At 46.0% G+C, this 121,896-nt stretch overlaps 3 protein-coding genes across 6 annotated transcripts; 1 reads left to right on the top strand and 2 right to left on the bottom strand.

The window, feature by feature from the left end:
* Nucleotides 1–10,931: 10,931 nt before the first annotated feature.
* On the bottom strand, nt 10,932–14,240 carry AGTR2 (angiotensin II receptor type 2). Its single transcript, XM_030967717.1, has 2 exons — nt 14,059–14,240; nt 10,932–12,449 (listed from the first exon to the last, which is right to left on the bottom strand). Exon 2 carries the CDS (start codon nt 12,374–12,376, stop codon nt 11,258–11,260), a length of 1,119 nt encoding a protein of 372 aa, XP_030823577.1. The 5' UTR covers nt 12,377–12,449; nt 14,059–14,240; the 3' UTR covers nt 10,932–11,257.
* A 7,946-nt stretch (nt 14,241–22,186) lies between these two features.
* Nucleotides 22,187–23,452, top strand: LOC115914983 (nyctalopin-like). The gene has a single exon (XM_030967892.1). It carries the CDS (start codon nt 22,187–22,189, stop codon nt 23,450–23,452), a length of 1,266 nt encoding a protein of 421 aa, XP_030823752.1.
* A 2,807-nt stretch (nt 23,453–26,259) lies between these two features.
* Nucleotides 26,260–75,914, bottom strand: PLS3 (plastin 3). 4 transcript variants are annotated; one of them, XM_030967523.1, is made up of 17 exons: nt 75,870–75,888; nt 54,200–54,278; nt 46,543–46,629; nt 39,788–39,951; nt 37,382–37,511; nt 36,819–36,951; nt 35,437–35,518; nt 34,634–34,799; nt 33,410–33,552; nt 31,990–32,085; nt 31,266–31,461; nt 30,544–30,622; nt 30,280–30,394; nt 30,027–30,160; nt 29,062–29,185; nt 28,386–28,510; nt 26,260–27,573 (listed from the first exon to the last, which is right to left on the bottom strand). In XM_030967523.1, exons 3-17 carry the CDS (start codon nt 46,607–46,609, stop codon nt 27,441–27,443), a joined length of 1,887 nt encoding a protein of 628 aa, XP_030823383.1. In that variant the 5' UTR covers nt 46,610–46,629; nt 54,200–54,278; nt 75,870–75,888; the 3' UTR covers nt 26,260–27,440. The 4 variants fall into 4 exon arrangements, with proteins under 4 accessions (XP_030823383.1, XP_030823384.1, XP_030823385.1 ...); XM_030967524.1 differs by lacking the exon at nt 75,870–75,888 and adding an exon at nt 57,213–57,263; XM_030967525.1 differs by lacking the exon at nt 54,200–54,278 and having other exon boundaries at nt 75,870–75,914.
* Nucleotides 75,915–121,896: the final 45,982 nt, after the last annotated feature.

Here is a 121,896-nt window from a genome sequence, read left to right as displayed (position 1 = left end):
GATTTCTCAATATTAGCTTTACTTTGTGTTGCAAATGGCAAAGAAAAAATCTGATAGTATGGTGTTAAACAGAATCTTACAGAAGAATGTTCCCACTTGGCTGAAACATGCCATTTTTGTCTGTGTGTGTTCCTTCTACGTGCAATTTTTATCTGTATTATTTCTTCAGTTTTGGAAAGTTAAGACATTAGTACCAGGGAATTTTGAAGCTTATCAGAAAAGCTCTAGAGCATTCCTTCAGTTCTTGTATCTTAGGGTTTTATGAACATTTCCTCAGTTGCACAAGACAGAAAACACTGGAGGATTCTGCAGGCAGAAATTAGAGCTGCTGATAAATCTGCCACATGGTATTTATTTACTCAAGTAATTACTTTGCTTCAGATAGGAAAGAGAACGGGTTTTGTAAAAGTACCAGAGAGACATGGCAAGTTTGCTTTTTGGGTCCGCAGGAAAGAGATCACCAGTGTTCAGTTGCAGCCCAGAGGGTCCCCAGAGGAGGCACTGCTCACTGCAGTGTCAAACACTCCATTTGTAGACTCTGATTGCAGTGCATTATTCCTGGACTGTGTTTTGGAAGGGGACACGAAGATAAAGTCTGCTGCTCCCTTCCAAGTTGCCAAACCTCCAGCAAGATTTCCTGACAGATAAAGATAAGCAGCACAAACGATTTGTTTACCTGAAGTATATTGACCTCCATGTAGCGAATATTTTTCTTCTCCATGATCAACCCAACTGGTTTGTAAATGATACTGGTATCAGTGGCTCATGGGTGGAGGCAGTGCTGTGTAGACATGGAGGGATCAGCAGAGGTGCCTATGGCACCTTCTGACCTCAGAGAGTGTGAGTTTGCCTGTGCAGATCTTGCCACCTGCCCTGTTGTTTGCAGCGTGTTCAAATCACGTTCCACCACGTACGTCATGGTTTCCCAGTCTGATGGAAAACACAGCTCTGTGGTTTGGCACCTCTTGCCCATGATCCCTGCAGACCAGTGGACTCCTTCTACAAAGAAGAATTATAAAAAAACAGCCTCATAGTACTCACTCAGTCTTGCACTCCCATAGAATTTCTGGTTTGTTTTTTTTTTTTTAGGATTCCTATATCCAAATAGTTAGAAAAACACAACCTGGCTGAAGTTGAACTGTGCAGGAGATAAGAGTAGTCAATTATAAACATTATAAATATCCCTCTTATCTTAATATCTTGGAATTTCAGATATTGGACAGACATAGTGAAACCCTTAAGCTCCCACTAGCCTATGTGAACTGTCCTCTTCAAGAATAGAACACATATCCAAGAACACACCTGGAATAGACTTGATATTATGGGCCAGAAAACTGGGAGGCATTAAAACCCAGCTCCAAGGACTTCTGTCCCTATTAACTGTTGACTAACTTTGTTTTTTATTTGCTGCAATCTAACTGTTTTGCTCTGGAATTTATTACCCACATAGATGCCAGACTCAGTTAGAGCTTCTACTGAAATACGTAAAAGAGCTGGAATTGCCTCCCGAAACTGCCACACTTTCCAAACATAATAAATAATTCACTTAGGAATAAAATCATATCCATGTTTGTAGATTTTGTCACAATGAGTCCTCTAAATATAGCTTTTTCACTGAAGTTATGCAATTTTTAAAAAGTATTACTATTTTTGCTATTATACTGCTATCCCCATCTAATCTGGTACACAACAATTTATGCCTGCAGCAAAATGCCTCAAACACAGAACAAAGCTGATTTCATCAATATGCAATCTTACATGTAATCTTACCTTATCTTCTGACTTACCCTGTACTTCTATGTAAATTTTTTTGAGAAGCCTTGTCCAACAGAGCCCCATTCTTATTATGCTACACAACAACTGATCTGCTGGAATTCCATGTCACTAGGGCATGCACTGATGCCATGTGCAGACCCATCATGGGACTGTCCCCTCTGCTTGCAGGAATTACTAAAGCATTGATGTGCATAATGAATATGTGTAGGGAAGAGATATTTTCATGATACTGCTTGCATAAACTGATACAGGCATGAGTGCACAGAAACATTGATTTTGGGCACCTCCATTTCTGGATGTTTCAAAGAAAATACTTAGGACCTAATCTGGAAAGTACTAAACTTACAGAAGGTTCCAGCCCTCAGCGACTGAGTGAAACTAAGCACCAAAATACGACAAATCTAAAATTTACGAACTTTGTTTTGGCCATCTTTTTGGACAACACTGTGGCTCACAAGAGGAAATGGAAAAGTGATTTTTCTCCTCTCAAGGAAATAGTTTCATGTTGTGTAATGCCTCATGTCAGATACAAATGGGGATTTACCTTCTCACCCTGAACTCTGTACAGTAGATTCACCTTTGGAAGCAAAAAGTGTCACTGGAGTTCTGATTGAACACCAGAGCATGCAATACCAATATTTAACAGAGATGCCTGATACATGCCTTGGGGGATTATTCATGCCATCTACCTTAGTTATTCAAGTATGATAAACACAGTGTCCTAGGAGAGCATTTCCTCCTGCAGACAATGCATGAAAAGCCAGGTATCTCCAGAAGACAACAAGGAGGCCTCAGGTCAAGACCCCATCAATTTAGACTCTCCTCCAAACATATCCCCATGCTCTCATAAAAGTCAATGCAGAAAGAGGAGCACTGCCAGCAAATAATTCAGATTTATAACAAACTGCGGGGGTACCTTTTTCCACACTGAATAAATATAAAGCAAGCAGAGGTCCTGCAGTGCCAGTGGGATCTCTGGAGCCCACAGGGGTTTTCTGTGGTGCCCCAGCAGCTGGTCTGGCACCAGCAGTTAAGGTTCATGGATGTCTCTTTCACTGCCCTGAACCCCTTGCTCAGCAGGGACAGAGTTCTGTGGGGCACTGGGGTGCTCACAAATGGGTCAGGTCAATTACCAGTGGGACTGGTTTCTGAGGGCTACATGAACTTCCAGGAACTGAAAGACTCAGTTTTTATGGCAAGCAGTGGATCCACCTGTAAAACAGACACTCTGAATTTTTAAAGTATGGCTAATTGAGATCTGACTCTTAATGTCTAACAATCTTGGTTTTTTTTAAAAAAAAACCTTCCACAAAAACTACCATTATTGCATTGAAGTTGTTTTCATACCTTCCAAGCAGATAGTCTTCTACAGCAGTCTGTAATTCAGCACTAGGTGGCCTCTTTCTTCTTTCAGAGAAGGTCTGATACATCATTATATCACCTAATGACTTAACCAAAAGTAAAAAACATTAGGCAAATCTAAAGAACTTTGTTCAGAAGGATTTTAAGAGAAATATTCCAAAACTGATCATTGTTTCCTAACTGGAATGCATTCAGTATAGCTCAGAATACAGAACAGATTCACTGTAACTTGGCTTGCAGCCTAAGCCTTGAGCAATGTTTTATCCACACAGCTTCCTAGCAGGTACATATAATATTTTATTCCTGAAAATAAAAGCCCCAAAACAAAATGTGCCTTCATCCAACTCATAGATGCAAGAGCATACAGAGGGGAAGAGGATGTGAAGATAAAATAATTACACTTTTCTACTCAGCTTCGGTTTTGCCAGGTGAGATCCAAAATAGCAGTCACAGCTTCCCCTCCCCTGCTCTGAACAAAGCTCTTGCACTCCAGCAGTGTGTGCTCTTTCTGCCAAGTGGTCTGCAAAAGCAGAAAACTCTGATAAATCACAGAGCATTTAAGAGACTCATGGGATGGGATTGAGGTTTCTAATGCAGAGACCAGCATAATTGTTTAATTGGAGCATTTAGCTTTCTTGAAGAGGCTAACAAGGAAATGAGCATTGCCTACAGCAAGAGAGCACTCTGGCAAAATGGCCTCAGGAAAGGGGTTCTTAATTTGCCTTTCAGAATTTCCCAACCACCAAAAGCACAATCACATCATTGCAAAATCACTGTGCTTCTGCAGGATAAGCTTTGTGCTAAACCAATGCTTGTAGCAGTATGGGCGCTTAGGTGAGATCATATGAGGAAATAAAATCTGTTTTGCCATGGTGTGGCTGAGCAGTGACTTCCCCCATCAGTTGAAATGGGATAATTTGTTTACAGAGCAGGTAAACGCTTCTTGCTAGGCAAAGAATGAAGACTGGAGCCTGTAGAGCGAGTAAATGTGAGCCAGCAAAAGGGTGATTTACACCAGGATGCTTCTCTGGGGAGTTCTGTGGGCATCCCCAGGAAAAGGAAAGCAGTGACTTCTTTTGTCACCACATGAAGGGGAGCACGAGGCTGTCTGTCCCTGTTGTGCTGCTCTGCCTCTGACTCAACTCCTCTGCTCCTTTGGAGTATTTTTTCTTCTCAAACAAGTAACAGGCAGGGTTTAAGACCCCAGTGAAGTTGAAGAGATTTCCTCTATGTGCTGTCATTAAATATTTGGTCTGACACAGAAAGGAAGCAAGGCCAAAGGAAATGCTCTGTGTGACAGCTTTAGGTGCCAGCTGCCAGCATTGCCCCTACATTATTATGGGTTCAGCTGGCCTGAACACAACACAACAAAGACTATAGGACAGGCACAGGTGGCATCATGAACGTATCAAAGACATGACAGGATCCACAGTAGGAGGGAGCTCTGGGATCAACCTCTCAATTCTTCGTGTGTCTCCAACCGCGTCTAACTCGGCTCACCGTGTCACCAGTGTTGCAACAAGGCCTCAGCACTGTCACCTGCCCTGCCACCCAAGGAGAACCTGTGAACATTCCTCAGTAATTATTCAGAGGCTTTCAACAGACCCTCCTGCTGAATCCACCCTGTTCATTCCACCTGAATCTCCGACATTTTTTAAAAGGTGGATTTTTTTTGATGGCATGCCTTACAAGAGTCTTGCTTAACCCAAGTGCTGTCTTTGCAATCAACAAGTACATCATTTCCCACCCAGCTTGGGTATGGATAAAATCTGCTCCTGCCTTCAGCATGAAGACTGCTCTGGGTACTACTGCAGCTGAATTAGCTACAGGGTAGCCCAACATTAACAATTTTTGTTTTCATTACCTGTTTGTGTTCCTCATTCAGCCTAAAGTTATCTGCAAAGTATCAAACATCAGAATAAAAATAGCTAGAAAAGCAGCTTGTTGTGTCATAGTTCAGATTCATGTGTGACTCAGAACTGAAGGAATAAACATTCCTAACTCCTATTGGTAATTTCTTTTTCGTGTGTTCCAGTGGGTGAAAGAAAAGTCTCTCTGCATTCCTGCAGGGGAGGAAGATCAACATAAAATCAGATGAAAGACTGTCAGATCCTAGGCTGAGTGCCAGTGAAGTCCACAAGGCTTTACCCAGTTAATACAGCATATTTAGTGTCATACTATAAAATCGTTTTACTTAGACTTGTCCTTGAAAACAACTCCCTTGGGTTGTATAATTTCCATACTAAATGACCATATATACTGAGCTATAGCAGTCTACTACCACAGATTTAAAAGAAAAATTAATCTTCTCACTATTAAACATGTCAATTACATTATGAAGTCTGTCTTGGTCTTAGAAGCACATTCTTAAAGAGACTTTTGTCAAACATTTTTACTGCACACTGAATGCACTTGGAGGAATACTCTTGCAAAGAAGCACAATCACTTTGAAGAACAAATTCTGCACACTGTACTTATCTAACAGCCTTTCAGAATTTCCCAACCACCCAAATGCTGAGCAGCATTACTAACAGCAGACAGCTAATACAGTAAACAAGGACACTCAGCACTTTATGATAAAAAGGGATTCATAAGTAGAACAGTAGAGATATGTACAGAGAGACAAATTGCAGAGTCCTTCCCTTGGAAGAAACCTGGCTGTGATTAGTGGAGGTGCTTGCAGGGTGAGATGGAGCGCATGAGTACCATAAGATCTATTTCACTACGTGTAAAACTCCTCAAAGCACTCACCAGAGCAAGTCAAAAACCACAAAGTAATGCTGCTCAGCATCTACTGAGAAAACTTACCATGCTCCCCTGCAATTGAAGGCCTTAAATAGTTGTATGTCACATAAACACCACCTCTTGGAGTGCTCCATTTTCTCCAGAGACTGGGCGCTTGCTACATATTTTCCACCCTGCCATGACACATCTGCACGCCTAGCACAAGCTGTATTCATCATGTTCACTTTCCTGCCGTTGCGAAAGAGCTGATGTTTGGATGCTGTCCTGGCTGCTCCTGCAGATGTTTTTTTGCTGTGCTGGTTGAAGGAGGCTGTGCTCTGGGTATGGCTCTGCGCCCTGGCCAGTGGGGCACCCCAGAGTGCCTGGGGCTGGGTTGCTGAGGGCACAAAGGGACAAGTTTAAGGCACAGACGAGTTCTTCAGAGTTCAGTGCCTGCCTCCAGCACAGCAAACAGCTCTACATGCACGCGCTTCCTCCACGATGAATGAACTGCAATATGTGTGGGCAGAGAGATTCAGAGCAGAGGCATCACCAGGGAATGCAGAACACACAGTAAAACCCAAGTTTAAACAGAAATAATTAAATGCTGTTTCTGTCTCCTCATGGATATATTATATGAACGTGACATCATTTTATTCTGTTGCACACAAGCTCTCCCACACATTGTTCAAGAGTAATTGTATCTCATACATCCACTACATCTCTGTCTAAATGCATTTAATGATTTTACCATTTCCCTTCCTGCTAGAAATGCTTCTTACAGTTGTTTCAAGGAAAATGTGATTTCTAGAGACAGCCTTGTCTCTGTTCCATTTTAGCTGTCTGTCATGTAGAATTGACAGCTGTGTTGGATAAGTCCCATTTGCACTATAGCAGTTGCTGATTTTCTTATTTAAATTTACAATAGTAGAAGCCAAAAATCACACTGGATCCTGGCTTCCCATAACTGCTTGTCGTACAGGGATGAAGCAGAGCTTTGTGATTTTATGTTTGCTTACTCCAAAGAGCTACTGGTTGTCAGAAGGGGATAGGGGGCAAGTTCAGATGTCCCTCATGAAATTAATGTCATGACGCTCATCCACTTCCACTTCCCTCTGCTTTGCCCCTGTGAAGTGCTTTGAGGATTAGCTGAGTTCTCTCCAGAGCTTACAGTGTCAAATCCAGGCTCTGCCTCAGCTGAAGAGGAAGTGGAAAGTAAACATTTGAAAGAGGCAATGAGAGAGGTTGGCTTGCTCCCTATCCTGGGACACTCTACTCCAGGACCCCACTGTTTTCAATAAACAAATCTCAATTTTTACCCATTTTTATCATTATATTTTCTTTCCCGTTTTGGTTCTAATGAAAGCTGCCAAACAGGAGGGAGCATCCTCTCTCACAGGTGCCTCACTGGATGCTCTGCCACAGCAATGGGATGATCACAGCACCCAAACCAGAGGAAATGGAATGTTGAAGACAGCAGCCTGGGCTCCTTCTGTAGACAGGTATCTCACAAGACAAAGCCATGGGAGACTCAAACCCTCCCTGGCAGAGCCCATGGGCCACAGGAACAAGCTCCTCTCTGTTGCACCCGCTGGATTCTGCAGCAGGCAGATGTGAGCAAAGCACACGCCAGGACCTGGTGGAATGGAACAGCCCTTCCCAACAGCAGTCATTTTCCTCCATGGAAGGGGATTTTTGATGGGATCAGCAAGGCTGCCAGCTTGGAGCAAAGGCTTCCAGACCACCTCAATCCCCACACTTCAGGTTTCCTGCATTCCTGCCAGGACCACTCAGAATATCCAAAAGGCCCCATTTTCATAAGGAAACACGAGCAGTTCCCTTGCTCCCTGGCACCTCCTCACCCTTCAGCCAGGACAAGGGGAGGTGTGAAGGGAAGCCAAGTTGTGGCAGTCAGCTACAGAGTGGCAAGATGATATTCCTGCTCAGAATCTGGCAGGAACTGCCAGAACTCTTGTGCTGAGTGGGTGCCAGCATAAGGTTCAGGCCATGTTGAGTCCTCAGGGAGAACATGCTGTACCAAACATTTCTTATTGTATATCTTACATAAACAAAACATTTAGCTCACCACCCAGCACTAGCTCCTAATAAAAAAGCCAGTGGATTTCTCTGCTGAGTACATTGAAGTTGTGTAGTCAAGTCAGCTCAGGGACACACATAGGATGCTCAAAGTGGTCTGAGCAACCAACCAGAGCTAAAAAGGAAAGCCACAAAGAGGTTTTGCTGAGCAAATACATCAGAGACAGACTGACCCATGTAGGAAACCATCCCTTCCGTCTCTCTTTGGGGAAAGACCATCTAACAGGTCCAGAAGTGCCCCAGGATATTTCCCTCTCCAAATCCATCAGAATTTCCATCTGGTCCATCACAAAACACCCCTTCCACAGCAGGCTCTCCTCTCCACTGACACTGTGCACCACAGCAGAGCCAAAACCCAGTGATTGCTCACACATTCATCTTTCTGCACTTGCAGAGTGGGCAACCCAGAGTGACCACACACTCTCCCAAATCCCCTGCCAAAAGTGTGAGTGGCTCTGGTGTCCCAAAGTCCAGGTGGGTGCTGTGGGATGGCCAGGCTCACCTGAGCAGGCCCCAGGCTTGCACACCCCAGGAAAGGGCTGCAGGACTCCTGCCTTGGACAGGGGTTTGCATTTTTTAGGAGACCCTAAGGCACCACAGGACCTTGCAAATATTGGGGACTGGCTGACAGAGGTTGCAGCCCTGCACAATTATCAGAAAAATTTTCAAACGGGAGCAAAATTTTTGCTTGAAAGGAAAAAGGAAGCTTCTAAATTGCAAGGAAAAACCTGCTTAAATTTCCATCCTCATTCTTTTGCTGAAAATCACGAAAAAATAAACACAATATGCGGAAACCCTGAAACCCCTCCCACACACACATTTTATTTTAAAAGTCCCTCAAAAATCTCATAAGAACTTGAGTAGGATGGAAGAAATTCTTAGAGCTCAACATTAATCAGTTTGCTCTAAAAATAAAGCAAAACCCTTGATACAGAACCTCCCCTGTTTCCTCCCTCTTGAGACAGAATTTTTGGGATGTTTGTTTAACCGCACTGCTCAAATTCATGACCTATTAGAGGTACAAGGCAGATCTAGCAAACAAAAATGTCACACTGAGGGTCACTAAGTTTGTCACTCTGGCAGAATATGACCTTCAGGGTAGACTTCTTTTGAAACTGCATTTTGAAAGAATGAATTTTCCTCCCCTCTCAGTTCACCTCACATTTAATACTCTATTTTTGTTCCCCTGTTTGTAGGAAAGTGACACTGGGTACAGCTGTCTCAGCCTCTGCAAGTTGTTATCAATCCCTGCCCTCCAGCAGCCAACCATGATCTTGTCCCACAACAGTGGGAGATGCTACATTGCTGTTCTCTCCTTGGGAAACCTTTATTCTCATTTTCTCCAGCCTCTCACAGCTGTAAATGCAACTGGATTTCAGATTCCTGTAGTATTTCCCTATCAGCATAAGTCTGCACTCCAGGGAAAAGGCACAATCCTTGTTAAACACTGTTGGTTTTTAGCACGTCCCACCTGACGTGCAGAGAGTGCAGCCTGTCCTCCTCTCAGGACAGGCACAGCTGTAGCACAGGAGCTCAGGTGGTGCAGGTCAGCTTTTGATTTGAGACTCCAAAGACATCAATTAATGTCCCACTTGTGTTCATTACTGACCTGTATTGCAGCAAAGGTAAAAAGTTCCACAACCTCTCATTATCCCTCTGAGCTTGCTGCCTTGAGCACCAGGTGATTTTCTGAGTGTGCTGGTTTGTTTTGCTGTAGCACGACTGCTTTGCTGTCCTCATTGCTAAGCAATTAACAGTTTGTCCTTCCAGAAATACCCAACGCCCCAGACACTATTAGCTCCTCGGAACATTTTCAACAAAAACATTCCAGGGGAGCTGCATGGGTAGCTCTGCCACTTTCAGGGATAAGCATCTCTCCAGCCACATATCCCACTAGAGAACACCAGAGGAGGACAGGGAGAGGGGGTTACTTATGGTCAGGCCCTGTTCTGCCAAGTTCTGCACAAACTTTTCATCTCACACCTCTCTGAGACTGACACATTTCTTGTAAAATCCGGTGAAGAAAATTACCCCTACCTACCAGAGGAGTGAACCTCCACCAGGTTCCCGTGATTTCCAGCCAGTTGGGACTTCCAGGGAGGTTGGCTTGACCCCAAATCAAAACTGTGAATTCAAGCCTCAAGAGTAACGCTGATATCAGAGACAATTCCCTGAAACTAATGATCTTTGGTCACTCACCCTGGGGGAAACCTGCAGGTAATGGTAAAAGGTGCTATAACAGACTCCTCCTTTGGACTGAGCCTATCAAAGGGTCCAAGAGGACCAGTACCTCTCCAGCAAAATAAAATTTCAAATAAACATCAAAAGCAACCTCAAAATAGAATTAGTATTTCCCAAATACTTTTTTTTCTCATTCATTCTTTTAGTTAAAATGAGTAAACTCACACCATGGTTTTGTTTCTGGGTGACAAGAAAGAGTCACTCAGGATTTCTGTATGCAGTACTCCAAATTCACACTAGTAATTGACATTTAAAATGCAAAAAGTCCACGCATTCAGCAAGTACTTGCCACGAAGGCTGCTGGACTGTGTGTGAGGCTCAGCATGCTCACATAGCAGTGGGACACTGCATGTTCACTTCCTGCAGCATTTTTGTCACAAGTGACCACACTGAATCAAAGAAAGGACCATCTGCCCTATGGACATGTTACCTGCTATGAGAAAGGTATAAAAATATGCACTTTGGAGTTTTACTTTCCCACAAGAACACCCTCCTACCTTCAGCAGTCTGCAGAGCCACATCTCCACAGATTCTCAGGATTCCAGGCTGAAGCAAGCTGGAAGTATATTTGATGCATTTTACATCTCTAGCCATTTATTTTTAAAAAATTAAAATATACAAAATAAATGTCAAAATATTTTCTTACAGGTAGGTACAGAAATATCTGCACAGCTTTATTTACACATTCTCTAGCGAGAATCTCTTTTAGAAAATCAGTTTAGGGTATAATACTCAGCACCTATGCAATTGTAGCTATGGTGTAATGGTCCTTCAGTATATTTGGACTTCCGGAGTTACACATAACATTTGCCTGATCCCAGCCATACAAAAAGCTGATATTTATAGTGCCATCAACATAGTTATTTGTCAGAACCTTCCCTCCGTGTGAAACTTGAGTTCTCGTTGTGAAAAGGGAGAAGGAATAAATCCCTATGTATGACAAGACCAGATTCTCCTTCAAACATCTGGTGAATGATTGGGCACAAAACAAAGGGAAGAGGAGAAAGGAATGTCACAACTGCAGGGACATCCAGCTGCACTGACATCCCCCCAGAGCCTAGAGGAAGGACTCAGGTTCCCCTTCTTTGCCCACGGGGGTTTCAGGCTCTCTGAAGCAGCTGCCCCTCCTGGCAGAGGAGCTCTCGCGGTGGCTGCTGAGCTGGTGAACCCTCCTCTTGAACAGGCGGTGCAGCTTCTCCTGGAACTGGTTGCCAATGAAGCAGTAGAGCAGGGGGTTGATGCAGCTGTTGGCAAAGGCCATGCAGATGCCGAAGGGCAGCGCCGTGTCGATGAGCCCCACCACCTCACAGCTGGCAATGACCTCCATGTGAGCCAGAGCGTTCAGAAACGTCAGAACGTGGAATGGCAGCCAGGAGATCAGGAAGGCCACGACAACAGCAGCCACCAGCTTCAGGACCTTGTCCCTCTTCTGCCTGCTCTTCCCAAACTGCTGTGCTTTAAGCAAGTGCCTCCTGATCCAGATGTAGCAGGTGGTGATCACTGCCAAGGGGATGAAGAAGCCCAGGGTGTTTTTCAGGAAGGCTGTTGCCACAGACCATTGAGCATAGTTCTCATAAGGAAAGGCCATAATGCAAGCATTGACCTCCAAGCTTTCCACGTAGAAAGTGTCTCGGAAATAAAAAGTTGGGAGGGAGGACAAGCAGGCGAGGCCCCACACCACCAATGCCACAAAATAAGCCTGTTGTGGAGTTCTCCTCTGGGAGTGAATAGGGTGGACAATGGCGTGGTACCGGTCCACGCTCATGCACGTAATGAAAAAAATACTTGCAAACATATTCAGACACAGGACAGAGCTGGAGATCTTGCACATGAGAGACCCGAAGAGCCAGTTGTATCCCTGAGCATAGTAGGTGGCCCAGAAGGGGAGGGTGGCCAGGCACAGCAGGTCTGCCATGGCCAGGTTGAAAATGTAGATATTAGCGACTGTCTTGGGGCCAGTGTGACGACAGAGCACCACAACCACCACGCTGTTGCCAACCAAGCCAAGAACAAAAACCGCAGAGAAGAGGGCTGGAATCAGTGAAAACTGATAATCTGAAGAGGTAAGGGGGCAGGGAGGGGATGAGTGTGACACAGCTGATGAGTTTGCCAGGGCTGTAGACAGGACTTGGAGACTTTCCCTGGTGGTGACAACCAGGGAGTAATTGCTCGGCATGTTGGTGCTGGTGGAAAGGGAGTTCCTTCAGGAAATTCATGGGCTGGCAGCACTTTCCTATCCCATTGCTCACCTGCAGATCAGAAACCATGTGTTAGACGTGCACTCTGCAGCTCTCTTAGCTCTGAAATCACACAGACACAATAAAATAAAAACCATTCGAAGTTATATCAGTAAGCTGAGTGCTGAAATACCAGGCAGCCCTGCTGAACTCCTTACCTCCATCCCACTGACAGAACACAATTAGCCCTAGGGACGTCACAGCACTTTTTAATTAGCCTGGCAGAGAAGAGAGCAGCTGGGGTTTATCTGTGATTACAGATGGTGCTTTCTGTGGCCAGCAGAGCAGAAGGATTATGGACTCAGGAGCTGGAGACACTTTGGGAGCTTCTGTGACCCAAAGGCCACACTGAAGCTCCTCATGATCCTTTTCTCAGTTTTCTCATGCTATTTCTAGCACTCTGAGCAGTTAAAATGTGAAAGCAGATGTGAAAGCAGCCATTAAAAAGGACTATTAGGAAAGCAATCTGTGATTTATTTTTTTTTGGCCCCCAATTCACAGAGCTGGACACAAAGACACTGAAGGGTCTTTGCAAAATGTCTTTCACTGTCAGTGTCCTTCTGACACATATCTGCATCTCCTTCCTCATGACAGCTTCAATCAGAACAGTAAAAGAGAGAATTTCCATGTAGACACAAGCAATAAACTCAGTCCTTGCAGGCACTGGATTTAACAGTGCTATTCATTTAGAAATACCAGAACTGGGTTTCAGCAGGGGAAAATGTAGCTATAAACCAGCTAAAATCAGAGAGTTCATTGACAGGTCTGTGTTGCATTTCAACAGCTTGTGTCTGCACTCTGAGCAGGACATTTTGCAAACTTTAAGACTTCCTAAGTCAATGAAGAAGATATCATAACCAAGTATTTTATTTTACATACTAGAAAGAGGAAATTCATTTTAATTAAGTTTTTGTGGAACCAGTCAGGCATTTAAGAATTCTCAAGGAACCCTAAAAATAACAGAACTTTTCACAGACAACAGATTTGGGTAATGATCTCTCGTGATCATTAATGATCATAATGATTTAACAGAAGGCATTTGATCATTTCAAACATATTTTTCTGTATTTAATGTAAAGTAGCTTATCGTTTACTCAGTGCAAAATATGCAATGTACTACTTTATAGATACTGACAAAAACTTAAATATATTGTCTCAACAATGAAAATTCAGCAGGGGAATTTCTGCAGAGTGCTGGTATTTAAAGTCACAAATAGTTGATCATAAGCCCATGTTCTGTATTCAAACAGGTCCTAAACCCAAGAAAAGCTTTTTTGTTTGGGAACACAAATATTCAGAGAAGGTTTGGAGTCCCATTTCACCCTTATGTCCCAAGCCCTTCACTTTAACATATAGAATCTGAAATGTCAGAATTAATCACAAAGCATTACATTCCTCCCTGACTCCTAGCAGAGGGACCACACCATAATTATTTGTACTGCGTTACAGAGAACAAGGTTTCATTGACAAGCACACTCCCGCCCTCTGGCCATGAACAAGTGGTGCCTGAGGATCTGCTCTGAGCTGCTCCTTCCTCCTCTCACTGCAGGCACAAGACATTCCACCACAAATGGAATCAAATCAGTGGAAATTATGTTCCAACAGCAGATAGAAAACCTACCTCTCAAGCCTCCAGAATTCCGTGCTCCTTTTCTCCCTTTTCCTTCTGGTGAGTATTGCCACCAGCAATCTGCTCTCTCATATCTTCCCTTTTCCACTGGGAGACTTTAACCTACATAACTCCAGAACTGAAATATGAATGCCTGCCAGCTTCTTTTCCTTTTGGAAGCAAAACAGTTTGAGAACCCCCCTTTCCAAGGCCACGTGAGCACATGCAGTAAATCAGGAGAGAGCAACAAGACAGCCAGAAAAAAAGGGGGAAAAAAAAAAGGAAATGAAGCAAGCAAGAAAAAGGAAATTCACACAAATATCCCTGTGGTTTTCTACTGCAGCTCTTGGGCCAGGAGGACACACCCACACTTTCAGCCCCTTTCTGCCCTCCACATGCACACACAACATGGGGGAGCCTCCATGGAAGGATTTGTGCATCTCTGAGGGCAGCAGGATTCCCGTGCAGTCCGTGGAGTCCTAGCACTGGCTAACACATTTGAGAATGAAATAGGCTGTAAGTCCCGGCAGAATTGACTATAATGTGAACACAGAGAGACAGAAAGTGCAGGAACATCACTGCATTCACACCAGCACTGCCTGGGTAAGGGGCTGATCCCATCTCCCAGTTAGAATGGGAAAGCCACTGCCCTATTCCTTGCAAAGACATCCACACTGCTGGGGCTGAGGAGGGCAGCAGGACAAACCAGGACAAATCAGGACAAATCAGGATAAATCAGGCAGCAGGACGTGGCTGAGAGCAGGTTTGGTTCTGAGGCTGCACTGGGGTAGGACATGACCAAAACGAGCTCATGCCAACTCCACACAACACAGAGTTTGTACATCTGCTCCTTCCTTGCCTCACATGCTGTGCCTGGCCCCAGCCTCCTCTCCATGGAAGGAGCTCCAAGGGGGCTCCAGCAGGATGAGAAGAGGGGCAAAGGAAGCACCCAGATGTTTAAACATTTTGCCCTGATGCCTGAGTGTGATCTCTGCTACAACTGCCCATCTGTGGGGCACGTGTGCTGTGCTCCCCAGCAAGGCTCATGTGCCAGACAGAAAGAACCACTGGAGCCTCTGGCAGCGCCACTTCCCTTTGCCCCTGGCTCTCAATCACTAGCCAGCACTGCACACAAGCTCCTCCCATCCTCTGAACACCAGCACAGCCTTGGGGTGAGGTGTATTCACCTGTGGGGGCTTGGGGGAACGCCAGTGCTGCCCCTGCTCCAGGACTGTGCAGCACACCAGGGACAGCAGCCACCACCAGCTCTGCTGATACCAGTGACCCAGAGGAGAGATGGAAAACAGCCTTTTAACAGCATCTTCAGGGGAACCAAGAGCTGAGCAGGCTGTGGAGGACAGTCTCACCAGTTTCACCACTGCCCAGTTGTGTCTTTGACCAGAAAAAGCCTCAGAGAGTGTTGAAAAAGCTTATCAGCAAACTCATATACATCCATCCCCTGGAGGTGAGTGCTACATTCAAGGCAGAGAGAAGAGTCCTTGGCAGCTTTTGTCTTTATCTGCCTCATAATTCAAAGTCCAGTTCTTAGCATTTTCTGTGCTAAAAGGAGACTGAGTTATTTAAAGAAAGGGAATCCCACACAGCATTTCTATTTACCGCAGTGCAACGATTTACTGCTTCAAGGACATGATGACAAGGCAGTCCATGGTCAGGACTGTCAGGCTGCAAGAACACAGAAGAGAGAGACTCATGACTCCTGCTGCAGAGGAGCAGAGATGCAGCTTCTGCTACCAATTTCCCCTGCACAGACCCTGCCTGGGGTCTGCAGGACTGCTGGCCCCCTGGTGAGTGACCTGAGATATCAGCACTCACTCTGAACCATATTTATTAATTTTTTTTGGTAACAAGATATGCCAGGACACCCTCAGCCAGAAGTCTTTGCTGCCAGTTGCACACAAACCATTGGTAAAAGGTTTTGCTCCATTCCTCAGCAAACACCCAGTGAAGGAAAAATGCACAAGAATGTTTATTTTTCAAAAATAACAAACACTAGTTGTTTAGACTTAAATATAAAGTTTTCCTTTCCCCACAGCTTTTGATCCTTACAGATCCTGACTGTGTTTATTCTGTTTTGCCTACAGAATTGAGAGTTTAACAGACAAGAAATGGCCCTGATGCACGCAGTGCAATGGGGTCATAGCTCAGGCTGCCCTTTGACAAATCCTGCTCCTGTTCTTTCCCCTGCCAATGCTCAATGCATCTGATTCCTTCTCTGATCCCAAGTCCTCACTGCAAAGCTTCCTCTCAGTAATGTACAAATCCCTCTCTTCTATTTCCCCCACCATTTCTTTCTTCCTCTAACTATTTCTGAGCATCTTGTACTGCTGTAAAACAGATGCCCAAGTTGCCCATGCACAAAACAACCTTGTGTCATGTAGTGCTGCAGCTGAGCTAATGCCCCTGAGCTTGTGGGATGTGTTTTGCACAGCCAGGCTGGTAAATCCAGCACATGGATCTGCTGCAGCAGAGCCCAGCACTCAGCTCAGCACAGGGCAGAGCTTTCTCACTGCTCATCTGGCTGCAAAGTTACAAAAGCTGAGAGTTTTCAACACAAGACCTGTTTGGTTTTAAATTAGTAGAAGCTTGAGGTGTCTGAGGGTTGAATTTGGGGAAGGATTTTGAGTACATCTTTTACACCAACTAAAATAATTCACAGTTCCAGAGGAGCAAGAAATTTGCTGCAGGCCCACATAGAGCCCTTAGGTTTGTCTTTCCATCCTCAAGCCTTTGCACCTAAAGAGGTCAAAAGTCACAGAAGTGTTTAAAAAAACCCAAACCATCACCACATCACCACACACAACTCAAATAGCACCTTCTGACCAACTGTACAAATAAAAAGAAAAGGATCCATGCACTCCAAGCCCTAGGTCTTGGATTTTGCAGGGAAGTGCTGCCACTGTCAGGGATGGAATATCCCAATAAGCAGCCTGACAGTGCCAGCAGGCTGTCAGAGCCACCTCTGGAGGCTAAACCTTGCCAGCCTGCCAAAGGCTCCAAGTAATGTGAGATCCAGATGCAAACTGTACTCATGAGCTTGATTTGTTCCTTTTGGAGAAAGCAATAGGGGAAAAAAACTTTTATAAATGTGCTCCCCAGGATGCATAACCCAACACAGATCACTGTGGCTGTGTTTGGTGTTGATTTACAGCAGGATCCCCTGACTCCCTGGTGCCAGGGCTGGCAGCAGGAGTTGGGGATCCAGCACCAGCTGCCAGAACAATGATTTTCATCATGCCAGACCCTGGGATTAGCTCAGTTGGATGGAGCATGGTGCTAATAATGCCAAGACTGCAGGTTTGATCCCTGCATGGGCTGGAAGAGCTGGACTTGATGATCCTTGTGCATCCCTTCCAGCCCAGAATATTCTGTGATTCTGGGGTGTGCTGTGCCAAACATTCCAGCATTCCATAAGCTTTTCTAAGCATTCCTCCTTCCTGCATTTGTTTATTTAAGGGTTTCTTTAGGGATTCATTGCTGAAAGTAAGATTGGAGAATCTACCTCACCTTTTCCCAGCCCCAGAGCACTCCTTCAGAGAAGCTGATGGCTTGCATCCTTTCTGGGGACTCAGGGAAGGGAGCAGTTGTGAGCACTGACCTTGAAGGTTGAGACAGTGAGTGAGTCCCATTCCCATCCAGCACCCATGGCTCTTGCTGGGTCAGTTCTGGGTCCTTGCACAGCATGATCAGGTCTGGCAGTGGCTGTCTGCAAACCCGGTGTTTTGGCCAAGAGGGAGAGCTGCCAGCACCCTCAAAGGCAAGACCTCGGTCAGTGTTCCACTCTCCCCGCTGGATCCATGATTTCATGGGGAAGAACTAAGCTTTTTAAAGTGCTGCTTTTCCACTTCCCAGCAGCACAGCAGTGGCCACAAGGGCCACCCAGACAGGGCCCATCAGATACTCTGAGAGAACAGACCTTCTGTGCTAGAAGAGGTCAGTTTTGGAGCAGTTCAGTGAGAGTGACAGAGGCATTTGGGAGGGAAGAGGGATACCCTTCCCACCTTCAGCATGCAGAAAACTTATCCAAAGCATTTATTGTATGAGAGATGTTTGTGTCCAGCCAACAGCACTGCCAAGATTGAGGTTATCCTCCATGACATTGTTTGTTCAAATTATTGGCTGTAAGCATTTTACAAGCTACTAAAAGAAGCAAAGAAAACAGGCAGATAAGTGATTTTGAAAACAAGCTGCTATTAAAGGCAGGAAGTGCACACACCCTGGCACCACTGCCTGTTCTTGGGGCATGCCCTGCTCTTGCTGAAGGACTTGGTCAAAACTCCATCCCTGGGAGCTGCACAGCTCCCAGCCGTGCCCCCAACACACACAGACCACCAGACTTGCCAAAAACAGGCACAGAGCCTTCATGGCCACAGCAGCATCAGTGGCAGAGCAGCATTTCAGAACTGAGACCACAACAGGAACCCACAGTCAGATTTCATCAGCACAGGGCATTTTCTCCTCACTTCTCTCAAACCAGTTGCTGTGATGAGCAGCAGAAGTCAAGACACTGGTGCCCAGATCTTGTGGGAGAGAGTTCACTCCTGTCTAACTTCTGCTTTACTTGAACTAATACAGTTGTACATAGCCTGGCATTCAAAGGATGTGAGAGAATGCTTCACATTTCTCTTTAGGGTCTCAAGGTGATATTTAGGAAGAGCTAGGACTCTCTGGAAATTTTTATAGAGTTACAGAGCACCCAAAGGGTGTCTTTCCAGAGATCTTTTAAAAATAAAAATCTTCCTCTCTTTGCTATTTTGAACTATAACCACTGCAAACAGCTTTCCCACTTTTAAAGTGTTTTTACTAGAAATTCCTCTTACGTTCCAAGAAAACTGCGATACACACGAAAGAGAGTTCACCAGCTAGATAAAGTTTTGGGGGTGTCAGATTTTTCCTGACATTTGCATATTCCACATTATTTAATCAATCTTTTAACCAACAAATCTATTACATGATTCTACTAATTCCACCTTTTCCCAACAAAAAGTTTAAAGAATGTAAACCTTGCTCCTTTAACTTATTAGACCAGCAAGACCATCCCAAAGCAGAAGTTTTGACTGCTGCCTCGATCTTCTAAAGAGAATTCATCTCCTTAAAATCTACAGTATTAGGCAAGGCTCTTGACATCAGCTACAAACAATTTCTGAAGGGGATGAGCTGGGCTATAAATCCCAGATGTCAGATAAATCAGTGACTGAAAAAAGGACAAAAACACAACCATGGCCATGTGGTGGGTGGAATACATTTTAGCAGAAGACCTGCAGTGGTTCAGCTTTTCCACTAAAGCCGGGTGGATGAGGCACCTCAGCCAAAACACATGATGCACTCCAGAAACCCTCCAGGCAGATGGAGAGAGACAATCAGAGTCCCTGCACGTGGAGCACAAAGAGCAGAGCCCGGAAAAGAGAACCCCAGAGCAGGATGCTAATATTTGAACAGACCATAAAGGGGAAGCTTGCTAAAAAGGTAGGTAGAGGAAAAACTCGTGTCAGTTCTTCTCAAGGAGCACATCCTCACCTTGTCTCTGCAGCACTTGGCGTGGCAGTGACTGCAGTAGAGATGCTCAGGAAGCTGGAGCAGTGCTGAGCACAGGAGCACTGGGAGCTGCAGCACACACAGGACATTCCTGTGGCCACTCTCTTGGACCAGCACTCAGCCCCCAGTAAGGGTTTAACTCTCCACAGTGCTGAGTGTTGGCAAACCACTGCACTGCTTCCACCCCAAGGGCAGCTGCAGCCCGGGCTGCCATCACTAAGTTTGGACAAAATCCTCTCAAGCAGCTGCCACCCCACTTCCATGCTTTGTGGAATCCTTACAGGGAGAAACTGGAATTGCCAAAGCTGGGACAAAGTGTAAAAATCTGGTCACTTTGATACTTAGGGGTTCCTTGGCCCTATAGGCTCTAGAGCAAGGAAACATTCTGCAGCTGCATGGTCCTGCTCCACCACAGTGTTTGAGTCCAGTTAAGCAACATCTGGCAGCAATGAGCTCCAAGAGCTGTGTGCTTTTGGTCTGAAAATTTCCAGTATGAAATCAAGGAGAGCTACACTACAGAGAGCACTGGGCTTTGCTAAGAGCTAGAACATGGTAACACTGCTGGAATTACAACCAGAAATAAACCCTGTGTAGAATAAAAGGGACACCAGAGCAAGAGGTACATCTTTTTCAGCCTGAGCTACAAACTTCAGCTAAAGGCAAGAGCATTCCCCAGCACACAGTGCAGCTCACCTGTCCTGCACAGAGATCAGCAGAAACCTGTCTCCTTCACAGGGTTGCATTTACAAAGTCATGGAGGGATGGATATTCCCAGCTGTGGCGCATCAGGAGGCAAGAGAAGCCATGGAGACCCCAGCAGCAGAACATCCCTCCAAGGTGATGTCCTTGGAGGAACAGCCCCAGCTGAACCAGGAATACAGAAAACAAAGATTCACCCACCAAAACCTTTGGCCTGACCCCAGACAAAATCAGCTGGATGGGGTGAGCAGTGCACATTTCCACCTTCCTCTGGGGCTCCCAGGACCAGCCCTGGGCATGGTGCCAGCACTGCTGCTCGTGGTGGAAACCAGATTTTGGCCGCCAGTAACGCTGCCCCAAAGCCTGTCTAACTAAATAAATGATGTTGTTTACAGCTGGAAGATGGTCTCCATTACACAACATGATCATCCTGGCCAAGCTTCCAGGGAGAAGCTGTTCTTCAGGGGATTGCTGCTTGAAAAAATGAAGAAGAAAACAGAAGAAGCTGAAGCCAATATAGTGATTTAACAGCACAGGAAATATAATCTGCTTCTGCTGAGGAAACAACAGAGCTGCAAACTTGTCCAGGTCACACTTACTGTTGGGCATACTGTATATTTGGGGGTTTGGCCACTGTCTGGACTGAGCTGGCAGAACAGGGGACAGAAAGAAAACTCAACCTGTAAAACATGAAAAAAAGAAAAAAGCTGAGCTAGACCAACAAATTAAGAGCAAGGAAATGCACTGGAAGGCTGACAAAAGGTGCTTCAAGCACATCAAAACACATGAGAACTCCAGCAGAGAGAAGTGGAAAAGAAAAATTTAGAGTGAGAAAAACAAGAGCAGCAATTGTGTCACTAATGACCCATCAGCTGCAAGCCCTGGGTCCGGTCCTCCTGCAGAATGATCAGTCTGGAAATTGCTGATCTCTGGCTGTTGAGTTCATCAGTCAGGCCCCCAAATGCACTTTCCCTGTGCACTGTGGATATAGGATAAAAACAGGGCAAGGCAAGGACACAGATATTTAAGGACCCAAGTCCAGCTCCAGTTTGGACTTCTCCAGGTCTGAAGAAGTGGCATCTTCAGACCTGCTGGAGACAAGCAGTGCCCTGGGAAGGACAGTGTGCCCTCGGGGTGCTCCCTGTTTCAACCACAGGGTTCATTTTTCACCCCTCATAGATGGCTCAGGGCTTATCCCAAGAAGAGGCACTGCCAGGACACAGCACTCCCCTGTGCTTTCCCAGAGAAAAATGTCAGAGAAAACAATGCCTGTCATGTCAGAGAACATGAGGCTTGCACAGCTCCCGGCAGTCTCCCATTTTACTGCAGGGGAGTCACAGCCATCACCAAGGGAAATCCCTGAGCCTGGGGCATCTGTCAGTGTGTGCAGCCTCTGTCAGGGTGAGAGCCCTCCCCTCACACCTGGATGGCAGAGCCACCTTGCACTGCCTTTGCTGAAGCTCCAGCTGGAGAAAATCACAAAAATTCCTCCCAGAATAGTTTTTTTTGAGCCAACTTCCAAGCAGACTCTGAGAATGGTGATAAGCCATGAGCAGGAACCTGTCCCAGACAGCTGCCAGGGGAAGTCTGTTACCTGTTGCTGTTTGCAGAGGGCAGGAGGTGAGAAAAACCACTATCAGAGCATGACCCTGGGCTGAGAAGTCTCCCTGCCTCTCAGGGCAGCACTTAATCAGCTCTGACGTGCCTTAACACTTAATCCCCAAGGGGCTGCAGCAGGAGGAACCAGCTGATTTATTTTCACTGTGCACAGTCCAACCAACCCTGCCCTGCCTGTGGTTCACCTGCCCAAAAGGTACATGCTCTTTTTCTTGCCTCCTCCTCTACTATCCATCAGGCATTAGATGCTGTGGCTGATGTGTGGCTGGTCATGTTCTTTCTCGTTATATTTATATTTACTTGTGCAGCAAAGGCTGGGCTGAGTCTGAATGTCTCCAATTCATGCCCAAGCATGTGCAAATGTACACCTGAAGAGACCATCCTCTGCAACAGAGCTGGACTGAAAACCCTACCTGGAGAAATAGCACCATCCACCATCTCTCTAAACCTCTCCAACAATTATTTGCGGATTCTCAACACCAACACCTTCAGAAACCTGACTTTCCTTCACAGCCTCTGGCTAGATGGGAACAATCTGACTTTCCTGACCCCAGGAACTTTCCATGCTCTCAGCAGGCTGCAAGAGCTGCACCTCAGCAGGAACTCACGCCTCACCTACCTGCACGCAAACACTTTCAGAGGACTATTAAACCTCATCAGCCTGGATTTGTCCTACTGCAACATCTTTGAAATCCACCCACTTCTATTTTCACACTTGCCTTCTTTAGAAAGGCTTGATTTAGCCTCCAATAACATGAGGTATGTCCCACAAGCCTTTAGGAACCTCTCCAGCCTCACGAGGCTGTCCCTGGAGGGCAACCACATAGAGGCCATCGGCAGAGACTCTCTGAAGGACCTGGAAACCCTGAACGATCTCAACCTGAGGAAGAATCGGATATGGATCATCCAAAATGGAGCTTTCTCAAAGCTTCTCAGACTGAGCATGTTAAATTTAGGCCACAACTTCATCACTGATTTGCCTAATCAGCTTTTTGAAGGATTGATCCAGCTCAAGACCATGCACCTTGAAGCCAACAGAATCACCGCTGTGGACTGCACCTTCAGGCAGCTGCTCAACCTGAGAAACTTGTACTTGAACAACAACCAGATCTCCTCCATCTCAAACTCTGCTTTTCTGTACCTAAACAAGCTGCACTTCCTTCACCTGAGCAGAAACAACCTCAGCTCGCTGCCTGTGGGCCTGTTCTCCTCCCTGCCCAGGCTGAGGTACGTGTTCCTGTCCCACAACCCCTGGAGCTGCGACTGCAGCGCGCTCTGGCTCCGACGCTGGACGGCCGCGCTCCTCCAGGGGCTGGACTGCGCCTTCCCGGGCCCTGCCAACAGCACAGCAGCCCAGCAGCCCCTCCCTGGGCCCCTGGGGGACTGCCCTGTGCCCCTGGAGATGGCCACCGAGGACAGGTGCAGGGTGGCTGGCACCAGCGTGGCCCCCAGGCCCCCTGCCCTGCCCGGCCAGCTCATCCTGCTGGCACTCGCCTGCCACACGTGGGGATGGGGCATCCTGCTGGCCACCTTTTAATGGTGTTTCAGTCATAAAGTGGAGGCTGATTATTTGTTTTCTTGAAATTTGTTTATGAGCAATGGTTTTGATGGCAGATGGATTTTATATGCAAATAAAGAAATTTCATTATATAGGAATGTATTATTTCCTTCATGGGCAATACTCTAATCTGAAATGCTAACATCAGAATTCAATGCAAATGCTCAAATTGGCAAGTTCGGGGCTGGGGCTTGTGCTGGTGATGTGGGGCTGGGAAGAATGTTCCCCTCTGCCCTCCCCATTTCCCAACTGACCACAGCCAGGCGTGACCTCCCTGGGAGGGGCTGCCTTCCTGTGCCCAGCCCATACTGGGCATATTGCGAGTGAGTACTGCTGAAATAGGAATAAATTGCACGTGCTCCAGGACATCTGGAGTCCTGAGGAAAGGCCCAGTCCATCAGCATCACTGTGAGCACGTGGCGCCTTCCCACAGCAGGCCCATGGGGATCTCTGCTGCTGGAATGTAACACAGTGTGGGGGGAGTTAGGCAAAAACACCATCATGTAAAACATTTTATCACTCAGGTGTTTCTCACAGCTCTGAAACTCAGCTAATGTGGCTCTGCATTTACCCCTGCAAGGAGGTAATTTGTCTCAGGGATAGGCTGTACAAGTTGTGTCTATCTCCCTGAATGCAGTCAAGGAGCTCTGTCCCAGCAAAATTCCAGTGCCACAGTCCCCACTCTGCCTCCCTTCAGCTGCTGGGAGACACAGATCAGCCTTCTCTGTCCTCCCAAATGGAATTTTCCATTTGTGCAGGTATATTAAAAGCCCTTATCCAGTGTTTACTGGGTGCTCACAGAAGGAAGCAAAGGAATGTGTGCTAGACACACCACATTTGTCCCTGTCCTTAGAGGAATTCCCCAAGCTGATAAGAAATAAACCCTTGTTTAGGGCTGCAAACACACAAACCTGCACAATTTGACAGGGGAAACCTGCCATGGAGTGCAGAGCAGGACCAACCTTTGCTGTTACACCAGGGAAGGAACAAAGTGGGGCTTCACAAAACCACACACGCTGCACCTCATTATATTTGTGGTTAGGTTTGTGCAAAGCATTTAACTGTCAATACAATAAATTTTTCCTTACATTGTCTATGCTGTTTCATCATCTTCACTTCCCTCCTTCACTTCCGTTCACATACTTTGAGAAGTGGTGGAAAAATACTCCAGCTGGTTTCTTGCTTTTGCATTACTCTCTATCAAGCTGCAATAGGAAAAGGCAGAAGCAAAAAAGCAAGCAAAGTCCACCTCAGCAATTTCTTAATTCCCTAAAAGATTCCATTTTTCCATTGAATAATACAAATTAGTGAAAAATTTATATGGACAAGAACCTTGCCTTCTCCAAACATTTTGAGAAAATATTCCTTCCACTTTTACACCACTACCTCATTAAAGAGTAACAGGAACACAACTAAATTGCTTCCTCTGTGCTATGATAAAAAGTCATAGAAATATTTAACAAGTTATACACAGTATGCTCAGGGAGAACATGTGGCCATACTTTTAATCCACAAAAAATGAAACTTGCAAGGAATACAAGACAGCCAGAAAACACAGACCCTGAGGAATCAGTCTGGGCTGGCAAAGACATTTGAAGGAGGACCTTAAGATGCAGGATAAGAACAACCCACAAGGTGCAGGATAAGAACAACCCACAAGGGCAGCAGCAAGTCCAACTGTTTAGAACAAAAATACAGTATGAACAAAGCTGACACTGTTAAAAAAACCCTTGCAAACAAAAAAGCATGTAATTGAAGAAGCAAAACAAAGTATAAATACTAACAAATAATTTAATATTAAAGAGCAAAAAGAGTTGCAGGAAGAAGGAAATGTTTACATCTCCTTGATGTGATTTGAATATTTTAGGTGTGTTTGACAAAACAAACTATTTGAAAACCTGCTTGTTTAGAGTGCTGACTGGAGAGAAAGCACTGGGTTTGTCCTGATTGCCCTGCACTGGACCTTCAGTGTGAGAGATCAACTTTGCTTGGACCCCAAACTTTTCTTTCTTAAATACATCCAGCACAAGGAGATGCTTTCCCATTCCGTAATTGTCAAAGTACCCATTTCTCCCCCTTTAACCTGGTACCAGAGGCAAAAGAGGCAAGAAAGTACACATGCACATGGCCACTTCCAAAGTCCAAGAATTTTGACCTTAATCACACCACACCCCCAGCCAGTGCCATAAATCACCAGAACAGTTTCAGTGGGATGGCTGTGACTCTACTTACCGTATATCGCTCCATCTTGAGTGAAAACATGCAATTTCCTGTGGGAAGCTTTGTTAACATACTTCTCTTGTGAAAAAATTGTACCAGTGGAAAGTTTCCAGCCAGCTCTGCACAAGGCTTCATGAAGGGAATCACTGGGGTGGTTTTCTGACATCCCACACCCAGAGCAGGGAGCACTCCCAGCCAGTGCCACCCTTGCAGATGGCAGGGCTCCTGCTCATCTCCTCCTTTTCACCTGCCCTTTTTCCATCTCCTACACACAGGAAAATTAATTCCCTTTCTCTAAATTAGTGATACAAATACTCATACAAATGTTAACCTCTGAAGCCCCCAAGGCACAACACCACAGCAGCTGCTGCTTCAAACAAACATTGCTTTTGAGGGACCTTTCCCTGTTGTGCTGCCAGCAGCACCAACCCCTCACCATGCTCTGAAGGACCAGTACCTGGCATCAGATTTACACCAGGCCAATAAAGATGAAGATTGTGCATGGCACCACCTGGAACTGAAGACAGGCTGCCATGCTGGGTCAGTGCAAATAAGGAGAGAAGCGAGTATTTAAATGTTTTTATTTCAACTGATGCTTTGCCACCATATTACATCACTTTGAATAGCTTGGAATAGCAATATGATCTCAAAATATAGCAATCAGCTTGCCAAAGCAAGAGAATATGAAATCCTATGGATACAGCATCTTCCTTCTTTGGCGACAATGCTTCCTTCCATTTATCTCTAAAAATAATTTTATATTCCAGCACATTTGCTGTTCACTTTATTGAACCCTGCTGTTTATACCATTTGCCTCTTCCCTGCACAAAACCTCTCCACAATGTAGTATGGTTTTGTATCTAACAGCATTTTAAATAAAAAAGTTATAGTTTTCATGCAGATTTTCGTAAAAATTATTTTCTAGGTGCACAGAACTGAACCAAGATGCATACAAAAATGCATTCACTTCCATTCTCAGGTGTAACCGTGCCATCAGCAACATGATCATATGTTACTGCAAGAGGTCCAAGGATGGTGGTATTATCATATGCAGTATAACCTTAAAAAACAAACAAACAAACAAAAAAAAAATACCCCTTTTTATAAGCAGCAAGAGAAAAAACTGCCATGCTTTATTTGTAAAGTAATCAAAATAGTTAGATGTACAAAAAAGCACCATGTACAAAGAATACCAGAGGAAGTACATCTTCCTAATTACACATTTCTCATTTAGCATTGCGAGCTGGCCTGCAGGTCCCAACTTGTACTGTAGATTTATTTGCAAAATTAAGGATGTGGTCAAACCTAAAATATGCGTGGACTGTATGACAGAAATTAAAGTGGACTGCAGATAGAAATTAGATTTGTTTCCATTACAACTTATACCAACCACCTTATAGCCCTCAAGGGTATAAAACCACACATCAAGTATTTGAGAAATAATGGAGTGAAAACAGCTCCAGAGCAATATTGCAAGATGCAGGTCTGCTATGAATGCATTTCTGTGAGCTCTTGATAAGTTAAACGTTCCTTTGGGAAAAGAGCACGTCTGTTGGTTATAACTCCTCCCCCTGAGAATTTTAATAAAGTTGTCTTGCAAAGCAAAACAAAGTCCTTTGAACTTCAACAGTTCCAAGGCCAACAGCATTTCAACGTGGTCACAGCCCATCTGCTACTCATGCACCCAGGGTGGCAGGTTGGGTTTTTGTTGCATTTTGGTTTTTTTTCTTTACTTGGATCATCCCTTTTATACTCGCTTCATTCCTCTGCCCATCAAGCAGGCGAACACGGTCATGACCATCTTTGGCTTCACCTCCACAAGATCCTCTGGAAGAGCATAAACTCTGGCACCAATTCTTCTTGCCATGGACACAGCATACCTATTCACCAAGGAAAGACAAGGTGGTCAGCACTGAGACTGCTGTCAGTAAATGGCAAGTCAAATCCTGCCCCATGCAACACAATTTCACCTATTCTTTATTAAGATTCAAGATTCAACAGTTCGTTCACACCACATCCTTTTGTTTTACAAGTTTTTCTCATTTTTTGCTGTTTTCCTTTTCCACAGTAAAGTGTTTTTAATGTGCAAATTGACCTTTGAATGTCAAGTCCACTTTACTGACAGTTAAAGAATTTTAATTAATATTTGTTAGGGCTAATAGCATATATAATGAAGGATTAATCAGGTAACACTTCCTTTTCTGTTTGCTCCTTATGAATAACAAAGTGAGGCTATTATCTGCCAGAAATTTTGCTGTCATTCTACCACTGCAGAACAGTCACAGAACACACATTTCAAAGGCATGCTTTAATATGCATACTTTAAAGTTGACAATCTGTGGTGATTCAACAAGACACAAGACATACAAAAGTTCAATTTCAAAACTCCAAGCCACCAGCTGAACACTTCAAATGCCTGAACAAAGGGGTGGGAAATGGAGTATCACTGGTAAGAACTGCTGGAGCTGCTCTGCATTTCTCTCAGCGAGCCAGAGCTCAGCCAACTGCTCCCTCCAGCGTCACGGGCAAGGACAGCAACTCCATTTCACAAAGTGCTTCCTGTGTAAAAAGTACTGTGCTAAAAACAACTGAAAACCACAGCAATAAACTGGTCAAAACACCTGCAGCTTGAGGCCAGCACATTGAATGTGCACCCTTTCAATGCCAAACAGCTTTTAGAGAGCAAACTCACTTAGCGTTATTTTGCTTGTCATCTTCCGATAGCTGACCAGTCTTTACGAGGTCATAGTTGATACAACCAGGCTGGATGGCATCAATTAAATCCACGACTGCCAAGCTTGTGCTGATGGTCTTGTCCTAGAGAACACAGGGACAGAGAAGTAAAGATGAGTGCCCATAATTCTCACCTCAACTCAGCTGCTCTGCAACATGCAGCCAAAGAAGTTTTAAATGAGCCTTTTCAAAGCAGCAGTGTTAGTGACTATTCCCAGGTGGACCAGAGGGAAAACCAAACTGCTGCCTCAGCTTTGGTGATAATACAACACTATTACTACAATTTGCTGCAAGTGCTCTGGAAATCCCAAGAAGCAATCATTGTGCAGGCAGCAGCTCTGCCCTGCTGAGCACAGCCCAAGGCACAATGCTCACCTCCAAATGCACACCAGCTCCAGCCCCTTTGCTTTCCAGCATCTCTTCTCCCCAGCTCTGCCCCAGATCACCCCTCCTCCTTAGGCACTATTCCCCACTATGGGCAGTCCTAAACATTCTCCTGTCTTGTAGCTTGAAGCCACTCAGTTCCCAGCACAGTCTGAATCCTGTCCTCTTTAAGATGCCCCTGCTGTTCCTCCAGCTGAGGAAAAAATTTTTGGGCACTTGTCTCCTTTTGTAGGCAAGAATGGAACCTGTACCTTGAAGTTCTGGATGGAGGTGGACTTGCCAGCTTCTTTCAGGGTCCGGTTTACCCAGCTGACTATAATGTCATCATTGGCTTTCTGACCATCACCCAGGTCCTCGAGGACATTCAGTGTGTACCTGAGAACCAGCAGAGAGAACAAGATTAGGCACAGAGCCAGGACAAAGCCATGTAGCCAGGATGCAACATGAGCCATGGCAGCTTGGAAAGCCTTTACATAGTCTCAGTTCTGGGTTTGGGGTTTTTTTTTAAATCCTTTAGCAAAAAGAAAGAACCGTGTATCTTATCTGAAGTGTGATTTCTGTTAAAGCATTAGTCTTTCTAGCATTTCATGTCCTTTAATAGGAGCTCACAAAATTGCCTGGGCTCAGGACACTTGTCAAACTGTTTTATCATTGAGCATTTCCTCCATTACCTAAAAGATGTGGATTACCTCAGGAGTTGGCATTCAGAGCTCTAATGTCAAATTAGAAGCTACCACACACCTTTGTTTCCAGACATATATTTGCATAATCTTACAATTCTTCAGAACTAGGTAACAGGAAGATCAATTTTTTCTGCTATTACATTTCTTCTTTCCCCCATTCCAATGCAAAAGAGATCTATGAAGCAGCCCCAGAATGTTTCCCTCTCAATTTCCAATTAAGAATCAGAACATAAAAGTTGTGTAATGTTACTGCTCAGGGTTTCTGCTTGTGGACCAGACTTGAGCAGGTGAGAGAGGCGATCCCTGTCACAGGATGATCACAGGTCCACCAGCAGGCTGTCCAGAGGTGTCTGCTCCAGCCTCTCATGTGCAGCTCCATCACAGTTTTGTCCAGGTGTGTCTCAGACACCCCCCAAAGGACAGATGTTTTACAATCATGGTAACCTATTCCAGTACTGCAACGCTCTCATGGAAGAAACTTTCCAAATTCTGTACTCCATTCTCAAGTTTCACATGTTTGAGAGGGGTCCTACCTTCTCATCAACTGCCAGACCAAGGCCAGTGTCAGCGTTGGGTTTCCATCATTCAGATCTTGCCCTCCGATGCCAACCAGGGAGAATTTAGCTGGATGCTTTCCCAAGTCTACAGCGTAGTTACAGTTTTCCAGCTACACAGGACAAGAGTTTAAACAGCAAAATCACTCACAAACACCTACACTTGACTGGAAGCCTCAAACAGGAAGTTTTAGTGTCCATGGCTTCCTTTAAAGTCTTTTGACATATTTACCTTTTTCATATTTGCTCCAAGTTTAGGGTATGGAGGCTTGTTAACCTTATTCCAGTCAACAGGAACTTTGATCTTCTCATATAATTGCAGTATTACCAGTGCATCTTGGAGATCACTAAAGTGGAAAACACGGATTAAGCCTAATGTGTCGAGATTTGAGTGCACTCTGACTTTGTCACATCATGAATAATTACTATTCTTTACAGGTGTTTAAAATTTCCACAACAACAATAAAAAGAAAAAAAAAAGCTGTGTGAAGCTTACCCATAGAGGTGATTTACATGGGGGTTCACACCCAGGGAGTTCATCCAGTTGCGGAAGGTCCGTTCCTCACGTGTCTCTCCTACATGATGGAAAACAGGTTCAGTGCAAATTCTGCAAGTTCAAAGCTGAGCAGGGATTTCCATCCTGCAAGGCAGGGAGCTTTGAGCAGCAGAGCTCACCAGGAGGTTTCAAGCAGAAAAAGAGTATTTTTTTCTCTATTTCAAAGGAAGAGGGTGACCCTGCTATCTAGTCTTGGATGTAATTTTGATTTCACCAGGCCTCAGAAGAGCCTTTTGCTCTTTCTGCAAGAAAAAGGAGCAGAAAGGTCCTTCACATGGGTGTTATCTAACTGCTGTCACAGCCCAGTCCCAGTTGTGCCAACAATTAGCATTCCCATGGACATCTCACTGCATTTCTGAGGTTTTTTTGCCCATCACAGGAAACGGCAAAACCAAACTCCCCAGCATGGTGAGTGATGGGGTGCTGGCAGTGTGCCTACAGGTTCAGGCTCCACAACAGGGTCAGAGCAGCTGAACAGGCTGCCAGGTGCCCTTCTCATCTGCCCCAAATGAGTAAACACCCACTGCACTGCAGCACTGAAGCCTCAAATCATAAGTGTTAATTCAACAGAGATACCTCTGCAGGGCACAGCCTCCAGTGACACAATTGTTTACTTTAGACAGTCCCCCCCTGCTAATTTTGTAACTGATAAGGGCCATCACCTTCCAAGAGGGTCCAGTCGATGTCCTGGTTTTCAGGCTTGGTAAGTGCTGGGTACTTGTTGAACAGGTTGGCCACGAAGGCCAGGTTCAGTTTGGGGTTGCCACTGACCACGTCAGCCGGCGTGACGAACTGGCGGCAGCCCAGCCGATCCGCCTGCTGCAGCATGAACTCTGCCCTGCGCAGGTCATCCTTCTCCTGCAGGGATGCAATGGACAGCAGCTGTCATGGAGCACACTGGGCTACACTGCACAGCAGATGGGAAGCTCCTGACCACTGTCTGGAGCAAAGTCACAAGTCCATGTTTGGCATCAGTCACTAACTGGGCGAAGGGATGAGGCACACACACCAACCCTTGCTGCTGTGCCATTGCCATGGCTTGTCTTGCTATTTTTCTTAGCATTTTCTTAGCATTCTTCTCATTCCAAGCTCACATGCTGTCAAATTTTAATGCTTTTGGAACTTAGTGGCTCAAAAGAAGTCAATATGCTCCCCAATGGAGCAAGGCCACAGAGGATTTCTCAATTATCTCTGTTAATTGGAGGGTAGTGACCAGGCTGGCAGCAAGCACTCATTGAGCACACACCTGAGGTGTGCACATGGTCACTGACACTGTACACTCTCTAGAAATTAAGATACCAGGTTACCCAGATGTCATAGGACAATGACAGGGTACAGGGAGCTCAGGATCCTACAGGATGAGGACATGACAGCCTGAATACTTACATTGAAACCTGACATGTTAATATCAATCTGAGGCTCTCCTTCTTTCTGCCCTTTGGGGGCAATTTGATTGAGGAGGTGGAAATAGGCTCTGGAATCCTAAAATGAATGAAAAAGAAAATTCAGCTCTCCTGCACAGCAGTGAATACAATACACCACAACAATTCATTTCAAGCTCAGTTTTAGCAAGTCACCATGCATAATTGGCTTATGTACCTTTACTGAATTGCCAAAATCTGTAAGCTTAAAAGAGAGCACAATGGTAGAAATCCAGGCAGCAGGAAAGGAAACAAAGGGAAAAGGTTAGAAATATTTAAGAAGACAATTATGTGGTTTGACTGTTTGAAAGCTGCCTTTGCTACAAGCTCTGGTGTCACAGCCACCTCTGCAGTGGCTGGAGGAGGCAATGACCCCATGCTGCTCTCACTCACGGCCCCCAGATGCCCCAAGGCAGCCCAAACCTCTAGCCATTCCTACTGCCACAGCAATGATGAAAATGGCTCAGCGAAGACAAATTCCAAGCAAAAAGCTGATTATAAGATGTTTGAACATTTTCTTCTGTGCCTGTGCATTAGCTAGAACAGCTCAGAGGAGAGAGGCCAGGGATGGTCACAAAGCAGGAGGAGCCAAGAGCTGTGGTGATTATTTATCAACTACATGTCCTTTTAGTCCTCAGCACTAGGAAGGACCTCAGCATATCATGGCAGTCTAGGGGATGCACCAGAGAAGCTAACAGCTATCAGCAAAACTGTAAGTAATTCTGAAGGTGGAAATAAGACTGACCATGCACACAACAGGTCAGATCTATGATCTTCACACACCTCAATTATCAATTTCTTTTTCTATCTCAATGCTCTTTCTCCTACTTGAAACTGCTGGCCATGTGAATAAGCTCCAGAAAACTGCTGAGACCAGTGTCCAGATGCCCCACACTGATCCACAGTCATCATCCTCCATTTCACGTCCCCACTCCCATTCCTACTAAACCCAGGGTGAAGAATAAGAGCTCTTGTTTCCCTTCCTCTCTCCAGCCCATGACATTTTAGATGAAATGCCATCACCTGCCAAGAGTATGTGGAAGTCTCACTCTCCAGTGAAGCATTTCTCCTGTTATCTCCATCAAAATACGGATTAAGGACATTTGAAAACACATAAGCAATACCAGTTTCAGAGCTGATTAAGACACACAACAGCAGCACTGGAGGATCAGACAGTTCAACACTGGGCTCAGCCTCATGGCAAGAGAGAACAGCACTGCAGGACCTCAAATACAACATCCAAACACCCCTGGTAAGAGCACTCAGTGTGTTAGAGTCAAGAAAGGTCCTGCCTGAGGAGGAAAGGCCTCATTTTCACATGCAAACACATCCCTGTCCAGCTCCAGCCTTTTCCCAGGCACTGCAAACCAGGAGAGTTTTGGTACCTTGATATCTGAGCTGAAGTTACTGATTTTGTGCCAGCCTGCGTTTTCCAGGTGGAAGTTGGCCCATCTTAGGAGCAGCTCTTCTGGGGATAGTTTCATAAGGTCCTCCAGATTTTCACCATCACGAAGTAAGGCAGCCAGTGCTACAAGAAAAAGGATTGTGAGGGGAGAGTCAAACCTGCAGACCAGAATTCGAGCTGCAGCAAGATTTCAGGGGGGTACAATACCAACTACTGATTATGTCAAAATATTCTGGGTATTAGCAGAGTTTTCCTTAGTGGGTTGTTACTCAGAGAGTATAAATGATCTAGAAATATATGTGTAAAAAAGTATTTTCCCTTTTCTTGTGTAACAAAATTCTCTGGACTTTATGTGCAATCTTTTAAGCTGATGACAGGAAGCTAAATGCAAATGCACTTCTGTCTCAATGAAAAATGCTTCCAAGCAGTTTCATAAGCACCATTAAAAAAACCCAAAGGAGCCAAGATAAGCACCCTTTCAGCTGGCCAGTGCTTCCTCTGCCATGAATTTTCAATCTAAACCAAACAATGTCAACACTTCATGATGGGGAAGCTTAAATAAAAGACACTGAAGCCCTTCCATCCATCTGGATGCTCTGATAGCACATTAAGGAATATCACAGCTCTTCAGATGATTTGAAATTTTAAATTTTGGAGGCTGTCATGCAGGACCAAGTGAGCACTGGGAGAGATCTGCAGCATCAGTCTCTCACCATCAAGGACAAAGTGAGAGCTCAACTGCTCCACTGACAGTAGCAAGGAGGATTTTAGAACCAAGTAACTACCACAGAGCTGAAGCCCTTTTTTTTTTTTTTTTTTGAGAAAGCTATGCAGTTGTCTATAATCCTAAAAGGATCCAAGCAGCTTTTGCCACATCCCAGCACCACAGGAGCCTGCAGCTGGAGCAGCCTAGGGCATCACCCAGCAGTGTGTGCCCAGGCTTAAGCCAAGCTGCATCCTGACTTACAGGCTGGTGCTCAGCCAGCTCTGCAAGGCTGATACACATCACCAGGCTGGCAGAGCCCACCTGCACAACCCTGCTGCACAGCTCCCAACAGGCTGGAGAGCATTCAGCTTGGCACATGCCCTGGTAATCCTCCATCCAGCAGAGAGGAGGGAGGGAAGAGGCAGAGGCAGGGCTGGGGCTGGCAGCACAAGCCAGGCTGTGTCCATGCTGTAGAGGAATCACTCAGGATTTCATTACCTTCATTTCTGCTGAGCTCGATGTCAGCAAACAAGCCGATCTTGATGACCTGCCAGAGCAGCCCCAGGACCAGGTGGGGCTTCCCCTCCCTCAAGTCCTCTGCGCCAATGTTGACAACATGGCAGCCGATGGCAGACGCAGAATTCAAGGCCAGGTTCAGGTTCTCCTGCAAACAGCAGAGCCCAGTCACACACAGCCCAGGGAGATGCTGCTTTCCCTTTCATCCAGCACCAGCACAGTGCAGGTTCCCCCCTTGTCCTTGCTCCAGCTCACAGGAAACACTCCCAGCTGAAGTTTTAAGGGAGCTGTGGTGGCAGGAGGCTGAATCAATAAGAACAGAACTAGGCACCAGGGTTTAATTTCAGCCTCTGGTATTTAGTTTCAGCCTCAGAGTTAGTTGCATCTAGTGGCATCGACAAGAATAAGGCTAGAGAAGTGCTAATTTGCACACACAGAGGGATCCTCACAAAAACAACCTGCCCTAGTATGAAATGATTCATGGTTAACACCAATATCACATTGTTTAAAAAAGACAGTGCTGTACCTAATCACCACAGCAATATCATGTGTGCACAACATTTCAGCCACTTTACCCACTTTGTCATTAATTCAGCATTTTTTAACCATGCCCACAGAACTGTCAATTATGCATGGTACAAAACTGCATTTAATAATTAAACAGAAGCTATAAAATTTGCTCCTTTCCAACATTCCACAATAATGCCTTGAGCTACCATGCAACATTCATTAATTCTATATTATTATATGAATTTCAGAAAATAAAATACAGAAATGCTTTATACCTGAATTATGAATGGTGTGAGTTTCTTCTTATTAATTGCTCTTTCATCAATTGTGTCAGGAACAGAAAGATTGATCATTTTGCTGTTAGGAAGAAAACCAGTGATATTTGAAAAACACTTAGTATTTAATCTGAACAAAACTCAATGCACTGTGACAATACTCACAAAGCACATTTCCTTCAGCCTGCTTGTTTTTGTGTAATTTTTTTTACATAAAAATCAAGACTGCATAAATCAGAAGTTAATATTTACATTATCAAGAATGTATTTGTAACTAATAGCTAAGCCTGAAACTTTAAACATGTTCCCAGCCACTACTGATCTCAGCTGCTGGAGCAAAAAGAGCACATGAATTATTCACAGTGTAGTTCCTGAACCAGTGAAGACTCATTGCTGCTGACATCCACTGCACATTCTAGTAAGACAACAAACTTCCTCCTATTGTAAAGGTTTACTACTGCTGGCAAGAAAACCTGCCCCAAAAAAGAACAAACACTTGGAGAGCTCAGTGGGGAGCATGTGAGCACAATGAATTTTTAATCAACACCAAAAATGGCAAATTTAAACTTTATAGTATGAACTACTTCCTACTCAGTTCAGTCTTTGCCTAAAGCCATGAATTACTTGAAACTTGGGAAATAAATAAACTAAAAATATGCATCATGAGCTAAAGTTAAAAAATAAAAGCAGTATAAAGAGACGATGTCACTCACTTAAACTTACTTTGTGTATTGATACAGAGATCCTGAAATTCCAAGTTGATCCAGTTCTCCACTATATTAATCCACTTACAATAAAATAAATTAACCTAACCCATAAAACCAACAAAAATCTCATACACAGAAGGTTGCTGGTATCTAGCAGCCCTGGATGCCTTCTGTTCTCAGCACGTAACAGAATAAGTCACCAAACCTACTTAGTGCAGTTATTAAAAAGAACAAGAAGACTCCCAGAAAATCCATTTTTGGCTTAATGCATAATAAGGTCACTAACATTCCCATGGAGAACACTGTCTGCCTAAACATCCAGGAGAATGGGTCATTTATCACATGTGCCTCTCCCCAGGCTACCCAGCACCCAGCTGAGTTTGCACCAGGACAACTCCTGCTCCCACAGAGCACCTTCTGCCCCCTCAGCAAACTCAGTCTCAAGCCCAAACAAAAGCACTGGATGAAAATATCAGCTGGCACCAAAGCTGAGGCATCACACAATGGCAATGAAAGCCTGAGAGACTGAGTCTCTTTTTATATTTGCAGAACGTTGTGCACACACACTAGTCACAAAACCAGCCTAGAACAGGATGAAAATTCCCCAAACTGCATTTTCAGAAAGGTATTTTGCTGATTTTTAACTTCTTTAATTCAGATGTCATCATGACTTACCATAGCACAATCCCATCTCCCACAGCATTGAACAGGTCATCTGTATTTGGGTTCATTGGAATAACATGCCGACAGTCAGGATCATTTTCCAGGGCTTTGTTTATCCAGTTTACAAAGGCATATTTCTCCTCCTCTAAGATAACCAATCATAAATTTAATACAGGTTTTTTCATAACAAAGATTTTCCCAAAAGAAGCAGAGTACAATAGCCCAGGGAAAAAACCGCCCCACTACCATTACCACACATTTTATTAGTCACACAAAGCTTAAAGAAAGAAGAGTCTCACAACTATCAGAACATTTCTATTATCTACTTGTTACTTAAAACTTCATCAGACTCAAGTGTGACACAAGGACTTCATCAGCAAGCAAATAAGAACACATTTAACTTATACACTGTTAAATTTGCAGCACACAAATTCTGTCCTGCTTTCACCCTGATGTGAGATCACTCCGCTCTCAGAGAACTAGAGCACAGCACATGGCATGGCAGGGTAGAAATGGGCTGGTTTTGGCACAGGGCCGCCAAAAACCCAAGAGAAAAGTGAGAGGCAGAGTGGTACCTGAGTAGGAGTGCTGGGTGCCCTCGCTGGAGAGCTCTGAGGTGCCCCCAATGGCACAGATTCCTTCCTTCCTGTTAATGGCTCTCCGGAATGTTTTAGCGATATCGCTGCTTTTCACCTCTTGGAAAATCTACAATTGAAAGTGCTCTGTTAGGCAAGAAAAATTCATCTTCATGGACAAAAAGGACCACAGAAGGAGTTATTTCTTTTCAGCTTTAAAGCAAACTTCACAGTAAAATCAGCAAATGTGAAGGGCCCAGCAAGGGTGTAGTGGTATTAAATCTGCCATGGACAGTGGGCAGTCATCCCACTTTCCCAAACACACACTGCAAGTGCCTATTGAAATAGAAGCATTAGGCATTAAGTACCTTGCATATATTTACCATTACAAGTAGATTTCAAGAGACCACAAGAAAAAAAAAGCATGAAACCTTTGCAGTCTGAGCACAGGTAACACATGCAGCAGGTCCTGCAGGGCCAAACTTGAGAAAGCTGTGGTGCAATTTAGACCCTTCTGTGTAAGCCAGATGCTCATGTGACTGTGACTTTAATTCACACAAAAGACTTCATCCACAACCCAACAACAATTCTCTTTAAGCATGTAAGTCAAATCAGCAATAAAGTGTAACAATGAGTGCTCCAAGTAAAGATTCCCCCTTCCTCAACAGCAGGCTTCACCTGACTGGTGAAACACCCTCTTGTTGGAGGGCAGAAGAGATGCTTTAGCACAGAAGACTGCACATGCCATCTGCACAGGTTGGATGCTACTGTTAGTGGCCCCAAGGCCCTACAGAACTGAGCAGCTATTAGTAAAAAAATACATTCAGTGGCTGGAAGCCTACTGTAACTCTCTCAAAGCTAAACTAAATTAGTTTAAGCCAAGCTGAAAATACAAATGAAATGTGTAGAGGTTCTCTAAACATGACCCAGAAAAGGACAATGAAACTACAGGGCCAGGCTGCTGGTTGTCACACCTTACCTTCCCTGTTCCTTAAACACAGGGAAGGTGGTAAGTCAAAATGATGATAAGCACAGTTAAATAATCTCCTGATGGCAAGCAGAGGTTGATCAGGTAAAGCTGACTGAAGATCTGAGAGTTCAAAAGTTGGGGGATTTCTGGTTGGTTGGCTTTAACCACAAGGATTTTGTTTTAGATCTATTTATTTTAAAATTTCCTGGGTTAACTACTATATTCTTGAGAATAGGTGCTCTAATGCTGAGGTACCACTAAGTCACTTGGTCCCAATGTAAAGACAGTTCATGCCATTCTTTGTATCATAAACTCCAGCAAAAATGCTCAGAGCAAGAGTACAGTTTGTAAAAATCATACAGCTAAGCATTGCTGCTAATGTACACCTCAGCTGCCTTAGGGCAGCTGTCTTAGGACAATTTGTCTTTACTCAATCATTGGCACCTTTCAAATGTGACAGAAGAGATTTATTTCTTCCTTCCTAGTGCAAAGTTAAGAGTTATGGACCAGCTCAAACCAACAGCTGAAACATGCACCCAGCATGCAAGTGTTTACAAACTGCAAACTCCAACTTACTAGATGGCTCCGAACTCAAAAAGTTCAGAGGGTCTGAAAACAATTAAGGAACAGGAAGCGAAGAAAAATTAAGAAATATCAAGAAAACTAATTGGCATGAAAACAGCTCCCTCAATGTACTGCACATACTTTAATTACTCCTTCAGCATTCAGTCATCAGAGAATCAAAAAGATGAAAAACATACATCGAAGAAGTCTTGCATTTTTGTAAAAATTAATAAATGTTTAAATTCTGGCCCATTTCTACTAAAAAAGACTGATATTCCAACTTGTACTCATCACCCTTATTCCTGGCTTTCCTTTTCCAGGCAAGAGATTTGGATTTTCCTAGATTAGCACCTAACACAAATCCAAGTGTGTCTTGAGATGCCCTTTCAACTCTTTAGCAAATACTTGTAGTCCCATTAAACCAAGAAAGGAAATTATACTGATACACAGGGAAAACAAGCCTGTGTGCCTGGAAAAACTGAATAGCTTCCAGTAAATGCTGTAAGCTTGGATCACTGCAAGTCTTTCTTTCCAGTTGTCACATCATGTGGAAACAGTATTTTGGCCTCCAATGAAGCTATCACATAGTAAAACCACATGGATTCTTTTTGGTTGGTTGATTGGCTTTTGTTCAAAAACCAACCAATATTTCTCCTCTGTCCAAATCTAAGGGCTGTCAATGACAGCACAAAAGACTGATCATATACAGATACCTGTACAGAGAACTGATTTTTACATGGCTAGAATGATGAGTTTGTCAAAAGAAAATTAGGATTAGGGTAAGTGGCTGAGAAGTCAGGTTTGATCTCATCTCCTTAGCTTTGTCTAAAAGGGGCCCCCCAGGCTGCTGGCAATTCAGAAATATCACTTACATAGACGAACTCTTCAAAACTAATCTTCCCATCTTTGTTCTTGTCACCATCAATCATGAGCTTCTGGATGATCTCTCTCACTTTGTAGCCAGGGAGAGGCAGGCTGGCCTCCTTGAACAGCTCGTGCAACTCGTAGTCACAGATGAACCCATTGCTGTTGAGGTCTGAGGAAGAGAAGAGGCAGCAGAAGGTTTTAGAAATGTCCCTGTACCTGACAGAACTGACCCCCAACAGAGGGGCAAAAATGTGAACCCCCCCATGTCCAAGAGCTTCATGGAGAGCAACCTGCACACTGGGGACCTGCTGAACCCATGGGCACACAGCAGGATGGCCACACCAAAAATATCAAGGAGTACAAAGCACACCCATAGGGACCAAAGGCACACAGTACATACACACAGCACATCCTCAGAGAGTGCCCCAGCACAAGTCCTGGGAGCCCTCCAGCTCTGGCAACAGCAGCTTTGAAGCAGGACTGCCCACGATGACTCTGGGCACATGTGACCAGTCTGGTGTTAAAGTTCCACAGCAGAACATCTGTATTTTCATAAACAATCTCCAGAATGTCTCTTTTTATGTCTAAATACCACAGCCCTTGCATGTTAAAAATAGATGGTCAAGAAACACAGCACCTCTTATGTTCTGAACTAAAAACACCAAGTCAGCTCTGCAGTTGCATTTTTATCATGTTGTCAATGATATTCTCCATTTAACACTGACAGCAAATTGCAGATATTTTACTGCTGCCCAAGAGTGCTCTGCTAGGACATTGGCTTTCACAGCCTATCACCAAGCCACAGCAGTGCCATGTGTTTAGTGACATAGTGTCACCTACCTGAGGGAGAAAACAAGAATCCAGTGTGGCACTGGAGCTTTGCACATCACAGATCCCAACCTCTCTGGGGATACCACCACATCTACTGACCACACATGGCAAATCCAGCGTCCTCAGACTTTCTTCAGGCAGGTGATGTTTTCCAGCCACAGGCAGGGGTTGGGTGCCTCCTTCCCCAGGATGAGCAGATTGCTGCTCACAGCAGAGCTGGCACCCACATTTCAGCAGAGCTGGGTCCCCAAGCAGACAGAGCATTTGAAGCAGCTGTACAGCCCAGATTCACACCTCAAGACAAAAGTATGACCCTCCAGCCCCATCTTTGGGGAGGCAGGGATTCAGGGCATGTTGTGCTGGTGCTGGCTCAGTAACAGGATGCTAAAATCCCTTTGCTGTAGGCAAGTGCTACAGACAGCCCAGGGAAGTTAATTTAGTGCCTGAAGAGCTGCACCAGCCCCAGAATTTGGTTATCTTCAAGAGGGAATCTCACCACAGCCACTGGGGTCAGTATTTATGCTTGAAGGGAGATACTTTCAAGAATAAAGAAAACAATCAGGATAGCTCTAAGGCCCAGAGTTTTGGTTGTTTTTTTTTACCAAATTGTGGAGGTCAATTTACTTTTAATGAGGATTCTGTGGTTTTTAGGTTTTGTTTCACAGCAGTGTTCCAGCAAGCAGCACGTTTGCACCACCACTCCAGCCTCATTTTCCAGATCCATATGGGAATATGGGATTTTAAAACTGTTTTTATCAGTTAGCAAGAAAGTGAAACTGCTCAGTGGCAAATACCTGAAGTAACCAGAGCAAATCTGTACTCCCTCCTACACCCCAGTCTCTGTGTCTCAGACTAAGGAAGAGCATCAATTCCAGTGGAATAATAAATACACTAAACTACTTCATGAAAAGTCAGTGTTTACAATAGTGCTGAGGAAATAAAGTGTTTTGGGGCAATGATTTAATGATAACAATAGGCTGCTCTCTGGCCTTCAATTTTAGAATTTTATTCTGAAATAATACAAGCTTACAAAGGCAAGATTTATTAACAGTCCAGCCTGAGATGTCATGAGCAAACTATTTCCCCTCTAGATAAATCACAGCTTCTATTACAGTATTTTTATTACTGAAACTAACTTTACAATATGCATATTTTCCCCTCCTTACAGCCAGTGAGGAAAATAAGTCAAGAAGGGATTTCCTAATCTCCAGGGCCTATGAACCTAAAACAAAACTTTACTTTCACCCTCAGCCTGCAGCCAACTCCCTTGCTTTTGCCTGTGCCTGACTGAACCAACCAAAATCCCTCAGCATGCTGCCAAATTAAGCAGGTAAATCCAAAAACATCTGTTTATCATTTCTTCCAGTCAATGCACCACCAGTTTTACAGTTACGCAAATGTAAGAGTAGATGTAAGCAGCAGGCAAAGGACAGAGAAAAATAAGACTTCAAAATATAAATTGTATCCTTGATGGGATCCAATTTTGATTCAGATTTGGTAAAGGTTTTCCTCTTGACTTTGTGTCTAGGTTAAGCATTCAGAAGTGTTTCTGATTCAGGCTTGCATGTGCTATGTCTGAGCCTATTCAGATGCAGAAGGGATAAAACCTTACATGGTATTTAATGAGGCAGAAGCCTCTTAGGTGAGACAGTAGGAAACTGAGCTCCAAATTCTGCAACTCCAATATGGGACATATGGATAAAAGGATGCTGAAAACCTGTTAAGATCTTGGTTCTACCTATGAAGCCCTGCAGGGCAGGTATGAGGAATTTACTCCAAGCTGGGTCAACATCTGCCCAGTTTGCTTTGATTCACTCCTGCAATCAGCATCTTCCCAGTCCTCCAGGTGTGCTTAGTTCAAAGATTTACATTTGTGCACTAAAAAAAAAAAATAAATAGGAGCTCTGCCACAGGAAGAGCCCCTGAAATGCACACTCACAAGGGAGCTCACATAGATCAGCAGCATGGCACGAAGAAAGATTTTGCCCATCAGGAAAGGCTGCACTGGGCTCAAACAAACAGCACAAAATCAAGGATGAAGGACACACCCTAGCTCACTCAAAACCTTTAATTCTCAGGACTCAGGACCTAAGCTCTTGCAACCCCTAACAATATCCCAAATATCCACTTGTATGACCTACTCAGCCATAGTATTCTGGGAAAAAAATTAATCACTGGTTTATTTCACAGAGTAAAAGGGCATCCATGCGCCAGACTTTTGGGAGTGGGAATTATAAGTAAATCAGGTATGTTAGTTTAACTGTAAGACCACACACCAAGATACTGGTTTTGCACTGAAGATGCTCTCATTTCAAGATTTGGCTTCTTGGCCACAGAAGGGCAGATTTGAGTGTTAAAACTGATGGTTTTACCATAAAGTGGTGCTGGCCCATGGTTCTGGCAGCAGAGTCAAGTAGTGATTGACTATGAGATGGAAAATGGAGCTGTTCTTAACATGTCAACCAGACTGACATGACAAATAGACCTGCAATCCCTATTCCACAGGGCAGCTGCTTCTCTTCCTACTGTCTCTGTTCCCCTTCTGGCATCAAATGTACAAAGAAGCAGCATTAAAAAAAAAAATTAAACACCAAAAAACTCCACCTCTGCAGTACCAGACAGTTCCAAAATTATTTCCAGCATCACTGCAGGCCCATCATATGGTGCCTTTCTGGATGTCCTGCAACGAGCCCTGACTTCAGACAGAACTCTCTAACAAAATCTGAGCTGGTGTTGAGCAGCTGAAGAGGCTGTCAAAATAGAAGCCATCCCAAATGAAATGGTTCGGCGGCCTGCCCAGCATTACTAATGGAAGAAAGTGAAATTGTTTTAACAGACAAGCTACAGCCTGGATTCATTATAGTCTGCCTGATGGAAAGGAAACTACAGCACATCTGAAGTTTCCTATTTCTACTGAAAGATGCATGCATGCCAGTGTTCTAAACCTGGGAAAGGTCATGGCACAAGGCACGGCACCTCTGCCGTGTGCAGGTGGCGCAGCAAAGCCGCCACGAATCCCAAAAGCTGCTTCAAGCTCCAGCTCAGCTTCCTCCTGAGGACAAGCACTTAAAATAGCTTAAATAACAGGATGCTAGAGGGGGAAAGTAACCCACACGTTTCCTTTTAAGGACATATGCTCAGCAGGAGCATAGGATCACAGATCCCTATTTGCCCTAAGCAAACGTCTTGGAGCATTGTTTTACCACCTTGGAGTGCTGCACAAAGTGTTCAGCCCAGTTATGATTTTTGAGTACTTCATGTTTCCAGAAAAGATGCTTATCTATGCTTATCTTAGAAGGAAAGAGAATGAAGACAAATAAACAGAGCAAGTTTGTGGATTTTTTTCTGCCACACCTCCCCTCTGAAGTGCCCCTGTTTGGCCAAGTACACACACAGGCACCTGTTCCACAGAACAAATCCAGAGATCCAATGAGATCTGGAGCAACCTGTTCTTCTCCCACTAAGCTGTGGGTCACTCCAAGCCTAGACAGTTCCAATGCCCCACTAATTACTGTTTTCAAACATGACAAAGCTATTTTTCCCCCACTGCTCTTTACAACTCGGATCAGTTCCAAGACAAATAACTGCCTGTAGGATGGTGGGAGCTGCTTGTCTGTACTACAGCTGGCTTTGGTGATAACCTTCAGCAGTGGTTTCTCACCTGTGGACTGTTCTAATAAGGATGTCTATGGGACTCATGCCTTTTGCTGGCTGTCAGAGAACAGCACATCAGTTGCATGGGAGAGAGGAAATACCTTCAAGTGGCATGGAAGGCAAGTGGTGACAGAGCACACAGTAAATCACCTCACTGCCTCCCAGCATCCCCAGATGTCTCAATCCAGTCCAGCTGCAGACAGAAAAGCTGGTCAAACACACACCTTTAAAGCCCCATCAGCCTACCCATCCAGAGCAGCAGCTTGCCCCATGCTGGAGTTCAAGCAGGTCTCTAGGAAGCCCAACCAGCTGTACACTGGAGCAGGGCATATCTTAGTGAGCAGCAATCACCCTCTGAAATGTTTCCTCCTCCCCACATCTCCTTCATGACATCCTAGAAACCAACCAGCTGAGTTTTGCTATAACCATGGTTCTCAGCTGTGTTCCAAATCTTCCAGATAGCTGGGAGATGAAAAACAGGGTTCACTTTACACAGCAGTCTTAGTCCAGCTTCTGTTCCCATTCACTGGAGATGCTATTCGAAGTTTCAGTGAAAGGCAGTGACCCAGCCAGTGACCAGCTCCGTATCCCAGGGCAAACATGGCTCCTTCAGGCAAGAATAAAGGGAATGAGAGCATTAAAGACACTCCTGACAGGTGTGTCCCACATGCTTGCAGGCTCTACCATGCCTAAATCACACAAAACAAGGCAGTTGAAAAGAACTGGCAGATCCTATCTCATTTGTGGGTACATCCAGGATAATTAGCACATTCCTCATTAATATTAAAGTTCTGACACTGCCTTTATAATTTAAAACCAAACAGGGACCCACATCCTGAGCAGGGTGAGCTGGTTTCCTACAAGAAACCAGGATCTGACTTGTGTTTCTCCATGTTTCCAACCTAATCTTGATCATTTCCCCCACACTAATGACAAAAAAGCCACCACATTCCAGAGAGGTTAATAATTTTAAATGTATCCAAGGACAGAACAGGCTGCCTACATCCCAGCCTTAATGCAACTGCACTAAGAAGCACATTAGACAGAGAGAAACACCATGCTTCCTCCCAAGGAACAACTCCCTCTGCAGCAGGTCACTTCTACCTGCTGCAAAAGTCTTGAGGAGAGCAAGAGAGGAGAGGGAACTCCTTAAAATGCAACTTCCTTCAAGTTACAATAGAGGATACTGCTCCATGAGAATCAGTTGCCTCTGAAATTCTCATTTCTCTTGGCAGATGGGAAATTCTGAGCAAGTGAGAGTTTTCACAGCCACCCTGCCCTAGAGGGTGCTACCACCCAATACAGATAAGAGGCAACTATGATTTTATATATATAACCAGTGCTCAAGTGATGCCCATATCCAGTTAAAAGAACAAAATGCTGGCTCTCAGTGCTTGTGCAACTTGAGCCTGGCCAGTGCCAGTCCCGGGTGTGGTTCCCCAGCTGAACACACTGACCTCAGTCCCCCCGGGCTGCGCTCCAGCGCCCATCCCACCCCTCCCTGCTGGTTCTCTGACCCTTCAGTAAGCCATAGCAAGAAACTAAACCAACAGAAAAACATGTTTTCCATTATGTCAGATTTTTGCCCATTTCAGCTTCCTGAAGCAGCCTGCCAGAGGCTTCTGTGATGCCAGGGCAGGGGGAAAGCTGGGAGGCAGGAGGAGCAGCCCCTAGAGGAGGCTGTGCAGCGCCTGGAGCACAGCAAGCTGAGGGAGATCAGCAGAGATGGAGCCACCAGAGGGCAATGGAGGTGTGCTCAGCACAAGGCATTGATCATCACCACCAGCTGCTCCACTGAGGCCGGGTAAACAAATTCAGTTTTGCCTACAAGCCCCAAAATGCACCTGGCACAAGCCAAAAATGCAGCACCTACACTGGCCATGCACACAGCTCAGCCAGCCTGCCAAACCAACACCACCAGAACCAAGCACTCTGCAAGCCCTGAAGTGCTGCCAAGGCCAAAGCAATGCAAAGCCTGTCTGGATATTTCTTCTGCCATCAGGAAGCAACAAAGCCCACCCTGGAGCAAGAGTGCAGGGCTGTCTGCCAGTGCTCCCTGATAGCCAGACTGCCTTGTTCCTGCCTTTGTGCTCCTTGGCCAAAGTGACAAGCCAGAAGCAACAAAGCTGCCAAGGGACTCCTCGGCACAGAGACAATCATGAGACCAGCAGAATGCCCACATCCTGCTGGCACTGCTGCTCATCACAGGGGTGGGATAAATCCAATTCAAATGTGCAGCAGACAGGAGCAAGGTGCCCTCCTCTGTGTGACTTACCAACTTTAGCAAAAGCCTCCTTGAGTTCCTCCAGCTCATCTTTGGAGATTTGCATGGTGTTGGCCATCTCATGAATTTAGGGAGTACCTGAAAAAAGAACACTGAATGAAACCGGGCTGCATTCAACAACACAGCTTCCAACAGCAGCATAGCAACAATCAGTACCAGTGTCACCACACTTCCTGGGACCATGTTTATCTTTCCACTAAGAAAACAGATGTGTCAAACTCAGAGATGGGAAATACACTCTTTAACAAGTCAAAAAGCCCATTAGCCTTGTCAATATTTAGCTCTGTGTGTTATTTTATGACTATGGTGTTCTGAACATATTAAGGTACCTGCTGTCAGTGTATTCTGTAGGTCAGAACTCACATCTCCAGAGATTTTCCACAACTTTGAACAAAATCGGAATCCAGTGTCAAAATATTAATGGAGAGCACCAAAATATTAATGGAGAGCTACCAAACCCAAATAAAAGATTCTGAACAGTATATGGAGAGGGTATTTTGGCACAAAGTAGCGTACCTGGTACTGTTTGCAAAAAGGAAATAGTTTGTTCTGCAAGAAAACCGTTTGAATCAACACCTACTTGATTCCCCAGAGTCAGACTCCCAAAAATTGCAAGGAACAGGCTGTTTGTACAGCCCCTGTTTCCCTGAATGGCAGAAGCACCATAAGCAAGCACAGAAGAGCCTGAGAAACAGCGAGACCCCGAGTTCACAGAAACTCTGCTTGGATCAGATCTGCTTGGTGTCTAACAGAGAGGATGGAGCACAGAGTTCCTCCACCCATCTGCCATCATGCTCCTTTCCAAGCACTGATGAGGTGCCACCCAGCCAGCCTGGACAGGAGGTTATCACCACAGGGATGGGAGAAAGTCAGACACCTACGCACATCCCCATCCCAGACATTCGTGACAGGGCATTGGATGCCCTGGTGGCACTCTGACCATGAGAGAGCAGTGATTGATGCAACAAGGAACACAAACACAGGCACTGGTAAGCACATTCTAACACCTCTGCTAGCTCTAGCTCAGGGTCTGTAATGGGGATTTAGGCAGGCTTCTAATGAGATTTGCATCCCGAGATTTTCCAGCTCCCACATTGTTCACTACAATCCTGAAGCTGAGAAACAAAAGGTTCCTCCTCTGCCTATGGGAACAGACACAGCTGCCTCCTCCTTTGTAAGCAAAAGGATGAGGGGTGGATTGAGGCTTACAGACTGTCAGAAAGCAGGATCCTGAACAGGCTGGCTCTGGCTCAAGGCTCAAGCAACAAGAGGCTCAGTTTAACAAATGCCTATGCTCTGATTAGCAACCTTCTTTTGTCTGAGACTCCCAGCTGCCTTCACAAGCACTCACACAAGTTTGCCCGTAGCTGTAAATATTCATTTTCTGTAACACTTCACTCAGTCTGGAAAGAATGAAGTTGTTAGAGATGAGAGCAATGGGCAGGTGTGGCAGCCTGGGAAAGCAGCTCAGACAGGTGCTCGCAGCAGAGAAACTCAACAAGAGTTGCATCACTGCAGAGACACGAAGGAAAGCACTTCAGACCCCACCTCCCAGCATTAGCAGGCACAACAAGATGTTGAACAGTCAGTAAAAGCCACCAACAGCAAGACAACAAACTTCATTGGGCTCAAGTCGAAAAATGGGATAGAGGGAGGAATCGCAGCAAAGATGCATCAGACTGACAGAGATAAAAAAAAATCCTTATAAAAGTAATTTTTTTTACTGTTTCACAGTAAAAAGGCTAATTGACCAAGGCAATGCTACCATGCAGGTCCCTGCAAGATGCAGGAATGCTGTGTGCAGCACTGATTGTCTTGCTTGATGTCCAGTGTGGGATCTGTCTCCCCCTTCCCTGTAGCACTCCCATGGGTGCCTCAGCCAAGCCTCAGTGCCACCAAAACCTGAATATTTCCAGGGGATAAAGGAGTTGCTTAGCGAGAAAATCAGCTCTGAGCAGGCTTGTTGCATGATACAAGAGATGGATTTCACAACTGGCAGAAACACCTGGAGAATGCTACCAAGAACAGAGCCAGATTTGGCTATGCAGGCAGGTGGCAGCTGCCAGGCAGGAGAGGCTGAGCTACAGACTGAAAATGCAGCCAAAGCTCCTCCACAAGTTCTGCCTTCTTCCTAATTCTCATTTGCACCAATTCATTTTCAAACCATAAGGATTTCCCTTAAAAAGGGATTTCCCAAAGTATCATTACCTAACCACTTAATTGGAATTTAATTTGCTGCTGACTATCTCTAACATCTTTCACACCAAAAGGAGCAGCAAACACCACCATAAGCCGAGAGCTTTTAAAAATGCTGCTCTGTTTGACTTTATCAGGTAAATATTATGCTCTGGATATGCCCTACGGTTGTTTGTATGGGTCTTGACTTAAAAAAAAAATCTTCCTTCCAATCCCTAGACTGTTCAGCTCAGTCCATAAAACAGGTTTCACTCTCAGGTTTTGTAATATCACTTCTTCCTTCTGTTTCTCTGCTTGAGAGGAGGGAGGGAGAATTCAAACCAGCAGAGAAAAAGCAGACACCTGACCTTGTCAGGGCTGTCTGTGAAGGGAAGGGGTGCTATAACAAAACAGTCCATGGAAAGGTTAGTGAGCCACAGAGTTAACAGCTCCCAATTGTACAGAGCTTTTCTGCAATGAAGAGGTATTACACCACCACTGGGACACTGGGCTGGGGGGCAGGGGAGCTTTTCTTTTTCTTGTTGTGTGGGGGTTTTTATGTTTGTTTGTTTTTAATAGCTGAGTCTAGGGCATTCAGAATCGTGTTTTTCATTCAGTTGCATTTTTAAACAAGAGGCTTTGTCTTGTGGGACATAAAAGGCCCTTTTATCACACTGGCACAGGGATCACACATCAGCTGCCTCCCTGGAAGCCCTGTGGGGACTCTCCACGCTGCTCACGCCTGGCCAGGTCACACTCGCACTGCAAGAAAGCCTCCACCAGGGTATGACAGGCAGAGACACTTAAACACCCATCTTAGAACAGGAGAAAAGTTTTAGTCTGGTGGCTGACAGCCCATGGGTCAATGCACAGATAAACAAAGTGTACAAGGAAGCAATCCCTGCTCCAGATCCCTCATCCTGCCTTCATCCCTCACCCCACAGACAAAAGCAAGGGCAGCTCTGTCACACGTGGATGCACAAAGGCACCTACCCAGAAGAGTGTGGCTGGCAGACACTGCAGCCTGTTTCTGTCCTCTGAAGAGCACCTGGGACGCAGAGCAGAGCTGCTTAAGTACAGGGTTGTGGAATATCAACTCCTTCCCTGAGACTGGCTGTATAAAGTTCCTGTGCAAATTTTACAGGTCCTAAACACACTGCAGTCACCGAACTGGGGTTAGTTTATTTGCAGAACTGCAAGAGGGGCAGGTCAGGGAAAGCTGTCCCAGCGTGTGTTTAGACAGCTGTGAGCCACCTGGGGACAGGGCACTGCAGGGCTGTCACTGGAGGGACGCCTCTGCTGAGGCACTCAGCACTTCCAGCACTAGTGCCAGAAGCTAACCAGGATATCTGGGTGGATTAACTGCTCAGACAGCAACTTAAAAACACTCAAGCACAGAGAAAAATGTTCTCAAGACTCTTCCCCAAGAGGGGAAGCCCTGGAAGCTGCATCCTGGAAGCTCCATTACACAGAGGACTAGTAGAAAACTGTCAAAGGGGGGATATTCAGACATTTGTACATCTTGAAAGTTGGCAGATTAATTCAAATTTGAAAGCACATGACAACCAAATATTTCCTGAGAGCCACTTGAACACTTCCAACAGAAACAGAGCTGGAATTTGCTGCTGATCCAAATGGAAGAATTTACTTTCTTAGCAGCTCTGTGTTACTCTGAAAACTGAGTGCTTCATCCCTTCCAGGCCTGCCTTACTTTAATATCTCTACAATGACTGATTAACAATATCAACTTGTTTACTCAAACAGGCCAGTGCAGAGACACATTAAAGAGTCAACAAAAAGGTATAAGTATGTCCTATTTCCACCCAATCTAAAGAAAAAAAAGAAAATCCAACACAACAAGTGAGCTAGACCCAGTCTGGAGCAGTGACTCAGTTTCTGAGGAACCTGTGGTTTTGCTCCTTTTTCATGACAAAAGCTCCTGACATCAGAAGACAAGTCAGTTAGCATTAGCTAATTAAGAATACCCAAACCCCACACACCTGTGACCACTAAGCCAGCACACATCTTTTGGAATAAGCAGTGGGACAGCCAGGCACTCTGTCCCCTCACAACCACAGCAAGAGGCAGAGCCCTGCGGCTGCCTGGCCAATCTGAAGGAAACTCAGTGATTCAGCTGCCACAGGATCCAGCCCCCAGGCCTCCTGTGGCTCAACTAATTCTCCTTTTCCTCCCTGTTCTGCAGGTAGGGCTGTTCCCTGCCAAGAAAGCTGCATTGCAGAGTGGGGTGGCTGTGTGCTCTCCCCTGTTCACCCTCCCCAGCTCCTTCTGAAAGCAACCAGCAGCACTGTGTGCATCCCAAAAGGGCTCTGCAAGCTCCAGAACTGCCAGGACAGCCCAGAGCAGCCACCCTCAGGACAGTGAGGGAAGAATCACTGGCAAGGGATACAAGCTTAAGTTTCCTTTGCATCCCTTCCCAGGTGAGTGGAAGCTGCAGAGGATGCTGAGATTGTCTGAGCAATCTCCTGACACTGCAGGAACCCTCCTCCACAGGCACAGGCCTGGGCCCATGTGCTTTTGGAAACGTTTGCAGGCAGGAGAGGGCACAGACACATCCACTCCCATCTCCATCCTCAGCTCTGATGGCTGCTTTCACTGGCCCAGTCCAAGCAAAGCCTTTGGGGTTTTACAGACAACAGTCCCAAAACTGACATTGACAGGAGGACATGATGGTGCCCAGACTTGGTCTGATGAGTCCTCTGAGATAGTTTCCAGTGCTTGGGAGGGAGACAGGAAGGCTGAGGGATTGATGGCCTGTAAATGAAAACCTATCATAAAATCCATCCTCTCCTGCTCATTATCAGTTTGTGTGCTCGTCAAATGCTCACCACAGTGTTTTGCTCATCAAATTCCTACAAGACAGCACCCACACCCTGGATGTGGTTGTTAGCAAACACCAAGCTGATGGAAGCACATAAACTTTTAATTGGCAATTACCTTCCAGACAGCCACTGGTCAGAGGTACTGGCTGAAACCAGACCTTCACCTTCACACTTTGGTGAGAGATGTCATCCTGGTAGGAGCAGTGATCAGGAGATGCTGCCCCATCCAGAGAGGCTCCACCATGGTGGTGCCTAACCCCTTGCCATCAGCATGGTGATGCAGATTCTGAAATCAGTTTGGTGTTGCTCTTTGCACAACTGTGGTTCTTGTGCTAACAAACACCGTGGTGTTCCTATCCACTCAGGGAGCTGATTTCCCTGCCTCAGGAAGAAAGGGGCACACAATGCTTTGAGCAGGCATTGCTTTGTGGTGCCACATTTGGCTGAGTGGCTGCATCTCTCATCTGTGGATCTCCCCTTCAGTAAAGTTTTCCCAGCCCATACACATCAGGCTCAACAGCAGTGAATCTACAGCTCTGCTGTCAGGTCTGCAGTGCTTTAATTGTTGAACACCACTGTACTCTAACACCTGCAAAGCCATTACCCAGATCTAGCTTTATTTCTCTTAGTTCAGCTCTTCTGGGCCATGCAAAGCACCAAAAAACTCACCTCAACAGCCAAGACCAACTACATAAATTCAACTTTAATTCTGAATTACTTTAAGTTTGCCTGGCCATTTGAATTGACCACCTTACACCACCCAGCTCTCCAGCTCCCTTTACACACAGAACACCTCCTGACTGATCCATGCTGGCTGTGTAGCCCACCAGCTGCATCACAGGGAAAGGGCTGCAGATAGAGATTCCCACTGCACAGGCACCCTGCAGTTCACTTCATCCCAATTCCATATTGAGATTACCTCCTGCTGCTGCTGTTTCTGAAGCACCTCTAAAGCAGCAGAAGTTCCACTAGCAGGTTTTGCTTTATATTCTTTCAGACTCCTGAAACTGTCATGCTGGGAGAGGCAAGCTCCTTGCTATGCTTATGATCACCTGGGAGTGGACTGAGAAACTTTGCTCCAGTTGTTGCACAACCCACCACTGCTGCAGGGGAAAAATCTGCCAAATCCATCAGGAGCAGACACACATGTTGGAATTAGTCACTGCTCTTGGCTTGCCAGAGCTTCTCTCCAGATCTGGAGGCATGTCTCAATGGGGTATCCACCTCTGGACAAGTATGTTCTTCCAGCAAGTCCAGGTTAGAAGCTCAGTTTCTCCCAGCTAGGCCTGCATAGAGTGATGCCAGGTATTTTTCTGAGCAGCACTTGGGTAGATGCCCAGCAGGGATCTGGGCTGCAGAGAGGCAGGGCCACTCCAACAGTATGGGAACAAATGCAGCAAATCACTTTTCCTATGCCTTCTGCACAGACTTTAACCACCACCCCAACCTCCACTGGCAGCCTGGACAACCTGATCCTTCCCCTTTTGCATGCTGGTCCAAGTGTTTTCTCTCCCTTCACGACAGAACCAGATTCACTAGCTTCAATCATCTTAAATCCTTAGTAAAAGCAACTGCTGAGCCATCAGCCAATTTACATGCTTTTGACAGCCCTGCACAGCCAAGGAAGCTCTCTGGGGTGTGGTCAGGCCTGGATAATGATCAGCATGATCAGAACTGAACTGCAGCCAGCACCCAGAGAAAACCCAAAATCAGCATCAAACTTGCTCACAGCATCAAATAGGAATCAGCCCCTTGATAAAAGCCCAGGAGAGCCATGTCCTGCACAGCAGCATCCAAATTACTGAAAGCTGGGGATATGAACAGAAATTCACAGGGATTCAAGTACACTAATCCCTCTGTCTCACAGATATGAGAAAACAGACAGAGAGCAAGCAGCTGAGGATGCTTGGTCACATGATACCAAATTGCCCAGAGGCTGGAAGGAAGCACAAGTCAGAAGAACACAAATGCTTCCACTCCAATTGCCCATAGAAAGGAAAAATTAAAGCTTCCCCAGCCCTCAAAGAAATTTCCCCCAGCACATCCCTGTCCCCTGAGCCAGAGCTGCCTCTGATGCACACTAAGGGTAAGATGCAGTCCTGGAGCAGAGTGGATGGATGCTTGGTTACCTTCATCTACCAGAAAAGGGCCGAACAGGAACACAAAACTGCTTTGGGACTCCAATGGAAGGGAGAAGCACTAAAAGCTTTCTGCAGACCTTACACTCTTTCAAGGCTCCTGTCATGGAAGACCAGGGCCAAGTGGATTGGATGGATGGATGGCCACAGAGCAGACCAAGTGCACTCACACACCCCCATCATGCTGCAGGCACACAGCTACAGCCCACAGACCTTGCTCAAAATGTATTACACATCTCTACAGAGCCCTTACAATCTACAGGGCACAGTAGAAAACAGATAAAATACTGCTCAAGGCACTGATGAATCAATCCTTAAAAGCCTCTTCAACAAATACTCCTACTGAGTGTTGCATTTTGACACACCTTCAGTTTAGTAGAGCAGCTGCTCCAGGGTTAGAGAACATTTGAAATCATAACCCACTAGATTGGTTTAACTAACTTTTGAAATAGTTTGTTCATGTCAGTGGAAACAGAAGAGCAATATTCTCATTACCTAGCTAGCAGAACATGGAACAGGTGATCCTCTCAAGACGCATCAGGAAAGGAAGAGCTGAACACTCATCTACCTGGAACTTGCAAAAGCAAACAACATTCAGAGATTATTTAAACCTAAGTGCAAGAAGGTAAAAGAGAGGGGGGCTGAGGTCAGGTGTCGCTAATGGACTGAAACTCAGAAGGCTTCATTTAAATTCCTGGCTCAAACACAGAAAAGTCATGCAAGCCTCTCAGGAAATTCTTATGTTGATAGTAATTCTTATTCTTGCGTAGTTCCACCCCCCAAAAAAAAGAGCAGCATTAACACTTCCTTCTGCTTATTCTGTACCTTAACCATAAATGTCTTAAAGAAAGGACCAATCTCTTACCATCCATTGCAAAAACTCAGCATGCCTCGTTTTATGAGGGGACTCTCAGAGCAACAGTGTAAAAGACAGTGGGCTCCCTGCCAGCATAAGCAAGGAGGAATGAGGTTCACAAGGCTGAATCTGTGCAAATTTTCTTCCCCAGAAGCGCTTGGCACCTGCTTGCTGAGACGTGCAGGTTACCCTCAACATGCTTTAAGCATATGTCCCTCAATTTCCCAATATTCAGCCCCACAGCAGCCTAGTTCCTTACAAGGTGGGCTGCAGAGCTGAGCCTGCAGCCTGGCTCAGGAGCAGCTGGACAGAGCCCTGCAAAGCCCATGCAGCCCAGAACACCCTCCATCCCCCCAGCACCTCTCCATCCCCCCAGCAGCTCCAGCTCTGCTCCCAGGCAGCACCTTTGGCAGGTAAAGGAGCTGATATCCAGTGTGCCACGATAAAGCAAGAAGCATTACTCAGTCTGTTACACTTCCCCTCCACCCAGGTGGGGAATCAACCAGATCCCTAAATTAAATCACAGTACAGTCACTGCTTATTCAACAGCAGCAAACAAGCTCCTGCAAGCCAAACACCCAGCGTGACGGCGCTGATCCCTGGCAAGCTGGACAAAAGGAGTTTCAGCTGTTAATTTTGGGAGGGTGGGTTCTGTGCAACCTTTTAGAAGGTACAGCTGTGGTCAAGCAGTTTGCAAACCGTTCTATCAGCTGAAGGTAAACAGAGCTGTCCAGAAAGAGACGGCCAAGGCTGAAATTCTGGCTGCCCAGATGATAAACATTCAGAGAAATGTGTCAATTAATGTTTTCTTAAATAAGAAACAAAACACTAGAAACTACAAACCGTACCCTAAGTGTTGTAATTATGTTTCAAAAGTGTCTTAAACCCCAGGAATTTCAGTAACAGATCTCTCACTAGAAAAAGCTACTGAAAAAAGAAAAACCATTTTCCATCCTTCCCCCGTTGTCTGTGATCTTGTTTAGAAAGCACTTGGGAAAAAAGGAAAAGTCAAATTAACTTGTTTCAGAGCAAGAAAGCAACATCAGACTGCAATAAATCAGTGTCACTACATAGCTGCCCTAGTGGCTTATGAAGTAGGAAAAATCTCTGTAAATTCACCACTCATTTACCGTAGAATAGATGGTGTAGATCCTATCTACTCTTCACAAAATCAGAAACATTAATCTCAAAAATTAATGCAAAATGGCCAGAAGTGAAGGAAAGCTGCTGGCTTTGCCTCCCAGGAGGCTGCAATGACAGTGAAATCACATTTAGTCTAACTGCAGGGTGTTCCCCACACTTCTCTATAATTTAACTTAATATGGGGAGGAGTGATAGGGAGCCAAAGACAGCAGCCATCAGTTCAGGATCAGGCAAGCTCTGGTTCGTGACTCTTGGACTTTGGAAAAGCATTAAAAACCTCCACAAAATGCACTCTCATTAGCAGGTTTCAAGGTTAGGTAAATGCATCCAGCATCAAGGGCAGGAAAATGCATCAAGCACTCCTGGAGATGAGCACTAACTTCTCCTTAGGTCCCTTCAAGCTGCTTTGCTTCCTCCTCCTCCTCCTCCCTCCATTTCCCAGCTCAGCCAGTGCCCAATACCCCTAGGACAGATGTTGTGGTTAGAGAGATGTATGCCCTGTAAACAGCATGCAACCTCACCACTACTTTGAATTTCACGAGGGTGTGAGAGTCCTCCAGCTGTGGAAATCATTCCTTAGAGACAGATGCTTTGCAGAAAAAATACAGAGTAAAATATCTCTTCTTAGCCTTTTGGCTAAGAGATAATACAGAATCAGTTTAATAAAACATAACTTAGCAAAACCTCAGAGCAATACATTCAGTACAAACAAATTAGGACTTGAAAAAGCTGTACTAGAAGTGTTTTACAGGTTTGCAGACAAATGAAATTTTAGAACAAAAAAATTCAGCATTTCAGTTCAATACTTAGAAGTACTGGTATGCAAGTGTTTTAAGCTAGTAGTGATTAACTAAAGTGTTTAGAGAGGGTCTGCATGGGCTTCCAGAAACCACAGCAAGCAAGATAAACTCCTCTGTTAGGAGATGAAATCCTGCCAGCCTGTAACGCCTCAAGCCATTCCAGCTGGAATGGCAGGGCAGAATTCAGAGCCCAACCTCTCCAAGTGAGAGACCCCAAAAAGTTCAGCAGCCACGACAGCCAGCAGCCAACAGCCACTTCCCAAAAGCACTCAGAGCTCCTCACAATTTCTGCAAGGCAGAGGTTTAAATATTTAACGCTTTAACATGCAAGTTCAAGCAGTTCTGCTTTGTAAAAGCCTGCAGCAGACTGAGATGGAACAAACCCAGAGTTGGGAAGACACACCCTGAGCCCTGAACACGAAACCCTCGCTGATGCCCAGCCGGGGCAGCCCTCCCTGCTGCTGCTTGCACGCGTTTATCGGGCGCGCTGATAAATTCCAAACTCAGACACACCAAAACCTGAAACTCGCTCTGCCCTCAGCTGTTTTCCTCCATCCACTACAGCAGGGGGAATCACAAGACTTTGAGCAGAGAAAAGCACGGCAGGACAAGTCGTTGCAGGACGATCCCCGGCACGGCCCGCACCCGCAGCGGCACAGCCAGCCCGGCCAGGCCCGGGACACCGGGACACCTTCCCGGCTTTCCTTACCCTCCTCTCTCCTCCCAGGGACGCCGAATCGCTCCCTCGGCCGGCCCGAAGCGTCTCCCACGCCCCCGGCCCGGAGCTGGGCAGCCAGCATTCCTCCCTTCCTCCTCCCTCCCCGCCCAGCGAGGGGAGGTCGCTTCCCAGGGATGCGGTCACGCCGCGAGAGATGCGCGACAGCGGCCCGAGCATCCCCTGGGCGCGGGGATTCTCCCCAAAAAACAGCCCGTGGTCCTTTATGGCTTGGCGCTTGGGATCAGGAAGCGGTAAGATACAGAGCTTTTAGGTAAGCAAACTATTTTTTTTAATTAATAAAAAACAAAACACAAACTCCCCCCAAAAAACTGAACAAAAAATCCCTCTACTGCTCTTTGCTCTTTAGAACAAATGGATTTTGATTTGCTCCTTCTCAGCGTGTCCAAACAGCAACGCAGAGTTTGTATTTGGCTTTATGTACTTATTTTATGGATGTCTTTGAAACAACCAGAAGCTCACAGAATACTCAGGATCCAGACCTATCTGGCCTTAGTCTGCACTGAAGGAGGATGCTGCCTGCTATCTCACCTCATAGTTCCTCAAAAACAAAACCTAACAAAAAAAAATTTTAATGGTCTGAATAGATTAGATTAAATGAAATACAGACTTCAAAGCTGGCCCATACTGTAATATATTGCATTACCTCAGCAATTAATCCTTGTCTGCTCTAGATGAAACAGGAACAGACATCTGCTGCTAGCCAGGAAGACACAAGCAACAGAAACATCATGTACTGTGTGCTGCTGATGCAATGAACAGGAGCAGAATCAATCACCAGAAAGGTTAAGTTGGCTTTCCAAACTATAATCATATATTTCAGAGATTTCTATTCCTGTTAAGTCCATAATGTTTGAGCATTTCCATAGCTAAAAGGAAAATATGTCATTTAGTAATAAACACAATATTTGAATTAGTAAAAAATCTGAAGAACTCATGACTGTTCTAAAAATTATGGTCACTGGGTGGTTTTTTTGTTGTTTCTCTTTAAAAATTACATCAGCCAGGAAAGTGAGTCACTGCCTGGTACCATTTCTTGGGTATCACCTGAACATTTAGCTTCCAGCTGTAAAGTTTCAAAAGAGGTATAAAACACACCTCAAAAAACAAAACAAAACAAAAAACCTAACCCCAAACCCACAGCCTGCCAGCTTCCTCAGGATGGTAAACATCATGGAAACCAAAATAGAGGGTTTTATGCCCAGAACTGCAGCTGCAACTTAAAAAGAAAGAAGCTGGATTGGAAAAACACTTCTGCAGTCCACAGAGACCAGACTGAGTGCACATCAGACAGAGTTTAGGGAAGAGCAACTTCAGCTCTGCTCTGACTTGCACCAGCAGCCAGCTTCAGCATCACATCACATCTGGGTGCAGGGAGCCCAACTGGCTGCTCTGACCAAAACTAGGGACTGCATCCAGCCTCTGAAGCCTAGGGGCAATCATGCAACAAAAATGAAAAAACTCATCTCGTGAAGTTTAGTGTCTCCACTTTCCATCCTACACGTGAGTACATTGCACAGCACAAATCCATCCTGTAAGGGTTAGTGAGGCTTTGGGGCTTGACAGCTCTGGGGGAGAGCATGCCAGAGCTGGGCAGCCAGCTCCCAAACTAGGCTGTGACTTTCTATCAGTGGCAGAGCCATTGCACAAACAATGTCTGCTCGATGTCTGTCACCTGTGTTGCTGGAACAGCAAGGCAGCACCTGCAGGTGTGCAGGTGGCAGTCTGGCACTGCAGCGGGAGATGCCTAAAAGCCACCAGCCCATGTGTCTTCAGACCTCTGCTTACTCGCTTTTCTTTTTTCAGGGAAGTGTAAAGCATCCTACAGGGCTATCAGGTATAATCACTCCATCTGACTGAGAGGGAGAGGACATCCCTGCCCCATCACCAGCCAGCACAGGTCCTCAGTGGCTCCACCACAAGGAGTTCAATTCACGCTCAGCGCACGTGAAATCCCCATCTCCTACATTTGCAAAGGATCAGAGATAGCCAGTTTTTCCAGAGCTTTAAGAGCCCTCTGCTCTGTGAATACTCAAAATCCAGTCCTGGCGGTCCAACCTGCAATTACAGTCAAACCTAAAATAGCAGCTCGGTGGTGCCAGCACCACTCATCCCCACGTCATGTCCCGAGACTCAGCACACCAGGGTGTGGCGTGGCAGGCAGTGAACGCTCAGCTCCCCGGGCACTCCACTCCCAGCAGACTTCCTCACACGCCTGGTCTCACACCACTCCCCACACTCTTCCAAAATAGGAATTTTTTTTTGGTAGAGCCAGTATAGCAGTGTATTTTCCTCTTCTTCCTGCTTTAAAAAGAGCCTTTTAGGGAAGAAGAAGATGCCTGAGGTGCTCAGGTGACACATCCACTTCCCTGCACGGAACATTGTGATGTAGGTTTATGCACAAAGAGAACTTCCAGCACTGGCAGGATTCCCCCAGCACATCATTGCGCAAGGGGACACATCTCCTCCACAGCTCCAGCTGCCAAGTTTCACTGGGAGGCCACTAATACATATTTGCCCTCCAGAAGGTACTCAGTGATGGCTGTGGGAGTGGCAGCTGCTGCCTTCCAAGTGACAGGGGAGCAGAAAGGGTAAATTCAGGAGTCATCCTTCACCACAAACCCTCAAGAACAGACCCTTTGGCAAAGTTCTGGGGGAGGAAGGGAGTTCATCCAGTGTGCTGGCCTTTGGCTGCAGTGGGCTGTGCAGCCCCACTGCTCTCTGAGTCCAGAAGAGGACAACCATCTGCTTGTGGACTCCAAGTTTTCCTGCCCACTCCAGAAGTGGTGTTTTCCTCACTAACACCAAGACATTCCATGCTGATGTTGGAAGCTGCTCAAGATAACTTTTGATGACATCCATGGTGTCAAACAAGTCCCTGGGCGTGCCACATCTGTCCCAGTGATTTTTGGGATGGGTTTTAACTGCTGGCACTTCTAGCTCCTGCCTAAAATATCTATTTGCTGGGATACAGCCAGCTCCACTGTCAACCAGCCTTGGGAGTATAGGACATGCTGGTTCACTCCAGCCTCCCCACGCTAGAGAAACCTCCATGGACAGAGGGCTGGGCCACAGCAGCCTCAGGAGATGCCAGAGCCAACAGAGCATCAGCAGACGCTGGCAAACCTTCAGGAGCTGCAAAGGTGGCTGTCTCCTGCCTCTGCTGCAAATCAGGGGTTTTCAGGAACATCCCCTCCCCTTACAAAAAAAATTTAAAAATTAAAGAGAGAGAGAGAGAGAGAGAGAAGGGGGAGAAGTTCAAAAGAGTACCTAAATGAAAGAGAAAAACAGTTAACTTAAATAGTCTGCTTCACCAGAGAAAAAATACCATGCTCTATGAGCCAGGGCTTTAGACAGCAAAGCTGAGTGGCCAGCCACCAGCCCGTTTTGGACTGACATCAGTGACCATTTACCATGGGCAAGATGTTCCCCTCCTCCACTTCTGTCCACAATCTCTTTTAAATGTAAGGATTTCAATGAAATTATGAACAGACAGAAAGACTCTCACCTGTGCTTTTTGATACAAATTGAGGGTTTATGCACTTTTTGCTTTCTCCCTCAGTCCCAAACAACGGCAGTGTACATCCCATCAATGTAAACAGCTACAGAAAGATGTGACAACTGAGGAGCAAGCATTTGACCCTATTTCCTCAGTTTATCAGTCTTTCTAAAGAAAAAACAAGTCCATATTTGCTAGCTTTCCCCCTTAAAAGCTTCCTGAGCTGCTCTGTCAGCGAGCCTGTCATCTGGAAGAAAGCAAGACATTAGTCAGGCTCATGCTTATTTAATAAAAACCTTGCATATGCAGGAGGGACTGAAAGTTGGTCTTTATTTAAAAAATCGCCTGCAAACTTGAGTACGATTTTGCAGTGCAAAACAGATCTGAGGACTCGCCTGATTTACCCTGTGCTCCACCAGTGCTCAGCTTAGCAATTAACCAGCTAATTATTCACAGCTTAGACCAGGGAGCCAAGCAGCCACCACAGAAGTCCACAAGTATGCCCAGATCACCACGCGAAGGACATTTCATGTCCTGCTATTTCATAAGGAAATCAGGAGGCTTCAACTGATGTCAGCTCCAGGAAATGAGCCGCAGGCAGATGATGCCGGAAGCAGGCTTTATATTTAGTACTGAGTCACCCACTTTATTAAATACAAAACACAAAAAAGGTGGGTGTGGAGAGGGGATAAGTGGAAAAAAAGTGAACAAGTTATTCTCTGGAGATCATGGGCCATGGGGAGTCTAGCAGTGGATGGGAGTTTTTTGTAAAGGGAGAAAGAAATTAAGAGATTACCTGGAAACCCCTTCTGCACATCCCCTGGAAAAGCAGTTGCTAGATGAGCTGCATTCCCAGGGCAGAAGCCAGCACTGAAAACACTGCAGGAGTCTGCAGTGCCTTTGGGATCTCTCCAGCCAGTCCTGCAGGCCTGAGCAGGGCATCACCAGTTCTGAGACACTTTCCCATCCTGTCTGCTATATCTTTGAGCCAAAGGAGAAGCCACTGGAAGGAACTTGGAGCAGAGAATATTTTTAAGCCAGTTTTGCATCTCCACCTAACCAATCACAAAGGGCACCTTGCAATAATCACAAAGAAAGCACTTCGGGTGATTACAACAGCATCAGATGAAGCCTAAAGGCTGTTACTGAAGCATGGGAAGAGAAACTGCCCTGGTACACTAAAACTGCACCCAGGCAGGGCTGACATCATCCAAAGGCCATCCTGTCCCTTTCCTTCTCCTCAGCATTTCAATCCTCCCACCCTGGCTGGCTGTGGGGTCAGAGGGACACCAGCACAAGGAAGATGAGGCAGTGGGCAGAGGGCCCACTGTTAGCACAGCATCCCAGCTAGAGCCAGCTCAGGCACCCCACAGACCAGGCCACTGGCTCTGGTAGGAGGGTCTTGGAGGCACAAACATACTTTTTCATCTTTCATCTCAGCTGCCAGCTCTGTCTATCACCCAAGTCTGTCCTTGACATGACTTAGGCAATCCTCTGTTCTCTTGGAGAACATGCCCTAGATAACTATCCACCCTCAGTCACTACTCAAGGAAATAGTATTTTACACTAGAGCTGAACTACTGCAGAACACAAGTGACTGTTCACAGAATATTTCTGAGGAGAAATTCTCATCCATTCTTAGCAACATTCTGATCCATTTTTAGCAACATTCAATTTAGACACATCTACAATTGAGATGTATACAGCATTCATGTGGACTGCATCCTCATGGAATGTATTAATATGGGAAAGCTGCCATTTAATAGGAATGTAGTTCTTTGAACTAAGGTCTTTTAACATACACTAAAGAAAGCTTTAAGAAGCACCAAAAAACCAATGCAAATGGTGGCACAATGCAAATTACAGGAGTACAGATTTGCTTAGAAGAGGTTCATATTTTCATACAAGTCCGTCACAGGCCTTTTAACTTTCTATCAGTGATAAATACTCTGCAGCCAGAGCAGCAGCAACATCTTTGCAAAGTTCTCAGCTACTTGAGCCAGATTTTGCCCCTGAGAAGATTCCCTTTCTAAATACTAAGACATAAATACTGCTACCAAAGCTAAGCACTACACCTCATTTCATCTTAAAAAAAGTCAACTGGAAACAAGCTCTCTCTAAAGCCAAACACCAACAGGGACTTGCTTATAGGAGCACCCTATTAGATTACTAATAAAATAGGTGTAATCATCAAAATAAAACCACAACAGTTAAAAAGATGTGGTTTGAAAAACAGATTCATGGACTGTAGCAAGGCTGGCAATTATGCAGAACCAGAGGTCAGGAAGTGCTTAATACCTTCCACCTTTATGCAAGAAGAGATTACACCTCTGCAGTCACAGCCAGCTCTGGCCACCAAATGCCATTTGGCCAACTGCTGACCACTGTGCAGACCAGTTTGCTGCACCACTCCTGGCCAGTGGGAGCCACTGGGTGGCTCCTCAGTCCCACACAACCCATCAACATCTGCAGGTGAGCTCCCACTGTCAGAGAGGTTCCAGGTACTGCCCAGCCTGGGCAGCAGCACACACACCCAGCCCAGGCAGGGAGGATCTCCAGGGAGGGATTGTATCTCATCAGGACATCATCCTGCCAGGGGCACTGGCTCATCATATTGTACAAACTCATCTGTGTTGAACTAGTCCAAAATCTCATCTCAAGGGGCATTGAAGCTTTTTCTGGTATTTAGCTCATGCACTCGCTGGCTTCCCTCCAACTTCCCTTTTTATCTCAGACCCCAACAGAAAGTCTCCTGTAGGATGGACCCACTGGACAGGGTAACTCCAGGGGCTCCCACAACTACTGCACTCTTTTCAAATATGTAGAAAGGTGGGGTAGAGCTGGATTGCCACTCACACACACACTGTAAGTTGTCACCCATAGCCTTCAGGTCCCTAGAGCACAATCTTCACCACACAGCTCATTACACTGTTAATTAGGAAACCATCTCCCATTTTCCAGATCATAAAAAGCAGCTACTAGTAGCAGACTGATCTCTGTGCTGTGAAGCCAGTCTCTGCTTTGACAGCAGATTTCTTCTGTTCTCTAGTCTGTTGTTGCTGTTGACTTTAATGCTTAGTAGTAAACGTTTAATGTTTAGTATTAAAATATTTTAGAATTAGTATTAAAGAAACTCTCATCCTACAAGTTAACAAAACAAAACCAAAAACCAAACATCTACAGATCCTACATAAAGCCAAACAAGGCATGGTATTTGATAGAAGGCATGAAGCAACTCTGGAGCTCAGGCAGAAGAGGCAGATCTATAGCTGGGAGCAATGACACCACAAGGTTCAACCTGGATCACACCAAAGAGGTCCAAATGCTGAGCAAGAATATCAGCTGTGAGTGCTACACGTGAAAGGGCAATGCACCAAAGAAAGTGCAATGCCTTGCTTTGTGCCAGGGTGATATCAAACCCATGCACAGAGCTTTAATTGCTGAAGTGAATCATTGACTGGTACTGGTTGTAAAGGCTCTTGCATAACAGAGGGTTTCAAGGACTGTGCAGGGCAGAATCTTACTCCATTTCATGCTTTCAAAACTCCTTTTATACAGACCTTCAGAACACAGGGAGCAAAGGGACCAACTAAAACAACCCTGTATAACCCAGAAAAAGTGTATACACTACCTAGAGAAAGGGAAGGAAGGGAGGGAGCAATAAAAGTTGTTGCCATTAGTGATGGATCTAACTATTGTAGGCTGAGCACTGCCATTACTATCCACCCAGTACAGCTACAGGAACTTCTGGGAGCTTCTCAGCTGGGCAGAAGCAATGTCAATTTTTCAAGTTTTCACTAAGAAGTCTGACTATGCTGCCTTTGCTTGAGCATTTGGTTTATATAATACAGTGGCAAGAGCCCAGCTGGAAATCAGATCAACCAGAACGTTGCAAAGGGGTGGGCAGAAGCAGGGCAGGAGTAGCATTGCACAGGAACCTCCCACCCATGTCCCCAAGGAAAGCTTAGTCCCAGCCTCAGCCAAACAGTGCAGAAAGGAACAGGCTAAAGTTTAGGTCAGACATTAAGGCTGCTTATTCAAAGTATTTTCAGTCTTCAGAAGGCCTGGTTTCCCCTCTCTCCATATGGAAAGGTGAGTTCTGCCTAAGTGAGGATTCAGAAACTTGCTTTTTATTACCAGGAGCACTGAGAAACATGAATGTTTTTGTAAATGTATTTCCATTTGTTCTCTACTGACCTTGAGAATGTTGCTATCTCAGAAACAGTTCTTAAAAGCAAGGGCCAACTTTCTCCCTGAATGCCTGCCCAGCACCAATCACAACAGGGCAACTTTATATATGCCCAAAACACCCTATGTATTTCCTAAAATAAAAGTCCTCACAATCCATTCTTGGAGGCAAAACATTTTGTGCAAAATTCAGGAAAAAACAGCTTAATTGCAATATTGTTTTAGAACTCACTTCCTTTATTTCTGTAACCAGCTGGAGACAAGCACCTTGTTGTGTGCTGGGTCAAGGAAATGTTTAACCAAAGGATTTATAGCACAATATAGATGTGTATATATCACCACAGCACTGCAGCTGCTCAACAGTTATAGCAGAAAGCAAACACTGGTTCAGCCCAAGGAAAACAGGGATGGGCTGCAATATCAGCCTGCTCACTAACATCTCGCTGCAGAGGCTCCAAGGCAGGAGAGCATCCAAGCCAGTCCCTGGGAAAAGACTCAGCATCCTGGAATCTCAAAACCACAGGCCTGTTCCAAACCCAAACAACACTCCACAAACCCCTCCTGGCTGATTAGCAGGAAGGAGCGCAAGGTTGCGATGGCAGCACAAACAAGGAGCCAGAACTGATGATCTTTCAGACCCAGCTGAAGCACTGCTTCACAAAATATGAATGCCAATTACAGGGATGGGTAGCTTGAATTCGAGTTTCCACTTGGTTAGTGCTGCACTGGACTGAGAACTTCGGTGCTTGCCCAGCAGTTTCATCTGCACCAAGATCTCCCATGAAAACAGGGACAGAGACTGTGAAACCCTCCTCCAGCTCCTGACCTTCCCAGCAGGGCAGAGTCAAAGGCAACAAGTTCAGTCCTACTATTTGTGAAAGTAAAGCAAGACATTTTCTACCTTGTAGTACAGAAGGGAGGGGAAGAGGCAGATCAGCACCTCCCCTTCCCTGTTATTCTGAGCAGAATCCATGGAGCAGAAGTCCTGGTACCTGGGCTGCTGCTGCCAGGGCTGGGACAGTACCACATCCACCAGCAACACCACTGAGGCACAGATCCATACAAGCATCAAAAAACCCCAAATCTGATCCAAAAAGGGACTTTAAGGGAATAAGCACATAGGAAAAAAAGAATTCAGCTATGGTTTTCAGATAACACGACAGGCAAGGAAGAACACTGAAATGGCACACAGGTGACTGTGCAAACTTGTTTCAGGAACAACCCACTGCACATCACCTTCCATCTAACCCAGACAGGATACAAGCTTCTTTTATCCAAGGTCTTCAATCTGAATTTCAAACATTTTGTGTGTTCAGCTCTGGAGAGGTCCTAATTTAATCACTAATGTATTGGCAAAAAATATGCCACACAGATATAATGCAGAATCACATGCCTTCCTATTTGCTTTAAAGTATAGAAATACTTTTCATATGTCAACTTTCAGGAAAAAAAGCAAGAAAAAACAAAGGGAATTTTTCTAAAGCTTCCTTTCCCACCACCTCAAAGAGACAACAATTTCAGTAGCAATCCAAGAGGATGTCCCCAGAACTCTGCAATCAATTCTTTCCGTTTTCCCCCTAACAAGACAGTCTCCCCATCATTTGGGCACAAGGCAGGAGAAGCAGTTCTAGCACACAAAACTCCAGCAGCAGCACAAAACTAACAGGACATAGGCCAGGGGCAGGATTACCCACAGCATCTGAGCCACAGCCCCATTCTGCAGCTGGTATGGCAAACATGATAGAAGCCAGCAGCATTTCTGATGTTACTCAGCCTGTCTCATCCACCAGATAACCAGATCTGCTTTATGCTTTTCCCCAAGTTGGTGTTTTGCAGGTTTTTCCTTGTCTTGACCTGACCCTGAAGTGGGCAGCAAGTCACTTTGCCTTGTGTAAGTTCCTGTATTTATACAATTTTTTAAAAAAGCCTGGCTAGCATATTTTCAAGACAAAGATTTGGTTTCCTCTAGCAAAAAAAATAAAAAGAAAAAAAATCTGCAGTAAAGACCTAACTGTAGGAGTCAGTTTTTGCACTTTAAAAATTTGAGATACAAATAAATAGCCCCTTGACTCTCAAAGTAAAAAGCATGCGACTGAGCTAGACAAAGGCTAAAAGCTCATCCCTAGGCTTTGGGAGAAATAAAATCCTTCTAGTGTCCTTCCACAGACAGTTTCATGACTGTTTACAAAGGTTTTATGAGACAATACAATATTTCACATTTTTAAGGTTTTTTTGCAGTCTACTCTGGAATGGAATAACCAGAAACAGAACAGGCCAAGGCAGAGTCCACAAAAACTGAAGAGAAGGCAGCATTTTCTCTGATTACAGAGAGACCTTTGATCACCAAGGTCACATAAACGCAGCACACAGAGCACGCCAGTCATTAACAGCCATGGAACAGGCACTGGGCAGAGTCTCCCTGCCCTCCTCCCATCACTCCCCTGCTCATTTATTCCCAGCCCTGCCCTAAACAGCCATAAAGGCTGGGTCTGAGCTGGAGGAATTGCCAGGCAGCACTGCCTGCTTCCAGATCCCGGCTCAGCTGCATCCTGCCTTTCCCCACGGAGCAGCCCTGGGCCTGCCAGCAGCATTCCCTAGCACCCTGCAAAAGCACTCACTGCCCCACCAGGCATGGCCAAGGACCATGGAAAACACATGGAACAACACAAGAAATCAACACTTGAGGTTCATGAGGCAGAGGACAGGTGCCCAGGGCAAGGAGACACTCAGATCTTCCCTCTGCTCTGCCATGGCCAACCACCCAGAGCTGCCTAAGCTTGGGTTTGAGGCCTGGCTTTGCCACGAGGCAGTGGGGGAAATGAGATCACCACACCAGATACTGGTCAGCCTCTTGCCCTCAATGCTTTTTCTGTTTTATACAAAGAGGGAGGAGTGTGCAGCTCAGGTCTGGACAGACAGGACTGAGCTGGAGGCTGTGGGGTTGTGTCCTGGCCACTGGACATCCTGCAGCACCTGAGCTGAGACATTCCTAAAGGGGCAGCCTAGTGCATAGGCTTTGGACTAGAGTTTTCAATTGTTTCAGGTCCTTCAAGAAGCACAGCTAAACTTTGATCAACATCTATGACAACTACATGGCTGGCAGTCAAACTTCTGGCTCTACACCTTTCCAACACTGGTCACCTTAGCACTTCTGCATTAATTAGCAGCAAACAGATTTTCTGAGGTATTTTATAGCTGAAGGGCTTCCTGTGGCTGCCAATACCCCAGAAACCAAGACATAAATGTGTTGTGTACAGCCTGATGAAAAGGAAGACTATTTTTAATCCAAGCCTACGTAGGGTGGGGCTCAGTCTCCAGCCAGGCCAAAAAGCCACTATAATCCACAAGACCAATGCCTGGCAATCTTTGCTTGCAGGCTGATGTCTGTTCTATTTTAGGGATGGGAGGAATTTAGAATAAAAAGATATATAAATTAAAAACAAAGGAGGCTATGAAAAGTGAATAGAGGGAAGGGCCAGACTTATCCTGTGTATTTTGGTCTAAAGAACAGGGCTCTAAAAGAACACAAATCAGAATTACTCTATTTTCCATTTCCCACAGCAGTTTGTAATTTATAACATGGGCTGAGGAGAGTACAGCCCTAGTATATTTTTTGCAGGAAGAAAAGCCAATCCATGGCCCCTTCCAAAGCAGTGAGACCCTTGGGAGGATGAGGCAGTAAAACAATCACCAGCCATAGACATCCCACCAAGATCCCATACAGGGTTTCCTATCTCAGACACCAGTACAACTGTTGGGACAACTCACTGTTTTGTACAGTTGGGACTGCAAAAAAGTCAAAGCAGAGGACTGGAATCTGGCAAGTTTTGCTTATTTAGGGCTTATGGCCACCAGGCAACCAACCCACTAAAAGCAGAGATTTTTTGTACTCTCAGCACCCAAACTTCAGACGTAACATCCCACTAGGTTTTATTTGCTACAGACCCTGTCTTAACTTGGCATTCAAGCCAACTCAACACAGCTATGTACTTTGCCACATCAGCCCCACACTCCTTGCAGTGCACAGGTCATTTGTCTAAAAGCAGATACAGACATTCTCTCTCACTCTCTTCAGGGGCCCCTGTAGCACCCAGCCATAAACTGTGAAACACTTTGCATAGGCATCAGCATCTCTTCACCTGGCCAGGGCTGGATCATTAACCCAAGCACAGAAGTCTGCAATTAATTCTCTTGGCAGAATTATTGGCAGAATTCCCCCTGCAGGAAGGGCAGGACAAAGAGATGTACACAGGGATAAGTGGAGGACCAACAATGATGAACTTCAAGCACTGCTATCACTTTGGTCTCAGACTTCTTTAGGAAAAAAGCCAACATCTAAGCAACATTGTGAAGTTTAACCCAAGCATTATAAGCACAGCAGCAAAACTGGACGTTGAACACCTCAACACATGATTATGGACAACTTCACTTCATCCTTCCTTGTTCTACACATAAGTAACCTCATCAACTCCCTCCTCTCTCAAGGACAACACTAAGGGCAATGTGATGAGGAAACAGTTAACGAGACAGTTAAGTCTATTGTCAACTTTAAAAAGAAAAGACAAAAAAGCTTACTTAAAACACCAATAATTAGGCCTCCTGCAGGGACACTACACTTTATCTTCTCTTGAAGATCACAGTAATAGTCTCTCTTCCCAGCTATTCAGTGGGGACTCCCAGCAGCATCTGTGAGCTGTCACTCTTTTTACAGGAACAAAAAACCTACTGAAGCAGCAGGAAAAACAGCTGTAAGCATTTCAGAGAAGGAAATGAGACAAGGAGACTGGTTAGAAGCATATGGCCCATATGGATTGACATGAGCAATCTGCAGCAGCCCAAACCAGAGCTTCCCATTTCAGACAGTGATCCTGCTCCCCACATCCTCAGACACATGTCAAATCAATCATTCTTTTATTTCCTCCATGCTAACTCCCAAATGTTACTGGTGCACAGGCCACCACAGCCCATGGGGACAGCCTGGATGTTGCAGGAGGAGTCAGTTTGCCCCCAGGGATGTGCACATTGCCCAGCAGCACAGGGGACACAAGGAAGGGGACCTAAGGCAAGCAGCCCACTGGCCAAGGATGCTGCATTTCATGGGCAGTGGTCACCCTCATGGCCCAGCTGCTGAAAGGTAGAGACTATCTAACAGGAATCAGCTGGCAAAACAAACAAAAGGGAAAGAATGACTGTGGGTAGCTCAATCTCTGCTGATAGCAGCTCTCCTGAGGGCATGGAAGCCCCCTTTTCATCATGATTCCACTCACAAACCCAATGCAAAACTAGCTTTGAGTAGCCCAGGCATGAACCCACAAACCCAGACAGGAAACCCTGGCTGTTAGAGGAGCACACACGATATAATTCTTCCAAGCAGGCCAGACAGGACTTCCTTATCATCCTTGGCATTTTTAATCTATTACCAAAAAAAGCCAACAGATTTTAGATTCCCAGCAGACCAGTGGATGCCACAGTAGCTGAGTGGACTGGTTGGCCACCAGCCTCAGCACCCTGCCCAAGGAAGTCCACACCCCTGATGGGAACAGAACTGCTGGGAGAAGGCAGGGCAGCCAAGCAAACAGTCCTGGTGACAGGGCAGCTGCTGGCCAGCACTGATGTCAGTCGTGGTCAGCACTGATGTCACATGTGCCCACCTCAAGGAAAAGCTCTGTCACCTCCAAATCAAACAGTGTGGCACTAGCAGAGTACAGATGTGCACATCTTCTCCTCCCACCCCACTCTCCAGGCCTATTAGATGGGGACTCTGTCTTCAGCTCCCTCAATTAACCACATTTGCTTGTTTAGCTGGTACAGTTGTTCCTTACATGGCTGGCAAGATCTCACAGGAACACACCAAACACCTGAAATCCCAAACACAGCTCCTGCTGCCCCAATTGGGCTCTGCAGCCACAAACACGTAAGTGCCATCTTTTGGCTATAAACAAATTATCTCTTCAATCAACAGTTAAAAGGGCAGGCCTCCATCACCCTCTCTAGGCTGGATGTCCCCATGTCACAGCACAGCCCCCCCAGGGGTGCCATTTGCCACTGGAGATGGGCTGGACTGGGGCTGCAGCACAGCGAGATGAGAAGGAGGATTTCTGGCAGCCAGGATCCCCTGTCCCCATGCTGATGGCACAGCCTGGCAATGCCAACCAGGTAAAGCAGAGGAAATCTACACCTTCAGCCCTTCACTTGGGAAGTACTTGCACAAACCAGAAGACTTTTCACAGAGCATTCTGCAGTGCTCCAAGTGGATCTCACAACACATGGAAAGGTGCTATCCAAGTCTCCCCTTCAGAGACACTTGACCTAGAAGCAGGAAGGATATCCAGGGCAGGAAACACTGGCAAGGACAGGACAGGCTTGACCCATCACCTACAACTTCAGCATTGAAGAGCACAAAGTAGGCAGCTGCTAAGACTGAAGGTGAACAAATGATGCTGTGTCCAAACATCACCCACCTCATCTTTATTCCCTGCACACTGGAGATACCCATTTTTAATTCAATAAATCCCAGAGAGACAGCACACCCACAGGCACACCCAAACCCCTGTGTACAGAGCAGGGGACACAACAGTAGCTCATTCCTGAGCAGCAGTCACACAGCTAAAAGTGATTACAGCAGCCCATCCCTGTCAGCCGAGCTGCTGCTGCTCAGGGGACCTCCAGAATGCCCCCTGAGCATCATCATTTCTCCCAGCCACAGCACCCAGGGCCCAGATGTTGGACCATCACACAACTGCCTTCAGCCTTCACACCTCCCACCTACTCACCACCAGCAGCAAGAGCAGCAGGTACCTCTGGGGTAGAAAAGAGTGCAAATGGTGCAAGCAGGGACAGCTGATTCTGTACAGGAGTCTGAGCAACTCTCTGGGATGGTCACAGGGTAATCAGTCCTTTCATACCCTCCCCTGCCAGCAGTGGAGGGCAGAGCTCTGCCAAGACATCGCCCACCACAAACACAACCACTGCTGCTTGCGCAATAATGCAATTCCCAAAGTGCCAACAGGAATGTGCGTGCAAAGATGTCAACAGATGCCTATCAAGGGGCTTGGGGGCCAGGGATAGGTGATGTTGGGACATTTGTTACAGTAACCCAACAAATTAATTCAAGGTTTAATTCAACCTTGCATCACCCTCATTACAAGAGCTGGTCTCAGTTTTGCAACATGCTTGAAAAAAAAAAAGATATTCAGGAATGTTTTGCTTTGCGCATGCATTGAGGCTATTTGGTAAACTTTTAAAATTCAATATCCACCTTTCACACATCTGCTGGTAGGGGTTTCTGGATTCATGTTTGGCTTTTTTGATATAATTAGCAACTGTAATTACATCATGAGCTCAATGTCCAAAAAGATACACAGATCACTAAATGCACAGCAGTATTTAGTCCAAAAAGTGCTGAGCATGCAAAGTAATTGGTTGATAAATATTAACATAAAATGTTGTGGCTATTCCCAATTTGACAAGAAATGTAAAAGAAAGTTAAAAATTAATATCTGTTATTGCCCCAGGCAGGTCGATAGTTGTCAGTCACATGTTTAAACAGCTGGCCTGAAGAGACGAGAATCTGCTATTTTCATGCTGAACTACTGCTCTAATATAGGCGGAGGCAGAGTAATATTCAAAGCCTGAATAAAACATCAACTTAAACCGTGTTTCTTTTGCTGCTTAGTGCTACTTGGTACACAGATAAAAACCAAGCAGCCCCAGGATAAATTTCACCTGTCCGAGCCTCTGCAAACTGCACAGCAACACTGTAGCAGCTGGCAGCTCCCTCCTTCCCTTGCCTCTCTCTGCGATCACAAGCACCTCCATATCCCTGCACAGGGTTAAACTGCCTCCCAACGTGGCAGGTCAAGAGCTGCCCTTGTGAGCACCATTAGGAGAGCCAGGACTGTGCTTTGCAGGGAGCTGATGGATCTGTACAAATCCTGTGCTGGAGTAATACGAGCAGGCTTGAAGCTGCTTTTCCATCACCTCCTCTGCCACAGGCAATTCAAGAAAATCAAGCTAACAGGCCTGTATCTAAAAAGGGACAAATGTCCTCCGAGAATTCCAATCCACATCTCTCGGTTTTAAGAAGCACAGAGATGCAAAACATTGTAGCTTAAAAAAACAAACAAACCCCAACCACAAACAAGAAATACCTCCTACTGCTAAAAAGCAGAACTTACTTGGTCTTTGGCTCTGCTGAAAACACAGCCCCTTTGTGTTTCACCACCTATTATTTAATGCTGTGTAAAATAAGATTACCAAGAACATTATCTGTGTGTTGGGACGCGTCACCAAATAAATTAGCACTACTTAAAATATCACGGCCAAGACAACATCAGGTGTGAAACGAGCTACTGATCACATCATCTACTTAGATAAGGATACATTACAGTATCTACGATGGGCACACCCTCCCTAAACACACTGCCAATCATGTAAAAGAAAAGTATTTCTCTTCTCCCAATGCACTATGTTATATGTTATCAATAATGCAACTGCCATACTGAAGCTCCAAGTGGAGCACTTGCAGATTTACCGCACAAAAAGTGCAGATAAAGTGGTTCACAAGGCACACAGATCACTCAGATCACCAGCAGCTGCTTAAGCACAGCTACTGAATTAAGTGTCCCCAGCATCCCTTTCAGTCAATCACTGAGCAGCGCTCTCCTTTGCTTCCCTAGAGTCAGAAATGTGTTTCCATTTCTCCAAAGCCACTGAAGTCGCTGCACTAGAAAGCCAAGTAAACACAGGAAAGAGTTACTAGAGTTACTAGAAGATCCCGCATGAGTGGATTCAGCACAGACTCATTTAACCAGACTGCAATTCCTTCACTCACCATCTTAATCTCACAACAATTGAAACCCGGAGCAGAGAAGTCAGCGAGGGAGCCCCAGGGGAAGGGCTTCCTCTGCATTTATCCAAATACCTAATGAAGTCATCAGTCCCCAGAGCCCTGTCCACTGTAAAGCTCATCTAGCCAAAAGTGGTAAAGAGGTTTCTGGAGTTTGGGGCATTCTTAACCTGGGGAGACGTTTGCGTATTTTACAGGAGGGGAAACTTCATCAGATTAACTTTGATAAGAGAACAAAGACCCTGATGAAACACAATTCTCTACATCTAGCACTGAATAACTGAGTTTAATAATCACATTATGATCTCTTAGCTCAGACAAAGAATGAGTAATTCATCTTTCACAAGCAAAAAATTCCTTCAAAGGAGCTTGGTCACAACCAAGCAACATCCTCAAATTGTTAAAACTGTTGGCAAGATTAACAGACTATGATAACAACAACGTTTGGAAAATGTTTCATTTAACAAATTATTTTATTAGTTTCTTTTTTTTAAGAGTTATTTAGATGCAAACAAACAGATCTGGAATTTTAAGTCTCTGTGTGTGCACACACTCCACATAAGGCCATCAAACACCCCCAGGGCAGAATCAGCTGCAGAATATTGCACCCAGGGGACTTGCCTTGTGTCCACTAATCCCCCTGAATCACTGCTCTCCACTCACAAACTACCAGCAGCTCCTCTTTGCACAAGATTTCTTTTCAAAACAGATTGAATTTCTATACATCATTATGCACAGCACTAGCACATGCTGGTCTCGGTAACTATTCCCTCTTTATATCCAGGTTCCAGCTGTTGTCTTTAAAGTTACTCTGAGCAAGTCTCCCAGCATTAAGGAGTTTTGCTTCTCAGGTTACCAGGCTCACTGGAGAAGTCACAAGTGCTACTGGCTGAACAATGGCTCGAAGCTGTCATGCAAAAGCAATTTACTTGAGATATCTATTATCTTCTATAGTCGCTTCTACAGATTGACCAAAAACAGGAAGCCCAGCTCTCACATTCCACTGGAATTGTGTAACAAAGGCTGATTCAATGGCATTTGCTTAGATCTATACCAGCAGCTCTCCTAAGAAATCAGCGAGTCCAAGGGATGCCCTGCTTGAAGGTAGGGATGCTCTTACAGAGCAGGCACATGCAGCCTGTCCCAAGGAAGCATTAACTGGAGGTCGGTTCCCATGCACGTTTCATCACCATTTCTACTCAGAAACTTACAACTGGAGCACAGTCATGCCTGCAGAGTTGTTACTTCTGTGAGCACTGGGACTTGATGTTATCCATTACAGTATTTCCAGACAGCAAAGGAAAGTTAGAAGCTTTAAGTCCTGAAAAATTCCCTGCTCTTCCTTTTCCCTTCCCAGGCTCCCAACAAGAAGCCATTGTTAGGGAGAGTAGGGTGACACTTCCTCTCCCAGTACAAATTAGAGATGTATAAAAATAAACCCACACAGCTGTCCCACGACTTCTCATCTAATTGAAGCGGGGTGAAATAAAGTGAAGTCGTTCCCATTTCCTCGCACTCTCTGCTTTGGGAATACTACCCTGCACAAAAGATAAAAGTGAAATACAAACCGAACCCCTTTTCAGCGCCGCTCTGCGGGAACCCACAGCGGGAAGCGGCACCTCCCCGCCCCTCGGCCGGGTTCTGCTTCTACCAACTCGCACAAAGCCCCGCGTCTGCCGCAGCCGGGGCTCCATCCCAGCGCATCCCCCGGGCCGGGCCCGCCCCGGCTCAGCCCGGGGCTGAACTTTTCCAAGGGGATGAATCAGACAAGTGCCTTTTCATCGCCGCGGGGAGCTGGGAGAGGCGGCAGCAGCGCGCCCGGCGGACACGTCCGCCGCGTCCCGCCGGCACCGAGCGCTCCGGGCTCCGCGCCCGCCCCGCCGCCCCTCTGCCCCGGGAGCGCCGGGGACACGCCTGCTCGGCAGCGAGAGCAGGGCCGGGCCGGGCCCGGTGGAGCCGCCGGGGCCGGTCGGTGTCCCCCGCCGCCGCGGGCGGGATGCTGCTCCGCGCGGGCTGGCGCCCGTCCAGCGGCGGGGCGAGCGCCGCAAGTTTGCCCGAGTTGGAGGCGCGCTGCAGGAGCCCCGGGAGCACTCACCGTCCGTGCCGTGCCGTGCCGTGCCGTGCCGCTCGAGCCGTCCCGCCGCTGCAGCCCCGCCCGCTGCCCGCGCTCGGCGCGCCCCGGCCCCGCCGCCCCGGCCCCATTGGGCCGCCCGGCCGCACATCACCGTGCCCCGCGCTGCGAGTGGGCGGCCGCGGAGTCACTCAGCGCCGGGCAGAGCTCAGCTCCGGCGAGGGCACGCCCCGTGCTCGTCCCTGCCGCCGTCGGGCTGCTCTGCCGCGTCTGCCCCTCGCCGTTCCCTGCCTTCATCCCTCCTGCATGCATCCATCCTCACCCCCTGCGTGTATCCCCAACCCTGCGCACGCCTCACTCCTGCCCGGCGAGCATCCCTCATTCTTCTCCCGTGCGCAACTCTCCCTCAAGCAGGCGTCCTTTCTTCCCTACAGGCATCCCCTCCTTCTGTGCTGTCCCTCCTCCCTGTGTCCTGTCTCCCATGCACACGCAGCCCCGGCTGCCTCAGCCCTGCCACGCCGACAGAGGAGCTTTGGGCTTCTCTTGCAAATTCCCAGTGTCCCCCCAGGAACAGCCCTGCGGGCTGATGCTGAGAATGTCCAGGGAAGGCTGGCGCTGGAGGGCACATAGGGCAAAGAGCTTCGCACAGAGCAGAGCCTGGGGCAGAGCCAGGGCTCAGTGGAGTGCAGGTGCTGTCCCTTGCACCCTGCTATTCTGTGCTCCTGGACAGACAGCGTTGCCATGGCCTTTCCCCACGCAGCTTACAGCTGTCCAATTTGGGATAGGTGACCTCATATCTGTCCTAATTTCTACATTTGCTGCACAGATATTCACACTGAACATTGCTAGAAGGGTTCAGAAAATCAAGGGCCTTGGGGACGCTTTTACGTAAAAGTGGCGGAGAACAGAAGTTAATCCAAATAGGCCTTGAACAGAGAAAGAAAAAACAAACACCTGCTGTGGGAAGAGGGAGGGGAGCAGAGAGAAGGAGATGGGGCCAGAACTGCACTTCAGACCTGGGCCAGAAAAAGGGGAAGTTGTTTCTCCAAACTGGAAACTTCACACTCTTGGCCAACACTGGCACATCCAGCACAACCAGGAGAAAACATGAGTTTGGATATAAATGTCTTCCTCTGGTTTTAGGAGAAAAGCAAATATGCATTCAGGCACAAAAAACCCTTTCCAGGCCAGAAAGATGACACATTCCCATGCCTGGATGTGAGAACAGCACAAAGTAATAAATTCTATAGCAGCCAGGAACAGTAATGGAAGATGTCAGTTCTTGTATAATGTAAAAGGACATCTCATATTTTGCTGTTTAACTATTTCCACCAGTGTCAGAAAAATTAAGCTTGCTAAAAGGTGACAGTTACCTAACAGACTATTAATAGATAGGCACACACCAGCATTAGATCATTCTTTCTCTTCTCTTTCAAACTTAAATAAATGTAGGACATATTTAACTAGAACTGCCCAGTGAAATTTATTGCAATCAGTACTTAGTTCTCTGTGTTGGCAATGTTACAGGTGCACATTTCTGGATCTGAATTGCATAGTCCTATGTTATGAATTTTTATATGAATTATTTACAGAAAGGCTGTCAGTCTGATCATTATAACATAAGGCAAAACACATTTTGTTGTCAAAAATGCCAGGAAAATTCATTTTGCAGTGTTTTTTCCAAAGCTACAAAGTGACACGGTCTCATAAAGTTGTCCCACATGATGGAAGCTACATGGCTCACAGTGGGAGTTTCCTCATCACATTAGCAGGAGCAGCTTCCTGAGAAATATCAGACTCTCTTCCCATCATTCTTTTATTCTTTTTATACAGTTGGATTTCTCATTGGATATCAGAAACTCTTACATATTCATCAGTGTGTTAGGCTGGGCCTTGTAGATAGGAGTGGTAATTTTAGACTGATTTAAAAGATTAGTTCAATTTTACGCTCTGTGGTGGTAGTCCTGTGTTTGGATTAGACCAGTGCTTCACAGTGCATTACAAACACAACAGAGCTGGGAATATTTCTGATTCTGATTCTGGGTTTTAGCAAAAAAATCATACACTGGTTTTCTTCTTGTCCCCTTCTGCTAGCATGCCAACATAAAACAACGGGAGACATGAAATCATCTTTGTGAATCTTGACTATTCAGAAAATGCAGATTACACATTTCCATGCCCTGCTTTTGTCCATACCAGTAGTGTGAAACAGGCAACTCTTTGTTCTCTAAATGAGGGAGTAAAGTATTAAACATATTGAACATTTACCAGTTGCCTCCTTATTGGGATTTCCCCATGTCTCCTTGCACAAAGAAAGTTGAGCTGTAGTAGACACATCCATTCATTCAGCTACCACTGCTTAGTACCCTGATATAGTCATCAAGCTTGGTTTAATATTTTTATTATGTACTCAATGCAATTACCATGTTCTGAGTGAGATGTCAAAATGTGGAGTTTCATTTACACAAAATTAGTGAACACCTCGTTTGCTAAAGCACACAACTGCACGTTCTTGGGTGATTATTTCTGGTTTAAAACACTCTAACACAGATATTAGTTTCCCTTTCTCAGGGCTTTGTGAAAGAGTGGACAGACTTTTTCAAGATCACCTGACAGCAGGCAATTGGATTCTTATTTCACTGCATCCACGGGTGATGTAACTGGTGAAAGGTGAAATTTTGCCAAAGTCACAGGGGAAAACCAGTCCCCTTAAGAAATGTCCCATGGAGATTTAAAACAGAGACTGAAGCATAGGGTGGATCTGGAATATTGGTGTTGGCCAATTCCTAAAACTGTATTTGGGACATTTTTAAAAATTTAAAAGTTAGAAATTTAAAATAAAAATTAAATATTTAGACAATGACAAAGAGCACTGTTTCCACGGAGGGACTTTCCAAACAGTGCCATGAGAACAGAGGACTTGGGGCCAGACAGGAGACAGGTATTTCCAACCTGACTTACAACAGGACTAGTGTTATTTAGTATAGCTTTTAAATGAAGTTATAGTGCAATATTCTTGTAGAAAATATGCAGACAGAGGATTCTGATTTAACCAACTACTAGCACATAGGAAATTAGGAGGAAGGAAATAGGCCATACTTTTTGAAGACTTGTTTAAACTGTTTAAACAGTTCAACAGTTTAACATTAATTCTCTTCTTCAGCAGAGTACAGTGAATTTAACAGGTGTTTAAAAATGCCCTGGCTACAGAGCCACAATGGAAAGAGACTGCCTGTAGGATTTTTTTAATTTGTAAGGATATAGACTTCTATAAATGCAATTTATTGCCATAATAATCAGCAGGCAGATGGAGGGTTAGCCCTGTATGACTTTGTTACTGATTCCAGTGGAAGCTGGATGGGCCCTTAAGAGACTTTGCCACTGCCAGGTTAATGTTACTGTGACTCCGTGCCTAGAGAACTGAAATGAATTTTTACTATCTCTGTTGAAATGTAAGCTTCTTATCTGGCAGCTTAGCAATGCTTCTCCTGCACTGCTTTTCCATTGTATGAAAGTTAATTCATTGCTCTTGGCTGGTTATTGAACAATGCTGATAGCCGTGGCTGAGATAGCTGCCCTGAGATAAAATCATCACAGGCTGTAAGTGAGGGGTGGTGGCAATCAGGAGGGGGCAGGAGGCCTGGCAGGGCAACGAAAAACTTGTGTTGTGATGCACAGTATGCCAGGGAGAGAGAGAAACTGCACAACACATTGTAGGAGTTCATGTGGGTTCAGAAGAGGCCTTTAAGGAGTTGGTGTGAAATTCTTCCATTAGAATTAGGGCATCTGTTCTCAACTAGACTTTTGTTTTGTTTTCTACAAATACTTACCCGCAACATTAACAGAATATAAGAACGAGGATATTAATGTCAAAAACACTTGTCATCAAGCAAAGAGAACAACTGAGTGGTACTGTGAATAGATTATTAATCTGGAACCATTTTTTTCCATTGCAAGAAAGCAGATGGGAATCTGCATAATATTTTGAACTACAGAAAATTCAATTTACCTCCCACTAGAAACATTTACTCAAATAATTCTCGGCACTTCTTTACTTAAAAACAACTTTCGTGAGATAAGTATCAGTAAGTTTATCCATTAAGTTTGTCCAGCACAGGGGAGCCATATTCAGAATCTGCAGGAGTCTCTGAGACTCCTCACATGAGTGCAGATTACCCACCAAAGGTAACAGCCTGCCAGGCTGTGGGCAGGCTGCCTTCCCTCTCACTGTCCTGGCTGCCAGATAACACATCACCTCATGGGTTCTAGATTGTCTTGTGAAACCACCAGTGCCTCATATTTAATCTGCTCTTGCTTTGGCAAAGGAGCTTTCCAGACTCTCATATTGTCTCTATCCAGCAGTGCATGTTTTATTTGTTTAAAATTTTATTCTTCCTTGTCAAGGAGAGTTTTTCAGGGATTGCCCATGAAGCATTACAAAAGCTCTTCAGTTCCAACTCATCAGTGGCAAGCCAGTTACACATGTGATGCCTTTGTACAGCCCTCAGTTACCGTTTTTTTGTGGGCTGAGCTTATAGAGGACTCAATGACCTTCAAAGCACATGGGAGAATGTGTGACTTAAGATTTTATTTGCAGTTCATATCAACAGGGTGAACACCCCTCCTTCACCCTTGTTGACCAAAAACAAAAAAAGCACAATGAAAAAGTGGTTTTGTCTCTTCTCTTTACTTGATTTATCAATCTATCAGGATCAGATCCTGAGGAGTTACTGAATCCACATTTCTTTCCTTGTAGCTAGGGTACAAGCAGCTGCTTACAAAGAAAATCATGTTTCCAGAGAACATGAGATGCAGAAGGTCAGATGCAGGTAGTTTAGGGCAGAAGAACCAAGCAGAGTTAGCAGCAAACTGTGGAAAATAGTCTCTGCCATGTAGCTGGCAATTGGTCATTTTTTATCTCAGGTGACACTCTAGTGTGCAGTAACCTGGTTATTACCCGGGCCTGATGTTCTGCATGCAGCTTCTTATTATGAAATCCTGGCAATGCGCTCAGAGCTGGACAACTTTACCTGGAATGAAGTTTTTAGGAGAGGCTTGAAGGGAGAAAAGTCTGGTGGTTTGGCAAGATAGGCCAATACTGGGGGTCAAATCTTCATGCAGCTGGTTTTGCATTGGGGCAAGACTGGAGGCAGGAAGCACAACACTGCTTATGCAGGCAATTCTGCATGGTATGGAGAGCTTGGGAGGGATGGACATGAACAAGGCCTCCAAGGAGGAGTCTTGAGTGCACAGTGCTGACCTTCGTGCTGGTCAGGCTTGCAGCAATGGCCTTGCTTTCATTTTTCTCTCCACTCTGCCTTCCTTTGGCTTAACTCAATTTAAAATGAGGTACACAGAGACTACATGGGAGCTGATGGATTATATTCACCTGCAAGCTGAGAGCTGGAGGCTGTTCTTGATAACTGAGGAAGTGTACTTGCTGCTCAAGGACACTTTTTCTTATGTTCCTAATACTTACTAATTTGTTCATATCTTCACCAAGAGAGTTGTCAAGCACTCAAACAGGCTGCCCAGGGAAATGGTTGAGTCACTATCCCTGGAGAGATTTAAAAGTCTTGTAGATGTAGCACTGAGGGACATGGTTTAGTTGTGGGCTTGGCAGTGCTGGATTAACACTGATGATCTTAAAAGTCTTTTACAACCTAAATTATTCTGTGATTCTAACTAATTTGGGCTTTTTAGTCCTTCTAGTCTGTAACATATCTGAATGAATATTTTGTTCTCATTTTCTCTGGACTTTCTCCTTGATTTTTCTTACTGTTTTGCCACCCTTTTGCCTCCTCCTTCCTTTTACTCATGCTAGCACTGAGTTCCTTCAGCTCCTACAAAACTCAGTCATCCCACAGCTTCCAAAATCTATGGTGAGCGGAAGTGAAGCAGGGCTGTCTACATTCCTGCAAGCCCAGGGCCTGGGAGATGGTGTGGATGTGTGCCAGTGCTAATAAATAGGGAACTATTAGTGACTGTGTAAGGCAGGAAAATTGCAGAACAAGATAAGACTCACAGAATTCTCTTACGCTGATTTTGGATAAGGATATTTGCCCAGGGAAAAAAAAGAAAGTTTTCCTTAAAAGCAATGCTCCATCTCCATCCATATGTGTGTTTGTGCAGGAGCTGTGCCCTGTGTGACAAGAGCAGGACCTGTGTGCAGGTGTGGCTGTGCAGGAGCTGTGCCCTGTGTGACAGGAGCAGCACCCTGTGTGCAGGTGGGGCTGTGCAGGAGCTGTGCCCCGTGTGACAGGAGCAGCACCCTGTGTGCAGGTGGGGCTGTGACACACTCACTCCCTCTCACCCTGCCCAGCACAGAAGTTCCTCTGCAGTCTCACAGCCCAGGCTGTGGCTGTTCCCAGCTCTGAGGCCAGGCTGCACCACACCTGCCAAACCAAACACCCCATGTAGCTCCCCTTGGGCCCAGGACACACAAACCCAATGCAGTGGCTGGGATAAACTCAGTAGAGCAGCTTCTTTAACAGGTCCAGCAGCTGCAAGGCTTTCTTTGCTTCCCCTGTGCTCTGCAGAGCAGACATCAGGCCAGGTGCCCTGATCTGAGCAGATCCAAGGAAGCTGCTCTGCCCTGAGTTGCATCTCCAGGTAGCTGAGTGCTGCTGGGGCAGGGCTGATCCTGCTGATCAGAACCAGAAGGCTCTGGTGGGTATCAGCCTCCTCAGGATATGTGGGTGCATGGACTGGTGCTCACATTTATATATCGTGGCTTTGCGTTCCCTAAACTTTATTGCCAAAGACACAGCAGGAAAGAGAGAGCTGCTGGAAAGTAATGTGACTTTTGTGGTAATTGTGTGTGGGATGGGGCAGAAAGCAAAGGAACTCCCTGTGATAGAAAAGAACATAAGGAATTACAGAGACAGGGCAAACAAAAGTCAGCCTAGGGTGGGTCAGGTTCGTGTCTACTGCTGTAGGATATGGCTAGTTACCCTCTCCAGGGCACTTCCAGCCTTATCTCTTATTATTGCCACTCCTGTTTGTTGCAGGAAAACAAATTTTAGTGCTGGTCACACTGGGATTTCTTTCCTTTCCCATCCATCTGTGCAGGATGCCAAGCAGCAGAGAGGGTGCAGCCACAGTGCATGGAGCAGCTGCAAGCTGGGTGTACAATGGAGTTAACCTCATTTCCAGCCCCATAAGTGGTGCTCAGCTCCATCCCCCTGGCACAGGAGCATGGATCATTCCTCCAGGCAGCAGCATGGGGAGTGTTACATCCAGCTGGCAGCAATGCTTTTGCCTTCCTGACCCCACCACTGTACTCCCTGTGCTTAGCTCTTGCTGTTCTAGTTTTTGCTGATCTAGACGTGTTAAAATTAATTTTTCTCTTGGTGTCTGACTCTAGGCAAGGTTATTAGATAGCTGGGTCACTGCAGTCTGTGACTGTCAGCTGCTGAAATCATTTGCTTTGGGCTGTGGGCTGGTAACCCACTAAATACCCACCTTTGGTGACTAACCAGCATCAAAACTCCTGCAAGCTTCATTTTAAAAACAAGGAGTGTTTTATTCAAAGAGAACAAGAAAATGCAATTCCATGTTGTAAAATGATTGGCCTCCATGTGTCAAGAGCCCAGCTCAATTTCCCTCTGCTCTGCATTCTGGAATCATTGCCACATTTATTTCCAGTAGTGCAGAAAGCCTTTTCCATATGCCTCCACTTCAGCCAGTAGTCTGTAGCTTGTGTTTAATGTCTCCTAGGCAGGAGGAGCTGAGGACAAACCAACAGCTCTACTGTGATGACAACGACTGTAGAAAACATCAAACCTTTCTCCAAAAGTAGTCCCCACCTCTGAAAGCAAGCCCAGCCCTGCAGGGAGTGCTTCAGCCCCTCTGAGGAATGTGCAGCTTGGGACAGTCTGTAAAAGGAGCTCACAGAAACCTTCTGTGTCCCAAAAAACCCTCTTTGGCCAGAGCAGCACTGTACCTCATCCTGGCTGAGGGGAGAGGGCTCAGCAGTGAAGATGCATAAAGTTAAAAATTCACTTGGACATAATTTTTTCCGAAGTTGAAAAAAAACGTTTTGCATGGATATTTGCTTTCACAGCATTGAAGGACATTTGTGCCAAATGGGATGGGTGAGAGCAAACTTCTTTTTCTGCATTCACATAATTTGCATCACAAGATTTTTAAGTGGACACTGTCCTGGCATTTCACATTCCAGCCCAACAACAGTCCTCAGGTTTTGACCAACGTGCTCTATAAAAAAAAGTAATTTACTGGGAAAGGACAGTAAACAGATTATAAAAGGAGTTCCTCAGCATCAGCTGCAGACAGGAATTCCTCCCAGGAGCCTCTCCTGCTCACTTTGTTAGAGCTGATAGGGACGTGCTGGATCAAAGGGAATTCAGAGCTGTGACATGGCTTAAAACAGAAGAAAATAATACTCTGGTGGGGGAAAAAGGCTCTCTAGTGGGCTGGGAACAGGCAGAATTAGAAAACAGGCTGTGTTGTCCTCAGGCAAGGGCATTCCATGTCCTCCTGCTTCTGCAGCAGGTACTGACAGTCTTTTTAAGAACAGTGAGAGGCCCTTGATACCCGTGTGTGGAGGATACCTGGAATGACCAGGCCCTGACCTGTAGAGAAAGGACAAACTGGTTCTTAGAAAGGCACTGTGCCCCTGCTGTCAGCCACACCAAGCCAAGGATATTCGCCAAACCCTCTGCCCCAGGCATTTTATCACCTCAGTGTTTAAGGGGACCAGTTTTGGGTCCCTGCCTCAGCAGCCACTCCAGCAGAAGAGCCCAAAGCTCTATTTCTTTAGAAATGCAGCTTTTTGACAAGGGCTGTGTGGTCCAAGCCTTCTCCAAGGGCCACATTGCAGGAGAGGTGGCCGTGTGCAGCCCAGCTCCAGCCTCAGCACCTCCTGTGCTGCACATGGAGACAAACCAGGGTTAAGAGCTGCCAGCACCCAGTGCCCAGAGAGAGCAGGGCACTCCTCTGATGGACAAAGTAACATGTATCTGTCCCACAGAGATCTCGTTTCATTTTTGGCTTGGCAGTGGGAAGAGTTTTGATTTCTTCCTGCTTTTTGTTGTTGTTGTTTTAGCATTATCTGTCCTCACTTTTCATATTTTTGATGTTCCATCCAGACCAACATCAACTGCTGTGACAGCTATGAATAAAAAGCTTTCTTCTAGAAGTAGGGCAAGCAACATTTGGCTTTAGTTTTGATTTTATCCCAAACATTTTTACAATTGACTTAGTTTTTGTGTTCACACATGTATCTCATAAGAAATTTGAGAATGAAGCACTGCCAAAGGCATTAACACACAAAAACATTTTTCAGCCACTAAATATCCCCTCCTGATCTGTGAAAAGAGTTTTTTCCAATCATTATATGCTTATGATCCATCAAATTGGTACTGGAAGAAAACCTGAGGTAGCTTTCTCTGTCACATAGCTGCTAGGTGGCTGATATTTGCTTTATCTTTTAAAACACAGCATTTTTGGTGACAAAGCCATCAATGCTGTCTGATGGCTTTGTCAGGCCAGCCTTCACCACAAAGGCAGCTCGTAAAACCTGACCTTGTTTACAAGTGATTGTAAAGGTCTGTGTTCCCTGTGGATTTAATTCCTGTACTAATGCAACTACTTAAGGATTATCTTGAAAGAAAAAGAGGTGGAAATTGCACATTATGAGAGGTCCTGATGGACTGCAGTTCATCAAAAGCTGCTCCATGATGGGTCCCTTCCATGGGGCCAGTCCTGCAGGAAGAGGCTGCTCCAGGTGAATGACAGAAAGTGTGGAGTCAGGGCAAATCACCCCAAATCCTGGGGAATACAAATTCTAACCACAGATTCAAGTGCAGTGTTTCAAACCACAATCACTTCTTTTTGAATGTGATGTTAAACACTTAAAGGAGGCCACAGGTGTTGAAAATCTTCAAGTTGATGCAAGATGAGTTATTTATTTTCACTCCAGCTATAACTTATCCTTCTCCTGGTTTTTGTTGGGTTTTTTTGTTTTGTTTTTGTTTTGTTTTGTTTTGTTTGTTTGTTTTTGTTTGTTTGGTTTGGTTTGGTTTGGTTTGGTTTTTGGTTTTTTTTGGGGCGGGTGGTTTGCCAGCCATACTGTGATATTCCCATTTTGCAACTGGGAAAAAGAATCTAACTTCCCCACCGAGGACCAGCCTCACAGACCTGGGAGCTGGAGGATGTGCTGTGTAGCACACACTAAATAAAACCTTTGCCCTGCAGTTCAAACAAGCCTGTAATGGCTTTACATCCCCAGCTGGGAGGAAGGTTTTTCCACATCCATGCAGCTTTCTGGTGCATTCACAGTTCCTCAGGTTTAAATGCCAGCTTGAGACCCTGGCATTTTCTTCTCATCATGATAGCAATCTCCAAGTGAGCAAAATAGAATTATTAATTCTTCCCTTATCAAGTCCTACCCTAGCTAAAGCCACCCAGCTTCTTAGTCCTTACAACCTCTGGGATGGATATCCTTCTTGGCACAGCCCAGCATTTTTTGTTAAGACTTGCAATATTTTGCATGACTTTTAAAAATTTGGACTCTTCTTGAATCCACCACTGTGTGTCTGCCTGCCACCTTTCACTCTTTATTCAGAGTATTTAGATAATTTGGGATAAAGATGATCCTGTCCCCTGGCCATGTGCCATCCAGCAGAGTGGATGCTGATCCACAGTGAGGATGCTCAGAACCATGGATATGGAGGCAGTGCTGGCATCACAGGAGGGTGATGGGCTGTGAAGGGTCATGGCAACACAAATCCATGTTTTCTGCAGACAAGCCCAGGGTGACAGGTGTGCTGTGATCTGGGTGGCCTTTAATGACAGCTTTTCCTTCTGGCCACGGATTTGCCAGGGGCTGACAGCCTCTGGCCCTAAGTGCCCTCTGAGATTTGCCCTTGGCATCACCTGCAGCTCTGGTTTATTGTGTGGCCACTGTCCCCAGCCCAGGACAGACCACTCAGTTCCAAGAGCCCTCCTCCACAGCGGGAACTGCTGTGAAACCCTGGAGAGAAAATCTTTGATCTTTATCAGCATAAAAATAAAGACTTCTTGGAGGCCACCCTTCCCCAGCTGCTCTGGCCAAGTGGAGCTGCAGCCATGGCTGGGCATGCCAAGGGAATGCTGACACGTGGTAGGGGATTAGGATGACACAACTGCTGGGACAGCAGCTGGCTGGGCTGACCCTGGGTACAGCAGCTGCCTGTGGTGTGACCAGCCAGGGTGGCTTGCAGAATCACCTGTTGCATGGGGTGCTGCTCCTCTCAGCCCTCTTGCACACCCACATGTATGCAAAACTGATTTTTCATTTATTATTAAAAGCATAATTTATTCATGCAGGAGTGTAGTACTTCCTCACTTGCTGTATGAAAATCATGATTCGGCTGGGGACAGTCCATAATACTGTTTGCCTTCTGTCCCCTTTTCCTCACACAGTGTGGAAGAAAACAGGCAGTGGGAGAAGTCCCACGTGGCCACACCACAGCCTGTTTTAGCAGGATGGTTGAGACCAGAGGCTGCAGCTGTCTGTAAAGGACCACAAACACAAACACAGATCAACCCAGCTGTTAGCAGATCCTCCCCAGGATCTCCTTTACTGCTTCTCTGGCCTTGACCATGAAGCAGTTGATCTGAGTTGCTCCCTGCTTCCTCCAGCAGCCTGCTCTGAGTCCACAGGCTGCTGGGCAAACACTCTCTGTTTACTTTTTATTGCCTGTGCTATCTCTGTCCTAGCAGCACAATTATCTGCTGAATGTGTCATCCACCAGCTCTCCTGTAAATCTACCCATGTTTATGCCCATGGTTTTTTGTCACTGAGGACTCCTCCATGACATTGCAGGAGGATCAGGGGTGGCCAGAAGGATCAGGGATGCAGGAGGATCAGGGATGCAGGAGGATCAGGGATGGCAGGAGGATCAGGGATGTCAATACTCCATGATGAAGGATTGAGAGGAAGAATTAGACAAGCCACCAATGTAGATGTTGAAACTTCCACACATCAGTCTGCTGGCCTGTATCTTTATGCTGCCACTTTTGGCTGTCCCTGATGATCTGGAAGAGGTTTTAAGTGTGTGATAACCATCCATCCTGGGGTGAACAGTGTCAGGAATCCATCAAAGGGCAGAAAGTGAACCACAAAGCAAGGAACCTTTTTGTGTCACAATGTATCTCCAAAATGCTTTGCTGAGCTCAAAATCCTCCGAATCCTGATGTCTTTCCAAGTGAGGATGCTTTCAGGAGTGAGAGCAGATCTGCAATACGGCAAGGGACACCCATGCAGCCGGGCCCCACTGGTGCAGCAAGGCAGCACACACACTCTGGGGATGGGAGCTGCAGCTGCTCCCATGGGCATGGGGTCTCTTCCTCCGCTGCCTGTAGCCATCATATTTTCTGAAAAATCCTTTCCTTAGGATTTTTCCTCCTGAGAAGCTGAGAGGCCTCAGGAACAAAATGTAAACAATGATTATCTGCTGCTGTGGAATGCAACAGGTGGATCTGTGATTGGTCTCGTGTGGTTGTTTCTAGTTAATGGCCAATCACAGTCCAGCTGTCCAGACTGTCTCGGTCAGTCACAAACCTTTGTTATCATTCCTTTTCTATTCTTAGCCAGCCTTCTGATGAAATCCTTTCTTCTATTCTTTTAGTATAGTTTTAATATAATATATATCATAAAAAATAAAAATCAAGCCTTCTGAAACATGGAGTCAACATTCTTGTCTCTTCCCTCATCCTAAGACCCCTGTGAACACCATCACAGCTGCCCACCCAGTCAGGCTGACAGAACAGGTTCTCTGACCTAGCAAATTGGTAGGTGATATAAAACTCATGATAAGGGAGGACTGTGACCCCACCTGCCATGTGAGTACTTACAAGAAAGGTATAAAGGGTAATGCAGGTCCATGGCCTTGGCTCTGCCCAAGGTGCAAGAAGACCTGCTAAGGTCAAATTGGCTCTTTTACAAGGAAAAAAAATCCATGAAGGGAAAGTATGAGTGTGCTCCTTTTCTCCTAAAAGAAACAGTGCTGGCACTCAGGGAGACCGTGGGTTTCCACAGCTCCATCAGCCTGCTCTGCCACAGCCCAGCTTGCCCACAGGGCTCAGCGTGGCTGTCTCCACCACCACAGTGCTGAGCATGCCTTTTCTCAGCTGGCAGGGGAGAAAATGTGCTGGAAAGCAGAGATAAAGGTTTTAAATTCAAAGAGTTCAAGGCAAATGAGAGCGCCGGGGGAGAAACAAGAATCTTACTAGAGGTGCACCTACTGTACCCTCGAGCAGGCACAGAGGAGGGGGCATTTGTCAGCTCAGAGGTCAAAACAAACCAGAAAGAGAACATGTCTGGGTTGGCAAGACAGGGAGGAGAAAAATATTTAATCTTGAGCAATCAGAAGCATTTCGTTCAACCTGAACATTCCTGTGTTTCCTAACTCTATATTTAACTCCCCTTACATTTAAGGTTACTTGTAATGGAAAAAATGCATTTTAAAATCTTTCATTGGAAATTCAAATAGTAACAGAGGTCCTCAGGTGAAACAAAGGGGAAAACAGAAGATGTTGAATCAAACATGTTTTTCAGCTCTAGTTGTCAAAATCTTGAGTACTTTTTGTTCTCCCCAAATGCCTTTGTACACTCATTTTCTGAAGGGGAGATGTGAGAACTACCCATGGGCAGCAGCTCCGAGACTATCCAGGTGAAGGAAAAAATCATTAAAGATTTTAAGAGGAAGGAGGCAGCTCAAGCCTGTACCTGTGCCTGAGTGTGCACACAATGAAACAAGTTCCTCACCTCCCTGAACTAATGGCATATTTATTATGAACATATAATCACCCACCTGCAAATAGCAGTGGGTGCCAGAGTTCATTAACCTTTGCATCTGGCAAGGGCTCATTCCCAATAAAACCCTCTGGCTTAGCTTTTGGGCTATCCAGTGCTGGAGGCAGGGATGAGAAAGCAGAGCCTCTTTGCCAAGGAGCAAGATAGGCTCAGCAGCTCAGAGGCTCTTGGTACCAGGAGGAGCCAAGGATGTGCCAAGCAAGGGAGCCTGGGGTTTTTGGTTTCTATGTTTTTTAGGGTAGAATGGTGCCAGACACACCTGGGGCCTAATCTCCCTGTGAGTGTTTAGGTGGGACTTGTCCTTTAGCACTTGCAAAGTGAGGGGCAGCTCAGCCCCAGGGTGGTGGTGAGGGACAAAGGGTGTGACATGTGGCACCTTTCCTTCCCTTCTCCCTGCCAGGACACCCCTCAGCCTGCAGATCTTGTAGAAATGTTTCTCAGATCCCTTGTTGGGAGCACTTGGAACTCATCGTGTAGTACTTTGCCCCCTGTTCTGAAAAAATATATAATTTTTTCAACAACTAAAACATGAGGCAAACTGAATTAAGAGGCATCTTTGGTTATTAAGAGTTTTGGAGAGCAGTTTTAGGTTCATGAGTTGATTACGTAGTGTATGGATGAGAAGGGCACACATGAGTGTGTACAGGGCTCCAGCACAGCAGATTCTGGTACAAACAGGATTTTTCTCTTTCCCTTCCCAGGGACATCACCCCTGAGAGCCATTCATCCTAAGGATCGTGGTACCTGGTGGGGAGCACTCAGGAAAGGTGTCCCACCCTGCACTGGCAGCTTTCAGAGACAGTATCTACCCCCACAGCAAAGCCTCAGATGTGTCAGAAAAGCAGTGTCAGCACGAGGAAAAATGTATCCCTCAACTAGTCTCAATTTGGACTTTACCTTGGACTGCATCCACTGCAGGGCAAAGGAAGTCAAACCTTAAAAACAACTTTGTAATGGCTTTTCATATCAGAGGCGTTCTGATCCTGATAAGATTTTAAGTTACCATGTGCTAAATGCCTGAAGTTCCTTGAACCATTATCCTTCAGTTTCAACAACACCATTCCCTGGGAGGGCAAACTCCTGCACACCAGAGTGAGGTGACAGAGAGGAGAAATCACCTCTGTCTCTCCTCCCTGTCTGACACAGCAACCCTGGAGCACAAGCCAGGGGCCAGCTCCCATGCAGGGGGGAGCTCCCACACCCTTGTACTGCTGCTGGACAGCTGGCCCCAACACCCAGCACATGCACCAGGCTGTGACACAGCCCAGGCACGGCCACCCAGCTTCCCCCAGCGCAGCCTGAGAGGCTTTTCCTGCCGTGTCCCTCCCTCACTCTGTCAAAGGCACCCTGTGATCACCATGGCTTCTCTTGGAACCAAAGCATCTGATCCCCAAGCAATATGCATCTGCAGCTAAATAAGGGAGATCCACCTGTTTAAGGTGGATCTTCCTGGTAATGCAGGTTGGGTTTTGGACTAGAAATACAGGGGAGCATCACCCTTCATAGAACCAAAACAGATGAGCTCTTTGTTGTGTCACAGCCCTGATGCTGCCAGACAGTAGGTGTAGATACCATGTTCAAGGGAATTGCAGCCTGATGCTATTGTGTTCTTTGGACATGGGCCACAGTGCCAAGAACCTGCACAGAGCCTACTCAGAGCATCCCCAGCAGCCAGCATCAGTCTTACAGCCCAACAGGGACCACCCTAGGCTGGGGGTGAGAGCTGGTGAGTGCTGCCTTCTCCTCTCGAACCCTGCAAAGGTCTCCCACAGCACCACAGAGAAAGCTGGAGGTCCAGCAGCACTGCTTGGCCTAACACTCTGCAGAAAGGCCTCACAACTTTCATGCTGTCAATGCTGAAGGTCTCACAGCAGTCATGATGCTCTCTCCCTTTTTCTTTCTTTTCTTTACTTTGTACTTACTGTTTCCATTTAAATAATAACCTTCCCATTACTCAGCAAAATCAAACTCCTGTACCTGAGAAGGAAAGGCCTGATTCATCTGCAGGATTTTGGATGTCAATCACAGTAAATCAGTGGCATTCTTTAAAAATGAGCTGCAGAACAAGGACTGAGCAGCAGCCTGTTTCAGCTGTGTCTGTGATTCCTTTGTTATGATTCACCTTATACAAATATCCAAACAAACAAGTTTGCTGCCAGGAATATTCTGGTGAGAGGCAAAATGTTGAAAGAAGTCGGTGAACTCTTGCTCTGAATGGAGAAATCTCTTCCTGACAATTTGATCATCGAAGGTGCCCTGGCTTGCCAGGACTCTCTGTGCCCGAGGCAGGTGCCCACACCATGTGCTTGGCACAGTCACACCAGGAATATGCACAGTGTTTTCTTGGCACATCTCAAGGAAATGCATATTTTTCCACTGTGCTGTCTTTTTGAATCCTTAAATAGAAAAGTATCATTAAATGCTGTTCCCATATTCTCTTTGGTTTTGCTGATCCTGGTATCTGGATGCAGATGAATCTTCTAACCCACTATAACAAGGGTTTCTTCCTTATCAGAGACTTCCACAGTCTCTTCTATTTCTTGATGGATTCTGTCTTTCTAAAAACAAATAGCTCATTTCCCACCTACAGTGTCCAATGCACCAGTAGCTCTGTTGATTTCAGTAGATCAGTGAATATCTAATGTTCCTCTTGCTTATGTGAGCAAAACCCTTCAGTGTGTGCCCCAGTGCCAGTGTGGTTCCAGTGCGGCAGCACAGTGTCCTCTTGACCCAGAGTGAAGCCACCACAGTGGTGTCTGCAAGAATTTAGTGCTGTTGCCTGGGCTAGCAGCTTGCAAAATATTTGAGATGCTGAAATATATCCCGAAGACAAAGACGACAACTGCTTCGGACAGGCTGACAAATGAGCCTGTTACCCTCTGTCCCTCAGCAGATCTTGTGCCATTTATTAACTCCTGTCAGAAATGGCTCAGGGCTGATCCCCTGGGTTTAATGCTCTAATTTCTAGGGGGGATGCATATGGGGCACACAGAAGTCCAGGGCCTGGAGCACACACAGTCTGGCTCTGCAGACTCTGCAGCCATCTACAGCCACTGCCCAGGAAAGGGGGTCCATGGAGGGGGGAAAAAGAGCAGAGAGTGAACCCTCCCCCAGATGCACAGCCATAGATTGTCTCCTTTTTCTCCCACTTAAAGAATTCACTGAGCCTTTCTGAGCTTGGGCTGTTTGTCTGTTTGCATAAACACAGGGTTAAATTGTTACTAAGCAGGTATTCCAGAAAAAGAAAAGAAAATACCTACAAGGTATTTTTAAATGTATTTAACTGTCTAAATGTCTTTAACTGTCATCCTTTTGCTAGATGTAACCTCAAAACCAAAACTATTCTTTCTCATTTTCTTCAGACAGTGCACACTCCCAGGATACAGAAATAGCCCAGCATCCCTTTTCAATAGTTTATGAGCTGTCAATCCATGCTCATTGTGTCCTGTGTTTAGAAATCATCTAGAGCAGCAGGATGTATGTACCAGGCCCAAGAAGTCTGTTTTATTTCGTACACGTCACTATTTAGAGCAGCTGTGCTGGTGAGATTTCCTCACATTACTGCTATTGTGAGAAGAGCAAAAGACACTGAAATGCTCTATTTCAGAAGGCTGCTAAATGACAATGTTTGAAGTCTTGATTGCAGAGCAAAGTGTCTCTAATTCAGAATTATGGAACTTTCCCTGGAGCCACGTGGATGCTTCAGGAAGTCATTCAAAGGAGCCGTTTTTGAGAAGGGAGGAGGTTCACAGGAGGATCTCAAACACATCTTGAGTTTTTATGAAAAGAGACTAGTGTGTTATAAGGGTTGTCTGCTGACTATTTCTGTACTACTTCATGAGATATGAGCCACAAGAACACCAGGGAAGGGTTTGCAGGAGCCCATACACGGTCCCACCCAGCAGGGAAACCTTTCCTGCTGACAAATGGCACCAGCAGATAACTCACAGAAATAATGACCAGGGAAGAAGCTGGGGAAAGGGCAGGGGCAGATAAATGTGCAGAGACACTGGACACCACCATCCTTTCTCCAACAGAAGAGAAATTTTCATTTATATGTCAGCATTGCTGACTGCAAAAGAGAAAAATGTACAATGAAAATATTATAATGGCCATCATATACTAATGCAGAAATAATTGTTCATTGGTTATGGATCTGCTGTTGAGCCAAGAAGCTCCATGCACTCCTGGCTGTGGAGTTCAGCTGTGCTGCTGGCTGTCCTAAGGAACTGTGCAGTTCAGCTTCTGCTCTGGCTACAGCTCCCCAGCCAGGAGTCACACTCACTGCTGTGAAGGGCAAAGGAATTTGTCTCTTTCATAGCTCTTGGAACTAAAAAGTCATCTTCCACAGTGACTTGAAATATTCCAGAAAAGTTATTCTTTTATACATAATTTTTTTAAAATTTTATTTAAATGGTCATTATTTTTCAAAATCAGAAGTGAAATTGCAAAGGATGTTAAAAATGTCAGTCTGTTTTCTTGAAATCCTCAGAATTGCTCAAACACAACCATTCTCCTTTTGCCAGACATCAAAATATTTCCCTAATCCTCCATTTCTTGTGAATTTTGTCTGTTAAAACCACAAAACAAATTTTTTCTTGTTCTCTGCTGGACAAATGAGGGATAAGCTGAGAGGCAGACTGTGCTCCTGTGTTCTGCCTGCTCCAGGCAGCAGGCTGTAGACGACCTGCTAAATTGGGAGCAGAGGGATGCAGGCATATATGGAAGGGAATCAGAACAGCCCTGGGAATGCTGTCACTATATGAGCTGTGTGTCACTGTGTGAGCCCAAAAGCAGCTCTGCCTGCTGCATTCAGGCACCTAACTGCAGGGGGAACAGGGCATTTCCATGCAGGTATCTCCAGACATCTCCTAGGCTGTTCCCTGGTGTGTGGCTGTGGTGATGCTGTGTGGTGTAGCCCGGAGCAGAAAGCAGCTGCCTGGAGGAAGGATGATCCCTGGGGCATTGCCTTTCACATCCAGTGCTGCTGCAAATAACAACCTCCAGGCAGGCAGGCACTTTCCAAGTCAGGCAGAGTTTGCCTGGAAATGCCCTGGTAGGAGGCATTTGACAACAACTCCCAGACCCATGATGCAGGCTCAGGGTCCAACTGTGGAGCCTTGCTCAGGGATGGAGTCATCACAGCCCTCCTGAGACTTGCTCTGGAAAACATTTCATACCCCAGAGGCAAATAGCCTCCTCATTTTCAGGCCTCTGTGAGGCAGGAGGTGAGCTTTCCTTCCTTACCAAATATATGTATTTAGGAGACCAAAGCCTGTCCCGTCTGGGGTGGGACACAAGCCAAGCTGCTCATGGGACGATGCCCTGTGTCATTCATGATGTGTTATGATTACAGGTTACTAAACTGAGCTCAACTGACTGACTAAACTAGTCTAAACCAACAGTCCCCCAGATGCTTTTCCTTCCTCTATCCCCTGCACAGCCCTTCCCTCCACACTGCCAGAGGTGCTCAAGGAGCAGAGCAGGAGGCAGGCAGCCCCAGCAGTGCAGGCAGCCCTCACAGCTGACCCACCCTGCTGGGTGCCATCTCATGTCTCTCCTCTCCACTTCTTTCTCCTCTTGTGTTCTTGCAAAATCTGCAAATCGGTGTTCCCCAGCTGAGCTGGTTTCCTCTCTGGTGCCTTTTTGGGCAGGGGTAGATGGGTGCGTGTGAGACACACCAATGCAGGCTGAAGTTATGGAAAGGCAGAGCTCAAACCCAGGAGGGGCAAAGGAAAATTTCTTTTGTTGTTTTTGGATTAGCTCACCCAGAGTTTCTCTTTGTTTTTCTGCCAGGGCTGCTCTTAAATGTCTGACTGTACACTTTTCAATGCTTATTGAAAGATCATTGCTTCCCACAGCTCAACATTTTTTCCATGCAGCTCATAAGCCCTCCGGTGCCATGCAGCTCCCCCAAAGTGCTCTGTCCCTCTGCAGCCTGGGGCAGGGCAACTCCCGGGGATGGGGGAATGGGGGCATCTCTGCAAAATGCATCCTGCTCAGATTTGATCAGCTACAAAGCTGTGAAAGCTCAGAGAGAAAAAAAAATCAGGTGCTAATGGCCCTGAACTCAGTGATAACTTTATCAGGACTGGGTGTGAGGGAGCTGCTTCCAGCTGGGAAATTGCCGTGGGGTCAATTGAAGGAAATAGCAGAGCAGAGGTGGTGTCTTGGAACACGGTGTCCTTGCCGGCAGAGCTGGCACAGCGTGGCTGTGTCAGGCTTACCCTGTCACAGCTTGCCCCTACCCGTGGGACATGAGCTCCGCAGCCCTCACTGCTCACGGGAGCGCTGCCCTGGCTGTGGGGGAGCTGCTCTGGGTCTCTGGTTCCTGGGGCAAAGCAAGGAACTCAGCAGCCTCACCCTCAGGCTTAGCCTGGGGAAGTGGCTCAGGCCAGCAGCTTCTCCTGAAATGTGAGTTTGGGGCAAGTTTTCACACTCTCAGAAGTGTCAGGCTCTCTCAAAGGCAAGGAGAGATTACTTGCAGGCATGGAGGCAATATGTGGCTGTCCTGGCACAGCTTTCTCCCATAGCCCTAAATGCTGAATGATCTCTTCTTTGCTGACACCCTCAGAGGTCCTTTAATTTTAACGGCTACAGAGAAAGCAGAGGCCAAGCAGGGAGCATGCTGGGCACGTAAATCCTGACTGAGAACAAGTGCACACCATCATAAGGTTTGAAATCTTACTCTGGCAGATCACGTTGACCCCCATCTGTCTGCAAGGAGCACCAGCAGTGCAGAAAGGCAGCTGGGAAATGGAATGCCAGGGGTGGAGGGAGCTGGGCAGCCCAGCCCTGTGGGCTGGGTACCATGTCCTGTACAAGGTCAGGGGTGACCCCAAATGGGGCTGATGAGAAGCATCAGGAGCCAGGAGCTGCTCCCCCTGTCCTGGGGGCAGCTGAACTGACAGCCTTGTGTAGCACACAGGGTCGATGTCCCTTTCCTTGCCTCTGACTGCAATTCCATTTCAAAAGTGGTTTTTTATTTCTGATTCTCACAGGAGCAACCTGTATTCAGTCATCAAGTGAGCTGGGCTCCTTTTGTTGCTCTTAAGTGCTTTCAATCTGTGTGCCTTGCTAGGAAAACCACTGTCTCCAGTAAGAAAGAAACACATCCGGTAAATTCAGAAGCATTTTAGGTGTCCCAGCAGTGCACTAAGACGTTTAAGATGCATTTGAGGAAAGCTGCCCTTTGCTGAACTGTTTCATCACGCTCTGTTTAATGCAATTGCTGTCTCCTTGCCTTGAATAATGTATGTAATAGCCAGGGTTAGCTGTGGTCTCTGGTGTGTGAATAACAAACAGCAGCCATGGTCAGACTGGCTCTGGTGAGGAGGTGCAGTGCTTCCACTCTCATCTCCTCCAAAGAGGAAGTCAGCAAACACTGGCAGCTCTCATAAAACAAAGAATTAATGCACCCTGATGTGCACACAGTGAATATTGCAAACATATTACATCCTCAGTAGTCAATATTAGCACCCAGCTGAGGTCACACCAGGAGCTGCAGCCCTGGGGAGTGGGGCACTGAGAACTCAGCAAAGGATTGCTGCCCTGGGGAAGGCTCCTACCATTGCAGGTATCAGGGTGAGAACTGCAGGAGATGAGGTCTTTTCCCAAGCAATATTTTGTTCTGGTGGCCCCAGGAGCAAAGATCATCTAGGAAAATGATCCCTATGGTAAGGAGAACCATGGATTGTGTAGGTAACAATGAACTGTGGTGCTGGGCTACAGAAGGAGGCTGGAGCATGAGGGACAGAGTATTAAAGCAAGGACACAGGGCTGCAGCAGAGCAGCCAAGAGAAGAAAAAGGTACTAATAAATATTTTTTGTTTCCACTACATTGGCAAAGCAAGCACTGAAAACAATCTGTGAAAACTGGAGGAATTTAAAATGTTTTAATAACAACCTCTCATCTTATCAAGGGGATTTCCCCAGTGCATCTCAAACACTTCACCAATGAGTTTAATACCCCTTATGCTCAAGAAACAGATAAGGAGACTGAGGCTCAACTGGGCAAAACATCCAGCTATCGGCCACAGAGAGCTCCTGTCCCACACCAGGTTCTGCCCCCACACTCCCCAGTGCAGAGCTGTGTGTAGCAAAATCCTCCTTCTCAACACACACGACCCAAAGTGTGATGGAAATGGCAACATTCCTCAGGCACATATTCCTAATGCTCCCACAGCCTGGCTGCCAGCACCCCTGGCACCGTGAGCCATGACACCAGGAAGGTGACAGTGCAGCACATTGAATACACAGAGATTATTCTTCCCAGCTTTTGAGATGTACCATGCACCCAGAAATGTCTCTTATGATTTATCTGAAACATCCCCTGAGTCCTGTGATCATCCTAAATTCTACAGCTCAAGTGAAAGGTGAAAAGAGGGGAAAAAAAAGCCTGGAATCTTTTCTGTAAAACTGTTGGCTCTTCACGCTATCTTCACAGGCCAGGCATGCTGTCCTGCAGATGCTTAGCCAGTTTTGCTAATATTTCATTTCCAAATGGAAGCAACATCTTGACCAGCACAAAAACCTGCAGCATCCCTGATGGCCAGTTCAGCTGGTGGGCAGCGTGCTGCATCCAGCTGATCATGTCACACAGAGCAGTAAGAAACCTGGTGTGATAATTCCATCCTCTTAATCACCAGCTGCCCCTGAATTTCTCTGCGGCAGGTTTGAAATTAGCTACTGTTTGCACAGCCCTGCTGCTTGACAGCTGCAGAGAGGACAGGGCTCACCAGTTGCTGCTGGGCACAGCCGTCATGGTCACCCTCAGCCCCCCTGGCCTTGGGGAGAAATGCAGTTCAGCCCCTCACGTGGCAGGAGCCAGCCCCACTGGAGCCTCTGGGCAGCATCTCAGTGGAAATGTGCAAACAGAAATGATGTGTTTGTGCACACTCCAGAAGCCCAAGGAAGGAACCCTGTGACACAGTGCCCTCTCTTTTATTTCTGGAGTTTCCTGCTGGAGTGCAAAGCTCTTAGGCTTTCCAAGGGTCTAAACTTCCTTGACTACTAATGCAGGGCAGAGAGGGAAGGCAGCAAAGTGCCCTACTTCTTGCTTTCATTTTCATCCTGCCTTGACAACACATTGCTGCCCCCAGCACATTGCCTTTCCCCTTCTCTTTTATTAGCAAATGCACTTTGACTGCTTGAATGATTCATGCAAATAATTTACCAGGCCACATAAAGGAAGCTTTTCTCTTCCTGTGTTATCCTCAAATGAACAGGTGCATTTTATGGATGTATTTGCTGTCTGTAGCTGCTCAGTGAGAAGGCTGTGAGTGCTTGGGATGGAGAGCTGTTTGTGAGCTGCTGTGTGGCTGGGCTGAGCTGTCTCTGGGTAAGAGAAGGGAGCAGACAGGCATGGAGCAGTCTGACCCCATTTACACTGGAAGCTGTGGAGTAACCATGGTCCCTTCTGTCTCACAAGGGCCCTGATTTGTCAGAGCAGCAGCCACTGTGAGCATTATCACAGGCAAAGCCCTGCACCCACCCATGTTTGCACAAATGGGACAAGAAAAGGTGACACACAGTTGAACGTATCATCTCAAGTGAACATTTTGCAGCACTAGGTCAGGTCAATTGCTCATCCACCATCAATTTATGCTGTGGGAGAGATTTCTGTCAAATGAAAATCCCAGATTCATTGTACAATATTCACAGTCTTTCTGTAGAGGCAGAACTAAGACCTTCCACGAGTTTGAACAGTCCTTACCAAATCATCTAGATTTTCTCCAAGAGTCACATTTTTCTAGCAGTTTACCCATCTAGCATGTCATTTTTTATTTTTAACATGAGTTTCAGTGCTGGTTGGGCAAAATTTAACCACGTCATTGGATCTGGAGGCTCTTGGTATTATAGAAGTAGAAGCAATTCTGTATCTGTCTATTGTAAAAGAAAAGAACTTTGCTTGAAGCAGTGAAGCAGCACCAGTTTACACCAGGGAAACATTTCCAGTATATATCACAACATCATCCAGCTTCTTTTATGTTTCTTTTATGGACACATCATAAGTCTTGATTTCTGGAATATGGTCTACTGTAAAGAGTATTTCCCATCAAAGAAGTTATTGTGCTCCAGCAGATAAAGAAAATACAGCCTGTGGTGGCTGCCAGATCCACCTGTACCACTGGAAACAACCAGAAACTATCAAGGGTGCTTCTGTGACCTGTGCCATGTTGTTGAATTAAAAAAAAAAAAAGGTGCATTATAAGAAGTGTTATTTTCAATACAAACTTTCTGTCGTGGTTTAGCTTGCTGTCATGTATGTGTTCCAGTTCTTCCTATTCTTACCAGATTTTTGAAATCACACAGTTTTTAACCTTGCAGAAGTCTTTGTACACTTTTCTCTTCGCTTAGAAAAAGAATTTAAGGCAGAGAGAGAAGGAGGTACAAGGTTCCATTGCCTACACTTCAGACTTTGCAACCTTCCTAATTCTGCTCTGGGGCTGTAAATTCAGCCAGATTTTTTTTTTTTTTTTCACAAATCCAGCTTGTATTCAAAAATTAATTCAATTTCTGCAAGTGGGGGGGGGAAAAATCATTGTTGTGCAGCAAGATGAATGTGAGCTTTGAACGTACATTCACTCATAGCTCTGCCCATCACTGCACGCTCAGTTTCCTGCCCACACAAAGACTTTCTCTGAAGAAAAATCTCCTCATTTACTCCATGAGCAGGTCTGACAAGGGTTTAAATTAGGCTGCTGAATTCCTGAAGTTTCATCTCTGTTACCTCAACAGTGCAAAGGAAGAAATGCTGTCATACTGGAATTCATCCTGAAATCAAAATGAAGTATCCTCAAAAGTGGAGATTACTGTGAAAAGGCTGTAGTAATGTAATAATACCACTGCAAGTAATTTTCATGGGTTTTTGATTAAAAGTATAATGAAATGAGATTTAAAAGTAATGGAAGATCAGTATTAACTAATCCTGCAGATGCCAGTGCAGTCATCTTCTCATTAATAAGATGGAAAGCTTTAAAATATGTTGTCAAGCAGCTAAGTTGTTTGGGGTTTTTTTAATTGTCCAAGTGGAGCCCCTTTCCTGAAAACTTATCAACCTCTTGTCTAGTTTCACTCTCCCTCAAAAATATGGGCTGTTGGAAACACCCAGAACTGTCTGTAGTTTACCCTCTACATCTGCCTGTCCTAGGCAGCAATGCAAAAGCGCAGCACAAGGAGAGTAACAAACTACTCCATCAGCATTTCTAACTCCTGAAATTCGGGAATGTAATAACAGGGGGCATGAAGTCATCAGCCCCATGCAGCTTGGGGCAATTTCCCCCTGTTCCTGGCCACCAGGTGGGCTGAGACTGGAGCAGCTGAGCTCCCCTCATCCCTGACCATCCATCACATGCATGGCTGAGAACAGATTATTAGTAAAGCAGGAAAATAACAGAGGAGCTGATAAATTATGCTCAAGGCAGGTGATTTGTTAGACCTGGGTAATTTTCATTGTTGCAAATTTTTTTCTTGGATAATGGAACCCAAAAAAAAAAAAAAAAAAAAAGAAGAAAAAAAACAACCAAAACCCATTCACATTGTTGTCTGCTGGTGAGTTGCTCTGGTTTGAGGGCACTGGTACTTCCCAGCCACGCTTGCAAGATGTGGTGGCCACTGTCTAGACTAATGCAAACTCAGACCTTGTGCTGGCACAGCTTGAAACCTCACTGTCAGCCTCAGGTCCTGCTTTAAAAAGCTCTTCCCCCTTTTCAGTGGAAACTCCTTAGAAAACAAAATGGTTCCCTGCTAGGCAGCATTTCTCACAGAAATAATTCATGGTAACTTGAACCTGAGAGCCATGCAGGACTGGTACTTCTGCATACGAAGCAGAAGTTGGCTCTACTGGCCAAGGCAGTGGAGGAGGGAAAAAGAGGCAAACAAAACTCAGCACTTCCCATTCTGATGTAGATATATTCCAGGATGCTCGATGCTTCAAAGACGCTCAAGAGAGAGCCACAAAAATTGCTTGCAATCTAGAAACATGCCTTCAGCATGAGAGCATGGAGCTGAGGAGTCTGTTCATCCAGGAGGAGAAAGGAGGGCAGCTCCATCACAGCCTGCCTACATGAGGATGCATTCTTAACAACAAGCACTTTTAAAATTGACCTAAAATGGTAACAATTGAAATTAAGGTGCAAATAGCTAGTAATGAAGCTAAGTAATTATTAAGATAGAAAGAAGGTAAATTTTTCCATCACAGTAATAGCAACAGAAAGAGTGGCTGTTCACCTTGTACAAAATATGCTGCAGTACAATCAGCAGAGACAGGCTGAATGCAGGAGATGCTCAATGAGAATGTAAAGCCCACATGTCTGTCTTCCAACAGATGCCATCCCATACCTTTTATTTTTGCTTGGAATATAGCCACATGTAGAATTCCCAGATGTGAGTGATGCCATCTATTTGGCTTTAAATAGCAGTAAGTCTTGAATAATTTATTACTATTAACAGTAATGAGACTTTTGTTCATATCCTCAAAGAGCAAGGAAGATCTCCTGTGCTTGTCTGAATTCTGCAGCACTGATGACAGATTTTTCTCTAAAGGACTTCTTAGGAGCCAGGTCATCACGGGGAGGTTGGTAGTGATAGTCTACTAGAGAGAGAGTATTTATTCCAGCAATCTTTCCAAGATGGTTGTCAGCTGCATTTTTCTTTATCTTCAGATTTCCTAGGGCCTGGAACCTGTGTGATAGTGACACAGCAATTCTGTGATGAAATTATACAAGCAGGAGGAAAAAGTTCATGTCCCCTTGCAAAAGGATGAAGCACTTCTGTCAATGTTGCCCTGTACTCTTGCCATGCAGCCCTGAGCTGCTTCTCCACTCCACATTATCTGAAAAATCTCTCCATTAAAACACATTGGTTTGTGGTGACATTCTTTACAGGATCTGCTCTCTCTTGGCAAAGATGGAGCACATGTCAGGAATTGGTGACTATCTCAGATTTTGCTAATGTGATTCTTCTTTATTGAATCCAGCTTCTTTAAACTGGGTTTTCTGAAGCAGCACATGGGATGGATGATGGTGCCCCAAAGAATACAAGTCAGCACTCTGCTGTCTGGCTGGCCTTGGAGGCAGCTCAGGCCTCACAGAGGCATTTGTGGGACCAGGAGAAGGCAGCAGGGAACAGATCCCCCTTTAGCCCAGCACCCAGAGGAGCCTGTGGAGCATCAGGGCTGGGCTGTGGCACAGGGAGCCCTTGGTGGGATTCCTTATGGGAATTCCTCATCCCCACTCTGGATATCCACAGCAACACTGCCAGGTCAGTGCCAGGCAGGCTCAGCCCTGATCCCCCGGGCTCCTCTAGCTGAAGGTGCTCTGGATTTGGCTCCAGGTGTATTCAGCTGTGTCTCACAGCCATGGCCATCCCTGAGAGCCACCACGCTGAGCTGCAGGCTCAGCAGCACCCTCCTGGCACTGCTCTTCCTCCACAGCACAGCTTTTCCTCTCAGACTTGCCACTGCTGATGTGGCAGTTCAGGCTCCAAACTCCGAGTGCCAGTCCAAAGGCATTGGCCTCTCTGCCAGCCAGCTTGTTTCCACTGATCCCTGAGATACCTTCCCAGAGCACTGAGGGACCACTCCTGAAAAAATGCAGAAGGATTTTAACATTTTCAGTCTTGGTTTGTGCAATGGCCAGGGCACAAAGAGCATATTAGTGTTATGCATTACAGAGACTTAAATGAACCAAATTATAGCAGTTAACACAGAACCAGTAGGACACAGTGTCTCCACCATAAAAAAGACAGTGCAGATATAAAAATTTTTTGTTAATTTTAAAATAGGAAAAAAAGTTCTTAGCTTGCAGTTTGTTGCCACATGAAAAGGCTTTTTTCTGCTCTTTTAAAAAAGAAAGAGTCTAAGATGCAAATAACATTTCCTGATATGGAAAGCAGAAAACACTCCTAACACATTTTCCAAGGTCAGCTCAGAAAAGGAAGCTGCTTCCAGACTGTTGCTACAAAAATTAGCAAGCCAAAAGTTAGAATTCTCTTCTATAGTTAGTCTGTTCATAAAAAAAGACTGAGCACCTTGGTCCTCTCCTCACTCCAGAAACATCCTGCCTTACATCATTGGGACATTCTGGGTATTGGGTACTCCCAGAACTTGAGTAAATATCCAAATACAGACTCAGGAGCCTACATTTGAATCTGCTTGAAATGCAGGTCAATTTTAAAAGTGCCTGTTGTTAAAAATGCATCCTCACTCATGTTAAAAAAAAAAACCCAAAGTCTCTCATTCCAAGCAGAGAGACAGTAGAATGGTAATCTATAGTTTCCATGTCTCACCAAGTCTAAAGCTATTCTCTCTCTTTGTTTACTGTGCTTCCCCACAAAACAAAATGAACTCCCCTATCCAAATCTCACTTTACTTAGATCTGTGGGCAAGGATTCTGCCCTGGGAGGTGGAGAGCTCACAGCAGGGCTCACTGCCCTCCCCACAGGCTCCTGAACAAACAGAGCCCAAAGTGCTGATGGTGGCAGTGCAGCCATGGAAGGGCTCAGTACCAAGCTGTGAATGCTCAAATCAGCAGCCAAGCAAAGCACCACCATGAGCTTTAGCTTGCATGTGCTGAGGGCTACACACGGTTACTTGCTGTAACTCCACAGATCTGCAGAATCTCAAGAAGTCACAGATGTGTCCAAGTATTTTCTTCTGGATAAATAAAGGGCATGTGCCCATAAACATTTCAGCTCCCCTAACAGGAGCTCACCTCAGCCAGGATGGGTCAAATCCTCTGGTTATTTTCCCTTGGTGCTTAGAGCAGCTCTAGGGACAGGCTCCAAACAAGATCAGCTGCTGTTCCATCATCCTTGTCAGCAGAAATGCACCCAGCAGCTGCTCTGGAGAAAGGACAGGTGTCTGTCTCTGACTGGGCCAGGCAAAAGCAACAATCTTTTTCCAGGCAAAAGCTCTGGGAGTCTCTGTGGATCTTCCACTCAGAGCAAGGAAGAGACACAAGAGGCAGCACAATATATCAGCCAAGGATGCATAAAAAATAACAAAAAAATTTACAAAACTGTGACTTCTTTGTGTCTTTTTGTTCTGGGATCATCCTGAAATAGCATGTGTGACTCAGAAGCAAGCCTAAAGCCACAGCCACTGCCACCTCCCTCCAACCTGCTGACAGCAGCCACAAGACCCCACTGCCCAGGGGCTGCTGTTCATCTGCCCTGGCTCCAATTTTAAACAATCCTGGGCTGTACTTGCTGTAATGAGTATGATCAAGACAAAGCACATGGGACATAAATAATCCAAATGCAAGTTGTACTCACAGCCAAATCCAGTTACAGCTCTAATTTGCACATTTCCTCTTTGAAAGCAGTTCTTTCATCTTCTATATAGAGCTGAACCTCTCCCAGATGCCATTTGCAAGCCAGGAGAGGTGCTTTGCATCAGAGCCAAGGCAACACAGAGACCTGCAGGACATTTCTGACCCACCCACTATGTGAGGTGCAGGGCAGAGCCCTTCAGCCCCAGCTCTCCTCATCAGCCTCCCCAGCTTTGCAGGGAGCTCTGGGTCAGATGGGAGAGCTCCAGAGCTCCAGAGCAGCCCCTGGCTGAGCTCCCCACTCTGTCCCTCACTGCAGGCAGAGATGGCACAAAGCAGGAGGAGCTGCAAAGAGTTGCCTGTCACTGAAGCAGGACCTGTGGCTCTCAGTTCCAGAACCTGCTCCTGGTTTGCATCCCCAGACACTTCATTACAAAGCAGAACAGGCTAGTGTTGACTTTCTTTTTCTTGTTCCTCCCTCAATTCTCTGCTCCCTTCCAGGCTGTTGATGTTATGTGTTATTCTCCTGTATTTATTCATCCCAGCAGGCACAGGCACCCAGCCCTGCTGCTGGGGTGGGACAGCCCAGGCACTTGCTCCTCAGATTTTGCCTTTGCTTGCAGATCTTTGGCTGCACCTGTCAAACAACAAAGTGTCACAGAGGCTGTTAAGAGACCTTGTAGGTGAGGGTGTAGTCAATGACAGAGGGAGAGCACAACACACAGCCAGTTTTTATGAAAATAGTTATTGTTTACCATTCCAGCATTTCCTGCAGTTTTGGGATGTTATGGCTCAGAGGTTTCATTAACAACTCTTTGATGAGACTATTCTCTGAGAAATCTCATATGTATAAGAACAAAAAATCATGAGGAATATCTTGGCCTTGGAAACGTCTAAACCTAGTTCCAGAGCAGAGCTGTGTTTGTACAATCTTAAGCAGATAAACTGCTCTGGGAGCCCAGGTGCAGCTGAGCTGTGTCCTTGCAACTGCTGCCCAGGCAGCAGGATCTACCTGCTCACCACAGGAGCTGGGGCTGCCCCATCCCTGGAAGTGTCCCAGGCCAGGCTGGACAGAATTTGGAACAACTTGGGATAGTAGAAGTTGTCCCCACCCATGGAAGGGGCACTGCAACCAGAGGAGATTTAAGGCCTCTTCCAACATAAACCATTTTATGATTCTATCTTTCCTGATGGCAGAATTGGAAAATACTGTTACACACAGAAAAGACATTTTTGCCAGCTAAGAAAAAGCTTGTTTTTTGCTGTGCAGATAAGTGGAACAATTTCATATTCACAAGTGGAAAAAAAGCAAAACAAAAATCTAGAAGTGACAGTTTTGTTCAAGAATAGTAAGCCTGGCTTGTCCAGAAAGTTCAGCAACAAAATTTGAATCTCAAACTCCTATACTAAGATTATGTTTAACAAGTCTATTGTTTAGAATAACTACTTTTGCTTCTTTTTGAAAACAAATGCCAGCCAAGTCTGGGGAAAAAGATTTTGTAAGAAAAGTAACAGGATAATTCAGTCATGGCCTCACAACAAAACACCATTTTTTTGTTTGTTCAATAGAAGAAAATAATGTTTTGGATCAATATTTGGACTTTGTCCAATTATTCACTGTTTAGCCAAGAAAGTGACAAATCCACTAAGAATTATTATTTATTTGGAAACTGGTAGTGTATACTACAAACCAGCTTCAACTGCCCCTGATCCAGCATAACATACAGCCTCTGTGATTTTTTACTTATCACCCTGAATTCCTTAAACTCATTCAGTTCCAGCAATTTGTTTCCAATTTGACCCAGTGTACCTTTCTGCACCAGGTGAGTGCTGCTGGGTGGCAGATGCAGGTCCTGGAGGAGCAGGGGGTCAGTAAGCTTGGGGCACTAATGGTGGCAGGTCTGTTGCTATGAGACACTTTGATTTCCCTGAGGAAAATATTCTGAGCAACTCAGTTCTAATCATTAAAGTCCCTCAAAACATTATTTCAGATAATTCTCGAGGATGCTGGCATAAAGCTCTGATTAGAAGTAATTGCCACAGGAAATTTACCCTTTCCTGTTTGGCTTCTGTAGCACATGGCAGCTAAAATTTATTCTGTAGTCTGGTGCAGCAGAAAAATGATCAGTGGATCTAAACACATACATTTAATAGAGACACACATGGCACAGACAAAATCTTCAAGATGCTGACATCGATGGAGCTGCTGGTCTAGAGTTTAAGCAGTGGTCTTTGTTTGGTCTTGCCCAGAAGCCCCTGTCTGATCCCAAGTGATTGCATGCCTGGGTTTAACGGGAAGCCATCCTTAACAAGCTTGACCCATGGATTTGAGCAAGAACACAGTGTCTGGAGCACTACACTGAGCCTGCTTTATTCTGTGTTGATCACAAGGCAGAGCAGAAAGCCCAAATTGCTCTGGCCCCTGCAACCTCAAACACGAAGATCCACGTGCTGGGAAAACAAAGCTTTGCGTGGTGCAGCTGGCACAGAGATAACAGCACAGTCAGAAAGGTCACAGCTTCTCTCCCACAGGAATTGGCTTTTCAGCCTTCCCAGTCTTCCTGTTTAGAGGAAGATTTGCTGGCTTTAGACAGAGTTTCCACACTAATGATGCAGTTAATACTGTGCATCTCCACTCAGGCAGGGTTTCCTTGCTGCTCATGCCACCTCAGTCTCTTCCAAGGTTCCCTCTGCTCTGGCTGCAGCCCGTGGGCTCTGAGGGTGACTCTGCAGCTCCACCTGAACATCACCTTCCTGTGGCCAGGGACCCAGCCCTGCCTGGCACTTCCCATGCCATAAGCGGTAGCTCCATGGATCCTAAACACCTTTGGCAAGCCACAGAAATGCTTTGTACACAGGGACCTGCAGCTTGGGCATTATTTTCTGTCCCTGATGCTACAGGGGCAGAGGAACACCTCGGGGCAGACCTGGCTGCTGCCCAACTGCCTCCCATGGATTAAATGAAACAAATAAACCCAAGCAACTGCTGTAAACGAGGTATCTGAAGACAAACAGGGCTGCCAAGCAATTAGTGTCCAAACAATGCCTAATTAGTCCCTTGTGTGCCTCATATGACAGAGCAGAGCAGAAGATGTCTGGCTGGGTGTTACAGCGTGGGATTCTGATCTGTCTGGGGCTGGTGCAGGGCAGCAGGGGCAGGGCTGCTGGGGGTCATTCCCAGGACACACCTGGGGAGAGATCTGTTCTTGCTGTCACCGCTCTGGACACAGCTCTGTCAGGGAGGTTTGTGCTGCAGGGCAGTGTGATGGTCCTCACAGGGGTCTGAGGATGAGGGAAGAGCCAAGGATCTGACTCCATGTTTCAGAAGGCTGATTTATTATTTTATGATATATATTATATTAACACTATACTAAAAGAATAGAAGAAAGCATTTCATCAGAAGGCTGGTTAAGAACAGCAAAAAAGGAAGAATGAATAACAAAAGCTTGTAGCTCGGACAGAGTCCGAGCCAGCTGACTGTGATTGGCCATTAATTAGAAACAGCCACATGAGACCAATCACAGATGCACCTGTTGCATTCCACAGCAGCAGATAACCATTGTTTACATTTTGTTCCTGAGGCCTCTCAGCTTCTCAGGAGAAAAAATGGAAAGGATTTTTCATAAAGGATGTCTGTGACAGGGGAGGGCAGGAGAAGAGCTCTCAGTCTGCAATCAGTGCAATAATGAGAGCTGCGGGTTTTATCCTGAGTTAGCTGTAGTAGCTCAGATGTAGATATAAAGTAGATCAGGTCAGATACAGATATAAAGACAGTTTTGTGTAGCCTGTTAGAGATACATTTTAGAACTTAAAACTTTGATACAAGGTAAATTATACAATGTGAGTAATGCACAGCATGTTGGTTTGGGGGGTAGCCACAAGAAATGAAGATTCTAATTGACAACAAAAGGAATTTCTTAGCTAAAATCAGGCATTCAAAGCTGACCAAATGTTACCATGAAATTCTAGAGCCAAAAATAGACAGAATTTGAATGGGGACTGAAATCCTGCTCAGTAACTGCTTGTAAATCCCAGCAAACCACACTTCTGGGTCAAAAAGAAAGCACAGGCATGCATTGGCTGGCTTTGGCAGAGAAAAAACAAATTTGCTTTCCCAAATCTGCTGACATGTTTATCAGGATATCATGAATGAATGCATTGCATTTGCCAATATAGCACACAAGTGGCAGCTGAAGGTAGAAAATTATTTGAAAAGGAATTACAAATTATTTGGCTGCACACAAGGGGGTTTATTTGCCCTGCCTGGACAGTGAATTGCACTCCTGAGCAAGATGAGACTGAGCAGCAAAGCTGACTGCGGCTCTGGGTAGGGGCAGTCTGGCGAGAAACAGGTCACTCAAGCACCCAGTGAACCCCTCCTGCTGTCCCCAATGCCCTGGACCTCTGCAGAAGCTAAGAGGTCTCTGCCCTTAATGGGTATTTCTGTTTTAAAAGCCTGAACAAATATTTTCAATCCATTTGCTTTAATTCTTCCGTGGAGTTTTCACTCTGCACTGCCTGGTTGGAACAGAGAACACGCAACACAAAGGACAGGAGCTAATGATGAAAAATACCCTTTGCTTCCAGCTTTTTGTGTTTGCTGGAAAATTACAGATTTTCTTGGCAAATATCAAGAGGATATTTGTGACTGAGCTTGCTCTAATGAACACGAGCTGTGCTGTGCCTCTAAGGCCTGTTGCACTTTCAGATGATTTCACCACTCTACAATCCAGCCCTTATGATAACATTTAGCACACACTTGTTGAACCATTCAGTGCTAAGGCAGCACAAAGCCCAGCAAAGGGCAGCACTGGGCACAATCAGTTTCGAGGTGGAGCCCATAGTGCAGAAAAAACTCAAGTGAACAACACAAAGGCTGAGGTGTTGTAACTTTTTAGGGCAGGGAGTAGAATTCATTGACAGTGCTAATGTGATTTAAGCAAATTGAGCAAAATAACACATGGAACTGTCTTTTAGTGCTCTTGCATTGTGTGGGTTTTACTTTGTCAGTTGTTTGAAAAAGCAACCAGCAATTTCTGGGAATGCTGAGTTTAAAAAAAAAAATTGAGGGGGAGGGGAAAGGGGACAGAAAAAACTTATCAGGCATTTCTATAGCTTAGTAAAGATGATTAATCTGACTCAGCAAGACTGAACCAAAGAGCTTTCATTGACCAGTTGATATTCAGAAACATCTTTGTTTAAATATGGTTTAAAATGAAAATTAGATCTATTCCTGAAACCCTGACACATGCAAAGTTCTTGTTGTCTGTACATCTGGGCTTATGGTCAGATCTATTTTAATGTCTTAAAAAAAAAACACTGTGACAGTAGGCAACCAGAGAGTCATCGCAGCTCTTGCAGGGCTTAAAGGAATGCAGAGCAAAAACCAGTCTGAAATTAAAGTCTCTGGCCCAAAATATGTTCTGCATGTGTCCTTTTGCCTGCTCATCTGTGTAATGGCATCAGTCCTTGGCAGATCTGCTGCTGGCAGGATGAAGGATGGATCCCCCTCAGGTGTCACTTCACCTGCCACAAGAGACAGGAGCTGAATGTGCTCCTCATCCATCAGCATCAGTACAAGTGACCCTGAGGAGCAGCAGGCACAGGGACAGGTGGCTGTGCTGCTGTAAATGTGATGTGTCACTCACTTTCTACCTTTAGTGGTGCCTCCCAATCCTCCCCCTCACTGCAGTGTGGCCGTGCAGCAGCTCAGCCCAAGTGCAGTCACCACTCAGCAGGGCAGGTTTGGGGCTGGATTGTGGAAAAGGCAAAGCTCACATGGCTGTGGGCAGAAACAGCAGTCCTGCTTGGGCTTCTCAAGATGTTCACCCAAGCTTGGGCACGATGAAATTTGTTGCTGCTGCAAAATGATGCAGCATCTCTGAGCAGGACCTCTCTCAGCCCATCTGACCCTGACAAACAGGTCACAATAACTCCTATAATTTGTTGCCTATTCTTTGAAAACCTTTTAAAGATTTTCTTTCACTGTGTCTGGAGTTACAGCTTACAGCTCCCAGCAGCTGTTGGGAAGGAGAGGACAGATGGGTGCAGACAATAGCAGCTCTTGGAAGAGAGACCTGTTATAATGGCACCTGCAGAGACTGATAGGATGTGGAAAGGAACCCATAAATTGTGGAATGATTCTGGGACTTGAATTTAATGTATACAAAAAAATCTGAAAAAACACTAAATATCCTCTATCTTGCCAGAACACTTCTCTGCAATAAATAACCCCTGTAGAAATGTTTATTTCTTTTATTCCCAGCAGTGTCCCTTTTCCCTTCAGAAGTGCTGTAGTGTTCATCTGCATTATAGGTCCATGACCAGGCACACAAACAGGATGGATCAAAGTGCTTCCAAATGCAATGTTAGATCCATTGTAAAATCCAGAGCATCTCCAGAAGCAGCCCAGGTGTAGCTGTACTTGGGGCTGTTGGTTTCTGGATTGCTGTAGAAACACAACCCAAAATGCTCCTTTTTCCCCCCATTGGGGTTGCCTAGCAGGGCTTGCAGGCACAAGCTGCAGCAAGCAGGGTCATCCAAGCACCAGGGCAGGGCTGGGGATCCCCTGCCTGAGGAGACCCTGGGAGCAAGGGTGTCTTTGGTGCTTGCTAACACTCAGATGCACTCTCCAGCACTTCATGGCCATGGATGGGTGCCAAGTGCCTCTGTCTCACCAGCTTCCTTTCTGCTGCCAGGGTTTCCTGGCCTGGGAGGAGGTGATCAGGGAGCACAGATACAAAACACAGCCAAGCTTTGTGGCTTGAGCAAAAAAAAAAAATCCCTCTGCAGCTCCAATAGGGTTTTGTCTCTTTCTCCCTTCCTCTTGAAGTCTCTCCACCTTTCCCAGCCCTCGTCAGCTGTTTGGTGCCAATATCCAAGCAGGGCACATTCCCAATGATCCTTCTCCTTTTCATCATTATCAGCAAAATAAACAAATGTGTGTTTTTTCCTGTGGTGTAGAGCTGGTGAACTCTTAAAAGCCTGTTTTCTTCTCCCAGAACTGAGATCCCTGAGGAATCTGCCTCCCTTGCTCTTTCTTGTGTTGAGGTGGAATTAGTCACATTTTTTGCAAATGACAGCAGTTTCTCAGAAAAAAAAAAAAGAGCAAGTTCTGGACAATTTATAGGCTTATGCAAAAAAAATAGTAAATCAGTCTCTAGCTGTTTGGACTGTGCTCTCTTTTCATTGCACACAAGCAACTTCCATCACCACTAATATGCAAATAAAGATATTTGGCCTCAATCTTTCCTATAGGGAGAAAACCCTCAGCAGTGCCACGTATCCTACAGCCAAGGCTGGTCTCATGTCAGAGCATATTTTCTTCTCTAGCCTCAGTCCATGCAGGCTAAGAAACCCACAGGATCCCACATATCCATAGACCAGACCTCTAAAGATGTTTCAGCTCAGCCCTGCCTCAGGTGAGGTTTCTCACAAGTTATTTTTCATATCACAGAAGTGTTGTAACTACACATCTGCAGTGATGGAAACTGAGCCTCAGCTGGTGAGAGCTGTTTAGTCTGTTGTTAATATACAGCAGGCAGCCCACAGACACTGAAAATGCAGCTTAGATCCCTGTCCTTACCCAGGCATTTTCTGCATACCAAAATTAACTGTGGTCAACAAAGCAACCTCGGATTGGTCGACGCTGAAATCCTTTAAGCAAATGCACAGATGAATCATTGTGCCAGGTCTAGGGAAGGGGGAAAATCTGTGTTTAGGATGCATGCTCTCTGCAGGCCCAGAGGACTTGTGAAATCCATGAGCTCCTGCAGATTCCCCCTTGGCAAGGCTGACTTAGGGAGGTGCAGAAGGGGCTGGTATTAAATATTGCTGCCTTGGCTGGTGGCACTATGTGCTTGTGCTCCCAGCAGAGCACTCTCCTTGTAGCTCAGCCTATCCCTGCTCCAGAGAGAAGGAACTGCAGCGCCTGAGACGCTGTTTGGGTCTCAGGTTTCTGTTTAATACATACCTGTGGTTTGTGGCTGTCTGAATGCCTCCAAGGACCCCTAAAAACTAACAAATCCTGCTGCTGCCAGCAGGCTCCACTGGCACTTTGCACCTTGGGCCACGAGCTCCTGCCCTGCCTGACTCTGCTTTGCAGCCAGCCTGACAGACATCAGCACCAGGACCCTCCTCCAATGTGGGACAGAATGCCAGCCCCTGGGAGGGATTCCCTGGCCCCTGCTTTGGTTCCAGGCTGGAGCTGGCTGATGGGTCTGCTCCAAACCATACCTGTTATTCTTGAGGCCCCTCCTGCCACCCTGCTCCTCCAAGGGCACCATTCTGGGACCCTGTGCTATTCTGGCAATGGAAGTGCCCCAGAATTCTGGGGAGTAACCTGATGCACTTCTTCTACTGGTTATATGACACTAAAATCATCCAGAATCGACAAACAGAGAAATTTGGAGGGAGCACTGGCATTCTCTCCCATCTGTGAAGCTCATTAAAGGTGGCTTTTAGCATCAAACCAGACATCCCATGAAAAGCAGAGAAAACACCAAATGTCATCTTAGCTGGGGAAGCAGACCCTTGGGCACACCCTCTTGCAGCCAGCCCTCCTAGGAGTCCTCTCTCCCACCAACACATGGGATCCTGCAGAAAATGTTCCCTGGAAACTTGTTGCATGAAACCAATAGAACTGTTCCTTTCCATTTCCTACTCCAGGCAGCTATTCTGGGCTAAAAAGCAACTGGAATGTTAGGAATTGTTAGGAGAGGAACAGAAAACAAAGCAGAGCCTCCCTATAAATCTGTCTCAATTATCGTGTCTGCTCCAGCCCTGCTGTCTCAGGCAGCGCTGCAGAGGTGACGAGAGGGCTGGATCAGCTTCCAGGCAGTGGACAAGGAGATAACAGAGGCTCTTCCAGAACAGAGGTGAGCAAAGGACAACACAGCACGCGTCTGTAAATTGCCAGGGGCTTAAAGGAAAAAGCATGCACCGGGAACACTGCATTTTGGGGGCACAGAGAGTCAGAAACAGCCTTGGTCCGCAGCTGGTGGGTGACAGGGGTTCCAACGGGAGGCTGATGGCTCTGTCATCAGCGATTTGTGTTGGCTGAGCCCTGCCTGAGGGCTGAACAGAGCCTCTCTAACAGGGACAGACTGACACGGGCACCATTTCTAGTCAGGGCTGCCTTTTGCACCAGTCCCTCCCATTGCCCTGGTGGAAGAGCCAGAAGAGGGAGCTGAGCTCAGGCTCTCGCTGCCGAGGAGCTGCCCTGCCCAGGGTGCAGGAGAGCCGCGCTGCAGAGCCTGGTGACCTACCAGAGACTGCTCTGGCAGGCAGGCACGACACAGGGGCAGGCCCAGGGCGCTGCTGAAGGGAGCAATCCAGGGGAAAAGCAACAGAAGCAGGAATAAAAAACAAAGAGCCATTAAACACAGTGAGACCATAGAAAGAAACAGTTTGCCAAATTCAGTGTTTGTCAAGAGAGGAACATTTGCACAACTGCACTTGTGCAGTGAAGGGACATGGTTTGCAAAGAAAATACCTGCTGGCCCCACAGAGCCTGTGAGCTGCATTGCATTCTGTGCATTTTTCCAGTTGCAAGGAGTGAAGCACCCCAAGGCGCTGCTTGGGAGCTGCTCCCTGCAGGCATGCCCTGGTGCCCTCTGCAGTATAGGCATGTCAAGGAGCAAGGATATGTCAAGCTAAAAATGAATGAATGAATGAATGGATAAATAAATATTATGGTCCAGTCCTTGCTTGCCAAGTGCTAGAATGTGGGCACTTAGAGTTGTTCCAGGTTGCTGTGGGGTTGGCTTACAGATGTTTGAGTCAATTGCGTGTCTGTATCAAAAGGCTTCTCCCATTTCACAGTTAACTCACAACAATGTGAGCTCAGATTGACAGGTTTCCTCATGTGAGTGTTCCTGCCTTTATAAAGAATCACATTGGTGGAAGGCTTTTCTCTTCTGTATTTCAAAGCAAATAATGTGTTTGTCAATCTTACACAGAATAAGAACATTAGTGAGACATGGGGAAGATAAATCATTTAGTATTATGAAAAAATAATTTCCTTTTCTGGAAAAAATTAATGTGATTCTTGCATCACTATGTATATAAATATTCTTATATCAAATTAAGTTAACCTTGTAATCAATTTGCAACACTGTAATCATAAATCAAGTTTTGAAGAATGCTAAAATAGGGGTTTATTTTTGTTGGACATAACTGTTTTAATGAGGATTTGGAAAAGAACAATAAATTTGGAGACAATTCAGGAATACTGTTCCTGGTTGTAAGAGAAGAGCAGCTGCCACATTTGGCAGAGCGAGCCCTTTAAATTGCCAGGTATCAGCTCAAGAGGTGGAAGAATAAGGAAGGTACAGCTGTTCCCAAATGTCATAGAGAATTCTGCTGAATTTTATGATCTCTGATCACCTCAAAGAACCATCTACATATAAATTTCACAGACACCATCCTTTGTATGCCTGTGCACAGGATTTGTATGCACAGGTGAGTACAGGCACACACACATATGGAACAGCATTTTCCCAGTTGCTTTTATAAGCTTCAGATTTGGCATAGCTCTACTGAATTGAGTCCTGTGGGGTTTTACAAAAAATATCTTTATAAAATGTGTTCCTAAAAGATTTTAAACTATTTCCTTAAAAAAAAATTCCATGTCACCTCACCTTACTATTACCATTTAGAGGAGGCATGTTAAAACTCACCTCTATTTGTCCTTCACCTAGAACACTTTCCAAGGTTCAGTGAAGTCAAAAAAGAGACTTTTGGTGACTTGTTAAGGGGCTGTGGCTCAGAGACACACTTTTCAGTAGCAAGTGGATACCTCACACCAGAGACACTGATTCCCAGTACTGTGACAGCCATGTGGCAGATTGTTCTTGCTCTTCAGTGTAAAATGCCTTTTCTTTTTCATTCATGGCTTTCCCTTTTTCAAGTTCAAATGCTTAGGTCTTGTCTCTGCTCAGTAACACATTAAAAATAAAAGTTTGAAATATTTTCCTTTGAAAATAACTTTTTGAGTTATGTTTAAGACTCGAGAGATGGGAAGGGATGTATGTGTTCACCACTAAAGTAATTCTTAGGGCTTTGCTCCAAGTGTTGCTAATATTAGACTGGCTTGGTGTAGAAGGTGGAAATCCAGCGGGTAGATGGGCCTCTGTGAGAGGCGGTTATTATTTTCTGCACTGATGAAAATCTATTCAATTAGCAGGTCATGTGTGCTCTGTAAACTTTAAAAAACCCTATCAAAGTGGTGAGCATGATGGCACATTCAGTGGCTCTGTCCTGGAGGCATAAATAAGAGAGCCCTGAACTGATCACGCATGTGCATGGAGCGTGGTTACTCCTGAAAATAAAGACTGGCATGACTCAGGTGTTGAGTGTGGCTGGGTATTAAGGGAGTAATAAGCAGTTGCTGGGAGGCATGATTCTACAGTAGTTTCCACTTAATAAACCAAGGGGTTGAACATGGGAGCACAGCTCAGTTAGTGGGTAGGAAGTGACGGTGGCTGTCCCACAGAACAAACAGGCTGGAGCCTGCAGCACCTTGTGCAAGGAGCTGCAGGAGGACAGACACTGCTGAGGGCTGCTCTGATGTGCTTCATGCTTCAGGGCTTGGAGCAGCAAAAAGAAACCTGAGCAAAGCTATAATATCAGGTTTTTTCCTTCCTGGAACTGGCACCTTCATGCCCAGGGATCAAGGCACACACACTGACTGCTAACAGCAGTGTAAGCTGAGCCAGGTGCTGAGATTACAGCAGGATTGCTTGGTGGAAACACCCCAGCTGTAGATAAAAAAGTTCATGTAAGGGATCAGGTTTTAATAGATTTAGTGAGGGATCAGTTTCCCAAGAAGAAAATAGAGGAGACGAAGAGGGAAAGGGAGAGGGAGAGGGACCCAAGTGGCCCTTGCAGAGTTCTGCTGCAGAACTGCAGAAGTTGCAAAAGCAAAACAGTTGGGAATGAGAACACAGGGAATGTAGAGCACACAGCCCTGTTCATGTTGCTGTATAAGTTGCAAGGTTCATTTTTATCACCTGCCCAGATTTTAATTTACTTACTTGCCATTAAAACTGGCCTGTCCTGCAAATACTTTCCTAGCAATATATACACTGTTCAAGTCATTCACTCCTCCCAGCTACCTTTGGAAGCAAAGATAGAAGTAGGGAAAGGCTGGTAAAACTGAAGGTTTGTCACCACCAGCAGGTTGCAGAAAAAATGTCTCAGTATACTGACCCCTCTCAGAGCTCCTTTGGAGAACCAGTGCAGCACCTGCTTCCCAGTGCTCAACTCAACCAGCTGGAAACCACGTCCTGACTGATGGGAAGCAACAGCAACAATAAATAATCCATTCTTTTTAAACATTTTTCCTCATTTCTTACATCAAATAAATGAAGACTAGTAACTTACAATCTGGCAGCATATGGAGATTATTTCTTCTTATGCTTAATTCTCTAAATGACTGCAGTTTTTCTATTTGCTGGGGAAGAACATGAAGTTCACTGCAACTAATATAATAATAAATACATAATTAATAAAGGAACCAAACATCTTAAATTAAACAAAGGAAAACTGTTATCAAAACTACTATAAAGCATAAAAGTAAAGAAAGAAGAAATCCCATCTTTCTGGGATGTTTCACAAAAAAAAGTTGTACCATGACAAATCTCATTTCTTCAGTGCTTAGTGTATCAAGTTTCAAAAACTCAGTTCAAGGAGTTAAATAATTATGAAAGTCTGGTTCAGAGATTGGAACTGTAGCCTAGGAATCAGGTGTTCCTGGTTTAGATCCCACATCAGTTAAAAATTTCTTGTGCTACTCCTGGCAAATGACTTGCCAGCAATCAGCTTCTTTTCACAAAATTATTCTTCCTTAAAAAACTCTGAACTGGTCCATACAGCTAAAAATTTATTGAGAGTAACAGCAGCCTCACCAACTTCTTGGATACGAGCACTAGAGGGTGACAAAACTGCACCAAAGAAACACAGACTGCAGCAATTTCTGGCACTAACATAACATTTATCTATGTAGTCCAGACTGATTCGACAATCACATGGATAAAGACCATTCCAGAGCTTTTTTTATTCTAATTTGATAAATTTGACTTCAAAGGTTAATGTATCTACTGCAGGTTCTTCTCTGTCCATGTGACCAAAGTTAAGCTGGGATTCCCTTCCTGAAAGCATCTTTCTAGCACATGACTTCGATGTCAACTTTCTTTTTTAATGCATATTACTATATTAATTATGTTATTTGTATATTACTATATTAATTATATATATATATATATATATAACTTATGTTCTAAGCAGGCATATCACAGGCACTGGAACAAAACCCTCTCTAGAATGTCCTTAATCTGTGTCATCAGGCATGCATTCTGGGTTTGACAGCTCTGAAAAAGAAGCCAAAATTACTACAACTGCAACCCTCAAAAACATTCACTTCCTGTAAACAGTAGCAGTGAACTCACCTTGAAATGCCATGACACTGAAGTGAGCATAGAGAACTTCTCACTAAATAGTAAAGACATTAGAAAAGACTCATAGACATTCCGAATATCTCACACTACTTGTAAATTAAAAGAGAATGTTGATTTATAGCTCAGAAATTAGGTAACGTGGAAAGAGTTTCCAGGGCATACACAGCTACTGTGTAAATGGGATAATGATGCCTTGCATAGACCACAGAAATCTTGAATGCTGTAAAAAAAAATTAAAATCCCTGGTCCAAGTGCCAGGTCAGTGAATAATTGTACATAGTGATTTGTGTTTACCCCCCATTTTTGAAACTCTACGATACATGACACCTGTAATTTCAGCTGAAACATAAAGAAGAAAAAACACCTTCTTGCAATCCCCTTGCCGTGGGCAGTGATACCTTCCACTAAACCGGACTGATCAAAGCCACACCCACCCTGCCCTTGAACCATTCCAGGGATGGAGCTTGCCCCGCTTCTCCGGTGAACCTGTGTCAGTGCCCCGCCGCCCTGAGCCCGGAGCGGAGCTTGCCCCGCTTCTCCGGGGATCCTGTGTCTCCCCCATCGCTCTGAGCCCCGTGCCCGGGAGGGAAGAGGAGCTTGCCCCGCTTCTCCGAGGATCTTGTGTCAGTGCCCCATCGCTCTGAGCCCCAGAGCGGAGCTTGCCCCGCTTCTCCGGGGATCCTGTGTCTCCCCCATCGCCCTGAGCCCGGAGCGGAGCTTGCCCCGCTTCTCCGGGGATCCTGTGTCTCCCCCATCACCCTGAGCCCGGAGCGGAGCGGCCGCTGCTGTCCCCGGGCCGCGCGGGGGCCAACGAGCAAACGGACAGACAGAATAAAGGCACGTCCGCAAAATTAATCCGCAAACGCCAAAGGTTTATGTCCGAAAAAGAGACAGAGGAGTCCTGCGACTTTATTCGAATACAGAGAACGAGTCCAGCGAGGCACACACCAAGGAAACCTTCCCCCTCCAGGTTTCGGAGGGCGCAGCCTCCTCTTATCCTGAACTCCCGGCCGCTCGCTGCCACGTTCCTTTCCCCATTGGCCGAGGTACCAGGAAGGCGCAGCCTTCCCGATCCGCCTACCGCGTATTCCCCCTTGAGCCTGCTCAGAAACTCGAGTTCGTACAGATCCGTGTCTGTCCCAGGAGCCAGACTGTCTGGGCTCTGCAACAAACCTGCTGCCCAAAATCAGTGGAGACGTCAAGAGCCATTTCAAAGCTGTTAACATCCATACCTTCACCCACCGAATTGTTTGTAAAGACATCAGCACACATCTTCCCTTCCTCTCGGGGACAAAGGGATAAAGGGACAAAGGGCGGCAGCAGCAGCGACTCTACCGACCCGTTACCTCTTCTGCTTGTCCTCCTCCTCTCCCGTTCCCGTCTCTCTCGCCCTCCTGTGCCCCGCCCTGTCCCCGCTCCTCCCGGAGCCGCTTCCCCCCCGCTCGGGGCGGCCGCCGTGGTCTGGCCCCCGCCCGGCTCTCGCCGTTCCGACTGCGGCTCCGCCTGGCCCGGCCCCGGCCGCTGCCGCCGCCTCCTCTGCGGCTTCCCCGGCCGAGCTCCGCCGCTCAGTGCCCGCTCCAGATGGGGAAGCCCGGCCCGGGCGGTCGGGGCCGGCCCATACCCCGAGAAGGAGAAGGTACCGGGTGGGGCCGCTGCTGGGGACTTGACCAAGTCAGCCGAAAGTGGCCGGAATGTCCTGAAGTTACTCTGGAGCGGAGGGGAAGGGCTCGGCCCTCTGCGCCTTCATCAAACCAGCTGGGCACAAGGGGAAATGTCACATTGGAGTGCAAAGGTGACCAATGACCTGAGTGCGACAGGACAGGCCTGGGGGTGACACTGTCATCAGCCCTGAGATGGCACGGCCAGTGTGGGGAACAGAGCTGGTGTCATGCGCGGGGACCTTGGTCGTGTCCTGCACACCTTCGGGACGCTTTTGTGGCCGTGGGTTTGCTCGGGCTTTGAGGAGGTTTGGAAGAAGAGTGTGTCTTGGGCACTTGTTTGATTTTCTGGCGTTTTTCTAAGGGGTGGGAGAGTTGCTTTGGGTTTTGCTTTTGCTAAACTGATGTTTCGAAAGCTGCAGAGCCCCCGCTAGCCCCGGGCGGGGGAGCCCCGGAGAGCGGCGCTGGCTGCAGCCGACACTGGGTGGCAGGAGGCTCCCGCAAACGGCTTCAGTCCGGGCCGTTCGTCCCTTCCCAGCCCTTCACCTCCAGCACAGGCTGCTCGTGCACCCCCTGGGCTAATCCAGAAGCCCCTTGTGCCCACCCCTGCACAGTGTGCCCTGGCCCCCCAAGTGCACACAGCCCCCCACCCCACTGACGCCCGGCACCCTGCGGCCCCACCGCACAGACAGGGCTGGGGGTGCCGGTGTGCTCACGGGCGTGCAAGACTGCTGGGGGGCTGCAGCTGTGCTCCGAGGCGTGCGTGCACATTCCAGGGTCACTCGGACCAGTGCTCGGGCCTGGCTTAGCGGTGAGCAGAGGGAGCACATCCCTCCCGCTGTTTGAATAAACTGGGGGATGTCTGCCCGTGGGGCATTAACAGCTCAAAGAACTCTCAGAGCACAGGGACCTTCCATGTGAGAATGTCCCTGAAGTGCAGCCTCCCACCAACCTCCTGCTGTTGTGAGAGTCCTCCTTCTCTTCCTGCTTCTCCTCTGTGGATGCAATCCTTGACCCAAACACCGAGGAGCACCCGGAGGGACCAGAAGGGGCTTTGGTCGAGGTGTAAAATGTAGCCCAAGGGTGGGAAGGGAGTGGTTTGGGCTCTAGTGATGTGAACCTACAAGGAGTTGCCTACACATCCACATCCTGAAATTTAATTTTTTTTTAAAGCAAGTTCAATGGATGAGAGCTGCCCATGGCTGTATTGCCCAATAGTCACCCAGCGTCAGCAGCAAATCTCATGTTCCCTTTTGCAGAGAGGGCACTTGCAGTCACCTTTGACCCCTACTCCCTGGGAACAGCCACTCTCTGAAACTTCCACAAAATCTGATTCTTTTGCTTTAACTGACTGTGTTTTCTAGGAAGGAGGAGCAATCAGCCTGTGACCTGTGACCAGCCCCTCTGGGATGTTTGACAATGTGCCACACTGTGCTTTAGGGCTCCCAGTAGCAGAAGATGGGTACTGTGGTCAGCAGGTTACCTCTGCACCACTGCCTTCCCATGGCATTGTGGACATCCAGTGCTGGTGCCTGGAGGACCATTTGTCAACACAATACAAACATGCTTTATGCTCTTGCCAGATCAAGAGGAACAAATAAATGTTCAACGGGACAATTAAATAGGAAAGAACTCAGGGCTGCTCTGCCAGGATAGCCTGGAGTATCAAAGCACATGAGAAGAGTCCCTCAGGGCAGAGGGCAGAGTGGAGTGCCCAGGCCCTGCTTGAAAGCCTCAGATGACCAGGGAAGGGTGACATTCTATTAGTAAACCACTAATGACCACCTCTCTGGCATTTCCTGAAAACTACCGTAGGTTGGCTGGTTCCTGGAGGAGCACTGT

This window comes from Camarhynchus parvulus, chromosome 4A (genome assembly GCF_901933205.1).
Source record: "Camarhynchus parvulus chromosome 4A, STF_HiC, whole genome shotgun sequence".
Classification (NCBI taxonomy): domain Eukaryota; kingdom Metazoa; phylum Chordata; class Aves; order Passeriformes; family Thraupidae; genus Camarhynchus; species Camarhynchus parvulus.
Note: the sequence above shows the minus strand (reverse complement) of the source record. Positions and strands in the feature narration are given on the sequence as shown.

What these genes read in the sequence shown, in the direction of transcription:
- AGTR2 (XM_030967717.1), bottom strand. Translation starts at nt 12,376, where the DNA reads ATGCCGAGCAATTACTCCCTGGTTGTCACCACCAGGGAAAGTCTCCAA.
- PLS3 (XM_030967525.1), bottom strand. Translation starts at nt 46,609, where the DNA reads ATGGCCAACACCATGCAAATCTCCAAAGATGAGCTGGAGGAACTCAAG. An exon ending in CCTCCATCCAGAACTTCAAG is followed by an intron (nt 28,511 to 29,061) that starts GTACAGGTTCCA and finishes TGTGTTCTCTAG; the next exon opens with GACAAGACCATCAGCACAAG. An exon ending in GACAAGCAAAATAACGCTAA is followed by an intron (nt 27,574 to 28,385) that starts GTGAGTTTGCTC and finishes CTTGGTGAATAG; the next exon opens with GTATGCTGTGTCCATGGCAA.
- LOC115914983 (XM_030967892.1), top strand. Translation starts at nt 22,187, where the DNA reads ATGTTCTTTCTCGTTATATTTATATTTACTTGTGCAGCAAAGGCTGGG.